This window comes from Lonchura striata, chromosome 17 (genome assembly GCF_046129695.1).
Source record: "Lonchura striata isolate bLonStr1 chromosome 17, bLonStr1.mat, whole genome shotgun sequence".
NCBI lineage: Eukaryota > Metazoa > Chordata > Aves > Passeriformes > Estrildidae > Lonchura > Lonchura striata.
Window position 1 is genome coordinate 12,549,234 of NC_134619.1, and position 140,651 is coordinate 12,689,884.

General features: G+C 49.0%; 4 protein-coding genes and 1 long non-coding RNA gene across 5 annotated transcripts; 4 read left to right on the forward strand and 1 right to left on the reverse strand.

Annotated features, from left to right (window-relative positions):
* Nucleotides 1–573: 573 nt before the first annotated feature.
* Nucleotides 574–8,481, reverse strand: PXMP4 (peroxisomal membrane protein 4). Its single transcript, XM_021540453.3, has 4 exons — nt 8,338–8,481; nt 7,820–7,882; nt 7,099–7,285; nt 574–5,463 (listed from the first exon to the last, which is right to left on the reverse strand). The coding sequence occupies exons 1-4, from the start codon at nt 8,466–8,468 to the stop codon at nt 5,200–5,202; spliced, it is 645 nt and encodes a 214-aa protein (XP_021396128.2). The 5' UTR covers nt 8,469–8,481; the 3' UTR covers nt 574–5,199.
* Nucleotides 8,482–8,898: 417 nt separating this feature from the next.
* On the forward strand, nt 8,899–28,716 carry ZNF341 (zinc finger protein 341). Its single transcript, XM_021540452.2, has 15 exons — nt 8,899–8,938; nt 12,904–13,014; nt 14,086–14,273; nt 15,348–15,500; nt 16,405–16,638; nt 17,889–18,084; nt 18,595–18,679; nt 19,649–19,839; nt 20,762–20,955; nt 21,930–22,138; nt 23,684–23,780; nt 24,628–24,760; nt 25,537–25,648; nt 26,397–26,467; nt 27,639–28,716. Exons 1-15 carry the CDS (start codon nt 8,908–8,910, stop codon nt 28,148–28,150), a joined length of 2,517 nt encoding a protein of 838 aa, XP_021396127.2. The 5' UTR covers nt 8,899–8,907; the 3' UTR covers nt 28,151–28,716.
* A 4,222-nt stretch (nt 28,717–32,938) lies between these two features.
* CHMP4B (charged multivesicular body protein 4B) lies at nt 32,939–57,418 on the forward strand. The gene is made up of 5 exons (XM_021540451.2): nt 32,939–33,249; nt 52,147–52,324; nt 53,044–53,158; nt 53,668–53,794; nt 56,596–57,418. Exons 1-5 carry the CDS (start codon nt 33,054–33,056, stop codon nt 56,661–56,663), a joined length of 684 nt encoding a protein of 227 aa, XP_021396126.1. The 5' UTR covers nt 32,939–33,053; the 3' UTR covers nt 56,664–57,418.
* Nucleotides 57,419–101,862: 44,444 nt separating this feature from the next.
* On the forward strand, nt 101,863–107,101 carry LOC110475929 (uncharacterized). Its single transcript, XR_002466343.2, has 2 exons — nt 101,863–101,967; nt 106,907–107,101. It is a non-coding gene; the product is annotated as an uncharacterized LOC110475929 (long non-coding RNA).
* An 8,973-nt stretch (nt 107,102–116,074) lies between these two features.
* Nucleotides 116,075–119,851, forward strand: LOC144247205 (perilipin-3-like). The gene is given in 8 exon segments (XM_077787093.1): nt 116,075–116,143; nt 116,865–116,973; nt 118,049–118,131; nt 118,327–118,576; nt 118,933–119,114; nt 119,248–119,376; nt 119,469–119,592; nt 119,595–119,851. Coding segments are annotated over 8 exon segments (1,203 nt in total).
* Nucleotides 119,852–140,651: the final 20,800 nt, after the last annotated feature.

Here is a 140,651-nt window from a genome sequence, read left to right on the forward strand (position 1 = left end):
CAGAAATCCTACAGGACATCCAGAGCTTCACCTGGAGCAGAACAAGGGCTCAGAGTATGATGCTCTGTCAGGAGGAAAAACCCACTTGAAGGTAGCACTGGCATCAGTTTGGAGGCATTAATTTGGCTTCTCATGGGCCCAGCTGGACACTCCAGCATTCCAATGGCTACAAAGCTGGAGGTCTGGTTTTACAGACACTCAGCAATTGCTTCATCCTTGCCACCCCAGCAGTCACCTCTACAGCATATTCCCTCTGAACTTTCAACTTGGAAAAGGCAGCAAAACCATCCATAGACATCCCTATTTTCTGTATTTGTCATATTTAAAAAAAACCCAAGGGGTGTCAGCCATCCAATTTGTTTCTGCAGCTGGCATCCTTAACCCTGCAGGAATTAAATCTGATGGTGGGGTCAAAGCAGCACTGGCTGTTGTTTCCAAGATGGTAACACTGGAGCCCAAACCATGCCAAAACTGCACCTTGTTTGTGCATGGCTTCTCTACATCCAGGACTACAGACTTGCAATAATCAAGCATTGCTTCATACATTTTAGCTTAGAAACGATGACAGTAAAAGACAAAAAATTAGGATTTTTATTTGTAGACAAAGCACAGTAATGTAATATTCAAAGAGTGATTATACAGAAATAATGACCACAAGAAGGTGATGCATAGTGGACAGAGCCACATCAACAACCCCATCCTCTCTTTTTATTGTTTTAAACCCAAAATATGAGATACTTCTACAAGCATTCTGATCACTGTCACGTAAGTTACCTGAGTTTATGTTCTTTAGTTTATTCTATGCTGTCAGAAAATCAGGGCCGGGATTACACGGCAATTATGAATACAAAATATATCTCAAAAGCAGAGGTAATAATACCTGCATTATAGAGCTTTTAGTTTGTTTTTCTCCCTCCTCATCAGCAGAAACACAAAAATTTTTCTAAGTAAAAAAAAAAAGTTACCTCCTCCACCAATCTGGTAGGAACACACAGGTTGAAAACTCAAGATTAACACCCCAAAAATATTAACAGTGGCAGACAGACATGACGCCTTATTTTCCCTCCTCCCTTATCTGTTTGGTTTCAAAAGCAGCATCAGAAAACACACTCTGCTTCAGGCTAGCATGAGCCAGAGAGACAAACACAGCCTGACAAACAGGGAGCAGCACACAGCTTGGGGTATTATCCAAAGGTCACCTTTGTGCTGATGCAGGGAAAACGAGTTGGAATCCCAGCAGCTTCTCTGGGGTGAGGGATCTGCACAGGGTTCTGGCTGCTCCAGCAGCACCAGGCAGCCATGGCAGCTCCCAGCTGCACAGGGAGGCCCTGCTTTGGGTCATTTTCAGCAGCCAGGGATCATCTCTGCTCTTCCACCCACACCCAGCTGGGTGTAAAGCAGAGTTTGATCCACTCCAGCAGGGCAGAAAGTCTCACAGCACCAATATCAAAGATTCTCTGCGCCCTCTCCACCCTGGCACAGGGTGCCCAGAGGAGCTGTGGCTGCCCCTGGATCCCTGGAAGTGTCCAAGGTCAGGCTGGACAGGGCTTGGAGCCTCCTGGGATAGAGGAAGGTGTGGGATGCTGTTTAAGGTTCCATCTAACCTGAAGCATCCCACAATTCTCTGACAAATGCCCTGCACAGGGGCAGTTCTCTGGCTGTTGCACAGACACAGGGGTGGTGGCCAGCACAGATGCACTGTCCCGTTACAGACACAGGGTCACACCTCCAGCAGCCCCAGCCTCCTCGAGCTCTCCTCTGCAGCACTGCGTGGCCAAACACAGGTTTTGCTCTCACAAATACCCTCTCCTTCACTGCCAGCACCAAACACAGCCCAGAAAACCTTCCTAACCCAAATGTCAGGCAGCTGTCTCATTTTCACCTTTGTTAAATAATGCAATTGTCCCGGAAAGGGTTCTCCAGCCATCTCCAGAGCCAGCTCCAGCACACAAGCTGTCCTCCAAAGGGATGGGAAGCACAGTGGGTATGCCAGGGCAGCAGGCAGCAGCAGTAAATAACCCTGAGCCTGCTTTGTTCCTTCATAAAATAAATGATTAATAGCCCAGGATAGTCACTCTGCTTGAAAAGCTCAGAATTGCTAAAAACTTTTGATCAGTTCAATTCATTAACCTTTAAAACTGCCTCTAAGAGAGGCTTAAAATCTGAGGGAGAAGCATCATGTTAAACACTTCAATTTTATCCAGTGTTCTCACTTTTGACAAACTGAGCTAAGATTAAGACACTCTGCTCCTCTTTGGAGACACCCAGCATCAGTCGGGTGTCATGGAAGAAATAACGGGAAAATAAAGTTGCTAGACAAACAACCCCATGCTCATCTTAAAATTCAAACCCATTTGGGGCTGGGGGGAGAAAATGTCCCTTTTTTTGTGATCCTTAAGCACTTGGCCATTCGCAGGTGGCTTCCCAACTGTCTCTTTATTTCTTTTGCTTTTAATGCTAATAAAAAGGGAACCCAAACAGTGGCACTCCATTCCCCACACAATGCCCTGGGGGAGGGCAGGGAGTGTCACTTACATATCCCAAAAGTCTGACTCAGACAAATTACTTCTAGTTCACTTCCCTACTACACGCCTGCATTGTTCCAACACCTTGGCAGCAGAAGGGGCTCATCCCCACTCTCTGGTCCCAGGAACAGCCATGGGGGCTGAGGTCATTAAGGAGCTGTCCCAATTACTTCCCTGGGGAAAGCAGTGACTTGCAGCTTAACGCCCTGGCCCAGCACAGCAGGAAAACCAACGGCCAGCAAAGCCCCAGGGGCTGTGCTCCCGGGAGGAGCTGGGCTTTTCCAGGCATGGCAGCTGCCTCCTGCAGCTCCTCTGCAGATGGCTGCAGGCTCAGGCATGGTTTCCTTAGGAAGGGAGAGATTCCCAAGAGAAAAAGGGTGTTCTGAACCAAGGAGAAGTCACAGTCACTGCTGCCAGGCTGATTGCAGATGCTGGTTTTTGGCTGGGATTTATTTTCTAGAGAGGACAGAGAGCAGTGTGAAAAGGTCAGGAAAGGCACTTGTCCTTCTCTGCTTCACCAGCAGCATCAGTGGTACAATGCCCAGCAGAGGAAGGTTATTCCACCTCTAAGGGAACCACAGGCCCTTCTCAGAGAAAGAAATACCAGCCACAAATTTAACAAATCAAAACCTCAGAGACACCCAGCTCACAAAACCAGTCCACAGCTTCTTTTGCTGCAATAATTACACATGGTCAAGGATTTGTGAGTTTAATAGTTTTAGGGAGCAATTCCCAAGCCACAGCTGTCAGCTTTCTGAAATCCCATCAAAGCTTGCTGGAATTCAGCAATTTTAGGAGAATACCAACACTCTTGGTTGGAACAATACTGAGGCTTCTGACAGAAAAATTGTGATGCTTCAAATACCCAGCAGTGGTGGAAGGAAAGATGTTTTTTATAAAGGAATCAGACCTCACCTGTAGCTTCAGCAATTTTTCTGTATGGAACCTTTATGCTTCTCTACACAGAGAAAAATATTTAACCAAAAGAAAGAAACCAAATTCCTAATTTTACAGTTTTCATGGGGTCTGATGGATGTTCCAATTCAATTATTCACTCCAGACTGTAACAGCAGTGAATTAGAAGCTGAAGGGATTATAGAGAGTTATTATGACAAAGTAGTATCTTGGTTTTTGGGCACCATGTAAATCATGGATTTGCATGGAAGAGAAGTGGAAAAATAAAGAGCAAAGCAGCACTCTGAATATATGCAACAGTAATAAAGGAGTTTAGGTGGAGAAGGACAAATTACTTAAGAAGAAATTGAGAATTGTTTTCTACTCAGAAGCTCCCTGAAGTTAAATGTACTGTTTCAGCTGTACCATTGAACAGGAGAAATTGCCAGAGCTTGGAGGGTAAAGAGTTCTAAAGATGACAAAGAGAGCATTAGCAGGATTATGAAATGCCATGGGCAGGTGGATACAGGGAAAGTGAACCAAACAGTCCCAAGTGAGCCAAAAGGGCTTAATGATTCTCTTGGAAATATCACCACATCAAACCAGTGTGGCAGGAATTCTTTCCATGCACATCATTGAGTGAACTGTGTAGTGTTGTATAGCACGTAAGTGCTTTGCACTATGAGGAGTTTGAATTTATTAATTGATTAATTAAACCAGTTTTTGTGCTTCATCAGCTCTCTAGTCAATTTTCTATTACAGCCCAGGGTGTGCTACCATACCCTGGGACTCAGCAGAGTGTTTTTGAGAGGAAGATAATTAATAAATTAATCCATTAAATTAAGCACAAACTACAGAACAGTACAAAATCAGATTCAAATCTGGTTACAGCCAACACATTCTACTGCTGTGGAGGGCAGATTCTGGACCTCAGAGAAAGCCTTGTCATGCTCCACCAAAATAAAAGTGCTTGGGAAATGTTGCTCCCTTGGACACACCAAGTCCCCAGCATGAGATCTGAGGCCTGGTCATAGAGCTCAAGTTGTGTAACTGTTTTTGGTATTTAGATCAAGCAGCTTTTAAAAGCTTTACAGACAAGTTTAAAATAATTACAGGGTATTCATTAGTGCACTTTGCAGAGGCTCAGATTCAGACCAAGTGCAGGAAAGAAACCAAGTAAAAACAGTCTTTCCAAGCCTGATTTACCAGGCTTGTACAAGACAATCCTAACAGCTCTATTCTCAGACATTTTATTGTTTCCCTGAGGGAAAACTGCACAGGAAATCTCTCAAGGAGCATACAACTGTCTCTGTAATAGTTTAAACAGGATTCCCAGCCATCCACAGCAATGAAGAAATGATGGCCCTGCTTTCAGAGCTCAGCAGGTCCCCCACTCCATTCACCCCTGATCACACCACAGTGAGCACAGCAGCACAGAAAAAAACCCACTTGTAAACATTCAGATGAGCCCTAGAATGTGTTTTCATACTCTTCAGTTAGTGTCAGGCTGTCATATTATAAATATATTTAGTTTTTAAAGAACAAACCCCAATGCCACACTTGTAGGGAAAATAAGGCCTCTTAAAAAAGACTGCAACAAGTTTCTCTGGGGTGTGTGCTTGCTCTAAAAGGAGCCAAACATTCTGGCCTGGAGACAAGAGCCAACTCTGCTTGACAGATGTTACTTTAAAAAAATGACAGGTCATGAGAAACAGAATAACCTGTTCCCTCAGCTGCTGGGAAGTCCCATCTCATTCCAAGGTGTTTTAGAGTGAAGCACCTACTTGCTTTCTGTCCTTTTGTTGTAAATGAGGAAGTCAGACACGTCGTGCCACACCTCACTGTCCTCGTACAGGTAGGTCATGGAGGACTGCAGGGAGGGCTGCAGAGTCTCCCTGTGGTATTCGAAGAGCCACAGGACTGTGCCCCACACCAGGGCAGCCAGCAGAGGGAAGGGATCCTGCCTGGGCTGCGGGATGTAGCCCTTGTCCACAGCCAGGCGGGCCAAGCCGAACAGGATGCGGGACAGCAGGTACATGATGATCTGCAGGAGAGAGCAGAGAGCAGCCTGAGCACAGCCAGCTCCAGGGGCTCACAAGGGACAGCCCAGCCACCAGGGGTGGCAAAAGTGCCCACTTCAAAGCAAACAGGCTGTCATTTCCCCTGGCAGCACCCTGCCAAACTGCCAAAGCCCACCCTAGGGCGGGGGTGGCTCTGTGTGGTGGAAAAATCTCTCCACCAACCTGAGCTTCCCAAGAAAGGCTCAGCAGTCTCTGTTGTTTGGTCTCATGGTTGTTTGTTGCAAGTTATCTAAAAGATTTTCTTCTGGGGCTGCTGTGGTTTGCTCACAGCTCAGGCAGAGGCACACACACACCCTGACATCCTCTCTGACTCCCGACTGCTTCTTCTCTCCAGCCCAGGGCTGCTGCTCTCTTTTATATGGTACATTACGTGTGACATGGTTACAGTTTTTCCCAATGCCTATTACCTATATTAAATGGTGCTTTTCTATCTTTTATATGGTACATTACGTGTGACATGGTTACAGTTTTTCCCAATGCCTATTACCTATATTAAATGGTGCTTTTCTACTCTAAACCAATCTGTGAGTGCCAACATCACCAAGAACATGGAAGTAAGGAAGAAGAAAGAGGGAGGACAGGACAGGCCCAAATCCCAAATCCATCTTAAAACCTCTGACCCCCATGTACAAAACCAAAACCCCCTGTACAGCACTCAAAAATTCTTCCCTCTACTTTGTAACTACTTCTACTATAATATCTAAACTTTTATGACTTCTTGTTCTTCCTGCAAGGTTGGTAAACCATTCCATGGTTCAAACCCAAAATCACAGCTGTTTCCAGCTGCCTGCCAGGGTCTCAAATGCTTCTGACCTGGGCCTGGAACCTCCAAAAATGTCTGAGGGACATTTTGAGTTCCAACGCCAAACCACGGCTATTTGTGTCCCCTCCAAGGCCTGCTGCTCTGATTTGGCAATCACCAGGCTGCATTTCATGCAACACTGCTGTGCAGTTGCACAACTTCTGTCTTTGCCCAGCTCATGGCACCTGAGATGGTGCTGATGGAGCAGACCCAGAGCAGTCCTGCCAAGCAGGTGGGAGCTCAGGAGTCTGGACACAGCCTAACACCAGGCCTGGCTTAAGGTGAGCATTTTGGATTAATCTGAAGCTGTTTTCCTCCTTGGTTTCTAGCTGTGTGTTAACAACCAGCTTTAAATCAAACAGCCCTGGGCAGCTTTCATCAGTTTAGCCACTTTAGTTCAGTGCAACTCTAACTGATCAAGTTCTACACTGACAACACTTCAAGGGAAGAGTTTAACCCTGTGATGGCCAGATCAGGAACACACAGGTAGTGACCACAGCTCAGGTGACAGGTAGGTCAACCCCACAGCTTTGGGTTACCTGCCTTCCTACAAACTCAGCACAGCTCTGGAGGCAAACCAGGGCTCCCAGCACTCCAGCTGCCCACACTGCTCATGGAGACAAACAACCACACCTGGGACTTGAGTGCAGAGCAGTCAAAACAGCAACTTGTGCAGAGAACGTGATAAAAGAGCAACGCTCTGTGGTCAGAACCACCAGAAACAGGCACCACCAACCACTTCCTGGCACACATGCTGCTCTTCCTGGCCACAGAAGCTTTCAGCAAGTGCCTTTACCTGGCTGTTGACAGGATTGTTGTCACCAAACACCAGCCAGCCCCCAATGCAGGCTGCGAGGAAAGAATGAAATGGGGTTTTTTTCCCCTGGGCTGCCAGGAGCCCCTTGTAGGTGAAGACAAAATAGGCCAGGTTCCGGGAGTGAGCGTACGTGGCCTGGGCAATGGATTTCAGCTTCTCCCTTAAACTGAGGGGAAGAAACAGACAATTACCAGAGTGAAAAGGCAAGATCCTGCACTCACTCAGCCTGGGCACTCCTCCATGATGGTTTGAGCATCCCAGGAATGTCTTGGGAAGAAGGAGAAATTCCCTCAGCTCTGGCTCACTCATCAGAGCACAGCCCTACCCAGACTGTGGACTGTGCTTACTTTTCTCAATACTCAAACAGCCCTTTTAAAACCTTTCTATTGCTAAATGCAAACCTCTGGAACTCAGGGAAAGGCACAAGGTGCACTGCTACAGCCTGGGTTCCCATATTTCAACACAGGATAGAACATTGCTGTCAGCATCTGCTAATTCCCCCTCTGTCCTCATTTACCATTCCATCAGTGATTATATCCCTCAATTATATATATATTTCTGTGTTTTACTATCAGGACAAGGTTCAATCACGGCTCACACATCCTTCTGCTCTTTAAACTCCCTAGAAACACAGAAAACAGGCAGCTGGGATGAAAATATTCTAAGCAGCAGCACAAAAATACAGATTTAGCATTTGTACCTTCCACTCTTGAACAGGAAAGTCATCACCAGGGCATGTGGGGCACGGATTTTGGCTCCATAACTGTAAAGGTGGACAGATATTTAACAGAGTTTGTATATCTATTCTACCAACAGCTGAAAAAGGTTATTTAGTCAAGTATCTATTACTTTTAAGCCAGCCCAGCAACAGCAGCACAGCAAACTGGCTAGAGCACAGATGGAGAGAGAAAAGCACATGCACCTCAGCGAGCCAGGCCCAAAGGGGACCCCAAACCTCGCTCAGAGCCCCCCACACCCGGCTCAGAGCCCCCCAAACCCGGCTCAGAGCCCCCCAAATCCGGCTCAGAGCCCCCCACACCCGGCTCAGAGCCCCCCACACCCGGCTCAGAGCCCCCAAATCCCGCTCAGCACCCCCAAACCCCGCTCAGAGCATCCAACTGTACGTGAGGGAGCGGAATCGTCTCCCCGCACCCCGCCACAGCTCCGCCGGCCATGGCACCCAACGGGAGGGCCCGCGGCCCCGCGGCCCGCACTCACACGGCGCCGTTGCGGAAGCCCTTGATGACGGCGAGCGCGGCGCGGTAGCGGCGCTGCCGCAGGAGCGCGTTGGCGGCGCGGAGCAGAGCGCGGAGCGCATCCCCGCCACCCGCCATGGCCCCACCGGCCATGGCGCCCCGCCGCACGCCGCTTCCGGGGGCGCCGCCCCGCCCGCCGCTCCCATAGGCCCTCACTGCTGTCAATCACAACTCTCGTCCAATAAGCGGCAGCACTGCACCCTCTGATTGGTGCGGAGGGTTTGTCCTGCGGCCAATGGGGGCCGAGCGAGGCGTCCCGCCCAGCCGCTCCGTAAGGGCGGCGGGCGCCGCTCCGAGCCCGGCCCGGCGCTGCCCGGTCGTGGGCCGGGGGTCGTGGCCGCCGCGGCCGTGCCGGAAGCCCGAACAGGGCAGGGGCGGCCACCGGGCGGTCCCTGCCCGCTCTGTCGCAGTGCCGCGACCCGAGTTGAACACGACCGCCCGGCCCCGGGGCCTCCCCCGCCCCTCCCGCGCCGTGGGCCCTTAGCGGGCGGCGGGCGCCCCCTGGCGGCGCCGCTGCCGCCGCCGCTCCAAGATGGCGCAGGCGATCTTCGAGGCGCTGGAAGGTAACGGGGCCACACCGGGGCCGCGCCGGGACCTCCCGGGCCGCGGCGACAGCCGGGGTGCGCGACCCTGGCTCCTCCGCGCTCCCCCTGTCCAGCGCCGCCGCCGCGCGGGTCGCGGGGCCGCGGCGGGGCCGCCCCCGGAGGCCCGGCCCGGCGCGGCGTGCGGCGCTCCCGGTAGCCCCGGGCTGTCTCCCGCGCTGCTCTTCCGCTGCCCGCACCGCAGGCGCGGCTGCAGCCCCCGCCGGCAGCCCCCGCCGCAGCCCGCGGCTCCCTGCCGCGCCGCTGTCACCTCCGCTCCCCGGCCTGTGCCACCTCCTGCCCGTGCGCCGCGGCATCCCCGCACCGCCCAGCGCAGTGCCCTGTGCACCGGGCAGCCCTCGTTAACCATGGGCTACGGTGCGCTGCATCCCTGCCTGTGCCAGTGCCCGACGGCCCGCGGCATCCCATGCCTTCCCTGCCCTGTGCCTGCTGTTCTGGGGCACTTCATCCCTACCCTGTCCCTGCCCCTGCTGCTCCTGGACACTCCATCCCCATCCTGCTCCTGGACACTCTATCCCCTCCTGCCCCTGTTGCTCCTGGACACTCCATCCCCATCCTGCTCCTCGAGACTCCATGCCCATCCTGCTCCTTGACACTCCATCCCTATCCTGCCCCTGCTGCTCCAGGCCCTCTGACCCCCTCCCTGCTCCTGTGCCCATCGGGGAATTCCCATCACCGCTGTCTCTGTGCCCAGGAAACAGCAGCACCAATGCCCAGGACACTCCCACCACTCCTGCATGCTGGGGTCCCCCCTCTTCTCCATGCCCAGGGCTCACACTGCCCGTCCCGCTGCTGTGCCATGCTCTGTGCCAGCCCCAGGGATAGTGCCTGGCTGGGTGCTGGCCCCTGCATGTGTATTCTGAGGGGTGGCTGTGCTCTTTGGCACAGCCCGGGCAGTGCCTGTTGTGTGGGTGAACAGGTTGTGCTCAAACACATCTCACTTTGGTGCTGGGGCACTGTTACAGCCAGGTGCCATCCGAGGATGACTGCTGATCTATAGCAGTCTGACACAGGGCTAGGGGTTAGCCTCTTTGGAGAGAAACTACTTCATGGGCATTGATTTCCTAAATTGGATTACAGATGTATTTTCCTTTACGTGACACCGCCTAGAAGGTGTGACATTGGGATCGTTGCCGGTGCTTTTGAGTATCACCTGTGACCACAGCAGCAGAGAGAGGAGCAGAGAATAAATCTTTTCTTCTGTTTTGTCAGGTGACTTGGTGCGTTTGCCAGCACCCCGTGTAGAATCAGGTCCCAATTTCCTCTTGCAATCAGCTCCTCATTGTGTTAGTTTCCCTGCAGCATTCAGGACAGCAAAGCTTTTTATCAAATTGAAAAAGGAGGAGGGGGGTGGGTTTAAGCCCGCAGCAATTGGCAGCTTTTAGTGCCTGAGCTTGTTTGTTTTGTCTCGTTGATTGGATTAGGAGTCGATGGTGACTTGGCATTCTTAGAGCAGCCTGGTCTCAGGGTGCTGCAGGGCACAGGTGCATCTTCACCTGTCACTAAAGCACCTGCTGCTCCTGTCAGGAAAAAAGGCTTTATCAGGAGGGCAAATTAGCACCTGGGTGATGTGGACAGTCTTGCTTCATCTCCAGCTGGGAGAAGTTTGAAAGGGAAGGAAAAAAGCACAGATCAGTAGTCCTGTGCTTTTATCTTGGCTTCCCCAAATCACTTTGGTTTTGTCAGGCTCTGGGCAGCTCAGCTGCTGCTGCTGCCAGGAGAGAGGGAGCTGGGTTTTTAAGTTCCTTGGCTGAAGAGCATCCTACAGGCTGGTGCTGGCTGTAGGCAGGGCAGGACTGATCCAGAGCTGTCTCCTGGAGTCTGTGGATGGCTGTGGCTGGCATCCTTGTAACCAAGTAACTGCCAGCTTGTCTTCATGGGTTGCTAGCCATGTCCTCAGGGGTTTCCCTCTGGGAAGTGTGGTGGTGTGCAGTTCCGCAGTGAAGTGCAGGAGCTCTGAATTCCAAATACACATTTCTGTTGTCCTGGGCTATTTTTCTCTATCAGGAGGCTGAGTGCAGCACTGACAATGTTGCTGCATCATTGTGTTCATGTCTTGGCCTCTCCTGAAGCCTCTTCCTCCTTGTGGGATCAAGGCAATTGTTTGGCTTTTTTCCTTGGAAGATCTGACTCTGTGCCAGAAGGAAACCCAAGCTGCCCAGTGCCAGGCATATCAAGAGTGGCACTGTTTGTGCAGTTGCAATTATCCTCATATTATACTTCACCTGAATTTTTGATCCTTCTTTTCCTCCCAGCTTATTTTTGCTGGAGAAGCACTGCTCCATGGCACTCTGTGCTTTGGCTGGGCCATCAGAAGCCTGCAGTGCTCCCCTTGCCGTTGAGCAGGGGCTCTCTGTGCAGGGGGAGGTGTATTTTAGAGCAGGGCTTTGGCTGGGGTGAGGAGATCCTCCCAGCACTGTTGCAGCGGTGTTCTGCCGGCGGGGCTGAGCTGCAGGGCTGGCTCCAGCTCTCCCTGCAAGCCAAGGCTTGCTGAACTGGACCTGCAGCTTTGCTGTGCCTCTGTGATCTGTGTGAAAGGCTTCCCGTAGGCATGGTGGGAATTTGATGGGAGTGTGTGATGTAGTGGGATCTGCTGCCTTCCAGCAGCTGCTTGTGCCCTTGGAGGATGCTGCTCTGCTCTCTCCCAGGGACACGAGCAGGGGTTGCAGCATCTCCTCAGTGAAAGGATGAAAAAGGTGTTCACAGAATCTTAATGTGACATATTTCACACTGGGAATGCATGATAAATGAGTATTTAGGGTATCTTTAAAAGGCTGGAGATTATATGGGTATTCCCCATCAAGAAGGTAACATTCCAGTTGTTCAGGAGAAATTTTGAGAGGAATCTGGGGTGGTGGATGCTCCCGCTGTGCTGGTCCCTTATGCTGTGATTTGCTGTGGTGCTTCACTGTCTTCTTGCTACTGTCTGCTGAGCAACCTCCCCTCATCTCAGTCCTCACCTCACTGCTTAGGAGTGATCAGACTGATTGATTTTCCTTTCATGTGGCACATAATTCTGAGTTCAGAGCTTTGCAGTTTTGTTTTGCAAAGATCTGGAAGTGAAAAACCACCTAAGAACCCCCCAGCTTTCTTCCCTCCCTTAATCCACAAGATATAACATACAACCTTGCTGTGCCATTTGCTTCCTTTGTGAGTTCTGTGTCATAAAAGAGTGATAAGAAAGAGTGGTGCGTGAAAATCACCCATTTTTGTTCTTTTTCTCCCAAAATCAGGTTGTCCTTTGTGTCTTTACATTCAGCTTCTAAATAGAGTGTGTCATGTTTAATCCACAGTCCTGTGCTGCTGGCCAGGTTGTCTCCCTGGATGAGCAGTCCCAGTCTTCTGTATTTGTCTGGAATATTTTAAAACATTTTAGCTGTATTGTAAAATATTTGTGCCAAAGCAAGTAAGCTGATTCTAAAACAAATCTGACTGGGTGTGTGTGCCCTGTGTCTGATCAGATCTGGGAATGCTGGCCTTGGAAGAGGGAGCATTTGCGACACTGCTGGAGGAGCTGCTGCACACAAGGATTTTGCTGCCTCGAGCTTGGTGTCTGGGTGTCTGTGCTGCATTCCTGGGCAGTTCCATCCAGGCTTCTGCCCCACACTCCCTGCAACATTCTCAGCTCTTTTCTAGCTAGTGTTGTAAGCATCCTTCCTCTCTGCAGCAAGTGCCTGAAACCTAGCCCTCTTTTGGCTTTCCTTGCCCTTCTTCCCTTCTCTTTTTGCACCAAAGGAGTTCTGAAGACAGGTGGGAGTGTTGCTATTGTGTGGTAGTTGGTGCTGTGGAGTAGAGGGTGAGAAGGTGAGAGTGGCTCAGGGAGGAGAGAGCAGCAGCTGGAGAGTGTTTCAGGAGTGAGCTCCCAGTGCCCAAACACCCCTGTCTGGCTGAGTTCAGTTCACCATCCATGCTTGTGTCTCCTTTAGGGATGGATAACCAGACAGTGCTGGCTGTACAGTCCTTACTGGATGGACAAGGAGGAGTCACGGATCCGTCTGCTCCCAATGTCAACTCCGCCGCCGCCATCCAGCCCATGGGTGAGTCCTGGTGGCACTGGGACAGAGGACAGGGCAGGGGGCTGCACATCTCCTCTGCAGCATGCACAGCTGGGTGTGTGGGGTACTGCTATGAGTGTTGTGAGCCCTCAGCAGGACCAGACAGAGCAGGAGGAAGGGACACGTGCCCAAGCAAGCAGTGATGTTTTTGGAGACAGTCTTGACAACAGACTTGACCATGAGCTTCCAATAAATACACAGAGGGAGAGAGAAGCTACTGTCCCCACATCTAGTGCCTATTACTGTTAATGTGTTTTGTTTAATATCCATTCCTTTTTATCTAGAGATGCTCAGGTGCTCCAGTTCTGGAGCATCTCTGTGTGAATGAATATGGGAACTGGTCATTTATGTGCATGTGGACCCTCATGGTGCTGGACTAGAATTTGCTGGGTGGATGGGGAGTTATCCCCCAAGGAGTTACAGTGTGTGTCCTCAGAAATGGTCAACTTCAGGCTGTGACTCAGACAGGGGAACAGCCTTGTGAGTCTGCCTGGATGGAGTTCAAATAGTGTCTGGTTTGCTAACGCTGCAGATTTCAGCTGGGACATGTAACTGGGTTGTCTTCTTTCTGCTTCTAACGTCAGGCATAGGTGCCAAAAACCAGAAGCGTTGTGGAGGGGTGTTAGGACACAAGCTGACAGTGACTCTGTGCCTTTATCCAAGGTACTTCTTGTGCTTTGTGCAACCTGAGTAAGAAAATCTGCCTCAGCAGATTTTTGCTTTGACTAAAAGCAGAGGGTGCTACAGGAGCAAGGTTGGTTGTTCCTGTATTTGGGATGAGAAGACAGACAGTGGGATTAGTGTGTCCCAGGGAGACAGTGGGGTTTGTGTATGGGAGCAGGGCTAAGATGGGCTCTGTCACATCCCTTGCTTTCAGAGAGAGCTTGGGCTTGGGGAGGAGGGACAGCTTGGCCCTTGCAGCTGCTGTCTCCTGACAAGGATGTCCTGGAGATGCTGAGATCCAAAGGTGCCTGTTACCCTACACTGTGGTTGCCGGGTAGAGCACTGTGGAATGCAGGAGAAGGCCTGAAGCTCTGCTCTTCTTCACTGCAGATGACGAAGACGTGTTCCTGTGTGGGAAGTGTAAGAAGCAGTTCAACTCCCTGCCTGCCTTCATGACCCACAAGAGAGAGCAGTGCCAGGGCAATGGCCCGTCCCTTTCCTCAGTATCTCTGGCCACCAACAGTGTGTACACCCCGTCCATCACCTCGGTGCAGCAGGCTCCCAGTGCTGGCCGGCAGGTACCATGCTGCAGACACAGGCTCTGCTGCTGGGATTTGGGGCTGGGGGGCATCAGGGTGATGGTTTTAGATCCAGTGGTGCCTCATGATTGAGCTCTTTTCTAGGAGGTTCAGCTGTTGTCTCTTTGTTGGCTTTTCACCTCATGGTTGTAGTGTGGCCCTCTGCAGTGAGGTATCCTCCAGCAGGAGTGTCCGACAGCCTTTTTTCAGGACAGGACAGAAGGGGTTTCATGTTCTGTCTGTGCTGCAGACAGACCTTGCCTCTACTGAACAGCCCCGGTGTCAGAGCCTGGCCACAAGCCTGGGTGCACTCTTGCAGTGCTCAGGGGGCTGTGGCTCTTGCTGCATCCCTGGTCTGGCTTGTGGGCAGAAGTGGAGCAGCTTCATCCCTGCATCCCTTCTCTCTCACTCTTGCAAATAAGTCCACATAGTGTGGTGTGATGACTGTTGGGGGAATATCCCCTCTGGAATAATTCTCCTTCCCTAGAGAATCCTCCAGTGGGAGTCCCTGGTGCATGACATATAATGTGCCTGCAGTTGTGGCTTCCAAAGTACTTTCAAACCAACTGCTTTTTGCAAGTTAATGTAGTCCCAGTGGATGGTACTTCTTCCCAGGGCTGCAAATACGGGTTATTTACTGCCAAAACATTCAACAGCCTCTCTCCCCTGCTATAACCTGAGTCCAGTCTGAAGGGATGAGCCTGACATTCGCTGACTGAGCCAGAGCAGCCTCTGAGTTTTCCACCTTCCCTTGCTGGGGCAAGCACCCAGGAGAGGCCTGAACTTGTCCATGACCAGTTTGTCCTGCAGATCTTGTTTAATAACCCCTGATTTGACTTGCAGCCAATGGCCACTTTCTGAGCCACTGTGATATTTTTTTTCCTCCTTTCTGAAGAACATTTGTGGAGCTAAGAACTCCCACGGACTCAGCAGGAAGCTGCAGATAATTACTGTGGCTCACTGCTGACCAGAGGCTGTGAAAGCAGAGACCCTGAGGCTGAGGAAAAATCAGTGTCATTGTTTTTGGAGTATTGTTTTGTCCTGTTGCTGGTTAACAGTGTATCTTTCTTTCAGCAAATCTCTACGTACATCACAGTTCCCCCATCACCTTTGATTCAGACCCTGGTGCAGGGGAACATCTTGGTCAGTGATGAGGTGCTGATGTCAGCCATGTCTGCTTTCACCTCCTTGGACCAGCCCATGCCAGTGGTGCAGCCCCCAGTGCAGGTAAGGGGCACGTGTGGATCCAGAAGTCATGGGTAAAGCTAACCCAATTCCAGTCCCTTGGCCATGGGAGTAACACCTTCCACTAGCCCAGGTTGCTCCAAGCCCTGTCCAGCCTGGCCTTGAACACTTCCAGGGATACTGCCCACACTGCTGAGGATGCTTCCCAGGACACGCTTGGCTTTCAGGGCTGCCAGTGCCCACAGCTGGGTCATGTTGGGCTTCTCATGCACCTTCACTCCCAAGTCCTTCCCCTTGGGGCTGCCCTCAATCCAACCACTGCCCTCTCTGTGCTTGGGATTGGCCTGACCCAGCTGCAGCACTTTGTATTTGGTCTTGTTGAACTGCTCAGGTTTCCACAGACACACCTCTCAGGGCTGTCCACACCACTCTGGGTGCCCACTCCTTCCCTGCACTGTTTTGACTGCACCACACAGCTTGGTGTTACCCACAAACCTTTTTGTTGCTGGATGCTCAGATCTTTGTAATGTGGTCTCTCCAGCTTGTTTTTGAGCTCCCATATCATGATTGGCTCCCAGGGCCCTTGTCAGCTTACTCCATGGATTCCTCTCCTCCTGGGAGCATTGTTTGGGTTCTCCCCAGGCTGGCTGGGCTGTACACACTCTCCATCCTCTGAAAACATTCCTTGTAACCAGAAGGATTAAAAGCTTTAAAAACAAAGCAATAAAAGCAGTGGGGCTTGAGGGCTTGGGTTTGGAGGAGGCAATGTGTACCGGCAGATCATGCCAGGCAACCAGCACAGTGTGCTCCGGCCTGCCAGTTGGAGGTGCTGTGTTGTGCCAAGGCATTCCTGCAGGCGAACTGGGATGGGGAACGCGTGTGAGGGAGCAACCCCTCCAGCTCCTGGCTGCTGCATTTCCAACGTGTCGTGTCTCTCTGGTTGCAGAGCAGCATGAGTATGCACGCTGGGGCTGGCTACCTGTCCCAGCCCCCTCCGCCGCCGCCGCCCCCGCCGCCGCCCCCGCCGCAGCCTCCGCCTCCCCCGCCGAGCCTGGCGGCTCCCGGGCAGCCCGGCAGCGGCAGCGGGGTGGTGGAGGTGTACAGCGCCCCTGCTCCCATGGCAGCTTCCAGCACCGTGGAGATCCAGACCCTGGGCATGCAGCCCTACCCGCCCATGGAGGTAAGGCCAGGGCTGCTCCTAAGGATGTGTCCTCAGAGAATCACAGGATAGGTTGGGTTGGAAGGGACTTTAAAGCTCATCCCCTGCCTTTGGGATGGACACCTCCCACTGGATCAGATTGCTCCAAGCCCCATCTAATCTGGCCTTGAGGAGTGTGGAATTACAGTGTGGGAAGATGGGCTAGGTTACTTGACAACAGTTATTTTTTTCTGGGAGAAGGCAGCAAAGAGGAGATCAGTAAGATCATGAGGATTTTGAGAACAGGAGAAACAGCTAAGAGAGACAGATGACTGACACAGGCTTAGGAGACCTGAACCTTTGTTTCTGGCCAAGGGATTCCTCCCAGAATATGCTGGGAGTGTGAGGAAGTAGAGGAGAGGGGCTCACCTTCTGTAGAAGCACAGAGCATCACACTGCACACTTCAGGCTTATGTGGAGAGAAAAATCCAGTCTAAATCTCAATGAGCTTGTCAAGGTGGCTTTTGCTAAAGAATGGCATAGGCAAGGTGTGGATTTACTGGTGGGTCAGCTGTTTGCAGTCTCTACTTTTGCACTGCCCTTCATAACAGGAGCTGCTGGGTGTGGCTGAGGTTTGGCATCCTTAGCTGCGTAACTGGAATCTGATCTGGAAGTGCCAGTGGGCAGGAATGGATGGGGGTGTTGGATAAATAGTGGTCTGTGTTAATTTATCAGGGTGGGCAGCAGAAATGACTTTAAACTATCACCCCAGACTGATCACTCTTTCTCTTAAGTGTTCTTTCCGAATCTTGATGCTGACATAAACAGCTGTGCTTTGGCACCTGGAGTTTCCTTGTGCCTTCCTTCCCTTCTGCAGTCCTGCCAGGACAGGCAGCAGGACCTGGAGATCCCTGCTTCAGGACTGGTGTGAGCCTGCCCACAGGGTCAGCAGTGATCCTTCTGGTAACCTGCCCCAGAGGGATAAGAAACTTTTCCAGGCATGAGACATAGATGGGGGACAAGACAGATCCCTCAGAGTGTTTCTTTGCTGCCCTGTTTCTGTTGTAATAACTTCTGCATGCTTTTTGATGTTTAGCAGGATAGTTTCACACTGTGCAGGGTGTCAGTTTTAGTTAGAGAGACATTGTTGGACTGGTGAACCAGAAATTTGATCTAGTTTTGCAGAAGAAAAGTCAACCCAACTGCAGCCTGATGTGGGTGGAGATGGAAGTTAGGGCATGGTATAATTCTCTGTAGCAAACCTGTTTCACTGATGAACTGCCCTCTCACAGGTACCGAGCCAGTGTGTGGAAAGCCCCGTGTACCCCTCTCCCCCTGTGTACAGCCCTGGTAAGCAGGGGTTCAAGGCCAAGAGCACCAGTGCTCCCAGCCCCCTGAGCAGTGCAGGAGGAGGCTCTGTGGTTGGCTTTGATTCCCCTGCTGCTGCCAAAACTCGCCGCTGCAAGAACGAGAGTGGGCTGCAGGAAGGTGAGTCCCTTCCAGCCCCTGCCCTGTGGGTCACTGGGCTTGTCCCAGCTGCTGTGCCATGGGCTCCCTGAGGGGTGGCATTGGCTGTGCAGCTTTGGAGGGGGAACACAATGGCTTTGCATGAAACTGGTGGTTGACCTGGGGGGCTCACAGCAGAGACAGAGCTGAGGCCTTTCCTCTCACTCATGCTATGTCTTTTCCCAATGCCCAGAGCACCTTTAAGGTTGGTGCTTTGTAGCTGGGAAGGTCCCTGGAAGGCAGTGGTTGTCTGGGGGGAATGCCCTGCTCCACCAGACTACACTGCTCAGGATTTGTAGAGTTATCTCAGGCTGTGTTAATAAATGATTGTGCCCATAACCACTCCCTTGTCTGGCCAGGCAGATCTTATCTTTCTGTAAGCTCTTTATTCTTGGTCCCGAGCTGTCATGTCTTGGGGTGAGGGGCCCTGTGACACTGTGGGGACAGGGCTGTGCCACATGATCTCATTCTTGTGTGTGCTCTTCCTTTCAGGCAAACCCAAGTCTCCCAAGCTGAAATGCACATACTGTGACAAGGCCTTTACCAAGAACTTTGACCTGCAGCAGCACATACGGAGGTAACAGTGCCCTACCCTGCACACAGCAGAGTGACTGGGCTGGAGCAGGGCACAGCTCTGCTGAGGGAGTCTGTGCAGTCCAGTTTATGTCCCAGAATCTGTGCTGCAGTGGGAGGGTTTCATTCTTCTCACCCTAGGATACCTTTTCCCCAGTGACTGGAGTGAGGGCTGTATCATGGATGGAATCTTCATGCTGATTATGTGCTGGGACTGGAGGCTCATTTTCCTTGCTGATGAGACCTTGACAGCCAAACCTCTTGTCACCTGATCACTGGAGTAGCAGCATTCCCACTGCTTGCCTCTGCCCTTCCCCTTCCTCTCCCTCCCTAGCAAGCTGCAGCCTTCCTGTTTGCTGCTGTTAGCAAAGTGTAAGCCCAGCTCAGTGTCTATACAGGGAGCTCTAATCAGAGAGCTTTTCCCTGGCAGGAGGAAGCTGAAATTTGCAGTTTTTCCCCCCCAGTGGAGTCTGCTGGACTCAGAACAGGTGGGAAGGAACAATGGTGGTTTTTGCACCTGGACTCTTCACTTTCTCTTGAAGCAGAAGGGCATAGTAGAAAGATCTTTTTGCTACGGACAAAGGAGAACACATTCAGGCAGATCCAGCTAGAAGAGATGTGTGCAGGAGAGAGAAGGGTGACAGGGAAGGAAAGGCTTGTACCCTTGAAAAAGTGATGAGGTCCCCAAGGTCTGTGCAGGGACCCTGACAGTGAATGCCCTGATGTTGCTGCAGAGCTGTTTTCTTCTCCTGCTTCTTCCTTTGATCCCCTGTCATTCCCAGACCACAAATGTTTTGTCTGTGCACCAGCCGTGTTTTCCCAGGCCTCTCACAATCCTCCTCCTCTGGTGTTTCTGGTCTCACAGCCCTTGTTTGGTGTGTCCAGGTGTGATCTGCCAAACTGAGTGCTGAGCACTGTCCTTGTCCCACCACAGGCCCTGCCTGGGGGCTGCTGACCTGGTGCCTTCATTCAGTCACACAGGTGAGAAGCCCTTCCAGTGCATCGTGTGTGGCCGAGCCTTTGCCCAGAAGTCCAACGTGAAGAAGCACATGCAGACCCATAAAGTGTGGCCCCCAGGGCTGGGCTGCACCATCTCCCGCAACTCCATCACTGTGCAGGTCATGGCCCTGAACCCCAGCCAGCCTGAGGACGAGGAGAACACAGGTGTGGTGCCTGGGCATGGTGTGTGTGGGGCAGAGCAGTGGTGTGAGGAGGCTGCAGGTCTCTGCATCTCCACACAGGGAGGGAGGGGAGCTGTATGTGCTATCTGTATTCCTTGGCAGTGTTTAGCATGTCACACTAAGAGTGGCATTTGCTCAGTTCCAGCTGGAAGCTGCGTAATTTCATACCCCTATGGTAGGTTCAGGTGCTGCTGGAGACAGTGGCTCCAAACTCTGTCCCAGCATGTGCATAAACAGAGCCAGGTGTCTTCCCCTTCTCACTCCCTGGCAGCACGGCTTTGGCAGTGCACAAGCCACACCTGACAGCTCTGGCCTAGGGGACAGACAGCTGCTGGTTTAGGATAGCCCAGTGCTCTGGCTTTGCACTGTGCAGGTCATGCCCAGGCTGGATCTGCCCACAGTGGCCACCTGTAAATACTTGAGGCAGAGGAGAGCTCCTTGTTGGTGTCTGGATGCCTTTTCTGCTGATAGCCTCAGACCTGTTAGGGGAGGGAATACAGTGGCAATGTCATGTCTAGGACATCTGGAGCTGCTCTTTGTATGCATCATGGACTGTGAAACACTGGCTGGATCTTACCTCCTGTCTCCTGCCAGTGGTGGGAGTAAATCTGGCTCTGGTTCACTGGTGGAGGCCTGTTCTCTGACTGCTCCACAGAGCACAGTTTTATCCCTGGAAAAAGAGAATGGGCTGGGGAGGGGAAGATGGAGTAGTCAGAGCCCTTAATAATCTGTCAACAAATTTTAAACAGCCTTGTTAGTGAGATTCATCTGATCTAAGGAGTCTGTCTTTGAAAGGGAGCAAGAGCCTGGCCTGGTGTGTCCTGGCAGCATGGTGCTTGCAGCGCAGCTTTCAGAGCTGTCTTGTGTGACAGCTGGGGTCAGGCTGTGACTTTCCCTCTCTCCAGGTTTGCCGCAGCCCTCCAGGAACACGGTGCCCCCGCCCCAGGAGCTGAGCCCCTTGGAGGAGAGCGAGGCCTCCAAGCTGGAGGCCAAGCAGGTTGTCCTGATCGACAGCTCTTACCAGTGCCAGTTCTGCCCCAGCAAGTTCAACACCTACTTCCAGCTCAAATCACACATGACACAGCACAAGAATGAGCAGGTAGGGACAGAGGGTGCCTGTGTGGGTGGCAGTATTGGCATTAGCTCCATATAACGCAGCTGTTATCAGGCTCTGACCTGAACCTTTTGGTCTGTAGAGCTGCCAGTTCTTCATGTGCAGCTCAGCTCTCAGGGTAGTAGCTGTATGGTCTGAGTGGCTTTGAAAACTCCTTTGAAAACCAAGTGAGAAATTGAACCAAGCAGGTTTGGGTGGCTAGAGAAGAAGCAAAGAAGTGAATTGTGTCCAGTTCTGGGCCATTCACTTCCAGAAAGGCATGGTGGTGCTGAAGCCTGTCCACAGAAGGGCAGCAGAGCTGTAAAAGGGGTCTAGAGAGCAACGCAGAGGAGGAGGGGCTGAGGCAGCTGGGGAAGGGGCTCAGCCTGGAGAAAAGGACCTTCTGATTCTCCACAACTCCCTGACAGGAGGGTGCAGCGAGGGGCGAGTCAGGCTTTGTTTCCCACAAGGGACAGGACAAGAAGAAACGGCCTCATGCTGTGCCGAGGAAGATTCAGGTTGGACATGAGGAGGAATTGCTTTACTGAGAATGCTGTCAGGCATTGGACTGGGCTGTCCAGGGAAACAGTGCAGTCATCCTCCCTGGAAGAGTTCAGTCACTGACTGCACTTGGCACTTGGTGCTATGGTTTAGTTAACAAGGTGGTGTTCTGTCAAAGATTGGACTTGCTGATCTTGGAGGTCTTTTCCAACATTTATGATTTTGTAAAATCCAAACTTTTCAGTGTATGTGGCAGCTCTTGGGTCCTGGGACAATCACTTCTGGGGTGTTGTAGTCCTACCCACTCGAGTGGTTTCAGGCCCTCACATCAAACCCCTTTGTCCCACCTTGCTTTCTGAGGGGTGTGCCCTGACAGTTTGTGCTTCTGTCTGGAAAGGAAGGCACTTCTGCCTGTTGACAGAGAGCTTTCCCCGCTTGTTTCCATGGTGAGCCTCTCCAGTTGCTCTCCCTTCCCCCAGGTGTACAAGTGTGTGGTGAAGACCTGCGCCCAGACCTTCCAGAAGCTGGAGTCCTTCCTTGAGCACATCAAGAGCCACCAGGAGGAGCTGAGTTACCGCTGCCACCTGTGCAGCAAGGACTTCCCCTCGCTGTACGAGCTGGGTGTGCACCAGTACTCGCACAGCCTGCTGCCCCAGCACAGCCCCAAGAAGGACATGGCCGTGTACAAGTACAGTACAATCGCTGCTCACAAGGCTTGTAGGAGTGAGTGGGTGCAGAGCATGCTTGGTGGGATCTTAGAGGGGACAGGGGGCCCTGTGTCCTGTGGCTGTGGTGCTTTTGGATACCCAGGTGTCACATGGGGGGGTTCCCTTCACCAGACTGCAAAGGCCAAGCACTTGGAATGCAGGGAGTCTCTTTGAATGACAGTGAAAAGCTGGGATTGGTTATGTGGGAAGGTCCCGTCACTGATTCCTCTCACCACCAGTTAAGAGTGAGATGGTGTCCTGGGGTGACTTCACTATGTTGAACTGTATCCCCATTCATCTGTTTAGCCCAGAAATAAGTTTTGCACCTTTAAGACTGGTTCTGAGAGCCAAAGGAGTGGGGAGAGAAGTAATGCACAGTTTGCTTTCAGAAGCTGCACTCAGTCCTCCTTCTCCTGGGCTGTGTTGTCTGTGGAACAGACAGTGAGAGAGAGCTCTCCTTTGCTTTTAGTTAGTTTTTGCTCGCTGGGGCAGTGAAGTTCCCAGGGAACCAGGACCCTAAACCAAGACAAATATGCACAGCTGAACCTGCCCTGGGCTGAGTCAGAGAGCCAGGGAGGCCCTTCCCAGCCTGTTTTTTATGATTCTTCACCTGCAGTAGAGGGATTGTGGGTTGTAGAAGCTGTGCCCAGAAAAAAGTTTCCTATCCCTTTGCTGCAAAAGGGTCTGTTCCTTGGAAAGCTTTTCGGCTAGTGTGGAGGGAAAGTGTGAGGAGTTCCACAAAGAGCTCCACGGAGCTTTTGGAATGCCCATAGAAGTGTTCAGGGAGAGTAGGAAGCCCAGGAGATACTGGAGTCACTTAGGAGCTTAATGGAATAAATATCTGCTAATTCTTGCCTAGACCATGGTTTTTAGTTATCCTTGCACTACAGAGCTTTGTTCTACAGCATAGTAGTGGGGATCCCTGAGATCAGAGCCCTGCTTGAGCTTGAGGAGGTTTTAGTCTGACCAAGGGAGAAGGGGTTTCACAGCAGGAACAGGGTGGAGTGCCTCTGTCCTCACTGCTGATGGTGCCTGTCCCCAGTGCCTGCTGTCAGTCAGCTTTGGCAGAGCCCTCTGGCAGAAACACTGCCAGGATGTGTGACCCCTGCCATGCTGTGTCCCCACTCTCAGCTCCTTCTCTGGAGGCTGGTGTCTTCAAGCAGTGAAGATGGAAGGAGGTATTTGAAGTAAAGTGAAGTCCTTACCTAAGACTTGTCTCCATAAGGAAGCAATGTGGAATATGTGCTCAAGTCTGGGTGGTCCCATGGTAGCCTCTGGCAAGTGCACTAGTATTTAGAGGCTTCTCCACCCAGTTTTCCAGCATCTCCCTCTCTGAAGGATGCTAAGTATGAGTGTGAACTGGCATGTGGGTTGCTGAGGTTTTCGAGCACCTGAGTGGTTATTTTCTGTATCAGTCCTGTCAAAGATCACCCTGGAAGGTGGCTGGGCTTGGTAGGTGTGCCTCGGGTGTGGGGTTTGCTGCAGTAGCCTTGCTCACAGGCTCTGTCCTTTCTCTCCACATCCAGGTGTGTGAAGTGTGTCAATAAATACTCCACCCCAGAAGCCCTGGAGCACCATCTGCAGACAGCAACACACAACTTCCCCTGCCCTCACTGCCAGAAGGTGAGTGCTGACCACAGCCTGAGCCAGGCCTGGACACCTGGCAAGGGCTCTGAGGGGGACAGGAGCCCTCGGCCCTATGAGCAGGAGCCTTGGCTAACAGATTTTGAGGAAGCAGAAAGTGAAGTTAACTCTGTGGGGAAGGCAGGAATTGCTGGGGATGCTTGTCCAGCCCATCCTGCTGCTGACTTTGGTGGGAGACTGGGCATCCTTCTGAGATGCTGGTCTTCGGCACTGTGGTGTTACACAATTGGCAGCAAGGTTTCAGCTTATGTGTTTCTTAAGAAAGTTTTGGCGCTTTTTCTGTTTTGAATTTTTGTTGGCTTGTTTTTAAAACTCTGTCTGTGCTTCTTTTATAAAATCCTGAAGGTTTTCACAGTGCATCCTTCCTGGGAAAGCAGTGACTGAGCTTCTTGCTCAGGTTGCCCAGAGAAGCTGTGGCTGCCCCATCCCTTGAAGTGTCCAAGGCCAGGTTGGACAGGGCTTGGAGCAGCCTGGGACAGTGGCAGGTGTCATGGCTCACAGCAGAGGTGTTGGGACTGGTTGATCTTTAAGGTCCCTTCCAACCCAAACCATTCCATGATTCTTATGTTTTCTATCCCGGCTACACCCCCTGTGCCAGCTCTGTGATGTCCTGTGCATAGTGCCAGCTCTGAGGTGTGTGTCTGTGGTACAGGTGTTCCCCTGTGAGCCATGTGTTTGTGTGCTGCAGGTGTTCCCCTCAGAGCTGTTTGTGTGTTGCAGGTGTGTGTGTGTGTGTGCTGCAGGCGTGCCCTCAGCTGTGTGTTTGTGTGTTGCAGATGTGTGTTTGCTGCAGGTGTGCCCTCAGCTGTGTGTTTGTGTGCTGCAGGTGTTCCCCTGCGAGCGGTACCTGCGCCGCCACATCCCCACGCACGGCGGGGGCAGCAAGTTCAAGTGCCAGATCTGCAAGAAGTTCTTCCGGCGGGAGCACTACCTCAAGCTGCACGCCCACATCCACTCGGGTACGGCCCCCTGCTCCCAGTGCTCCCCTCTCTGTGCCACAGCCCCGGCTACCCTGGGAGCAGGAATGACAGAGTTATTGCAGTAATGTGGTTTCACATCGATGGGTTTGGTTCAGCCTTGTGCCCAGCACTGTACTCGTTAGAAATGGGAGACACAGGTGGCTTCCCCACTTGCTGTTGTGGCAGAGCCAAGGAATTTTTCCCTGGAGAGCAGGAGTGTGCAGCGTGGGTTGTTCCCATCCATTTATTATTTTATTGAGAAGTGGCTGAGGGAGTGGGGGTTGTTTGGCTTGGAGAAAAGGACGTTCAGGGGAGACTTTATCCCTGTCTACAAGTCCCTGACTTGTGGGAGGCTGTAGCCAAGTAGGGGTCAGTCTCTTCTCCCAGGCAACCAGCAACAGGACAAGAGGGTAAACACAGCGTAACGCTGTGCCAGCTTGACCGGGGAAGTTTAGGCTGGACATCAGGAAGAATTTCAGAGAAGGGGTGACTGGGCACTGGAAATGGGCTGCTCAGGGAAGTGGTGGAGTCACCATCCCTGGAGGTGTTTGAGAAAAGTCTGGATGTGGCACTCAGTGCCATGATCTCATTGACAAGGTGGTGTTAGATTATTGGTTGGACTCAATGATTTCAAAGGTATTTTCCAACCAAATTCTGTGTGATTTATCCATAGGGCAGGGAAGTTTGCAGTGTGGCACAGCTGGCCTGGTGGCCTGTCCATGGCCAGAGCAGCCTGTGTGGCTGGAGTGTCCCTGAGCCCTGCTCTCTCTCCCCAGGTGAGAAGCCCTTCAAGTGCTCGGTGTGTGACGCAGCGTTCAATCGCAAGGACAAGCTCAAGCGCCACATGCTCATCCACGAGCCCTTCAAGAAATACAAATGTCCCTTCTCGTATGTAGTGTGTCTGCATGTGACAACATATCTGAACGGGGTTGGGATGTGGGCAATGTGTCCTGCAGCTGTCCTAGGGGACAGGCTGCCTGGGGAGGTTGGAATACTGTGTGCTGTTGAACTGGGAGCCCAAGAGTCCCAATTCTTCATTACTGACTTCCTGTAGGGCCACATTTCATTGCTTCATCAGCCCTGTAAAATAACTCCCACCTTCATGGGGGGCTTGGGGGAGCACTAGAGAGAGAAGGAGCATTATTTGATCACAAAAGTTCCCTGGATGGTGGCTCTCACTCACTGCCATGTCTCTAAAAACATGTGACAACACAGGACCTAATGTACAAGCCAGGGGAACCAAGTTTTGGAAGGTTCCAAATCCATGACATAGCCATGCATTTCTGAGGTAGCCCAGGCTGACTGGCTTATCCCTGCTCCAAGCAACCTCATGCCTCCTTCCAAAATCCTTCTGTCTCTAGCTGGGATCTTGAGCCTGCTGCACTTAAGAGCATTCATAGTTAGACATAGACCTTGTGTAGTTTAGAGAAAGCCACATGTCCCTGTGGCAGCCTGTTTAGTCCTTGCCCCTCCCCAGAAGGGCTGAAATAGTGGAATTCCTGCTGAGGCTGCACCAAGAGAAACATCTAGGTGCTGCTAAGGAGAAGGGTCATGCATGTCTTTATTGTCTGGGATCTGTTTATGCATTGTTCCTCAGCTGGTTCCCACATCTCACCAGCATTTGTTGTTGTTGCAGAAGCCACACAGGCTGCAATAAAGAGTTCAACAGGCCTGACAAGCTGAAAGCTCACATCCTGTCCCATTCAGGTGAGTGGTTGGGAATGCAGTCACTGGGATTCCCTGTGGTGCTGTAGGAGCATGTGACAGAAGGACTAAGCCTGAGAAATAAGAATCATTTACTAGCTTTAGATTTTTTCTTTCTGTTTTCCTGCCTGCCTGTTGAAGTGAGTGTCTATTCAGGATTATGTCTAAACTTTGGGTGGTTTCTAAAACAATATAATCTGTAGGCAAGACTTACAGATGAGACTCAGGAGCTGAGCTGGATTATTTGGTCTGTTTGCTATCAAGTGAATATCTAGAGTGCTCTGTCCACTCCTCCTCAGTCCCATCTCACATACAAAATAAGATCTCATGGGATTTGATTCCCTTCTTGTGTTCTAAAAATGATACTCCCAATTCTAATAAAGACAAATAATTTATTCCCATGCCCCAGGGTGAACAATCAGACTTTGATCTCTTGGGATAAAGCTAGACATTTTTCCTTTGCCCAAAGCCCTGCACAGTGGGATCAGATGGGATGGGCTGAGAGTGCAGTCATGGGTTCTTTCATACTCTACATTCCCATATTTTGGAGGGGGGGAAAAAAGTGAAAATTTCTTTATTTACTAAATACACTTGAAAAAAACAATACTTCAAGATTGTTCTGCATTTTCATCACAATTAACCTGACATGTTTTTCTGGTGATATTTTAATGCTCTTACTTGAGGCAAGAATATTTATTTGCAGTCTGCAGCTTCCTCCTGAGGGAGAGTGAAAGGACAGGCACTGATCTCTGTGACAGGGACAGGACCCAGGGAATGGCTGGAGCTGTGCTAGGGAGGCTCAGGCTGGAGATCAGGGCAAGGCTCTTCCCCAGAGGTGCTGGCACTGCCCAGGCTCCCCAGGGGATGGGCACATCCCCAAACCTGCCAGAGCTCCAGGAGCGTTGGGACAGCGCTGCCAGGGGTGCCCAGGTGGGGCTGTTGGGGGGTCTGTGCAGGGATGGGGCTGGGCTGGGGGGTCCTGTGGGTCCCTCCCAGCTCAGGACATTTTATGACTTTGCAGAGTCATAAGTGGTTATGGTTAAACACAGCCATTGAAGCTGTAGGCACCCAGCCTTTACTGTGTGTGGCACAATGTCCCCTCCCTTTGATCAGGGAGCACGTCCTGCTCTCCCTGGGGGCTGGCTGGGTCTCACTCCCCTCCCTCTGTGTGCAGGGATGAAGATCCACAAGTGCCAGTACTGTAACAAGTCCTTCAGCCGCCGCGCCCACATGGTGGAGCACCAGCGCTCTCACACCGGCAACTACAAATACCGCTGCCCCACGTGCAGCAAGGGCTTCACTCGCCACAAGTACATGCGGGAGCACAAGTGCCGCCTGGGCTCGCCCAAGGACAAGGAGCTGCAGCTCAGGAAGGCGCAGAAGAAGCGGGTGGCGCGGGGGCGCAAGGCCGGGCTGGCACTGCCCGGCGCGCTGGGGCTGCCGGAGCTCAAGGACGGCGCTGCTGGGGAGAGCTGCCCCGAGGAGGGCCCCAACAAAGAGCCCTTCCAGGAGTCGGACGCCGTCCTGTCCATCGTGGTTGGCGGGTCAGGAGCTGCAGACCCAGAGCTGGTCCCTGGGCAGCCCAACAGCATGGCCTCCAACCTGGCCCTGGCAGAGCTGCAGACGGCCTCGGACGGGCCCTGCGCCATGCTGGCTGTCCCTGTGTACATCCAGACCTCTGAGTGACAATGCCCGGAGCCACTGTGTGGCTGGGGGCTGCTGCTGCCACTGTCCGACTTGGTGCTCAAATTGGTCCCTGTGGAAAAGACCAAAGCTCTTCTGGGGAGGTAGATGGATATGGGAGGGAATGGCTTCCATCTCCACTGGTTCTTCCCATCCTTGGGCAGAGGACTGCTTGGAGGCCACTGATGCCTACAAGGCACTGAAGAGGGTGGCTCCTTTATTTCTTGTCCCTCTGTACCACGGGTCAGCTTAGGGCAAGAAAGACAAAGATCCCTGAATCAGGGAAGAAGAAGGACCATGCAAACTTGCAACAAACAGAGCTGCTGAAATCAGGTGGCTTTGCAAATCACAGCCTGTCCCATCTGTGGTTTTTCTGGCCTATAAACTGTATTGCCCAGTATTTGGGTGGCCCTTCTGAGAGCAAACATCCTTCCTAGTGGAAGCAAGTTCATCCTGAGATCCTTTGGGAACACTGTTCAGAAATACCCTGATAGACTTCTGTCTGGTATCTTCTCTCTGTCTCAGTAGAAAGATCACCGTGTCTGTACTTATAAACACCCTGGACCTCACGTGTGGAGTCAGTGTGTGGGAACCTGTGTGTGTGGGGGGGGCTCTTCTGTCGGGGTGCTGTTCTCTCCACAGTGTTTGTTCATGGTTTTTCCCCAGATCTAGGGATTTCTGAGTGCCTTTGACATCAATGAGTCAATCCCTGGGAACAGTTAAATGGGACCCCTCTGTTCAGTGAGGGCACAAGGGCTGGGTGAAGTGACCTGGCCAGGATCACACAGGAAACCTGTGATGCATCCAGCAGCCAGTGTTCCAGTGTCAGTTCTGGGCCAGGTGCTGCAGAGACGCTCTGGCAGCTGCTTCCCAGCCTCCTCATTCCCTCAGCTCAGTTCTTGTCAGTAGTTTCAGTGGGGAGTTGGTGTGGTTGAGCAGCAAGGAAGTCTGGTGTGACTGGGACATTTGTTGTCCTCTTGGCTTCTCTGATTTCCTAAGCAGGAGTCCCAAAGTCAGCATGGGAACACCAAACCCAGAAACTGAAAAATGCCCATTGCAGGGGCAGGTCTGGAGCCCAGGCAGGCCAGGGAGCAGCCAGGGATGCTGGTGCCTGCTCCAGTGCCCTGCCAGGCTCCTCCTGTACTGCCCTCAGCCTCTGCTTTTGCACTGTCACAGGGTGCACTGGCTTTAGGGGAAGGATCTGCACCCAGACCTGCACATCCCAGCTGCCTTCTGGCATGTGTGTCCCCATGCTCTGCTCTCCCACACTTTCTCCCTGCTCCAAGGGTAGGGCAAGCCTGAGCTTTCCCAGGTGAGTTTGTGTGATGAGCTGCTGAGGTGTCTGTGGGTGCAAAGTGCTGCATTCCCAGCCTGTTTATCCAGAGGTGTGCAGGGTTCAGTCAGTCCTGGGTATGGAAATCCTGGCTGTGTCTGGGACTCTGTGGCTCTTCTGTCCACTGCAGCAGTCAGCCCAGCTTTACTGGTCTGACTGGTCTGATCCAACCCATTTTTTCACCTCAAGGTGTTCTTGTCTCCTTCTTTAATTCTTAAAATTGTAAAACCAGCAGCTTGCAGAACGCTGTACACTGTGCTCCCTGACTGCTCTGTGTAATGATGGCTTTCACTGTCACTCCTGGGACACTGTCACACTGTTCAGTCTGCATGGGTCTGCCACCAGTTCACATTGCTCACTCACTTCCTAACTGACTTTCTGCTCATTTCACTTTTTTGATGGTGTTTGTGCACCTCCGGCTGTTGGTGGGTGGGAAGAAATGGAGCTCAGGGCTTCCAGGGGAGGCTGGGAGAAGGGGTTGTAGAGGATTTACATGAGGTTAAGGAGAAGTCTTGCCTCTGCCTCAAAGATGGAGGTGGAGAGGGTGGAGCCAGGCTCCAGAGGTGCACAGGGATGGGAAGAGAGGTGATGGTGACATGTTGAAATGTGGCAACTACCAGTACTTAAAGGGGCTTATGAGAAAGCTGGAGAGGGACTTTCCACAAGGGCCTGGGGGGGAATGATCTCAAGCTGATGGAAGATTTAAATGTGATATTAGGAAGAAAATCTTCCCTGTGAGGGTGCTGAGGCCCTGGCATAGGTGCCCAGAGCATCTGTGGCTGCCCCTGGATCCCTGGAAGTGTCCAAGGCCAGGCTGGATGGGGCTTGGAGCAGCCTGGGATGGTGGAAGGTGTCCCTGCCCATGGCAGGGGATAAAATGAGATTATTTTTGGAGTCCCTTCCAACCCAAACCACTCTTTGATTCCGTGATCTGACTCAGTATAAGGAAGGAGGCTGCAGAGAGGTCCTGAGACCTCATTACCAATTTGCCCAGAGCATCCTGCCCTGGGTGGATGTACTTGGCATGAGCTGACTGGGCTGGGGACATCCAGGTGGTCCTTCCTCCTTATGTCACACATAAGCCTGTGCTTCTGTGGAAGCTCCTTTGCTTTGAAGGGCAGTTTATTTACCCACAGTGCTTGTTTTACTCTGCTCTCCCAGAAGGGGAACAGGATCAGGAAATAGCTGGCTAAATACACTTTTCCTATTTCCCTCCCCTCTGTCCCACACTCTTGGTGTCATTATGTGGTCTGTGCAGTCAGATCTATTTTGGGGTGGTGATGTGTGAGTGCAGCTCCTATAGCTCAGAAGCCCTGTCTGGAAACCTGGCCTGCCCTTCCCAAATCCTGCTTTCCCCCAGCTCAGCGGGATGCTGGAACACAGCTGGCTCCACTGGGAATGGGAGCAGAGCCACCCAGCTGCCTTGTATGTGACTGTTGAGGGATACAAGGCTGGGGACTTCCTGACACAACTGTGGGACACGAGGGCTCAGAGATGCCACCCTGGATGCTTGATAGGTGTTTGCATATGGGCTGGTGTTGAACCAGAACAACTTTTATCCTGAGCAAAATGATTGTCCTCTTGGAGTAAACCTTGGAGTGATTGTCCTCCCTGCCCTGCTCTTGTCCAGCTGCCTCAGCTTCTGCAAACTCAGATGTCTACAAGCTCTTCCATTTGCTGCAGGGAAGATTTCTGCCTGAATTCCCTCTGTTTCTGTTCTGCCCACTGGTGCTCAGGGTGTTGTTTTTCTCCCTGTGTCCTGGGCACTGCAGTTTTCTTTACAAACCCAGCTCCAGAAGCATCTTGGCATTTTCTGGAAGTTCCCAGGAGAACCCCAGAACCAGAGCCATGCCTGGGGAGAACTGCATCAGAGCAAAGGTCTGTGGTGCTCGGTGACAGCAGGCACTCTGTGGGAGGAAGCAGAGGGCACGTAAAGCCCTCCCTCCCCTGTTCTCCTCAGCCTCCTGTGCTGTCAGCTGGAGCTCTCCTGCCCTGGCAGTTTCCATCAGCCTCAGAGATTTTTTCTATTTGCCTTTCCCATCCAGCTGCAGTGTTAGGGAGATGGAACACGGCAGGAGCCATCACAGGGCTCTGTTGCTGAACTCCCACCTGCTATGTAGGACGTTCTTTGTGTTTCCCAGAGCAGTGCTTTTCCCTCTTATTCAGGGCACAAAAAAGCTCTCTAACACAACAAGCATTTGTTTGGGTCATTTTTCCTCTTTTCCATGTGGTGTGTGATATCCCAGCCCTGCTCCAAAGCAGTGATTCATTTCCTTGGGCGATTTTCAGTGACAAATATTATTCCTGTTATTAATCAACTGTTGTCACAACCCTGCTGTGACTGGAGATGGGGGTTTATCACTTTTAGAGGTGGTTAAGGCCAAGCACAAGGAAAGAGAAGTCGAAAGTATCCAGTTTGCAACAGGCTGGGGTACTCAAGACTCGATTTCCTTATGGAGTTTTGTACGTAGGTACTGTGAAATTACGGGTTACATCATGGACTGATGTCCATGCTGCCCCCACAGCCCGGAGCATGTGTTTCAAGTGTCCAGGAAATGAGCTCACAACGAGTCACCACCCATTAAACATCCCTGCTTGCGGATTTAAAGACGTGCTTCTGTACAGCTGGCACGTCAGAAAAGGAAGTTTGAAAGAATAAATATCTCAACACCAGAGCAGGCTTGACGGGTACATAAAGGGCAGTCACCCCAGCCATGGGGGGATTGGCACTGACACGAGGCTTTGTTCCTGGGCAGGCTCCCTTCGTCACTTCTTGGTCACTTCGAGCGAGTCCAGGGAAGGGAATGGAGCTGGGGACGGGGCTGGGAAGGGGCTCAGCTGGAGAAAAGGAGGCTCAGGAGGGACCCTGTGGCTCTGCACAGCTCCTGCCAGGAGAGGACAGCCCCAGGTCAGGCTCTGCTCCAGGGAACAGGGACAGGAGGAGAGGGAACGGCCTCAGGCTGGGCCAGGGCAGGCTCAGGGTGGATATTAGACTTTATTGATGGAAAAAGTGGTCAGGGCTTGGCAGGGGCTGCCCAGGGAGGTTTGGAGTCCCGGTGCCTGGAGCTGTCCAAGGAAGGAGCGGACGTGGCGCTCCGGGCTGGGACACGGCTCGGCCCTCAGTGGCCGTGCCGGGCTCTTCCAGCTCGGTGTCCCGGTGCCGGTGCCCCGGTGCCGGCTCCCCGCGCTGCCGCCCGAGCCCGCCCGTGACGTCACACCGCCCCATGACGTCACACCGCCCCGTGACGTCACACCGCCCCGTGACGTCAGCCAGCCCGCCCCACCGCCGCTGCCGGGTTCCGCTCGGGAGACACCGCCTTCCCGGCGTGCCCCGCGCCTCGCTGCGGCCGCGCCTCCATCTCCCAGCAGCCCCCGCGCGCGGAGCTCGCCGGCGCGCGCGGGGCTACGGCGCAAAGCACGCCGGGAGTTGTAGGCGGCGCGGGGGCGGCGGGGCGAGGCGGGAGGGCGGAGTCGGACGGCGGCGGCCTCGGGCCTCGGGTCGGTGTGTGCGGGGAGCGGAGCGAGGGGAGCGGGCACCGCAGCTGCACGGCCTCGGCCCGGCCGCGCGCAGCCATGTCGGGGCTCCTGGGGAAGCTGTTCGGGACGGGCGCCGGCGGGAAGGGCGGCGGGAAGGGCCCGTCCCCGCAGGAGGCGATCCAGCGGCTCCGCGACACGGAGGAGATGCTCAGCAAGAAGCAGGAGTTCCTGGAGAAGAAGATCGAGCAGGAGCTGGCGGCCGCCCGCAAGCACGGCACCAAAAACAAGCGCGGTGAGCGGGGGGGGCCGGGCCGGGCCGGGCAACAGGTCGGGAGGGGCCCTGGGCAGCGCAGACGCGTCGGTGCCGCTGCGTTTGTGCCGGAGCCTTCAGCTTTATACCGGGGCGCCTTTATTTTGTCCCTGCTGCCATTATCCCATCCCTCCGCCGCCGTGCCGCCCTTCCCGGCGCGGTTCCCGCCCCAGCCGTGTTTACTCACTGAGGAAGGACACCTTCCCTTCCCTTCCCTTCCCTTCCCTTCCCTTCCCTTCCCTTCCCTTCCCTTCCCTCTTCCTTTCCCCTTGCCCCCTTCCCCTTCCCTTGCCCCCTTCCCCTTCTCTTGCCCCCTTCCCCGCCCCCTTGCCCCCTTCCCCGTGCCCCCTTCCCTTGCCCCTTCCCCACCCCGTGTGGCAGTCGCGTTATTCCCATGTCGCGATAGTGCTCGGCTCCTCCGTGGCGTTCCCTGGAAATGTCCCTGGAAGAGCAGGGCAGCACCGTGCCATCAGGCCTTGATTCGGCCTGCTGGTGTTTTTAATTCCAACCAACAAAAGTCTTCACCAAAACCTGCTTAATTAAGGTTTTGGTTAGATCTATGCTTATTTTCGTCGGTTCTTGCCAAAAGTTCTGAGCACGCTGGGGAGAGCAGGAGTCACAGCTTGAATGTGTGTGTTGGTTGTTGTTTCTTGTTGGGATGAAGAAAACTTCCGGGCAGAAAATTGGCCAGCATTAAAAGGGTTTCTGGAAACCCTGCAAGTTAATATCCCACAAATAACAATCAGCACATACATTCAAGCTGTAACTCCTGCTCCCTCCAACACGCTCAGGACTTTTGGTAAGAGCTGGTGAAAATAAACATAAATTTAATAGTTAATATTCGCTCTTCTGGGAATAATTTGTGTTATGCCTGCGATTTGTTTTGCGTTCTCGTGGCAGTATTAATTCTTTTGGAAGTACTGTTTGTTCTGGGGTTGATTCCCACTCAGCCCCCTCCAAGAAGCTCTTCCACACACACTCCTAAAGCTAATAAATGGATTTTATGTTTCTCAGGTGGAATTGGCTTTTACAAGTAGGAAAGGCTGTATTTTCCAGGCAGTGCTTGATGTGTCCCTGTGTGTCTAGGGATAAGGCAGTTGTCACATTACATATTCCAGTGCTCTGAAAACAAACTTCTTCCTTGTTTTAGCTTGGTCAGTAAAAGTTTCCAGGAAAACACATCCTGATCCCTGTGTGGATGTTGCCCTCTGTGCAGGAGCAGGAGTGGCTCTGCCTGTGGCACAGGGAGCTGCAAACACACGTCTGGCAAGAGTTAATTGGCAGTAATTACCCTTAGGAGTTTCATGTCACTCCTTCAGTCAGCACTTTTAGTTCCTTCCAGACTCCAGATTTCCATGTGTGTGTGAGTGAGGAATTCCCTGTGTGTGTGAGTGAGGAACTTCCCTGTGTGTGTGAGTGAGGAACTTCCCTGCGTGTGTGAGTGAGGAACTTTCCTGTGTGAGTGGTGAGGAACTTCCCTGTGTGTGAGTGAGGAACTTCCCTGCGTGTGTGAGTGAGGAACTTCCCTGTGTGTGAGTGAGGAACTTCCCTGTGTGTGTGAGTGAGGAACTTCCCTGCGTGTGTGAGTGAGGAACTTCCCTGCGTGTGTGAGTGAGGAACTTCCCTGCGTGTGTGAGGAACTTCCCTGTGTGTGAGTGAGGAACTTCCCTGTGTGTGAGTGAGGAATTCCCTGTGTGTGAGTGAGGAACTTCCCTGTGTGTGAGTGAGGAATTCCCTGTGTGTGAGTGAGGAACTTCCCTGTGTGTGAGTGAGGAACTTCCCTGTGTGTGTGAGTGAGGAACTTCCCTGTGTGTGTGAGTGAGGAACTTCCCTGTGTGTGTGAGTGAGGAACTTCCCTGCGTGTGTGAGTGAGGAATTCCCTGTGTGTGTGAGTGAGGAATTTCCTGTGTGTGTGAGTGAGGAACTTCCCTGTGTGTGAGTGAGGAACTTCCCTGTGTGTGAGTGAGGAACTTCCCTGTGTGTGAGTGAGGAATTTCCTGTGTGTGAGTGAGGAACTTCCCTGCGTGTGTGAGTGAGGAACTTCCCTGCGTGTGTGAGGAACTTCCCTGTGTGGGTGATGTGGATGGAGCCTGCACAGGAGGGCTCAGGGATTATGAGAGGACCTCAGCAGAGCCTGAATTCAGGCTTAACCACATCAGTTCTAAATCAAATACATTGCAACACTTCTAAGAAGTGAGCCTGTGCTGTGGTTTTTGGGCTAGTTTGGTAACGAGCTCAAAATGAGAACTAAAATGTGTTTCTGTCTGCAGTTTTTCATCTTCTGGGTCACACTGGGACTCTTGAACTCCTAAACTTTCTGTTCATCTTTCTCTCTGCTGTAATGCTATCTCTCTCTGCTGCCCTTCAGAACCTGGCCAGGGGAGGGATTAAATTTCGTCGGAGGTGGAGGAAGGAGGAAAAGCTGCCCATTCACCGGCGGGGTTCTGGCTCACACTAATTGAGGGCTTGCAGCAGCACCGGAGCCTGAGGAGTAATTAAGGAGCTGTGAATAGGAGAAGGGTAGGGATGAGTTTCTGCTGGAAAAGGAAACCACTCTTTTTCCATTTCTGGAACTGAGAGGCCAACTGTTCTTACTGGGCTGGGAGTTAAGGCAGCTGATTGTCTGTGGCTTGCTGGGAAGTGAATTCCCCTCAGGACACACTCAGTTTTTCTGAGTTCAAGTTTTCAGTCATCAGCTGAGCTCCTACAAATTGCATTTTTTGATATGCACGTACTGGATTTTTCTCTGATTTCAGGCTGGTTTATAATCCATAATCTATGCAGTTTTGATGCAAAGTCACTTAAATCCATATTTTAACTAAAACCAAAAGTATATTGGTTTTATATGTAAAAGACTGTAATTTTAATGGAAATACTCTGATATAGTTAAAATGCTTTCACGTAAAGCTGAACAAAAGATAATTAGCTAGAGATTATTTTCAGTGTTGGATCAAGGTTTTAAAAATTAAATTTGGGGAATCCTTAGGCTTAGTTCTCCAAGATTTAATCACTTCACTCTGGAGTCCCTGCTGTTCCTGGAGGATCTCCTGTGGATGGTGCACATTTGTGATCTCAGCTGAGCAGTCCTGCTGATGGTCCTGGAAGCTGCTGTGGGACAGCCAAAAGGAGGTGATTGAGTGGGGCAGGGAGCTTTACCTGGTAGCTTAAAGCCACCCTGGGAAAACCTGGAATGGCATTTTTGTTGTCCCAGAGGAAAGCTGGGTGTCTGGCACACTTGAGGAGACAAAAGGAAACATTCTCTGCTCCCCAGCACACTGAGTGATTGTTCAGGTGCCAAGTGAGCAGCTTTCCAAAGGCTCATTCACTCATTCCTGCTGCACTTCTGGAGTCTAAGGAAAGCTTAATAGAAGAAACTTAGAGGCTTCTAGTTGCTGTGCCTGCCCCAAGCACATGCAGGGTTTTGTTAATTATGAACTTATTTGACGTGTGTATTTTTGGTAATCCGTATTTAGGGTATTCAGGCTGTGTAACCAGACAACTCAGGAAATTCTGAGGTTATAATTAGGAACTTTGTAGTATAAATTCCTCATTCTGTGTTGTTTCTTGGCATGGGAGGCTTTCAACTTGTATGAAAAGTTCTGAGTGTGCTGGGGAGAGAAGCAGTGATGGCTTTAATGTGCTTGCCGTGTTTTGTCCATGGGATGAAAACTATCAAGATTAACCAGTATTAGAAGGGTTGTTTGAGAACAGGCAAGTTCTTCTTCCCTCTTCTGGGAGGAACTTGGGTTATGCTTGTGCTTTGTGTTCTCATGGAAACGTTCAATCTTTTGAAAACAGAGTGTGTTGAGGTTTGTCCACACCCCTCTGAGAAGCCCTCCCACACTTCAGCTCTACCTCGTGAGTAGTGATCTGCTCCTCTCAATGAACTTCTCCAGGCTGCAACAGTGCTCATTTGAACACTGCTCAGCCAGCATCTTACTCATTTTACATCTGCCCCAAAAATCAGTTTTGCTCTGACAAAAGCAGAGTGCAGCTGTGAGCCTGCTGCTCTGGGAGCCCCGCGCTGCTGCCGCCTCCTTTTATTCCGCTCCAGTTTGTCCGTGTCGTTGTTTCATCTGGGATGTTTTCTCAGCACTCAAACCTTGTGATACAAACTCCATCTACTTCAGTGATTCTGGAGCTCTCGGGTTCAGGGTTCAGTTTCAGGGGAGTTTAAACTGATCCTAATCTCTGCTGCTCTGGTGTTTCTGTTCCTGTGGTTGATCACGCAAAGCCGAGCTGCCAGAGGAATAGCACAGGCACACAGAGAACAAGGGGTTAATTCCTTGAGCTCTGACTCCCTTGGGCATAACAATTGCACAGTCTGTTTCTCCTGGAACCCAAAGCTCAGGTTATGTCTCCATGTGAAGATTACAGGAGGGAGAGAAACTGCTTTAGAGTGCCAGTGTTAAAAGCAGCTCACTCAGGTTCAGATCTGGGCTGAATGGGTGCAGTTTTGTGCCTGCCACTGATCTAACCTATCTGTTAGTTAACACTAGGGCCACAAACAGTGCAATGGGTGAAAAGCCAATTTTGTGCCAAAATATATTCAGGCTTTAGCAGGAGAGTGATATTTCATAGATTTTTCCCTCCTCTCTGGCTTCTGTTAGTGAGCAGTTTTTCTTTCCTGATGTCAAAGTTTTTCCTTTCACTGTACATAAATAGAATGTAGGGTTTTTCCCTAACAGTAAGTACATAAAATAGATGCAAACCCACTGCTAGATTCCTGCTGTATAATTCAGGCTTTTCCTGGAAAGAGAACACTCCTGTTCTCCACCCAGCACCAAAACCAAACAAACCAGGAGCATGGGTGTAGCTGAAGTCCTGACTTTGGGTCCACCTGGGGCTCTCAGTGCTGCCTCAGGTGATGGTTTGTGATGGAAATTAACTGCTTACATCCCTTTACCTTTCTTAAGCTGTCCCATCAGTCTGTTGAAGTGATTTCCCTGCGGCTGGAGGGTTCTGGTGTCAGAGCTGCCCCTCTCTGGGAACCTGCCTGAATGTCCAGCTGGGACTGGCTGAGCGAGGCTGCTCCAGGAGTGGCCCTGCCTGTTCCTCTGTGCTGCTCTGTTTGTGTGGGCAGGCAGTGACTTGGATTAACTTGCTGACCCAGACAAAACCCAACTCTTAGAAAAAAAAAAGAAGAGATGTTTTCTACACTTAACCACACAAATGCTGGAGCTAGTTGGGAGAGGGAGGCAGGAATTCGATGGGAAGGAGGAGGGAGGGCAGTTCTGCCTCACCTGGCAGCAGGCCCTGCTCAGAAGCATGTTACAGATAAAAGATTGATCCAGCCAAATTAAAAATAAAAATTGATTTTATTTAGCAATTGAAATCTATCTGAGCCAGCCAAAGAAAAGGACAGTGCTGGGTGAGACACAGGTCTGACTGCTATAGCAGAGGGTCCTTATGTTTCATACCCACCCTCTGTGTCTGATTATTACACGGTTTGTTTTGCTTGAGGCTGGGATTTTGGCGATCAGCCTTTTCTTTCCATTCGAAGTCCCACATATTCATAAAGTCTCTTTTCTCTGTGCTGACTTAACCAATTCGGGAAGCGATGTACATCCTTGATGGATGGGGAACATGGTATTGGGATGCATCCCTTTGGGTGGTTCCAGTGATTCCAGTTCCTGGATCACCTTGAGAAACCACCCATCTCCAGACGGCTTACGTGTATTAACTTGTAAATGAGCTCTTATCAGAGACAGCTTCAACATACTTGAGGCAAGCTCCCTACTACAGACTCTATGCTTTTTTAATAATATAAAACATTGCATACATATCATTCTCTAGGCACGAATTATCTGTATTACACACAACAGGCACTGCCTGTGATAACATCGGAGGGTGACGCAGGATCCCAGGCTCATTAATGAGGCCATGGCAGGAGGGCACTGTGGCTCTGTGTGCCACGCTGGGTGGTTCAAACCTGGCAGGGAGGGAGGAGAGCTGCAGCCTCAGCTCTGGGCCTGTGAGTGTGTGTGAGGCCTCAGCCGTGCTTTGTGAGCGTGGCGTAAAGCTCCTGCTTGCCAAGAGAAGTGATTCTCCTCCCAGGATGTGACCCTGGCTTTGTTTCCATCAGTCATCAGGTGCTGTGCAGGGAGTCCTGCAGCACTTCCAGCCCATCTTCAGGCCCTCAGCCTTGCCCTCTCTTTGTTTTAAGTCACATTCTAATGGAAAATTGATGTTTGAGTTCCAGGTGCTTCTCTGGAACCCAGGGCTTCAGTGCTGGAATATTGATGGCAGTGCAGGCTCGAGTCCTTGTCTTCCCCCGAGGTTAATGAGATGGGCATTCACCACCTGGCTTGGGAAAAGTGATAACAGCTCTTTTAAATTAGATCTCAAAAAACAAGAGGAACCTTCTCCTTTGGATTCTTCCCTACCTACATTTAGCAGAGCTTTTTGGAGACAAGACTCTCTGGTATAAACGGTTTGGGAGCAGTGGTGGGATTCACAAACAACTTTTTAAAAACTGCTTTAAAAAGTGGCTTAAAAAAACCTCCAAACCTTGTGATTGTGCCAGATACGATTTGGTAACTGTATTTGATGCAGTACATCCTTCCTCTGTTCCTGTACCCTGTCAGGAGGGAAACCTGGCATGTTTGCAGCTACTAACGCTGTGTTTATTACTTTTTCCCTCAAAATATATTAGATTTGGATTCTAGTATCTTATTAGACTCCAGGCCTGATTACTGAATCCTGCTCCCAGGCTAATTCAAAATCTATAATTTGCAGATGATGTAAATTGTCAATTTGCTTTAACCCTCTTTTACTTAGACTTGTGCTGAGTTGTGGAGAGTTTATCTGGACTGGGATGTGTTGGGCTTTGCATTTGTATCATTCAGGTCTGTCAATACCTTACTGCTCACAAAACCCCAAAATTACATTGCCATTTCTGCTTTTTGGGTATGAGATGTTTGTCCCAGAGATTTTGGGCTGTGGTGTGAGCAGCAGGTCGTGGCCTGATTTTGCAAACAGCAAGGTGTGGGTGTGAATGGGGTTTAAAGTAAAATCTTGTCATTTACTCACATCACTTAAAATGAGATGGTTTTTGCAAAATTAAAAGCTGGAGCAGCTCTCATCCTTGACTTCCCATCAAATTTGCAGCCAGGTGTCCAGCAAACTGAAACTCCTGGCTCAAAGTGCTTCAAACAGATGCAGCTGGAGAACCCAGAATAGGGCAGGCATCAATGGTGTGAGGCTTTTGCCTTTCCCTGAGACAGCCCCAGGCTGCAGCAGAGCTGGTCATAAGGAGGTTGGTTCTGCTCTGAATCATCCCCCTGACTCTTTGGAGCAGGGATCCAGTTCCTGAAGGAAGGGCTGGAGCTGGGAGTGTTCAGCTGGAGAGGAGAAGACTTTGAGGAGACCTCAGAGCCCCTTCCAGTGCCTAGAGGAGGTCCAGGAGAACTGGAGAGGGACTGGGGACAAGGGTCTGGATGGCAGGATAAGGGGGAATGGTTTCACACTGACAGAGTGGGATACTGGGCAGGATTTGTTCCCTGTGAAGGTGGGCAGACCCTGGCCCAGGTGCCCAGAGCAGCTGTGGCTGCCCCTGGATCCCTGGCAGTGCCCAAGGCCAGGCTGGATGGGGCTGGGAGCAGCCTGGGACTGTGGAAGGTGTCCCTGCCATGGCAGGGGGTGCCACTGGGTGATCTTTAAGGCCCATTTTAACCCAAACCACCGTGATTCCATGGAAGCTCCTTGTGGCCAGTACCAAGGGCAGTGGAGTGGCCACAGTGGCCCAGCTGGTGGGACACAGAAGAGCAGGCTGTGAAGCTCAGTGCCAGGCTGTGGCAAAGGCAGTAACAGTTCTGTCCATGATGTCCTTCCAGTTGGAAAAGCTGTGCTGTGGCTTCCCCTGGGTTCCCTGTAGAGATGAAGCCTTGCCAGTTACCAGTTTCTAGGAGCTAACACAGTTACAGGATAATTGTGTGGGCAGCTCTTGTCTTACAGCTCTTGACTGGTGGCAGTGAATGATGGAAGTTTGGTGATAGTACAATATTTTAGATGTTGATAATAATTTATTTTTACATGTGTTACTTTTTCTAGCCTATTCTAAGTTTCTTATTTCACTGTATAGTCTTATTTCAATACTGGAAAACAATGAAATTGGCCCCTCAAAACACTTACAAAAGGCATTGTATGTTTTTAATTTTTTGAACTGCTCCTTGATAAACTATAATTTTCTAACTATTAAACATGTTAGTAGCAATTTGCATCTACAGCTCAAACAGAAAGCCTTCCAAGTGACCAGAATCACATCTCTCCTGCATTTCCTGGGATGTGCAGCAAGCCAGGGCTCTGTTGCTCCTATGGTTGGGTTTAAGTCTCGCCAAACATCCCCACTGTGTGTGCTTCTCATGGCCTGGCAGGATTTCATCCAGATTTAGGGACTCTGTGCTTGCTTCAGGTGAGTGCACAGAGGTTGCTCAGATGTGGAACTGAAAAGAGAAATGGCAGAGTGACTGAACATCAGTGGAATTCAAACATTTGGAGTAGATTTTGGTTGGTTATGCAATAAAACGAAAGAAAGCAAACTCCATCATGGGCTCCCTGGGAGCTGCATCTCCAGTGCAGGTGGTACCTCCTGAAAGTGCCCTGGCAGCCTCTCCACGGTGGGCTCTGCACGTGCCCTGTCCTGGGAGGACAGTGAGAAGCAGAAAGGCTTTTTTGTGACTGCTTCCCTGGCAGCCCCATCAGCAGGAGCAGAGTTTATTGCTGAGCCTGGCTCTGGAGCTGATCTCAGCCTTAGAGCATGGGATTGCCATTAAAAACTGCAATTCAGCCTCAAAAAAGTACTGCAGTGAGTTTTGCCACGGGAGTGTTTGGAGGTTGAGTCAAGAAGTACAAACTTCTTAAAAATAATTATGGTTTGTCTTACTTGCTTTTTAACTTCTGGCTTTCTTAAGGTTTATGTTCTCAGCTGTTCCCCCATAGTTGTCAGTGTTGGAATCTCAGCATTCACAAAAAAAGTTATTTTTCACATCCCAGAATATCTCATCTGGGGAAGTTAGGCTGTTAAGAGAAATGCTAAATATTATGACAGCATCAGTGAAATTTTTAGACTTGGCAACGCTCTAATAATAATGGTCCAAGACTGGAAAATGCCTGATGGATTCCCAGGCAGCCACTCTCTGAGTTCCCCTGCAAGAAAAGTCCTTGAAGTGTGCCACTTCAGGGTAGGATCTTCTGACTTTTGTGAAATAATTACAAAAACACTGCTCAGCTTAGGGAACAGTGTTGTTTGTTTGTTGTTTTTTTCCTGTGAGAAAACAGCATTTTGAGGTACTTAAGAGCTATTCCTGCAAAGCTGAACCTGATGCATTTCTGGCAGGGATTCAAAGGAAGATTGAGTTTTCACTGGAATCCTTTAACAAGGTACCTTCAGCAACTACAAAATAAAATAGAAATCCCATAAAGAGTATTTACAGGCTGTGGGAATCTCAGGGACACCTTAGGGAACATACATTTCTCATCCTAAAATTTAAACTTTTGTTGAATACTGAAGAATTATTTCACATCAGAATTTTATGTGTGTATCAAAGAAGATGCAGATTTTTAACTAGCAAAGTTAGTGGCAGTTGGAAAGAGTAAGAGGATAATTTACCTAGGATGCCTTAGAAAAGATATCATTTAATTTGGAAAGAAGAACTGTGTTTTGGGGATATCAGCTTTGCAGATGCCTTGCAATCCCCTGCCATCATCCAAAGACGTGCAGGACCCCGAGGAGTGAGGCACTGAACACTGGGAAATGCAGTGCAGGCTTTGCTTCCAGAGCCTGGAGCACATCTCAGGGAATGGTTTGAAGCTTCAGGCCTGGATGGTTTTGGCTGAACCAGCATTTCTTAGACTCCTCCCAGCAACTGAGTAGAACAAAGCTGTCTCTGTAACTGGGATTTCTCCTTCCTGGTTTTCTCATTTGAACTTCAAGGCTCACTGTAGATGACATTTTTTTTTTTTCCTTTTTTTTTTTTTTGGACAAAACTGACATTTTTTTATGACCACTTTTGGATGACCAGTTTTTTTATTACTTTTTTTAATGACTTTTTTTTTTTTTTTTTTAAATAAAACTGTCCCAGAGTTGCCTGGAGATTATTTTACAGATGACTATTGACCAGAGGAGTGTTGCTTGACATTGAAGGGACAGAGGAATCACCTTCCAAGGCTGCAGGAATCCCCCTGAGCTGTGGATACGGGACAACATCAGCAGTCCAGGGGCTGAGCTGCTGCTCTGCCAGAGCCAGGGTGCTGCTTCCTCTCATGTTTGGGTGCTGCTGTATCACAGCCCTGATTGCTCTACAGATGCTTTGTTCTTTATCTCTTGTTTTGTTTTTTTTTTTTGTACATTTATAGATTTTCAGAGCAGGAGTGCTTATTGTTTAGTTTCATCTCTTGCACACTAGACTAAATGTTCTGGCACTGCTTTGCTCAAAAGGAAGTTGTAACCTTGTATTTTAAAAGGCAGAAACCTTGTATTCTCTGCCTGGGGTTGGGTGCTTTGTTGACGAAATTTTAATCAGTCCCAATCTCTGAGCTGGGAATAGTTGCCTTCCTTTGAGGGCAGGGTTTGGAAACTTTATTAGAGATTTAATAAACAGGCAGAGAAAGACAAGGGAAGGACCAAGCCTTAACTCTGCTCATGATTCCCTGCTAAAAGTGCACATTTCCCAAAAGAAAAGCACAGGAGATAGCTGCAGACAGGCCCTGGCACCAGGGACAAATGTGGATCATGGCTTTTACACCCAAACAAGTCCCTGAGACAGCAGAGCTCTCAGGAGGTGATCCTCACAGGAAAGCAGCTGCTGCACAGGATTTAAAATATATTTATTTCTAATCATCCTTTGGTACCTCTGTGTCCCAACCACTTGGGCACAGAGTGCTTAAAATCACACCTGGCTGTTTGGGCCTCTGAGATTTTGTGTCCTTGCTATGGCCTGGATGCCTCTGTATGGAACCAGCATGGGCAGTCCTGGCTTACAGCTCCTGGAGCCAACAAAGCTCTGCTGAAAGGTTCTTACTCAAGGCAAAACTCCCAGAGTGGCCAGTCTGCAGTCACCAGTCCTTTTATCTGCTCCTGGCATTGGGGGATAATTGTCAATGGCTTGCAGTTCCCTTTTGAGGGTTTTTTTGGAGATCTGTAGGCAGTTTGCTGGATCTCAGCACAGAGATGAGCACTTGCTGCCCAGGATAAAGCTCCTCACTGCAGGCAAGGCAGGCAATTCCACCTCCCAGAGCCCCTTGTTTATCCTGTTCCAAGGACAGCCAGGATGTTGTTCCTGATGAAATTTGCTGCTGAGGTAAGTGCCAGGAGGATGGAATGGTATTTTCAGAAGCAGCAAAAATAAAACTGCTTCTTTCTATGGAGCAAATTACAGATGGATGCACAGGGTAACGTACAAAATACTCTTCCACTATTAAGTTGATTATCTCAATCCTATTTAGTGCCTGGGCTTGCAGCTCGAGGGGCCAAGGCCCCCAAATTTGGGCAGCTCCTCTGCAGCTCTTTATTATTTTGGGGTGGCTGACATTTGGTGCACACTATTTTCTGAGGCTGCTGTGGAACTTTCTCATGCCATATGAATATTGCTGCTGTCCCTGTGTCCTGGCATCCCTGCTGCTGCCATTTCTGCCAGAGAGAATGCAAGAATTAGCTGTGAGCTGAAGTTATTTTCCCCCTCAGTTGGAGTAATCAGAACTATTAACTGCAGTGTCTTCCCCTGGAGGAGATCCTCTATATTTTAGACAAAAATTTAAATCCCTATTTTAGGTGTCAGTGTGAGTTTTGGGAGGGTTTTGCAGAGGCAGGAGACTGTGTGGGGACAAATCCTGTGGCATCATCAACACTTCCACCTTGGTCAGATGTATTTTTGTATTCAGTGAAATTCTTGAATTTCATTCCCAATGCTCTTTGCTCCTCTCAAGCTGAAATGTATTTTTGCCAGCAAAACTTGGAAGTTCCATTTATGTGAGAAAGCCTTACCCTTCTAGGTTTTTATCTGCTGATCTACTCTTTTCTGCTAATGATGTTTAAAAGCAATAATTCCACAGCATTGCTGTGTACATAAATATCCCAGGAACACTGCCTGTCCTGCCAGTGTGTAAGGAATATATATTTGCAGGAGGGCTGTTGATTTTTAACAAAACCACTGACATTCATAGTCAATTGTCCCTCTCTGAATGCAATACCATGTAGTAAAATTATATTTTTATTACTGTGCAAGCTGCTTATCACAGTGAACATTTGCCTCATTTGACTAAGATACTGCTTTAAATATTGCAAAGAAAATCATTAGACTTACAACAGTTCATTTAATCATAAGAATTTGCCTATACACAGGTTAAAATAATTCCAAATACATCAAATTCGTACAGATAGCATTTCTGGAGGACAAAGGGAAATTATCTGGGTGAGCAGTCATGTTTTTCTGACTGATGTGCTGACAGAGGAGGAGAGTCTGGCTGAATGACTCTGCTCTTTTCCTTCCTGGTGTTCTTCAGGCAGGAGGAGTGACTGAAAGCAGTGACATGAGTTCCTGCTTCACACTTGTGTTGGGCTGGCTCCTGTCATGGTGACATCCCAGTGAAACCCTGGATTTCTGGGAATCACCATGGTCAAACAGGGGCTGTAGAACTTCTGCTGGAATTTCTAGCAGTGGGGGTTACTGCAGAAATTCAAATAAATAGGCAATTAAAACAGCATTTTGTGCTTCAATCAAAGACTGGAAATAAAAAGCCCAAACAACCAACAATCAATGACAAACCATCCCCAAAAAACCCCAAACCAAAAAGCAGAGGAAGGAATAGGTTTTAAATTTTAAAAAGCTTGAAAATCTTTCTTTGAATGTAGTTTTAGGCAGGTTTTACATTCAAGAAATTGAAGCAGCCAGCCCAGATCTCAGTCTGCAGTTTTATTCCTCTCTTGAATGTGCTGTTTGTGAGAATTTCTCTGTAAAAAGGAACTGCAGAGATCGCAGTCTGATGCTCATTAACGCAGAGAAATTTTACATTCCTTTGCCAATGGAAAAGAGGTAATAAACTATTGATACCCATTTTAACTGGTCAGGGCTCTGTGGGGCAATCATTTAGATCTTTATGAATAAAAATTGGTTCCAACATCTCTGTCACAGCTGATAATAAAGACAATTAATATATCAAAATATCATATAGAAAAGGGCATTTTGAGCCTACTCACTGTCTCCTGATGCATGGCAGAAGTCACCCAGGTAGTATTAAATATATTACCTTTAATTTAATTATAATAGTACTTAAATTCAACTATATCTAACTACTTTTCCCCAGTCATATGTATTCTCTGAAAGCTTTATTACAATTCAGATAAAGTACAGCTAAGGTTTGTTATCTGCTGTTTGGTTTTTTTTTAAGATCTTTTAAGTGCTTGCAATTTATGCTGCATATTGGACTTCCAAGTTAAAACATCAGTGTGCCTGGCAAGGAGAAGGTGTGGGTTGTAAAGGTTGTTTAAAACTCTCTTTATTGGCAGGTTCTTGCTTTTGTCTTGTGAAAACTGCTCATGGAATGATCAGATATTTTTGCTGGCACCGAGGGTTGCTAAATCCCCTCTTACAGCAGCTGGTTTTTATGTCACAGAGATATTCCAGAATGAATTCAGCCATTAAGTTGTGGCAGGAGAAGAGCTGTTGGGAGTCTTTTTGGGGAACCCAAGGTATAAAATTACCATTACAGTCTGCTTTATACTGATGAACAAATCTTTTACTTCTGTGTTCTATAGAAGCAAGCATTCCTGGGTGTTAGCAGAGTAAGTTTTTGTGTGCTCCATGGTCCTCATGCTCCTGTTTTTTATGTCCCAGGGATGTTCCAGAGGGAGCTCAGGCAGTTCTGCAGCTGGACCTCTGCATGTCAGGCCCTGTGCAGGAGCTGCTGAGAGAGGCTGGCCCAGCAACCTGGAAATCCTGCATGGCTTTTGGGTCCAAGATAAGGAGTTTGTCCTTATCTTTCACTGCTGGAAAGCTGAGATCAGCTGTTTCTAGAGAACTCTGCTGGGAGTCAGAACTTAAAATGTCCCTCAGACATCTTTGGATGTTCCAGGCCCAGGTCAGAAGCATTTGAGACCCTGGCAGGCAGCTGCAAACAGCTGTGATTTTGGATTTGAACTGTGGAATGATTTACCAACCTTGCAGAAAGAACAAGAAGTCACAAAAGTTTAGATATTATAGTAGAAGTAGTCACAAAGTAGAGGGAAGAATTTTTGAGTGCTGTACAGGGGGGTTTTGGTTTTGTACATGGGGGTCAGAGGTTTTAAGATTGAAGGATTTGGGCCTGTCCTGTCCTCCCTCTTTCCTCTTCCTTACCTCCATGTTCTTGGTGATGTTGGCACTCACAGATTGGTTTAGAGTAGAAAAGCACCATTTAATATAGGTAATAGGCATTGGGGAAAAAGTGTAACCATGTAACATGTAATGTCCCATATAAAAGAAAAGCACCATTTAATATAGGTAATAGGCATTGGGGAAAAACTGCAAACATGTACCATGTAATGTCCCATATAAAAGATAGAAAAGCACCATTTAATATAGGTAATAGGCATTGGGAAAAACTGTAACCATGTCACATGTAATGTCCCATATAAAAGACAGCAGCAGCCCTGGGTGGGAGAGAAGAAGCAGTCGGGGTCAGAGAGGATGTCAGGGTGTGTGTGTGCCTCTGCCTGAGCTGTGAGCAAACCACAGCAGCCCCAGAAGAAAATCTTTTCGATAACTTGCAATAAACTGCCTTGAGACCCAACAACAGAGACTGCTGAGCCTTTCTTTGGAAGCTCGGGTTGGAGGAGAGACTTTTCCACCACATGGAGCCACCCTGACCTAGGGGTGAGCTCTGGCACTGGGTGATCTCTACAACACCTTCTAGGGCATGAGTGAGCTCTGCCTGGCCAGGGATAAATGCCTTTAACCCGGTGTATGATCCCAGGTCCTGCTGAAGCAGCTGCACAGCAATTAAAGCTGCCTGTAAATTGCATTTCTGCCTCTGTAATTGCTGCCTTGGAAGCAGTAAAGACATAATGTGGGGTGTGGGTGCTGAGGAGAGCCTCTGCCAGGGCTGGTTGATGTGATAACACCTTTGAGAAGGGCAGAGGGAGGCCCTGGCCCACTCTGATTTCAAACACACCCAATTCTTGCATGCGCACAATGCCGCAGGACGTTTGTCCCCCACTATCTCTGGTTCATATTTAATTTTTTTTTTTTTTTTTTTTTAAGGTTGGGATTAAATGTGTGAGAAGGTACTTTTTGTTTGTGCCTAGATGTTTATTAGTTCTTATTTATATTATAATCTTGTAAGTTGTGAGTTTTTGTAGTACTTAATTCTAATAAGTTAAAAATGGAGATGTATCTCTCTCTATAAGGTCTTTTAAGGACAAACTGTTTAATTAAGAAATTACACTTAAATTAGTTATACTTTTAACTTAATACCTAATTAATTGTGGCTTTCAATGCAGATTTTAAAATTTAATTATATAGTACTACTCAAATTTATGGAGAAGGCAAAGAAGAAGGACTAGTCTTTGCCCTAAAACTTCTATTTTTTTTTATATATTACTATATTCTAAAACTCTAAACTTAAAGTTTTCTACTATGTGATATTATTCACCTCTGTTCAAACTACACACTCATAATCTTAATTCTATTATTTAATTTTGGAAGTTTTTTCTGCAGTTTCAGTTCAAATGCAAATAACTCTTGGGGGGTCAGTGCATGTCTGCACAGAAAATCTAAAATTCTCAGCAACTAGGGTTCCAACACTTATTTATTTCTGATTTAGGAAAAAGATTTTTTTCTTTTCAGAAAAAGAGCCAGTGTGATTCCTTTCAGATTAAGGTTTAGAGCTTTGACTTTAATAAAAACTTAACAAAAACATGTTACTCTGACTGTTCATGAGGTTTCAGTAGGTTCCTGACCTTTGGCCTTAGGAAAGAGAGGAGAAAATAAATATCTTCCTTGGTCTGAAGGTGTGGGAACCAGAAAATATCACAAATCCATGTGAAGTTTAAAGGCAGTGGGGTTCTGGAGCACAGGAGGTGTGGGGGGGACAGGGTTACACAACAATCCTGATGAGAACTTGTGATCCCTCACGATGATTCCTGCAGTGTTTGCTGTCTGCAGCTTGTTTTAAACACCAGCATGAAATGACAAACTGTAATTGTTCTCAGAGAAAGCTGGAATGGGGAACTGTACGGAAATTGTGGCACTTTACTTGGCTTTGTATAATGTTATATAATGCTATAAAATCTATAAAATCTCTCGTTTTGCCAGTAATTCTCTGTGAGGGACAAAATTCTCAATAAAGAGCATCCCCTTGTTGTCGGGCATTTCCCCAGCATCTGTCACTATATAAACACAGCTATTAACAGTTTTTATCTTTCTGAGTAAGAAAACTTCCTATATCCTTAATTAAACCATTAGTGCAGAATGAACAGCCTAAATATCCCAGCAATGTGTTGCTCATCACTTTATGATCTGGCATAAAGCTGGAATGTTTGGGATATTTGTGTTGTGCCTCATTCTGCAGATCAAACATTGTCCTTTGAAAACCCCCTGTTCCCAGTCCTGTCAAACACGTGGCTGTTGCACTGGCCCCAAAACTGGGCAGATTTACTGGCCACTGGAGAGAAAGTCAGTGCAGAGGCTTGTTTGGAGCAGTTGAGGTGTTTTTACTGACTTCTCCTAAATAATCCTGAGCTATTTTGTGTGCTTAGCATCTTTAGCTGGGCCTTCCCATAAAAAAGTGCTTTTTTTGCTTCTCTAGCACATCAGTTAATTTGAAATGAACCAAATGCAGCTTATTTATAACCAGTTGCAGAGCTGAAGCTCTGTTGAGAACTTGATCTTGCAGGACTGTCAGCATCTCAGTTTGGCATCTGCCAAAACTCTCAGGGTGCCTGTGGGCTCCACCAGCTTTTAGGAGAGCAGTGCTTTGTGTGTGCTGCACATTTCATCACATCCCCGAGTTAGCAGCCCTCTGCAAGGGGAGATGGGGAAGCTGTGTCTTGTCAGGATTTCCTACTCCTTGTTCCCTGCTCTGGAAATGACATCTCTCAGAGATTTAAAAATGAAAAGCTTTTATTTGCCACCGTTCCTGATGTGTGTGACTGAGCTTTTGAGAGGGCCAAGCCTGATTTTTAGCAGAGCTGATCCTGTGTCACATTAAGTGGTTTCTGCTGTGAGACTGAGAGATGAGAGCCCTGAAGAAATGCAGAGTGTGTGACAGGGCGAGGCTGCTGGAGGCAGCTTGGGGCCCGGGTGAGGTTGGGGGTGTCCTGGAGAGGACAGGGCAGGGCAGGGAGGGAGGTGGCAGTGCCATCAAGGGAAGCTCTACTTGTGTCTTACTCCATGTGCCACCAGGTGTTTGTTGCTCCGAGCCCTGTCCAGCCTGGCCCTGCACACTGCCAGGGCTGTGGCATCCAGCACGTGTGGTACAGCTCTGTGTAAAGGTGCTTGGTGTGCCCTGGGTTGGAGATACATATTATTATATTGGCTTTTTGCAAATATTAACATGCATTCTAATGTGTAGTGTTAAAGTAACTTTGCTATAAAGATATAGTTTTTATTTCTGTTGATAACTAAGCTTAGTCATAGTAGTGAAAGAGCTGATATAGGTATGCTTATGTTAAAATACCTACTTAGATAACATCCAATGAACATATGGAGAGACACCTACTACAGATGTACCAATTATCAACACTCAATGTCTAAACGTAGACCAAAGCCTGAAACTAAAAGTTATATTAAAAAGACTAAAACCACAGCCAAAGAATACACATGCTCTAAGAAACAAATCTGAAAAAGAGCCATACTAAACGCTTCTTAGAATATGTAAACCAATTTGAAGAAAAAAGTTTACTATGCATAATTCTTTATAAATATGTAACAAATGTATGCAATTAAAAATAGTATATAGCGTTTCCAAAATAGCAAATGTGCTCTTATGTGAGTGCCAAGATACACCTGGCTGTAATAATCTTTGCTTTATAGTCTTTATCTCCTATTAAACTTCTTTAAACTTTTTTGAAGTCCTTTATTAACTTCCTAAATTTTTACAAGAGAGTGAATGTGTTTTTCACACCTGTCCATCTGAGGAATGGCCATGCCCCTGATTTCTGCCCAGGTGCCTTGGGCAGAGCTGGCTGTGGGCTGCTGTCACCTGCTGGGTGCTCCCCTGGCGGGGTGGAGCAGGTTGGAGCAGTCCTCCCACACTGATCCCCAGGGCTGGGAGCTGGCCTGGCTGGGCTCCTCCTGCACAGCCCTCCTTGTACCAGTGCTCACAGCTGCAAATTGCTCAAACCACCTTCAGTGAGGGCTTCTCTCAGCTCAGGCTGTTGTGTGAACACTTCCTAGGAGGAGTAACACGAAATATATGTAAATACCAACATTTTTACAATGCGTGTTTCACATGTAAGTGCAAAACTGAGGGAATTTCTCTTTTATTTGAACAAGCTGCTTCTTCTCCCAGGGGTTCAGCAGGAGGGGGGAATCTGCAGCAGCACAAAGACCTCATCTGGCAGGAGCTGCACCAGCAGTGCTGCCTTCCTGTGATGAGGGAGGGTGAACAAGGCTGGTTTTGGTGGACGAGCTTGGACATTGAAGCTTTCTGTTTGTGTGTGGTGTGTTAGGAGTGAGTCTGGGCTGGCAGCCTGCTGTGACAGGTGATGGCAGCAGCCACCTTTGTTGAAGGAGGCAAATCAAGGCTTGGGCAGCACAGCTTATCTGGGAAGAAAGGACAACAAACACTAGAACGTGCTAAATATTTCTCTGTGCTGAATGGCTGAGTGGCACTTGGTACAAAATGTGAGTGGCTGTTTTGGGCACAAACCTCATCAGTCCCACCCTGTCCTTTGCTGTGCAGCTGCTCTGCAGGCCCTGAAGCGCAAGAAGAGGTATGAGAAGCAGCTGGCACAGATAGATGGCACGTTATCCACAATTGAATTCCAGAGGGAAGCCCTGGAGAATGCCAACACCAACACTGAAGTGCTCAAGAACATGGGTTTTGCTGCTAAGGCTATGAAAGCTGCTCATGACAACATGTAAGTTACTCCCTCCCTCCTGCATCTTTCCACAGGATCTGGAGTTTGGCATTTGTCAGATCTGCTGAATGCCAGGTGCTTCAAACCAAAGGTGGAACTGGAGCAGCAAAACCTTCTTTTGAAAGGCTCTCAATCTAAAATTGAACAAAACACAGAAATATCAATGCTTCCTCAGTTTACCATTTTATTTTCTACATTTATCCAAAAGCTGGGTAGCACCAGAGTGGTCTAAACAAACTGGGAGCCTCCAGCAGTTACAGATCCATCTTGAAGCAGCAAGAATTTTAAGTCTCAAAAGCGGGGGGGGGCGGGGGGGGTCTTAAAACTTGTTTTTCTGCAGTGGATTTGGTGTATGTAGCAATAATTATAGGTAAAACTGCATTATGGGAATGTTGTTCTTGCTCCCCAAGCAAATATTGTGGATGTAATAATGCTGAATTAGGGAAGAGAGCAAATTATTATTAATATCAGTGGTGCAGAACAAAAGCTCTCCCTGGTGTCCGTATAAGTGCTGGGAGCTAAGTTTGCAGGGAAGAGTAAAAAATACATCTATAATTGTGTTGAGACCAGTGGGATATAACCCAGACTTGCATGCAAAGTGTATTTTGGGAAAGGGCCTTGGAAAGGTCACTGTAGTGGGGCATTTCTACAGAGGCCAGGAAATGCAGTGTTGACTGGGAAGGTGCCTGCTGATCCTGAATCCTTTCCTTTCTTTGCAGGGACATTGATAAAGTAGATGAATTAATGCAGGACATTGCAGAACAGCAAGAGCTGGCAGATGAGATCTCTACAGCCATCTCCAAGCCAGTAGGATTTGGGGAGGAATTTGATGAGGTATGGCTTTCAGTTTGCTTCTGTTTGTACCAGTGAGTCATGGAACCCTCTGGGCTGGGAAGAACAGGGAGTCCAACACTGGCCCAGCACTGCCAGCCCCATCACTACCCCTGGGCACCACATCTGCATGGCTTTAGAATCCCTCCAGGAACTGAGTCCCCCAGGAGACCTTTCTCTGGAGATCTGCATGCTGTGTGTGCCTGGCTGCAGGGCAGGGCTGGGAAATCTGTCCTGCAATTGTTGGTGGCTCTGACCTGGGCTTTGTACTCAGAATGGCCTGGATGGCCTGACCTGAGAATATTTGGACTTGGATTTCTTTTTCCCTCCTCTGCTTTCCTTCCAACAGATCAAGTATAGGAATCACATCAGAATCAAGACTCCTCATCTCACCTTGCTCTGATCCTGTGCATTTGAGCTATTTTCTTTAATAATATGATCAGCTGTATCTGATTGGTAATAAATATGACTTAAAGTCCCTTCTTTTTTCTTCTTTCTCCTTGAAATCCTAGGATGAACTCATGGCAGAACTAGAGGAACTAGAACAAGAAGAACTAGACAAAAACTTGCTGGAAATCAGTGGTCCGGAGACAGTACCACTACCAAATGTGCCCTCAATATCAATACCCTCCAAGCCAGGTATGGATCAACCTTTACTGAAACATCCTGGATCATTAAAAGTGTGCTCATTAATCTGCCAGCTCCTTGGATTTGAGAGATCTGGCTGCAGGCAGCACAGACATTTTGCTTGGAATTGTTTCCTGAATCCCAAATCACACCCAGTGCCATTTCTCTGAGGGGCACTTGCCTTTGAGAAGAAGCACAAAAATCACCAGTCCCTGTCACAGGAGCAGCTGTTTTCTGCTCCAGCTCATCCAGGTGCTCTGCAGCCTGGATGATGCTCAGGGTGCAGTGGAGGTGTGGGAGAAGGGAGCCTTTTCCCAGGTGCTGCTGGGCCAACAGGGAAGAAATCTTGACAAGACACCCTGAGGTGGTAAAAGGGAGGGCAGAGTAAATTAACTCATAAAATCATTGCAGTTGGAAAAGACCTCCAGGGTCATCCAGTCCCAGGCAGGTTCAGATTCCCCCATGGATCCATGCTTCCTTGTTGCTGCTTTGGGTTTTAATTTTCTGCTTTTCTGGCCTTTGGGAGGATCTTCCCTTGGGGTCCCCTCTTTGGGAAGGCTGGGGGATCCCCTGCAGTCCCCAAGGCAGGCAGCCCCAAAGTCAGGCTCATCCCAGTGCTAGAGCACACATACCCAGGGAATTTTAGGTGATGTGAGGATTGTACCTGGAGGATGGACCAAAGCTGCTCTTAAATCTGAACTGGTCCCTCTTGTATGAACATTCCCCATGGAATTCAGCTGAGCAGGGACACCTCTGGCAGCACTAATGGGATATGAAGCTTTACAAGCCCATTTTGCTGAATCTGCCTGGCTGTGATGAATAACTTACAGACTTTGCAGCTCTATTCCATGTCCTTACTTGGAACAGGAAAAAAACTCCAAAAGAGCAGTGGATGAAAACAATCCAACTTGGTTAGTGTATCTGTAATTATCCTGCTGCCTTTCCAGGCTTGGATGGGTGTGGGAAGCAGCAGCACTGCCTGAGCAGGTTCTGCTCTGTGCCACTGCTCCTTGTGTGTTACTCTGCTTTTATTCTGACACCACTGATTTGTGTGTTCCTGGTTGTGTTTTGCCAGGCAGAACTGCTGACCTCAGTTGGTGAGAGGGGAGGGAGTTCTATCAGAATATCTGAAACCTGAGACTTTATCAGATTCAGGAGAAATAGATTAAATGAGCCAGTGCATTGCCTTTTTATTGCTTGGCTGGTTTAATGAGGTTTGTTCTCTAAATAATCTTAAAACACAATGTCTTGGACCCAAATCTACTCTTTGCATTTTGTGACTGCACACAAGTAAGATATGTTGTCATTGTGGCTAAATTTAAGGAGCTACGCAGCCTAACACTTAGGTAAACTCCCTAAAAGAATATAAATTGTGTACAAGTTTGGTAGTAAAAGCTGCAAGCATAAAGCTCAGTGTTTTGCAGGATTTATGCTAAGCTGCTTTTGGATGGAAATGAGAATTCCATGAATTCCTTTAATGTATTTAAGTGGCACTTTTTGCTTCAATAAAGCTGCCTCCAAGGCTGGCACTTGGGAAAATTTGGGATTCTGGTGTGGTGTCGGGTGGGGATTTTGTGTGGGTTTATTTTTTGAACCTAAATTGATTTTCACTTGAAACTGACTTAACACTGGGATTAAAAGTTCACTTGTGATTACCATGGTCAGACTTCCAAAGGGAAAACTGTCTCTGATGCTTCAGGTTCATGGGTAATTGTCTTTTTGGGAATAATAATGTGTCTTTTGAGGTAGAGCTGACTCTATTGCCTCATTTTTATCCTTTGAAGGGTAGATTACCACGAGCTTTCCTGCTTTTTCCACTTCTCAGGAGCAGTCTGAACTTTGGCTTCAATCAGTCTGAATGAGGAATTTTGTTACTGGTGGTGTCAGGAGAAATTCAGGCAGAAGCTGTTTTGGTTTACTGGAGGCTGGAGGATCTTAAGATAGAAAACCAAATTTCAGCCTTGTACAAATGAGGAGTCTGGAGCTTGGAGCTGACTCAGTTTTCCTGATGTAAATGTTCCTTTTGGAATGACATGAACCACTTGGACCAGGAATTGTTTCACTCTTTAGTTTTTGGGTTTTTTTTTTTTACATTTTCCAGAATAATTGCAGCTATTTGTGGGTTCAAACCTTTTTTGCTGAGTTTGTGGGAACCAAATTTGTCAGGTTATAACAAAGAGCAGCATTTTCTGCCCTGGAACAACCAGGAAGGAGGAGAGGGCATTGTCCAGGCTGCTCCCTCCCATCCACATCCACATCCCCACGTCCATATCCATATCCATATCCATATCCATATCCATATCCATATCCACATCCACATCCACATCCACATCCATGTCCACCCAGCTGCCAGGGTCCACCCAGCTGCCAGGGAGCACAGGAGAAGTGGAGTGGGATGTTCCCAGGGCTGTGCAGCCCCTCCACATTCTGTACCTGACCCAAGCACCTCATTTCTTGCATTCACAGTACTCAGTGATGGAATAAGGAATTTATATTGGATAGGGAAGAGATTAAGGATGGAAACATCAGATGAATTTCTGTAAGAAGCTGCATTCCTCTGAGAGAGGCTTGGAAATTATGGGAAAATATCACACACTTGAATTTCTTGTGGGAGCTGTTGTTTTTTTCCACTCAGGAAGTTTAGCCCATGCTGGCTCTTTCAGCAAAGCACCTTTTACACCAATTCAAAAAGGTTTTGTGTGTTTTTTTGTCCACAGCTGGCCTTAGAGGTGCTTCATTCACTGGTTTGTCAGTGGCAGAGAAGGTTCTGTCAGGATTCCCACTCACTTGTTTTTTTTTTTGTGATTTTGCAGCCAAGAAGAAAGAGGAAGAAGAGGATGATGACATGAAAGAGCTGGAAGCTTGGGCAGGAACCATGTAACCACAGCAGCCCTGGCTGGAAAAAAGACTTTGGTTACCTATTCTGGGTGCAAATGTGTTTTGTTGAGGAGAAAGCATAAGCAAAATGTCTTTATCTTTAATTTTAACCCAGAGCAGTGGGAACTGCATTGCTGTTTTCTGCATAGCATGGAAAAAAGTCTGCCCAGAGGAGAGAAGGGGGAGCAGGGGAATTTCCTGCTGTCGATACGGTTGAATTTCTGTAGAAAAGGTACTTGCAAAATCAAACACTCAGCTTTGGGACTGTGCTCCTGCCACTGCTGGATCTTCATCTTCAGTTTGGGCCATATATTGAATTGAAATAAGCTGAAAAACACTCTGTAATTTTAAGTCAGTTTAAGTGTATCTAGGAGTCTTGTAAGGCATTTAAAAACCAGGAAAGTCATAAGCCCCCATTGGCTTCTTTATTGTGTTTTAGGTGCAAGAATGCTTTAGGTTTTTAGTTCTTTGCCAGTTCTATTTATATCCCTTGACTGCTGTGTGGCCAGCCCTGTGTCTGTCACTGCAACGACGTAGTCACTGTGCCCATTTTAATTGCTGAGAATGATCTGCAATTGATCCACATTCTCTTGGAAGTAGGGAAGGTTTCAAGTTCAGTTGTACATTTTTCTACACAGCACTACAATGTTTATTGCTTTTTTGTGATAATTGATAACCCATTCAGATACATGTACACAATTATTTTAATTAAGAAACTACTATGGATTGCACTGTATTAAATATCTCGATTAATTTTCACCTGTGGCTGCTGTGGTCAATTCTGTGTCCTGTTTAAATGATCTGGCTGTGGTTTAGGTGGAGTTTGGCCTCCTCCTACATGAAGGACATCCATCTAAAGCCTGCTGAGCTGTGGTTGGGCTCTGCTCCCAGGGAACAAGGGACAGGACAAGAGGAGAGAACCTCAAGCTGTGCCAAGGGAGGTTCAGGTTGGACATCAGGAGGAATTCCTTCATGGAAGGGTTTGTCAGGCTTTGTAAGGGGCTGCCCAGGAAAGTGGTGGAGTCCCCATCCCTGGAGATAGTCAGGGAGCAGCTGGATGTGGCACTGAGTGCTGTGGGCTGGTGACAAGGTGGGGATCAGTCCCAGCTTGGATCTCAGGTTTGAAGATTTTTTCCAACCTCAGTGATCCTGGGGTTCTGTTCTGTGTGAAAATCCCCACACCGAGGAGAAATCACCCAGATTGAGTTCAAAGCAAGAGGTTTAGGAACAGAGCTGGGGCCCTTGGCTTTGTTTTGCATCATGGAAACGACCTCTGCTGTGCACTGTGCTAAGGGATGTTAAAGCAGCTCTGTTTTACTCTGGGAATTGCAGGGAGCCTCTCAAATGCAGTGAAATGTCCCAAGAGGAGCTGGGAGGGAACCCCCAGCCCCATCAGTGCTGAGCAGTGTCCTGATGTGGGAGCTGGGGGTGGCAGAGGCAGCCCCTGGCAGCCCAGTGATGCCCCTGGCATTGGTAATGGGATTTGTCTCGTTGGCAGCTTTATCCTAATAATTGTTGCAGTTGGGTATTGGCCACTCCTTGGCTGGCACTGGTACTGACTAAATAGGTGGCAAAGAGTTTGGTTAAACATCGGTGTCTGAGTTTGTTGATTTGGTTAAAGTAACTTAAACATTTGTTTTAGGTTGATTTATAGGTGTATCTGTATTGTAAAAGTAAGTAAAATTAACAAGTGTCAATATATTATTTGATTAAACTCTATGCTTTTCTTTAGTTAGTTTTTCGTAAAAGCTTTATTATATATTTTAATTCTTAAGTAATTTTTTTTTAGTACTTGTTCAGGGACTGGTCAATTGTAAGGCACTAAGCTATCCCTCTACCATTTCATTTTTAAGCTTAGCTGTTCACTCAGGTGTACCCGAGCCCAGAGCCTGCTCTGCTCAGCAGGGGGATGCAGCAGGGAGTGTGTGTTGGGCTTGCTGCTTACCCTGAGTGATGACAACCTCAGCCCCTACAGCCTCTTCTTTCTTCATCCTTTCAATCAGTGATGGGGTGGTTCTGATTCCTGCAGTTTAACAGTATGGCTGAGGACTGAGCACCTTTCTGCTTTGGGTATCCCTGAATTCCTTCTCCCTGCCTTAGTGACCAGCTGGAATGTTTACAGGGAGCATTTTGCTGCCTTGCTCAGAGGTTCTGAGAACTTCCCTGTGCAGAGCAGAGGGAGCAGCTGTGCCTGCCAGCAGTTTCTGGAGCTGCCACTCTCCCTTTTTCCTGGCAAAGCCACTCCAGTTCCTGCTGGGAAGCTCAGCTCAATTCACTTACTTTCAACAACTCAGGCTGCAGCTGTGCCAGTGTTTTCTTGTGGAGCTCTTAAAGGAGGCAAGCAGAAATCTGGGATCCATGTGTTTTCAATTTAGGGAAAATCCTTGGTTTTTTTTCTCTGGGGAAGGTGGAAAGCATTGTCACTGTTGTATGTGTGTGTGAGAATGGTTAATTTAAAGCAGGGTGAAAAGCTGTGGCTGCCCCTGAACAACTGAAGCGTCCAAGGCCAGGTTGAACAGGGCTTGGAGCAACCTGGGATGGTGGAAGGTGTCCCTGCCATGGCAGGGGTGGCACTGGATGGGCTGTAGGGTCCCTTCCAACCCAAACTGTTCTGGGATTCTGTGAAAATACAGACAGGCCTGAAGGGTCTCATCATCCCTGCTTTTCCCTTGGAATGCTTCCAGTACAGAGAGAGTGGCTGTTGTGCAAGTGAAGCCAGGACATGGCATTGGTACTGGGATTCAAGGGAAACACCACACTGGGAGGGACAGGGAAGTGTTTTGTATTTGTGCTGCACATTTGGGCCAGGGGAATAGGAAGGAGATCCCTCCTTGGTGGCTGCTCAAGGCTCAGAGTCCACTGACACCAAGGATCTGTGTTTGTACCTCTGGAACAGGGTGAACACTCACGTGAGCACTCACTCTAGAGCATTTGGAAAAGCTGGGCCAGAGAGGCCGAGGTGAGGTGGATAAACCAGGATAAATAAACCTGAGGATAAAGAAAGCTGAGCAGACATCACCCCGGGGCTGCAGAGCCCTCGTGCTGTGCAGCAGCTGGGGGATTGTTCCTCCAGGAAAAATGGGAATCCATAGCTCTGCCCAGCTGGATCTTTGCCTTCCCAGGTGGTTGGGCTCGATGATCTCCGAGGTCTTTTCCAACCTAAGGGATTCTGTGATTCCCAGTGCCAGAGTCCCTGGGGTCAGGCACGGCCTCTCCTGGCTCTTGTCCTCTCATGCCAGGGGTGGTTTGGTGTCAGCTCCGCCTGACCAGCAATGACACAGAGATAAAATGCAAACCACCCTTGCTTATTGCAACAGGGAGCAGCTCTGCCTGGCGTGTAACTTAAAACACAAAATTAAAGTTAAATTAAAATGCAAAGAAGAGGGAGAAAAAGGAAAAAATGAGCGTTTTTAGTTGAACAGTTGGTGATGCCTCAGTAGGCACCTCCATGGGCTGTCACAGCACTTCCCAATCCAGTATCTGACATCGTTCTTCAGCCTCATTCCGTTCAGTTTCACCTCAGCCCTGAGCAAATATTGACAAATCCAATATAATCCCACAAGCACAGTCCTGGAGAACTTCCTTTTGTTTGCAGGGAGCCTGGTACCCTCCACATCCCCTGGCCAGGAGCCAGGGGACACGAGCACAGAGTTAAATTGGAAAACAGAAGGACAAGGGCAGGGGGCTGGGTGTGTGTGTGGTTTGCTGGGAGGGCTTTTGGGGACCAGGGATGCTCTCCTGTGGCCTCTCCTGCTCTTGTGGGACTGTTCTAAGGCACAGACATTCCACCTCAGTGTAGTGTTAAAGAGGCAGGGAATGGGGGGCTCCATCAGCCACTGGGGAGGCAAATTGCTGTTCAGCTGCTTCACTGGTGAGTTGTTAATGTGTGTGTGGGTTAGTAATGGGTTAGTAGTGGGTTAGTAATGGGTCCTGAGGAGGTGATGGTGCTGAGAGCTCTCTGGAGAGCCTTTGACCTCACATGGAAGCGGGTGGGTACAGGAGCATGCACTGGGGGGAATGTCCTCACTAAAATCTATCCTCTACAATTTGGCACTCGAAGCATTTGAGGGAAAGCAGAGCTTCTGCAGAAAATGCCATCAGATCCTGTGTGCTCTGCCTGCTGAAGTGTCCCCAGACAGGACATGGCATTTCCTTAGGAGTGAGAGCTCGTGCTGCCAGTGCCATAAATCAGGTGCCTTCCCCTGTGTCACATCCCCCCTCCTGTGACATCTCCCCCTTGGGCCCTGCTCCTGTTGGGGGCCAGCTGCCCTTGTTTCACTGCTGCAGCTCTCACAGCAGCACATCCCTGGCCCTGCCCCACCCTGTCTCACCCACGTTACTGTCTGCTTCCATCTGCTCCCCTTTTCCCAGCCCTACCTGCACCCTCGGGCTCTGCAGGGCTGCAGGTGTGCCAGTGCTGGGCTGTCCTGCAGGGCTGATGTGCCAGGTGCTGCTGTGGATGTGCTGTGCCCCAGCTGCAGCTGGGAGCCCCTGCCTGTTCTGGAGGGATGCTGAGGGACAGAACTGGTGGCCTGGAGCTCCCAGCCTGGGCTAAGCTGTTTGTGCTTCTCTCTTCCTGCTCTCCCTGCCTCTCACCTGCCCCCTCTGCTAAACCCCACCCCAAAATCCCACAGGGCACTCGGGTGATGCTGCAGCTCCTCCACCCCCAGCACAGCCCCAGGGCCACATCCCGGGGTGCTGGGACACCTCTGTCACTGTGGGTTGCTGCTGCCAGGTGAGGGTTTGACAGCTCAGGCCACCCAAACAGCAGAGAGGGCTGGGGACCCCCTTGGCTCGCTGGCTGTGGTTCTCCTGGGGGTTCCATCCCTCCACAGCTCCCCTGGGATGCACTCCCCACTGTGGGGTGCCCCCTTTTTATCCCAGCTTTGGGTTATTATGGCAACGTGGCTCCAGCCCACAATGGCAAGAGCAGTGGCCACTCTCTCTAATCCCTTTGCAGACAGAAGTGTGTTTAAATCTCATTCCTCTCGTTAAAAGCCTCCTTCCTCTCGGCTCACTGAAGGCCCTGAATGCAGTGTTTATGGAATTCGTCTGTAAGGATGAGTTTATTCCCACTGGAGAGGTGCAACACCACTAATTGATAGAACAGATTAATCCCTTTATTAGGGTGTTGCTGAGAGGACCCTCAGGTTAACATTTGTATGTGAGCCCAGCACCCCTTCCCTCCCCTGCTCATTATTTTTATCATTATTTTGGTTCTTACGACAAAATTGCACAGCTTATCTGGAAAGCTCTTGCCCTTCTACATCCTGCTGGCTGCTCAGCCCTGTGGCAAAGAAAAGAGCTCTCAGCTTAATTTTCAAGCATCAAGGTCCATTAAATCAAAGTGATGCTTTCCAAATCTTGTGGCTCTTGGTGGCCCAGCCCCATCCCTCCCTCCCTCCTTCCCCTGGCTCCAGGCCCCCAGCTCAGCTGGACACCCCCCAGTCTGCTCAGCTGGCAGGATTCTGAGGCCACGTTCTAGGGCATTGTCAGAGGTTTCCCTTTCCTTGTCTGCACCGTGGGAACCTGGTGACCTCCTCTGTGTCACCTCAGAGATGTGGCCAGAGCTGCTGTCCCTTGGGAGCAAAGGAGGGGTGGGTGGATCCAGCTGGGGCTGGGGCTGGCTCATGTCACCTGCCTGCTGTCCTTGGGGTTCTCCTGCTGTCCTTGGGGTTCTCCTGCCATCCTTGGGGTTCTCCTGACATCCTCGTGGTTCTCCTGCTGTCCTTGTGCTTCTCCTGCCATCCTTGGTGTTCTCCTGCCATCCTTGAGGTTCTCCTGCCATCCTTGGGATTCTCCTGCCATCCTTGGGATTCTCCTGCCATCTTTGGGGTTCTCCTGCCATCCCTGGGGTTCTCCTGCTGTCCTTGGGGTTCTCCTGCTGTCCTTGGGGTTCTCCTGCTGTCCTTGTTGTTCTCCTGCCATCCTTGGGGTTCTCCTGCCGTCCTTGGGGTTCTCCTGACATCCTCGTGGTTCTCCTGCTGTCCTTGTGCTTCTCCTGCCATCCTTGGGGTGCTCCTCCCATCCTTGGGATTCTCCTGCCATCCTTGGGATTCTCCTGCCCTTTGCTGAGCTGTTCCCCTGCTCTGGCCCTGTCCTCCTCCACAGCCGGCTCCCCGTGTGTGATGGGAGGAGGTTTCAGAGGGATTTGGTCAGCAGGAAATGGGGGCATGATGTGCAGGGCATGGGCAGATTTTCCCCATCCACAATGAGTTTTCCAAAACCTCTGCAGCTCCTGGGACTCCCCTGTGGGCATTAGGGAGGAGGTGGCTTTGGGATGAGGTAGAACTGAGGTTCTGGGGCTTTCTAGGGGGCTGGGTTGGCAGCACCCTGGCTTCAGGATCCCAAATGTCCCAGGCACCAGTGGGGTTTAGGCTGGGCCGTCCAGCAGAGACACAGCCTAAAAGCTTGTGCTGCTGCCCTGCCTTGGCCCCTCATCTCTGCTGTGCTTGCAGAACCCTCAGATTTCTTTGGGAAGGGACCTTAAATCCCATTCCACCATCCCAGGCTGCTCCAGTCCCCATCCAGCCTGGCCTTGGGCACTGCCAGGGATCCAGGGGCAGCCACAGCTGCTCTGGGCACCTGTGCCAGGGTCTGCCCACCCTCACAGGGGGGATTCCTGCCCAGTATCCCCCTCCCCAGCCTCTGCAGGGACACAAAACCCCTCACCAAGGCACACTGGAGCGTGGGACAGTCCCTGCCATTTCCCACTCCTGGAACTCTTGGAGGCAAAGCTGCCTTTCTGGACAGACAGACAGACACGGGACAGCCTCCCTGCTGCGGGGGTGCTGGCACAGCTGGCACAGCAGAGGCTCCTGCCCACCCTTCCTGGCTCTTCCCCTGAGACTCAGGGGCCACTAACCCCAGCTCCTGGGCACAAGCCACTTGTCCTGAATGCAGGGCCTGACCAGGGGTGCTCTGCCAGCCCCCAGCCTTCACCCAGGGGGCTCTGGAGGTGATGGGGCACAGGTGACCCTGCTGAGGCCACCCTGACAAGGCCACCCACACCTAAATAACAGCAGCTCACCGCCCAGCATCCCACTTCTCTGGAAACCCATCTCCCAGCAAACCACCTTCTGTGTCTCTCACCTGAGCACCATGAAACTTTAAATTGGAGGCAAATACTGCCCTGCTGTGACGGGGTCGCTGGCTGCTGGCTTTTAATAAAAACATTTCCCCCGTTTTAATTTCAGGCTGCCTTTTCCCCAAGGGAAGGCCCAGCCCTGAAGGACTCCAGTCCCTGTTTCTGTCACTCAGCTGCTTCCCTGGGCACCAAGCCCCAGGAAGGTTCTCCTCGGCCAGTCCCTCCAGCTGAGCCCGCTGGTGCCTCCAGCCAGAATTTGGGGATGCTGTGAGTACCCAGACGCACATCCAGAGCGGGCAGAGTTGCTGCCCAGGATATTTTGGGAGAACGCAGCGGAGGAAAAGCTCATCCGAGAGGGATTTGCCAGCAGAGGGCAATGCCGGGATGGGTTTCCCTCCCTGTCGAAGCAGCTCCAGCGTGGGAGGAGAAGGCGACAGATGCTGGGGACCCGAAGCGCCTCAGCCCCGGCAGGAGTGGACAGCCCAGCACGCCCCTGGAGGGCTGGGGGGACACCGGGAGCTGCCACCCTCCCGTCACAGCGGGCTTGGGGCACCCAAACCAGCGTGGGGCTGATGCTGGGTGGGGGCAGCTATCGCCCACCGGGGGCTGTGTACAAATCACCAACGGGACGGGGCTGCTGAGGAACGCATCTCCAGCTGTTTGTTTTTTAGCATCAGTCTCATTACATGGTTATGACAATGGGAAGATGCCAGCAGCTCACATCCAGGCAACAGACCAAGAACTTAATGTTACAACTTACTTTATAAACTTTTTGACCAGTCACACAAAGCAAAAGCATACTGACAGTAGTTCTATCCAATCACTACTTCAAATACAACACTTGCTTGTAAGCCTCAAGATACAATGCACAGAGCTCCATTATTAAGCTTAGAACTTCCTAATATCTCACCAGAGATACTTTTCTGCAGTTTAGGAAGTTATTCTTCCCAAGCACTAATACACAGACCACTGTTCTATTTGTTCTTTCTTTCTACTTCTTGTATAATTTTTCTGCTGACAAATCTTATAGCTACTGCTTATCTCTAATCACCATCCTGCTGTCTCTGAGACCTGCCTTTTGCAACGTGCCCAAAACCCTCTGATTTTAAGGAATCCCACAGCAGCTCACACCGATCCGGGGCTTGCTTAGTGCTGGGTTTGGCAAGGCCGGGTTCGTGGTTGGGCTCGATGATCTCCGAGGTCTTTTCCAACCTAAGGGATTCTGTGATTCCCAGTGCCAGAGTCCCTGGGGTCAGGCACGGCCTCTCCTGGCTCTTGTCCTCTCATGCCAGGGGTGGTTTGGTGTCAGCTCCGCCTGACCAGCAATGACACAGAGATAAAATGCAAACCACCCTTGCTTATTGCAACAGGGAGCAGCTCTGCCTGGGGTGTAACTTAAAATACAAAATTAAAGTTAAATTAAAATGCAAAGAAGAGGGAAAAAAAGGAAAAAATGAGCGTTTTTAGTTGAACAGTTGGTGATGTCTCAGTAGGCACCTCCATGGGCTGTCACAGCACTTCCCAATCCAGTATCTGACATCGTTCTTCAGCCTCATTCCGTTCAGTTTCACCTCAGCCCTGAGCAAATATTGACAAATCCGATATAATCCCACAAGCACAGTCCTGGAGAACTTCCTTTTGTTTGCAGGGAGCCTGGTACCCTCCACATCACCTGGCCAGGAGCCAGGGGACATGAGCACAGAGTTGAATTGGAAAACAGAAGGACAAGGGCAGGGGGCTGGGTGTGTGTGTGGTTTGCTGGGAGGGCTTTTGGGGACCAGGGATGCTCTTCCCACACGTCTGCCCAGAACAGGGCTGTCAGTGCTGGGTGGCTGTGGGGGCATCCCCCGAGCCCAGGGACTCGCTCCAGTGTCCTGGTCCAGCTGCAAAACCCTCCAGGACATATTTGCTGTCAGAGAATGTGACAAATCTTCCCTCACCCACCTCTTCCATCCCTCAGCTGATGTTATTCTCCCCTGCCAAAAAAAAAAAACATCCCTCAGCAAGGTCAGCAGATCCTCACTCCGCTCCTCAGCAGGGCTCATGTAATTGCTTGGAAAGTTTAGGGTGCTTTTGTTTTACCAATCCACCAGACAGCAATTCCAGCTCAGGGAGAGCGATGGGAGTGTTGGGATGAAGACTGAGGGAGCACACCCTGGACATGTGCTGACTGGGTTCCCACCCCTTCTGTGTGGCCAGCGAGGAGCTGGGGCTGTCCCTGCTGGGGCTCTGGGGTTTGGTGATATTGTGGGCACGAACTGCCTCAAATCTGTTGCCTTGAACTGGAGCCAAAGGTTTTGGCTTAGGCAGGGTGAAGGTCTCCTCTTTTTTTGTGCTTGTCCTCGTGGATGCTCAGTGCTTACAGAACCATGGAATCACAGGGTGCTTTGGGTTGGAAAAGACCTTAAAGGTCACCTCATCCCAACCAAGCTGCTGTCTGGCACCAGTCCATGCTGAGCTGGTGTCTGGTTCAGCCAAGCTCAGGGCAAAGCAGCATCCAGGCTCTGCTACTCATCCCTGGGGCTCAGATGTGCCAGGAATGGCTGAGTCCTCCTTTGGGATCACTCTGCACCTCAAATGGGCAGAGCTGGGCCAGCATCGAACCTTGCAGGTGAAACCCCAATGTCTGACTGGGAAACCTGTCCTGGTTGTGCTCCTAGGGAGTCTGGAGTCTGCTGGGTGCATGGCACAGCTGGGATCTCCGGGATCTCATGGCAAAGAGGGTCCCCAGGGTGTCACAGCATCACTGCAAGGAAAGGGACATTCTTTCCTGTGTCCCACCGTGAGAGAGTCAGTAAGCAGGACCCTCATTCACTCTGCTCGGCGCTGTGTGGTCTTGGCTAAGCAACAAAGTCCCCAGGGAATCAGCCCTGAGACTCAGAGGCTTTGACAGCTGCTGGCATGTCCAGCCAGGAGCTGCTGAGAAGCTTTGGGAGCGTGGGGAGCAGCCCAGGGTGGGTGCTGAGGACAGGCAGGAGGCCATGGAAGGGACACTACAGCCAGCTGTGTGACAGCCCAGGGACAGTCCCAGGGAAAGGCTGCTCTGTCCACACCAAGACAGGGCCTCTCACAGCCCCAGAAAACATCAACATCTACTTTACCCTTGAGTAGGCAACAAAGTCAAAAGCCAAGGGGTTCAGCTGACCTCCCTCTTTGCCCGGGGGGCTGCTGTGCTCCCAGCACCACGCCGTGCCTGCTGCAGAGCCTGGGCACTCCCCACGAGCTGCCCACAGGGGAGCACCATGGGCTGGCAGCAGTTTGCTCCCTTCCCTTTCCCAAACCAGAACCATCTCCTGCCCTTCCCATCCCCGGACAATTCAGTATCTGCCTCTTCCAAAGTTCATTGCCTGCAAATCACCAATCAAAAAAGTGCACTCCTCTCCCAGGGAAGGTGCAGTGGCACTCCAGGGAGGGGGGCACACCCCCTGACTGCCCAGGCAGGTTGGACAAAGTGATGCTGGTGTGGAACAGAAACTCCCTCTGAGGCATCTTCCTGATCCAGCCTGGCAGAGACACCCAAGAGGACATGGAAGTGGATATGGATAGTGAAGAGAGTATGGAAGTAGATGAGCTGGAAGAGATGATGGAAGCTGACATGGAGGAAGAGATGGAGGACATGGAGGTCGATGAGAAAGATGAGGAGGATCCCATGGTCCTGGGATGAGGATGGAGGCCCAGCAGCAGGACAGGCAGGTGCTGGCCATGTCCTGCCCACAGGCAGGGTGGCTCTCGTGCTGCCAGGCTGGGGCTGGGCTGGGTGGCCCTGCTCAGGGACACAGTGCCCAGGGGGCTCTGGATTGTGGTGGCACAAACAGCACCCCAGCCTGCCCCGTGCTTGCTTTGGGCCATGCCACCCCTGTCCCAGCACCTGAGGCTCGGCTCCCAGCCCAGCTGGGCTCAGTGCTGGTGGCAGAGTCCCACTGTGCCAGCATGTGCCAGTCTGGGGACACAGGGAACAGCCCTCAGGGCTGGGCTGGAGTGGCCCTGCGCTGCTTCCCTCTCTTCCAGAACTGACAGAGATGATGGACTCAGTCCCTTCTGTAGATATGGTCTATAAGCTGTAGTCAGGTTCTTCTGTAAATATGTGTCTTGCATTGCAATTGCTATATAGGTCCTTATACTGTAAATACATTTCATAGATTGTTGTTGTTATAAAGATTCTTATAATGCAGACACGTTCTGTAGTTCGTTGTTGTTGCTGCTGCTCTGTAAATAAATTGTGCTTGTTTGTCACAGCCCAGCTCTCTCTGCATTTGCTTTGGGCACAAGCAGCATTTGCAAGTTGTAGTTTTCAATTGCTCTGGGTTCCTGGGGCTGGAGGTCCCTGGGGGTGCTGGCACAGCCCCCCCGGGACTGGGGGTCCCTGTGCACTGACAGAGGTCCCTGTGTCCCTGCAGTTCTCTGCACACATTTGGTGTCTGTAGGGGCAAATCCCGGCCCATGGGAGACCATGAGGGAGCAGGGCCGAGCCTGGGTGGTCCTGCAGTGTCGGAGCCCCGGCCTGGTTCAGGGGCTCCGTGTGGTGGAAAAGTCTCTCCTCCAACCCGAGCTTCCCAAGAAAGGCTCAGCAGTCTCTGTTGTTTGGTCTCATGGTTGTTTATTGCAAGTTATCTAAAAGATTTTCTTCTGGAGCTGCTGTGGTTTGCTCAGAGCTCAGGCAGAGGCACACACACACCCTGACATCCTCTCTGACCCCGACTGCTTCTTCTCTCCCACCCAGGGCTGCTGCTGTCTTTTATATGGTACATTACATATTACATGGTTACAGTTTTTCCCAATGCCTATTACCTATATTAAATGGTGCTTTTCTATCTTTTATATGGTACATTACGTGTTACATGGTTACAGTTTTTCCCCAATGCCTATTACCTATATTAAATGGTGCTTTTCTATCTTTTATATGGTACATTACGTGTTACATGGTTACAGTTTTTCCCAATGCCTATTACCTATATTAAATGGTGCTTTTCTATCTTTTATATGGTACATTACGTGTTACATGGTTACAGTTTTTCCCCAATGCCTATTACCTATATTAAATGGTGCTTTTCTACTCTAAACCAATATGTGAGTGCCAACATCACCAAGAACATGGAGGTGAGGAAGACGAAAGAGGAGAAACAGGACAGGCCCAGATCCCTCCATCTTAAAACCTCTGACCCCCATGTACAAAGTAAAACCCCCCCTGTACAGGTGCTAAAACCCCCTTGTACAATACTAAAAAATTTTCCCCTCTACTTTGTAACTACTTCTACTATAATATCTAAACTTTTGTGACTTCTTGTTCTTCCTGCAAGGTTGGTAAATCATTCCATGGCTCAAATCCAAAATCACAGCTGTTTGCAGCTGCCTGCCAGGGGCTCAAATGCTTCTGACCTGGGCCTGGAACATCCAAAAATGTCTGAGGGACATTTTGAGTTCCGACACTGCAGAGCCTCTGGCTCTGGGTGACCCCTGCTCTTGGGCACCCCGAGGGGCTGGAGCCAGCCCAGAAAGGAGCCTCAGTACAGGGGCCTCTGGCTTTGGCTCAGCTCCAGGAAGCATTGGGGACACCCCAAGGTGGGCACCCCAGGGTGCTGCAGGCCTGGCCTCAGCTGCAGGGAGCCAGCATGGCAGGGTGGCTGTGTCCCCATGGCAGGGTTTGCTTTGGAGCCTGTGCTTGTGGGAGCACTGGGAGCTCTGAGCTGAACCAGGCACAGACCCACGGCACAGGGAGCTCTGAGCTGAGCCCAGCATGGACCCACGGCCCAGCCCTGCTGCCCCTGGCAGCCGCCCTGGGCTGGGGGCCGTGGCAAGGGGAGCCCTGGGATCTGCTCCTGCCAGATCCCTTCAGCCTCCACAAGGAACTGCTGCTGGCAGCAGGCCTGCCCAGCACATTCATTCCTTTTATTTTATCCCTCAGCATCCAAGCACACTTAGTTCCCCTCCAGGGATAACACAGAATTCCCTGCTGGTGCCCATGATGCTGCAGCCCCTCCTGGGCTCATCCCTCCCCAGCTCTGGCATCCTGAGCATGGGAAGCACCTGGAGCTGTTGGAGAGAGTGCAGAGGAGGACATCCTCCAGAGATGATGCAGGGGCTGGAGCCCCTCTGCTCTGAGGAAAGTCAGGGAGAGCTGGGGTTGCTCAGCCAGGAGGAAAGGAGGCCCTGGGGAGCCTCACTGCAGCCTCCCTGGCTGGGGGCAGGGCATGGGGGAGTCCCTGGGCACTCATGAATCTCAGCCCAGCCCTCCCCTTAAATAGAAAAAAGAAAAAAAATTAAGTGGGTGAAGAAAAGAGGGAAATGTGTTTATTTGTGCATCAAGAACTACGGGTGAAAAAATGAAGCAGTTGTCCTCAGGCCCTTTGTGTGATGCAAAGGATAGGCACAATAAATCCAGGTACTCATTAGCTGTGGAAGCCCTGTGTTTCCTTGGAGCCAGCACTGGGGACAGGCAGATGCTTGTGTTGGGGACACCAGCCCCAAGGGCTCCAGGCTTTCCAAAGTTTGGGAGCATTTTCCTCCAGCTTGTTTTCCTGCTGGCAGGTGAACATCTTCCAGGCCATTTCCACCCTCCCAGGCAAGGCATCAGAGAGGTTTAATGCAAGTTGTGATAAAATGTCTCTGTCTTTACACAGGGGAAGCTGAACTCCTTGTAAAAATCATTGGATCACTTTGGACTTCAGGCTTTAATTTTTACCAAGCTTTGATTTTCATCAGGATTTAATTTTATTCAGATCATCTGACTTTTAGGAGCTACATCGAGTTTTCGTTTTTATCAGACAGGAGCTGCTGGTGGAAGCTCTATGTGCTGATCATGGATGGGCTCTGGTGAGGGTGCTGGGCCTGAGCCTTGTGGGTGTCTCACTGCATTCCCTGGCTCAGACAAGCTAATGTTGTCCAAGTGTCCTGAACCAGAAGCCTGATGAGGAGAAAGGCTCATGGGAAAACAAATTTCAATAAAACCTTTGAGTGCTCATTATAAATGTTGGGAAGAGGTGCTGAATATTCCTCTCCCCCCAGGTAAAGATGAAAGAGTCTTTTAAGCATGGGTCTGAGAATGGCAGATTGGCTGGAGAAGAGGATGATGCTCAGCCATGGACACTGCCCACCAAGGCAGGAGAGGAACGTGGCCTCCCACCCCAGGAGGAAACCCTGGTGGCTGTGCTGACCCTCTGCCAGGATTCCCTGGGGCTGCTCTGCCTGAGCCCCCCTGACCTGGCTGTGCTTGTCCTGCCTCCATCCTCCTGTTGTGCTCCCAGAGGGGTGTTTGTGAGGAGCCCTTGGAAAAGCAGATTAATGAGTGAGACATTGAGAATTAAAACAATCCAAATCCACACATTAAGCAGGGCTGCTGTCAAGTGCTGTTCCCGAGGGAGATAATATCCTTTCCCCCTTAATTTCATAGTAAATCCATTATGATTAATGCTATTACAGTGGGAACCCTATTATTATAAATACATGGGTGATGGCAGAGCTGCAGCAGTAATAACGCTGGGTATTACTTAACTAATTAGCTGCTGTTTTTGATAGGACTCTTACCCAGCTGCATTAAGCTGAGCCTTGCATTGCAGCCTGCTCTGGGCTGTCTCTGCTGCAAGGACACAAAATGAGAAACCTTGCCTTCCTTCTGGCCACAAGCCACCTCCCCGTGGCACTGTCACCCAGCTGAGCTCCTGTTGGAATCTGTGGTATTGATGATTCTGAGATTGGAGAAAGTCTCTGTCTGTCAGCCCCCTGCCAAAGCAGAAGCCATAATTGGTCTGTGCTGGTTCCCAGGTTGTTTATTCTGTTTATCTCTCACATGTTCTGCTGCCCTGCCCAGCTCTGTCCTGCAGGGCAGCGTGTGGGGCTCTGCCCTCAGTGGGATGTGACAAACATTAAATACCAGAAACTCCCTGGGCTGCATTTACAAGAACGTGCCAATATCTGTCACCTACGTTGGACAGTGTGTCCCCAGCCTGAACCAACAGAAAAATGCCAACACCACAGTGAGACATGGAGGGCATGAAGAAGGAGAAAAAGGACAAGACACACCCAATTTCCTCCATCTTGTCCCCTTTGGACCCCTCATCTAGAATCCTAAAATTTTACTTTTGCACCCGTGCCACACTTAATTATTACTTATATCAAACACTCAGAGTGTGTAATTGATCCTGTAAGATTGAAAACTCTTTTCCATGGACAGAGATCACAGCCAGTGTCTCTGGGGGCTCTGTCCAGGGGGGTTCCTGACCCCTGCCAGGGTCCCAGACCTGCCAGGGCAGCCAGAGGGAAGCTCTGGATTCCCACACCCCATCAGTGAATGAGTCCATTTGCAGCTGTTGCTGCTGCAGGTGACACCATAGAAACACAGTTCAGTGCATTTACAGCCAGGAGGTAGCAAACAGACAGGGATTCTCTGTTTTTTACAATCCTCTGGCTAGTTTTTGACTCAAAAGTACTTGGGGCTGCAGAAGGTGTTGCTCACAAGCACTGGAACCTCTGAAAGAGCAGGGCAGCACCAGGGCTCAGGTGGCTGAAATACAGCTCTGGTTTTCAGAAGGATTCAGACTTTTCACCTCTTACACCTGCTCCATTGTCTATGAAAGCCTCCACCACACCAGAAGTGCTCAGAACTCCAGAAAAAGGTGATTTCCTCTGAAATTCTTGCTGGAAGCTGTCAGCAAACAGGGAACAGCATGAGCATGAGAGGGTGAGCTCCTGGTTTTGCTTTAAGCACCAGTATCAAAAGTGTGTGTGTGTGGGGGGAAATAAAAACAAAGCAGCCTTTTTGGGAAAAAGGCAATGTTAATTTTCAAAGGAATAAAGGAAAAAGTGGGATGAGATCCTTCTCACTGCTCTTCCCCAGATGCACTTGGCTGGACACAGAGGTCAAGAATCTCTCTCCCCAGTATTCCTTGCAAATTCTTTTCCTAAAGCCCCTCTGCCATCCATGCCCACCAAATCCTAGTGTTTTCCCCTCCTCCTGCACAGTTGCTCCTCGGGGATACCAAGATTTTTGCACATCATTCTATTTTTAACCACTCCGAATATACAGGGAGTTTCAGCTCCTGAGAGGGAGGGAGATTTAAACAAAGGGAGGTGTGTAAATACCTGAATAAAGACATGAATGATGAACAGAAATAAATGTTAATAACTGTTAATTGTTTCCATGGCAATTGCCAAGAAGTATTAATGAGGCTACAAGGGATTTCCAGCTGTTAACAGGTGAGGAGGCAGTGGTGTTAAATGAAAGTCACAGAGTGATTTGTACAAAATGCTACAACAGTTTTGCTCATTTTTTATTAAGTATCTCTACAGTGGGAACTGGGAACTCCTGCTTTACACATCTTAAAACTGCTCAGCTTTCCAGAGAATCACAGGATCATTAAGGTTGGAAAAGACCTCCAAGATCAAGTCCAACTTTTAACAAAACACCACCATTCCCACAAAACTGTATTGCCAAGTGCCACACATACTTGTTTTTTGAACACTTCCAGGGAAGGTGACAACAAAATCTGTGGCCAAAATGTGGGGTTTTACAGCAAACAATGGGATATCCCCCAATGCACAACTCCTGCTGGAGAAATATCAGGGAAACTCCATGCTGTCAGGCTTGGGAGTTTGAAAACTCTCAAAACCAAGAAAGAAATCAAAGCACAAATGTGTTCATTCCTTGGAATAAAATACCTGTGGTTTCCTGTGCTGGCTCCAGGGCTGGGAGTGCCCTGCAGGGGTGGGCCCCAGCCAGACACAGCCCCCCATCCCAGGGGGATGCTCCATTTTCTGTGGGCCCATCAGTGGCTGGTTTAATTTGGAATTAAGTTCCATATGTCTCACAAAACCCCCTTAAAACAACTTCCAGAAATGCTTTTATTCTGAGGATGTTCTGACTTGAAAGCATCTGATTCATCCCCCCTCTAAATGACCCTTTTACAGCACAGCCTGAGCAGCCAAAGGGAAGCAGAGTTGTTTTCTCCCTGCTATCACAATCAAGTTGTTTGGTATAAAATGTGGCTGAGGAGTGAATCCATAATGATCCTGGCCATGTAAGGAAACTGCTGTAACCAGGAGGAAAATGCAGGTAGTAACTCTGTGGGTTTTTCTCCAATGGAACTGTAATTAATGTGGATGCTGTGCACTAAGTGCAGGGAGAAATACAGACTTCACAGCAGTGAAAATGCATCTCATTAACACAGAAACTACTGTATCATCCAAATGCATTATGTTCAGCAAGGAAAAGCTGTGTAATTGAATTCCCACCCAAGCACAGTTCATCTGCATCAAACAGCACCGTGCTCATCCTGCAGATCCTTCGGGCTGCTGCTGGAAATGAGGATTAATTAGGATACCTGCTCGTTACTCAGGGAGCAGGCACACACACTGTGGTCACGCCTGGGGCTGCAGTGAGAGGCTCTGCTCAAACCCCAGCCAGGCAGACCAGGCAGATTTGGATCTTCTTGCACTCAGGATGCACCAAAGAGTCAACATCTTTTTGTCTTTGCAGAAAATGCTGGTAATAAACCCCAACAATTCACAGGAAGGCACCTCTGCTGCATAAATACTTCAGTAATAATTAATAAGTGATTTATGGATTTGGTTTTGAATTATTCTAGGCTGGATTGGCTCGAGTGGCAGGGATGTGTATAAATCATTCTGTGCACAGCTCCTCCCAGTCCCAACATGCAGCTAATGAACCCTCTGGAGCTGAACACACTCCTCCTTCAGGAAGAACCCACTGATCTGAAGCATTTTAATGAGTAAATTATTATTAATTTAAATAAATACATTAATAACTCCCAAATTCAGCAGAGGAGGGAGTTTGGGAAGGGGTAGGAGGCATCCAGACAGAAACAGCACAGAGGGTTTAGAGATCTGGAGTGGGAAATCTGTGCTTTCACTGAGTAGCCTTTCAGTCAGATCCAAGTGGGACTAATCCATCTCTGCTACAGAACCTCCCATCCATGAGCCCTGCACTGGGGTGTGTAAGGGCAGCAGGAGCTCGTTAAATGCATTTTAGCTCATCATCATCATCATCATCATCATCATCATCATCATCATCATCATCATGATGCATTCTCCCTTTTCCTCCCCTGTCACACGTTCACCAGAGCCCAAGCATGCAGCTCTCCAGCACCCACCTGCACAACTCCCAGGCTGAGAAACCCCTGCAGAGCCAAACCCCAGAGTTGTTTGGGCAGAGGCATCTTGGGGCAAAGCAGCACACAGGGGGGAGGTCACCCCATCTCATGTCGGGGTGCTGCTATGATTTTCCTCCACATTCACCCCAGTCCCTGACTTCCACAGTGCCCCACAGTGAGGAGGGCTCAGCCCCTCAGCATCCCCTCTGGGTGTCATTTTGGGCTGGAGGGGAGGGAGTGGGAGCAATCCATCACTCTCAACCTTTGGAAAACCAGCAACTGCTGGAATATCATTTTAATCTGCCACTTGGGTGAATTTTACTCACTGGGAGTGCCAGGGATGCTGAGCTCTGGCTCATTCTGGCTCCCTAAATATTTGGGACATGATCCCATCACTGCCAAGACCTCACTGTGCTCACCAGTGCCTCAGCTCCCATGCAGCCTAGCACACCCCTTTACTTCCATGCTTCAAATCCCATTATTCAGCTCTAACGAGGAAATAATTTTAATTAAGGAGATTAAAAATGCATTTGTGTTGGAATTTGAAGCAGGTGCTGATCTGAAGGCATTAAAAAGAGCCCTGTGGCCTGTTTCTGTCAGGAGCAGCAGGGGATGGGGATGGAGGAGGGGAAAGGCTCTCTGCATCCCCTGGGGACAGCAGAGGGTCCCTGGGGAGCAGGGACAGGGCAGGAAGGCAGGAGCAGTGTGGAAAATGGCAATTACTTGTTTTTTAAAATTTTAAAAGTTTAATAATAATAAAACCGTTAATACAATTAGAGTAATAAAGTTTAGAGTTAGGACAATTACAAGACAATAAAAAGCAAAGAATTATGGACATCCAGATGCTCTCGGACACTAAGTCATGAAAAGCATGACTTGTGAACAAAGAAATCACCTTAAAAACAATAGCCTGTTGCATATTCATATATCTCATACATGATGCATAAATTCCTTGTGAATTAAGAACTTTTCTGGTTTTTGTCAACTTCTTCTCCTTAATCCAGTTGGTTCCACACAGACAGAGAGAAGGTGGAAGAATGTTTGTCTTTTCTGATAAGGAGGCCGTAACTCTTTATGGGCCCCCTTCGCTGCCATCTCTGTGTGACGAGTTTCTTAATTATCTCATCTTCCTCCTTGAGCTTGTAACAAATCCTATGTCGCAGAGTTTCTATTTTAACATCATGTTGTAACCTAAAACTACATTTAACACACTACATAAGAGAATTAATACAGCACAACTTTCTAACATCACACATACAACATTCATTGTAACATTTGCGAAAAGCCAATCATGAAATATGCATTTTTCACAAGCAGCAAAAGGCAGAGCCACCCCCAGCCAGGGAGGGCTCCTGCTGATTCCATTCCTGCAGGAGCGTGCAGCCAGCTGGGAGTCAGCTCTTCCCCAGCAAGCAGGAGGACAAAAGGAGCAGGCCTCGAGTTGCACCAGGGCAGCTTTAGGTTGGATGTTAGGGAAAACTTCTTCATGGAAAGGGCTGTCAAACCTTGGAACAGTATTGTAAATGTAGGTGAACCTCATGGGAAGAGATGACGATGTCTGACTTAATTCAGAAGGCTAAATTAGTTTTTTAATGTAACTATACTAAAATACATTAATATACTATATAAAAAGAGAATACTAAAACTACATACTAGTTTCTCTAACTCTACTACAACTTGTGACTCTCTCGTGAGAGTTTAAACACAGGTGGATTGGATTAGCCATGAGGCTCAAACAATCCTCACCAGAATCCAATTAAGCACTCACTCTAGATAAACAATTTTCTAAACACATTCTACATAAGAAAAATAAAGAACAAAAATAGAAATTGTTTTCTCTTTCATTTCTCTCTGTGTACCTCTATAAAAAATCCTAAGAGGGAGAGAAATGTGCTTAGCACAGAACAGCTGCCCAGGGTGGTGGTGGATTCTCCATCCCTGGAGGATTTCAAAGCCCTGTGCATGTGGCACTTGGGAACATGGCTTAGTGCTGGGCCTGGCAGTGCTGGGAGAACAGCTGGTAGTCAATGATCAGAGAGGGCTTTTCCAGCCTTAATGATTCTGCAGATCTATGAAAAGCAGAAAAAAAGGTGTTGCAAAGTCCTTCAGAGAAGCTCTGAAGCCATGAGGCCACAAGGAGGGATGAGAATATTCCCAAGCTGGCCCAGATCCCCCTGGGCTGCAGAGGCCTCTCGTGTCCCCTGCACGGGCACCCCAAGGGCTGAGGTTCCTCTGGAGGTGCCAGGTCCTGCTTCCAGTCCCTCCTTCACTTCTTGCTGGTCTCCAAATTCCATCAGCACTGTCCCAGGTTTCCACAGGTGCCACCATCCCACTGGGAGCTTTTGGGAATCCAGAGCTTCCCTCTGGCTGCCCTGGCAGGTCTGGGACCCTGGCAGGGGTCAGGAACCCCCCTGGACAGAGCTCCCAGAGACACTGTCTGTGATCTCTGGCCATGCAAAAGAGTTTTCAATCTTACAGCATGAATTACAAGCTCTCAGTGTTTGATATAAGTAATAATTAAGTGTGGCACGGGTGCAAAAGTCAAATTTTAGGATTCTAGATGAGGGGTCCAAATGGGACAAGGTGGAGGAAATTGGGTGTGCCTTGTCCTTTTTCTCCTTCTTCATGCCCTCCATGTTTCACTGTGGTGTTGGCATTTTTCTGTTGGTTCAGGCTGGGGACACACTGTCCAACGTAGGTGACAGATATTGGGACGTTCTTGTAAATCCAGCCCAGGGAGTTTCTGGTATTTAATGTTTGTCACATCCCACTGAGGGCAGAGCCCCACACGCTGCCCTGCAGGACAGAGCTGGGCAGGGCAGCAGAACATGTGAGAGATAAACAGAATAAACAACCTGGAAACCAGCACAGACCAATTATGGCTTCTTCTTTGGCAGGGGGGCTGACAGACAGAGACTTTCTACAATCCTGGAACCATCAATACCTCAGATTCTGACAATGGGGGGACTCTGATGCACAAGTGTCTGCAAATCCTGTGACTCCAGGAGCCAGAGCTTCCCCAGGTGTGGAGACACGAATAAACCCTGGGTGCCTTGCACTAGATGGAGCTCCAGGACAGCTGGCTCTCCTCGGTGCCCAGCACGGCAAGGAGCCTGGACACCGGGAACGGCTGGTGGTGACCTGCACGGGGACATCAGTGACCACCCTGCCCATCCCAGCAAATGCCTTTAGCTGATGCTGTTTGCTGCCTCCAGGCTGGTTTGGCCGCTTGCAAAAACAAAACTGGCTCAAAAATGTGAAATACCAGCTCCTCCTTCCCTCTTCTGTCAGAATCTGAGGTATTGATGATTCTGAGATTGTAGAAAGTCTCTGTCTTTCTGCCCCGCTGCCAAAGCAGAAGCCATAATTGGTCTGTGCTGGTTTCCAGGTTGTTTATTCTGTTTATCTCTCACATGTTCTGCTGCCCTGCCCAGCTCTGTCCTGCAGGGCAGCGTGTGGGGCTCTGCCCTCAGTGGGATGTGACAAACATTAAATACCAGAAACTCCCTGGGCTGCATTTACAAGAACGTGCCAATATCTGTCACCTACGTTGGACAGTGTGTCCCCAGCCTGAACCAACAGAAAAATGCCAACACCACAGTGAGACATGGAGGGCATGAAGAAGGAGAAAAAGGACAAGACACACCCAATTTCCTCCATCTTGTCCCCTTTGGACCCCTCATCTAGAATCCTAAAATTTTACTTTTGCACCCATGCCACACTTAATTATCACTTCTATCAAACACTCAGAGCTGGTAATTCATCCTGTAAGATTGAAAACTCTTTTCCATGGCCAGAGATCACAGCCAGTGTCTCTGGGGGCTCTGTCCAGGGGGGTTCCTGACCCCTGCCAGGGTCCCAGGGCAGCCAGGGCAGCCAGAGGGAAGCTCTGGATTCCCACACTCTTCCATCCCTTTGGTCAGCCCAGAGGCAGAGCATCCCATCCTCCTGGGAATCAGGACACAGAAGGGTTGCTAGATCCTCTCCCCAGCTCACCTGCTGCTGCCTGAACCTGGAGGAATTTACTTGAGGGAGGAGATTTCTCTGCTTCTTTAAATAAAACTTGCTGGCAGGTTCTTGTAGTGCAAATTTCCCTTCAATCTGGCTTAGTAGACACCTATGGAGGTTTAATTGGAGCTAATAGGAAGTACTGGGTTTGGTAATTAGGGAAAAATGAATGGAAATGCAGCAGGTAAATGGTTGGGGTGGAACTTTTCAATCTTTCTGAAGTTCTTGGGCTCTCAGCGTGATCCTGCTCCCCAGGCAGGAGTGGTTTTACTAAAAAGTTCACTTATAAATGGTACTAAAGCTTCTGTTAAGACTCCAAAACACTGACTGTGGTTATTTTTGTAGCTCTTCTGAGTACAGTGCTACTGAGGGGCTCAAGAAATGGAAGTATTCTTTATTAAGTGAAGGTGTTGGCTGTACAGAGATATCTGCTGGGGCTATCTCTTAAGGAGAGTCTGGTATTCAGTATGGCCCCTCAGTAGGAGAGCAGGACTGGATAAAACAGTTTTTGCTCTCTAAGGGATCAGCTGTCCCACTGGGGAGCAGGGAATTGTGTCTCAGCCAAAGCTCTGCTTCCAGGGAAGGCTCCAAGCCCAGCTCTGGGTTACTTTTTTAGATGAAAATTTGCTGATTTTGTGGCTGTTTTTGTGTGCCACTGAAAACTTTCATGGAAACACAGGAACTATGGCCTAGCTGAGGATGGGGAGGAGGGAGCTGCTCCTTGGGGTGAGGGCTGGTCACCCCTGGAGCTGGCTGTGAGCAGGGCTGGGGATGGCCCCTCTGGGTGACCTCCCTTTGGGTGCTGGGAAGGAGCAGCCAGAGGGGTTTTTCATTTGGACCAAAAGCTGAGTGCCTGTGCCTGGGCTGGGAGTTTGGCTGAGGTCCTGCTGCTCAGACCCTGTCCTCCTGCAGGTGGAGATAGGGATGGGGAGGGCTGGAGCATCTGATGTGCAGAGACAGACCTGGAGAGCTGGGGAGGTTCAGCCTGGAGAAGAGAAGATTCTGGGAGCCCTCGGAGCCCCTTCCCATGCCTGAAGTGGCTTATGAAAAAGAGGATGAGGGGCTTTTCATACAGGCAGAAAGTGACAGGACAAGGGGAATGGTTTTAAACTGAAGGAGGACAAGCTTAGATTGGATATTGGGAAAGAATTTTTTACTCTGGGTGGGCCGGCCCTGGAAGAGGTGCCCAGAGCATCTGGGGCTGCCCCTGGATCCCTGGAAATGTCCAAGGCCAGGCTGGAAGGGGCTTGGAGCAGCCTGGGACAGTGCAAGGTGTCCCTGCCCATGGCAGGGGTGACCTTTAAGGTCCCTTCCAACCCAGTCTGGGTTTCCAAGAGCAGTTTTACTTGTGAACACACCTGCCTTTGTTGAGCTTCTGCTGGGAATTGGGTGTAAAACCCAGCCCTGTGTCCCAATCATCCCAGGCTCCTCTAATCCCTCCCACCTTTCTCCCCCCACACTTAGCTCTCCTCCAGGGTCTGTATTGCCAAGAGCCCCCAGCCACGAGCTCAGCCTGAACTGTTCTGCTCCTTCTCCTTCCCACGTCTCCTGCACAGGATCTCAGCTGGGAGGAGGCAGCACCTTGCAAATGCCACATGCCCAGGACTGTGCTGTTGTGCTTTCCCACAAGCACTAAAACCTCATAAGCAACCTGCCCAGACACGAGCGCCAGAGGGGAATGGAGATTTGCATCTATTGCAGAGAGGCAGCCGTGATTTTGATTCTTTTTGTGAGATTAATTGAACCGTGACAATGTTTCTGGCTCACCAGCTCCAGAGCTGTGGCCGTAGGAATTCTTCCTCTTCTCCCTCTTGGAAGCAGATGGCAATTTATTCCGTAGTCATGTTGGAATAATGTGTGTTTCTGTGCCTCTCTCTTTGGATGGTCAATAGGGAGCAGTCCATCTTCATGTGATTTTAAATATCTTGGAGGACCCAAATGCACAGAGCTGCACTTGGGGACTCTGTGTAGATTTGTGATCCTTTTTAGAGGAGCTGAGGCCATAAAATAGTGACTGGAATTTAGGGGGCCATAAATAACATATTTTCATCTGTGGCAGCTCTAACTTTGCTTGACTGCTGTTTGTGTTATTTCGAGGGAATATGGACACATTTGGGTTATTTAAATAGTCTGGAGCTTTGAGATGGGATGGAGGAAGGAGTTCTGATAATGGAATAAGCTGCACAAGGCTTGGAAAGCAGCTGAATGTCCTCTAGAAGGGGAAAAAAAAGGTTATTTTTAGGCCTTTCTAGTGGTTTATTTATGGAGGGAGCTCCTGCACTCTGGAATGGGGCTGGGTTGGCAGGAAGAATATCTCTTCATGTGCCATGTTTTAATGAATTTTGGTGGTGACTGTGGGTGAAAGTCAGGTTTTCCATAGTTCAGAGCTGGAAATCTGTTTTCCATAGTCCCAGAGATGAAAAAGAGATGGAAGGCATGAAGTGGGTCTAAGATAAGCCCAGCTCTGGCACTTCCTGCTCTTCTGCAAGGTCAGCTCTCTATTTTGGGTTTTTAGGGAGTCAAATCATACATATGAATTCCTTCTTGTACAAAGTTTTCGATTGTCAACAGAGTGATTTGTGAATAAATGTTTTCATTACTTGGCTGGCTCCATGGATGGATGAATAATATCCATCAAATAAATTATTCATCCCCTTCTCTCCTTGCCATCATCAGATAAATTCCTTGTGATTTATATTTGTTCATTATTCATCTGGCTACGAGGAGCAGATACATTAGAGATGGGTTAGGAGCTAAATCTGCTTTATGGAGCCCAAGAAGGGAGCTCGGGTTGATACTGGGGTCTGTACCCCCAAAAACCTCATCCCATGGAGTCCCAGTGGCCTCTGCGTGCTCAGGGTGGCTCCGTGGGTGATGAGAGTCCCCAGGTGCAGAGCCCTCATTCCTGAAAGAAATCTGCTGTGTTTAGTGGTGGAAATGACCAGCTTTTAAGGCAGTTTTTGCAGTATTTTACACAGCACACGGGCCTGAGGCTGCAGAGCTCCCTTCCTTCCCAGGCTCCCACTTTTCAGCTTCCTCAGGCTGCCTGTGCCCCAACAAAGCCACGGCAGCCTCCTGCAGCAGGGGTGGGGGAGATTTTCCACCGGCGCCAGAGGAGGAATGGAGGGGAAAGGAATTGGTTTGGCTCCTCTACATAAAAAGCAAAGAAAACCATCACACAGAACCTGACTGAAGGGACAGAGATCATTTGCTCCTGCTCATGAAGTGACCTGATTTATTCATCTGATTTTCAAGTGTTTTGCTTGAAACTGAACCAATTTCAAGCTTTTGTGCCTTTTTTTTTTTTTTTTTTTTCCCCAGTGTTATTCCAGTTCTGAAAAGTGCATCTATAGTTACTTCCTTTTTAAACTACTGGGGAAAGCATCTTTCAATTCCCCCCCAAAAAAAAAAAAAAAGACAGTATGTTCTTCAAACCATTTTCCTTCTCGAACAGTTCAGGCAGACACAAAATCACAAAATACAGGACGTTTCACCTTTAATTAAAGAATGAAGAGCTGGGAGAGTTACCTGGATGTGAAAAGCAAGGTGATAACAGATCTTGTTTGCATCCTTAATTTGAGAGTGCTGTGCCAGACCCAGCTGATCCCTGTGAGGGGTTTGCAGCCAGCCCTGGAACACCAGGAAAGCTTTGATTTTTCATCCCCAACATCAAATACAAACACAAGCACCAGGATGCAGCTGAAGAGCAGGAATGACAACGGAGGGAAAAGCCTGTGGCTGAGGGGATGAAGGGAAGCACATCCTCTGCAGGGAGGGAGGAGGAAGGGAATGGCTCAGGGGTTTCTCCCTGCCCGTGCTGCTCTTCTCAGCGTGTTGTGCTGCAGAAAAGACCCAGAGATGCTCTGGGATGATCCTATGGCTCCCATCCATCCCAGAATACCACACAGCAATGCACCACACAGGTTTTGTGTCTGTTATGTGCAGGATCCACTTAAATGATCCACTCAGCTGCTGCAATCCATGTGTTCCCTGAAGAAAGAGAGTCTCAAAGGAAGAGAATCCCAAAGAAAGAGAATATGGCACCAAGCAGGGAACCTTCCTGTCTGGAGGATGTACTGGAGTATAATTTGTGCAGTGATTGATGTATGTTATTTTTAATAATATTTTTCCCCTCTTGCCAGCTTTCCAAACCAGGGGATGCATCAATCTTTGAGCCCTTTCCAACTCAGAGTTGTATTTCAGCAGGAATGGTATGCCTTGCCCAGCTGGGTGGGAGTGGGAAGGGGAAGGAGCAGGGTTTGATCTGGTTCTTTTCTTTGGCTTTGGCCTTGGAATTCAGGGGTCCAGGGAATGCAGGAACTCTCACTCAGCCTGGTGGGCATCCTGATGGCTGATCCATTAAAACTTGGTGCTGGAGAGGCTGTGAGAGATTTGTACAAAATCAAGCCTACGTCAGTGTCCTTTTTAAAGCTCAGCAGGTTTTGGGAGAAATCATGGGGACAAGAGTGTCCTGAGCCTCAGTCAGGGAGTTTAACTCTTGCCTGGACTTTCTCATGTTGGCTTTTATTTTTTTCTTCTTCTCCGGCTTTTCCCCCCTCCATCCATGGCAAAGAAAGCTCTTTGACACCAAGAACTTGGAGTTCTGTGTGGGATGGAGGGGGTGAGGAGTGTCCCACTGGCTGCTGTGTGTCCAGGAGTGCCCAACTCACCAGCTGGAGCCATGGCAGACCTGGCTGTGAGTGGGATTCTCTTTGTGCTGCCTCTCTGGTGCTCCAGATCCACTTAGCAGCTGGGATTTGCTGGTTCAGGCACATCCCTGCTCTTCCCAGAGGCCACAGGGAGCAGAGGTGTGTTGGGAGGGAGGGAAAGCACAGCTGAAAGCCAGCAGTGGTTATGTTTGGGGTACCTGATGTGAGCACCCCTTCCCAGAATCCCAGGATCATTTAGGCTGGAAAAGAACTCCAAGGTCACCGAGTCCATCCTGTGCCTGATCCCCCCCTTGTCCCCAGCCCAGAGCTCTGAGTGCCGTGTCCAGGTTTTCCTTGGACATCTCCAAGGATGGGAACTCAACCCCTGGGCAGCCGCTTCCAGTGCCTGAGCACCCTTTTTTCATGAAGAAATCCTTCCAGAAATCCAACCTGAGCCTCCCCTGGCCCAGCCTGTGGCCATTCCCTCTCCTCCTGTCCCTGTTCCCTGGAGCAGAGCCTGACCCCCCGGCTGTCCCCTCCTGTCAGGAGCTGTGCAGAGCCACAAGGTCCCTCCTGAGCCTCCTTTTCTCCATCTGAGCCCCTTCCCAGCTCCCTCAGCTGCTCCTGGGGCTCCAGCCTCTTCCCAGCTCTGTTCCCACCTCTGGACGCTCCAGCCCCTCAATGCCTTTCTCACAAGGGCCCAGAATGGGGCACAGCACTCGAGGTGCCCCAGCAGTGCCAGCACAGGGGACAATCACTGTCCTAGTGCTCCTGGTCCCTCTGCTTTGGACACAAGGCAGGATTGTTCTCCTTGCCCACCTGGGCTCGTGTCCAGCTGGGGTCACCAGCAGCCCAGGTCCCTTCCCAGCCATTCTGCCCCAGCCTGCAGCACTGCAGGGGTGGTGGCCAAAGAGCAGGGACCCTTCCTGCTGTCCTTCTGTGCCCTGTCAGCAGCGATCCTGTGTGACGGAGCCGGGCAGACACCGTACCCACTGTGCCCATGGACCTGTGGTGGCTTCATGAGCTCTGCTGTGTGCCCTGGAGCCGTGCAGTGATGTTGGTTTGAAAACCCAGGTGTCTGCTGAGGAAGGCAGGAGCCTCCCTTCAAATGGAAAATGCAAACCTCCTCCCTCTGAATTATTGTAATTTTGAAATTAAGAGGCAAAGATATCAGAGTAGGAATAACAGTTCTTTACTTGGAAAATTAAAAATACAAATGCAATAGTGCAAAAACTGGCAGAGTGAGAGCAGCCCTGTCCCCTGTGGGTCAGGGAGGTGGCTCAGCCCCATCCCAGGGGGGCTCAGCCCTCCTGCAGTGCCAGCTGTGCTTCTGCTGGAGCAGGATCCTGCACAAGGGGGGAGTTTTCCTCTGGAGCTCCAGGGCTGGGCGAGATGGGCCTGGGCTCCTCTGGGAATGCAGGGGGAAGGAAGCTGCTCCTCTGGGAATGCAGGGGAAGAAAGCTGCTCCCCTGGGAATGCAGGGGGCAAAGGCTGCTGTGGGGTTCCAAAGGCAGATTGGATCCAGGTAGGAATGCTTGGCTCCTCCCCTGGGCGCAGCATCTCCCCATGGATGCTGGAATTTTCTCAGCCATGCAGGGACACTCAGTGGCCATGGACAGCAGAGATCTCCTGCAGGGAGGATTGGCTGTGGGAGAGATGAAGAAAAAACTGCCCAGGGAACAGCAGAGACCTGCCCCAGCTCTGACAGATGCTGACAGAACACACAGCCCCATTTCCAGCCCAAGAGAAGCGTGCAGAGGCTGGCACACTGCAGGGCAGCACAGCTGGCACGGGCTCCAGAGGTTCTGCTGCCTCCTGGCTCTGCTGGGCTCCATCACGTCCTGCTGGGTCCTTGGGGTGGGGTCAGCACACGGGCCCAGGGCTGGGCTGGCAGCTGTGAACATGAATCCTGTTAAATCAATGGCACAAGGAGAAGATGAGGAAACATCTCCCAGACCAGCACAAGCAGGGAGGTTTCTCCTGCAGCTCCTGCAGCACTGTGGGCTAAACTCATCCTGGTCAAAACCTGCCTGTGCACAGGAATGTGTACCAATAATTGTCACTGGTGTAACAAATCAACTTCTTCTTCACAACTGAGTTTTGTTGTTGTTTTTAGGTTTTGATTTTTGGTGGGGTTTTTGTTTGTTTGGGTTTTTGTTTGTTTGTTCTTTGGGTTTCTTTTTTTGTTTCTTTGCTTTTTTGAAGTGGTGAATATTGAGTTCTCAGCATTTCCAGTGCTTGTTCAAAAAGATGGGGAGTTCTATCCTCCCATGAAGTTATGAGAGCAAAGCACTCCTCTGCCTTGTCCAATATTTTCTAGAGCTGTCCTGGATTTTAGCAGAAGGAGTTCCTGGCCTGAGAACTGCATCTTGCAGGCATTGCCTGCACTGAGCACACATTGGGTTGTTGGGCCCTTGGGATACAGAGGTGACACTGAAAAGTTTTGGGCTGGGAAAATCACCATCTGCTCAAGGCTGCCTCCAGGCTTAGCCTGCTGCAGGAGTTCACTGGGATGCATTTGATGAAAATCCCACCAGTCTCCTCACGTTAAGCAGCAGGCAGTGGCACTGCTCTGTGCTCAGCTGCTGCTTCTCCTGCAGGGCTTTAAATAAGTCCCATGGATGCAGGCTGGGAGCTTGTCAGCATCTGAGGTATTGATGATTCTGAGATTTAAAAAGTCTCTGTCTCTCAGCCCCACTGCCAAAGCAGAAGCCATCATTGGTCTGTGCTGGTTTCCAGGTTGTTTATTCTGTTTATCTCTCACATGTTCTGCTGCCCTGCCCAGCTCTGTCCTGCAGGGCAGCGTGTGGGGCTCTGCCCTCAGTGGGATGTGACAAACATTAAATACCAGAAACTCCCTGGGCTGCATTTACAATAACGTGCCAATATCTGTCACCTACGTTGGACAGTGTGTCCCCAGCCTGAGCCAACAGAAAAATGCCAACACCACAGTGAGACATGGAGGGCATGAAGAAGGAGAAAAAGGACAAGACACACCCAATTTCCTCCATCTTGTCCCCTTTGAACCCCTAATCTAGAATCCTAAAATTTTATTTTGCACCCATGCCACAGTTAATTATTACTTCTATCAAACACTCAGAGCTTTTAATTCGTCCTGTAGGATTGAAAACTCTTTTGCATGGACAGAGATCACAGCCAGTGTCTCTGGGGGCTCTGTCCAGGGGGGTTCCTGACCCCTGCCAGGGTCCCAGACCTGCCAGGGCAGCCAGAGGGAAGCTCTGGATTCCGACAGGAGGTGGGAAGATGAAGCCTGGCAGGGCAGCAGTTCCATGTGTCCCTGCTGATGGAGAGGTGCAGATCTCTCTCCCACAGAGCTGTGAGAGGGTCAGGAATGTCCCTCACTCACACCCAAATTGGGGCTGGTGGCTCTGGAAAAGCAGGATTTTGCAGCCTGTTGCTTCCAGAGTCCTTTTACCTCCAAGTGCTTTGCAGGAATGTCACCTCCCCTGTGTCAGAATAAAGAGGATTTTTGCTATATTCCCTGCCCTGAAAGGACAGTGGTGTCTGGATGGCCTTGGAAAGGTGACCTGGGGGCACTTGCTCCTCCTGCTGCTGTAGGAATTGCCTTTGCCTGGCTCTGGGTACATGTGGAGGTCCTTAAATAACAGATTGTTGTCCCACAGTCCTGCCCCTCTCAGCAGCTCCCACCCATCCCTTGGCACCCTCCTGGCAGGATTTGGGGGCATGGGGGGTGGCAGCTTTCCCCGTGGGGCTGAGGGTGGCTGGGCAGCCCAGGGAGATTTTCTTGTGGAGCCTTGCAAGGCACAGGGCAGAGCTGCTGGGTCACTGCCCAGGGGCTGCTTGCTCTGTCTCTGGAGTGCACTACAAGATTTTTGGAATTTTTTTTGCACCCAAGACAGTGGCAGAGGCTGGACTAGCTCGTGGGGATGCTGAGAGGCAGCTTTTCCTCAGGCAGACCCCAGGGCTGCTCCTGGAAAAATATAATTTTCTTTTTTGCTACAAAGGGCTCCTCCCATGGAGGCAGGGTCACTTTTACCATGGATGTTTCATCATTTTTCTGTTGCTAACAGGAGCTTCAGGAGGTTTCTGCTGAGATTCCCCCTTCATGTGCAGCCCAGGTGTTCCCAGCTCAGCTGCTGGAGCTTCCAGTAACAGCTTTTGTAACACTTGTTTCACCCAGAATATTCTGTAACTCACTTAAAATTAAACTTGTAGGAGTTGGGTAAAAGAAATTGTATTTAATATCAACTTAATTAGCCAAATACTATTGCACAGATGGCATTCTGGATTTTCATGTTTTATTCAAGAAACCTTTTGGGTTTGGAATAATATATCTGAAACTGAGGCAGAATTCAGCAGCCTCACCTTGGCCTTTAAACCAAGTCTGCTGCAGAGCTGGGGGGCCTGGGCTGGGCTCTGTGGTTTTGGTGGGGTTCTGGTCTTGGGGGACAAGAGGAAATGTGGAGATTCCCAGCTGCACTCACAGGTAGGAATAAAGCTGGATGATGGAAGACAGCCTAATAGAGAGCAAATGATAAACAGCCTTTTAAAGGGGAAAGGAAGATGAGAAACTGCATTTCTTGGAGAGCAAGTAGGAACTCAGGGAGTTTCTGTGGGCAGAGCAACTGGTTGGGCCAGCAGAAATTAAGAGCAGGCTTCAGGGAGAGCTCAGAGCCCCTTCCAGAGCCCAAAGGGGCTGCATGAGAGCTGGAGAGGGACTGGGGACAAGGGATGGAGGGACAGGACACAGGGAATGGCTCCCTCTGCCAAAGGGCAGGGATGGATGGGATATTGGGATGGAATTCCTGGCTGTGAGGGTGGGCAGACCCTGGCACAGGTGCCCAGAGCATCTGTGGCTGCCCCTGGATCCCTGGCAGCCCAAGGCCAGGCTGGACAGGGCTGGGAGCAGCCTGGGACAGTGGGAGGTGTCCCTGCCATGGCAGGGGGTGGCACTGGGTGAATTTAAGGTCCCTTCCAACCCAGCCCTTTCTGTGATAATTTTTCCTCTTCAGCCCCAGTTATTGTCAGTGTTGTTTTTTTTAAGTGGAGACCAAGTGGGCCAATTTCCTCAGCTTGCCCCTTTCCTTCTCTGGTGTAATGTCCCTAAAAAGTGACGCCTTGGAGGCTGCCAGTGGTTCTGAGCTGTAAGAGAAGATCTTTCTCCCTTTTTTTCTGGGGACACACCAAGAGCCTCAGCCCTGGCCCTGCCTCTCAGCTGCCCTCTGCTCTCTGAGCAGCCTTCATGCACTGCTGAGTATCCCTGAGGAGCTCTTGAGGAGCCCAGGCTGAGGATCACACGATGTGCAATTCCCAAATTCCCTGTGTAGTCCGTGGCTGGAGCAGAGGAGCTGCGTGGCTGGGCCAGCCTGTGTCCCACCTCGGTGTCCCAGCTTCCCTGGGCACTGTGCCTCAGAGCAATCTGTCAGAATCTGAGGTATTGATGGTTCCCAGATTGTAGAAAGTCTCTGTCTGTCAGCCCCACTGCCAAAGCAGAAGCCATAATTGGTCTGTGCTGGTTCCAAGGTTGTTTATTCTGTTTATCTCTCACATGTTTTGCTGCCCTGCCCAGCTCTGTCCTGCAGGGCAGCGTGTGGGGCTCTGCCCTCAGTGGGATGTGACAAACATTAAATACCAGAAACTCCCTGGGCTGCATTTACAAGAACGTGCCAATATCTGTCACCTACGTTGGACAGTGTGTCCCCAGCCTGAACCAACAGAAAAATGCCAACACCACAGTGAGACATGGAGGGTATGAAGAAGGAGAAAAAGGACAAGACACACCCAATTTCCTCCATCTTGTCCCCTTTGGACCCCTAATCTAGAATCCTAAAATTTTACTTTTGCACCCGTGCCACACTTAATTATTACTCATATCAAACACTCAGAGCTGGTAATTCATTCTGTAAGATTAAAAACTCTTTTCCATGGACAGAGATCACAGACAATGTCTCTGGGGGCTCTGTCCAGGGGGGTTCCTGACCCCTGCCAGGGTCCCAGACCTGCCAGGGCAGCCAGAGGGAAGCTCTGGATTCCCACAGCATTCCAGCCCCCCTTTCTTGGTGACCCTCTCTGCTCCCAGCCTTACCAGTCTGCCCAGTTTCAGGGGCAGTAGCAGACTTTTCCAAAATCCTTCTGCTTTATTGAGCACCCCCAGGTTCCACAGGGAAGGGCTGTGCCCAGGATTTCTGCTTCCACTTCAGTGTTTTGTTCTTGTGTGACCTTCTGCACACTGGTGAGCCCTGATCTGAACACCCTGGATGAAGGAGGTGTCCATCCCCACTGGGAGGCTCTTCCAGTGCCACTTTGGGGTGGAAGCAGGCCAGAAATGTCTCTGCAGTGTCAGAGTGTGCTTCTTTTTGGGAAAGGTGTGAGCTGCAACCTCCACGTGGGAGAAGTCCTGGGCTGGTTTGGGTCCAGGACAGGTCACATTTGGGCCATCCCATGTGAGCAGGTGAAGCTGCCAGTGTCCCCACAGCAGGGAAGGCTCCCAGCAGCACAGGGGAGATGCTGGGTGCCAGGCTCTGAGGAGTGTTGGCCAGGAGGTGTGGGGAGACAATTCTGCTGCACAAAATGTGCTCCAGGAAGAGCCCTCCAGCTGAAGGGCTCAGTAAGAGACAGCCCAGGAAGCTGAGGGGAGAATTAACCTGCACTGCTCCCCCAGGGAAGCTCACAGGGACTGAGGGAGATTGAGGGGGGAGGAGAAATTTGCAGCACCCAACTTTGTGCATCTCCAGTGCAGGCAGCTGTGTCTGAGCGAGTTATTCAGGCTTTCTTTGGAGCTGAGAGAGAGAAACAAATTTTTCTGGAGTGCCACTCACCACCCTGGATTTCAAAGTGAGAATGTGTGTCCTGGAAAAGCCTTTTTTTTAACATGGAACCTCCAAAGGCTAGCTTGGACAGAGACACATGAGTAGTTAAAATCTAAATTCAGGCAAATTTAAATGTATTTCTTCCCTGACCATATATATCCACCCAGCTAAGGCAGACCCAAGCTCGCTGTTCTTTCAAATTCTCTTTCCTCTGCCCCCAAACATGATGTGAAACACTGTTTTAGAATGTTTTACCCTGTAAAACAACATATTGCACTGTTCCCTGCTTGCTTTCAATTTTATGCAACTTTTTCTGCTGGAATAGGCTCAGTGATCCCAGGAAATAATTGGTGAGCTTGTTAGACTAATGGGATTTTTATTTTCAAGGCTATAGATCAAACAAGTATGCCTGAAAATTCATTATACATGCAGTGAGCACAAAATAATTATTCCTTCCCATGGAAGTGCTGGAGGAGAGACTGTGATAAGGTGGAACTTTAAAAAACCTGCTTGATTTATCATTTCTGAGGCAAAGTTCCTGTGAGATGCACTAGTTCAGTATTCAGTGACAGTCACCTGGCTGGCCAGGGGCAGGGGACAGCCTGGCAAGGACTCTGACTTGCCTCATGGACTTTATTTTTGGTCTGGAGCTGAACAATCCCTGAGTTCTCCTTATCCTTTTTAGCAAAGAGACCCAGATGTTGTTTGGAACAAAATAATGTTGTGTTACTCCAGGTGGTGAAAATGGGATGATTTCCCACCTCCCTCTTCTCCAGGACTTTGGTTTTCCATCTCCTTCCCCTCTGAGAAAGCAAAGGAAACTCAAAGGAGGGAAGGTTCACTCAGTCCTGCAGGTGGACACGTGAAAAAGGAGACATCAGCAGTGGAGAATCCGTCCCAGAATGAAATGATGGCTATGAGATGTGGGCTGGGCTGGATCATGTTCAGCCTCACCATCCTGAGCATTTTGAGTCTAAATTGCGGAGTCTGGGATTGTCCTGGTTGGGGCTGCTGGGATCTTGTCCTTGAGCTGAGCTTGAGCAATTCCATGGGCTGTGTCCTGTGAGGAACCAGGTGGAGATCTTGGCAAGGGGACTGGAGCACCTTCCCTATGGGGACAGGCTGGGAAAGTTGAACCTGGAGAAGAGAAGGGTGTGAGGAGACCTCAGAGCAGCTTCCCAGAGTGTGAAGGGGCTCCAGGGAAGCAGGAGAAGACTCTTCCTCAGGAACTGCAGTGACAGGACAAGGGAGAAATGGGATCAAACTGGAAAAGGGCAATTTTATGTTAGAAATACACAATAAATTGTTCCCTGTAAGGATGCTGAGGCCCTGGCACAGGTGCCCAGAGCAGCTGTGGCTGCCCCTGGATCCCTGGGAATGTCCCAGGCCAGGCTGGACAGGGCTTGGAGCATCCTGGGACAGTGGAAGGTGTCCCTGCCATGGCAGAGGGTTGGAATGAAATGAACTTTAAGGTCCCTCCCTGTCAAACCCATTCTGTGGGTGAATTTTACCATCAGTGTATTTGCAAATTGCAATTTATTTTTGCATCTTTGTTTGAAAGCTATTTTGTCTTAAGGATATTTTGTGTGTCTTGTGTTGGAGATGTCCACATATTGCTGCTCTTTGATCAAGTGTTTTCCATTTGTAGAGCTGGCCAAAGAATTAATTGTTTATTGAAAATTTTCATAGAAAATCCTTTTATAAAAAATTACAAGTGGATACTGTCTTTGTGAGGAAAACTGGTGAATGTTTGGGATATGACAGAAGAAAGAAAAAAGGAAAAAAAGCAAAGGCAAGTCATAAAAAGGATCAAAAGCACAAGCTGTGACATCTCAGAAAGGAAAATGCTTGATATACCTTGAAAAAGCTTGAAAACAAATCTTCAACATAACTTAAAAATAGTTCTTCTCATTCTGCAGGCACAAAGACTAATTGGAAGTGACACCGTTTAAGAATGCCACTTGCAGTCTGTCTCCTTCCCTGGTATTTATTTGTCTGTTGGGCTCCCATCCCGTGCTGGGGTGGGCTCGGTCTGTGAGCAGGCACAGGGAATTCTGTCCTCACTGGACACTGGCCTTGGTGCCCCAGCCCCTCCCGGGCAAGCAGCTCCTGACCCCATGGACACAGCCACGAGCGCAGAGCAGCGACCTGGACTTGGCATCTCCAGGTGTTCTGGTTTGAAAGCAAAACCACTGAGACACTCCAAGTCAGAAATACAGTTTATTGTGAAAGGGAAAAGAGACAAAATACATGCCATAATACAAAAGGAAAACCACAGACAGAGGCAAAATAAAACCTGACACCCTTTTGGTCAGGGTGTTGGTAGCAGTCCAAACTGGAGTGGCTGCAGTCCTGGAGTGGCAGATGTGGTTCTGTGGGAGCAGTGATCCTGTAGAAGGGTGGAGTCTTCCTCTGAAGGTCCAGTGGAAAACCCAGCTGTTCCTCTTGAGAACGTGTAGAAAGGCTGCCTGATGTCCCCAAAACCCAGATTATATCCAGTTAGGAATGTTTGGCTCCTCCCTCTGGGCAGAGCATCTCCCAGTGGGATGTTTTATTCAGTCACACAGTGACATTTAACAGCTCATTATCAGCAGATGTCTCCCCTGAGAGAGGATTGTGAAAGAGATAAGGAAAACTGCTCACTTAACAGAAGACAACTGCTACACAGATGGCAATAGAAAACATCCTGCTTCTCAGTCTGGGACACCAAGCCAGGATCTGCTCATTGAGCTGCTTTCCACACATGCTGATAATGTAATAAATGATTCCATCACCCAGCAGCTCCTGATAGGAAAAGCTGCTCTGCAGAGCTGAGCTGTGCTGTGCCAGCTGGGCATCTGGGGCAGCCCAGGCTCAGCCTGGCTGCTCAGCTTGGGGCACGGGAGGTGTGGGAGGTGGCACTGGAGCTCCTGATGGAGCAGGGGAGGTGTGGGAGGTGGCACTGGAGCTCCTGGTGGAGCAGGGGAGTTGTGAGATGTGGCACTGGAGCTCCTGATGGAGCAGGGGAGGTGTGAGATGTGGCACTGGAGGTCCTGGTGGAGCAGGGGAGTTGTGAGATGTGGCACTGGAGGTCCTGGTGGAGCAGGGGAGGTGTGAGATGTGGCACTTGCAGGGAAATGAGCCTTGGCTGCGCTGTCCAGTGGGAATTTTCCTGGCTGGATCATGGGGAAGGCAATGTCACCATGAGCATCCCACCAAGGGTGGATCTTGGGGGTTAATCTGTCATTCAGGGTACCACAGAAAGCTGGTTTGGCCTGGGGTGGAGTTAATTCCCTTCCCAGAGGCTGTTTTGGGGCTGGGTTTGGATTTTGTTGGACACAGGGCTGATAATACAGATATTTTTGTCATTGCTGAGCAGGGCTTGCACAGAGCCAAAGCCTTTCCTGGCCCTCCTGTGGACATGCTGGGGGTGTGTGGGGCCACAGGCAGTGCTCTCCTGGGAGCCCGAGTCTCTCAGCACAGAGAGGCTGAAATTCTCAGCAGCCAGAACTCCAGCAGGAGGAGGGGGACACAACCAGGACAAGTGACCACAACTGACCCCAGGGGTATTCCAGACCTTGGGGCATCATGCTCAGTATATAAAGTGGGGAAATGAAAGTGCAAGTGAAAGACATTTGGAATGATGGTTTTTGTTTTCCCAAGTCACTGTGAGATGGGACCCTGCTCTTCTGGAGGTGCTGAACACTTGCCCAACCATGGGAAGCAGTGAATTAATTCCTTATTTTGCTTTCCTTGTGTGCATGGCTTTTGCTTCCCCAATTAAACTGTCTTTATCTCACCCCGTGGGTTTTCCAGCTTTCACCCTTCCAGTTCTCTCCCTGATCCTGCTGCTGGGGGAGTGACTGAGCAGCCAAGAGGGGCTGGGGTGAACCACCCCACGCAGTCCATGGGTTTGCTGGGCAGGGAAAGGCAGTGGTTGGAATGAAGAGTTCCCATCATGGTGCACTGGGTGAGGGGAGGAGGAGCAGCCACAGCAGTTTTGGCAGGAGGATTCCTGCTGGGCTGAAGGCACTGGCTGCACCCACCCACTCAGGAAAGTCTCAGTGTGTGTCAAACATCTCCAGAGGGAGGTCCTTAGGCACAACTTCTGCTGAAATTTTGCAAACATCTCCCTGGGCATAGCATCCAGGGCAGCTCTTCCAAAGGCCACAGCAGCACCTTTGAGGAACCCACAGTTGATAGCAAATTGCACAGGAGTACTCTGCAGTGCATAAGCAGTGAGCAATCAAGTGTGCTAATGACCTGCAGCATTAATTGCTGGTCATTTCCCCAGTTGTTCCTAACCTCTGGTCCCAGCTCCAAACCAGCTCACACTGTGCAACAACTGCATTTAGAGGCCCAGAACATCCCTGCCCTTTGGCTGACTGTGTGAAAGTCAGATGACAATTAAAGCTTCACTAATTAACCCCTGAGTGGTGAGGAATTCTCTGCTGAAGGATTGTGTGAGTGTGAAAAGCTGCTGATAATGCTCTAAGATGGTGTTGGGGCATCACAAAGGAGCTTGGACACCTTCCCCTACCCCTGGCTGCTCCAAGCTCCATTCAGCCTGGCCTTGGACACTTCCAGGGATGGGGCAGCCACAGGAAACCTGTGCCAGGGCCTCAGCCTCCTCACAGGGAAAAACTGACATAATTAATGCAATTAACATAGCTCCTTCTGAAGGTCCAATGATGAAAAGCATCTCTGTAGCTTTAGCTGATTAATTTCAACACTGAAAGGCACAAAAAACCGCAGAAGAAGTGGAGCTCAAGCTGGCCAGGAAGAACATTTCCTCTCCTGATGCCAATTATTGGGCAAAGATTACACTGCAGTGTGTTAGTAGAATTAAATATCTATTTGAACTTTGCTTCCTGTGTACTTTTTAATTTTAATATTATTTATTCTTTGACTTTCAATAATTCATTGAGATGCATCCATATCAGTAATTAAAACATGTACAGTAAGAAACAGAGCTCACATAAATTATTCCAGAACATTCATTATTTATTTGGCCACTTAGAGCTGTGCAAAATTTACTGAGAAAATATGTACATTAATTAACGTGTACATTACAATTTCATTAGTGTACTTTTTCGGTGAGCAAAGATACTCAGATTTGGGTGTGGGAGCAGCTAGAGAGGTCTTGCTTGTGCCTTTGGAATGGCTTAGATTTAAAAAGAGGTCTGTGGTTAGAATCCAGGAGGAGCTGCTTGAGGGAAGCCTTTCTGCTGGCCTTACACATGTGGTGGCAAAGTGGTTTTTTCCAGAGCTGCCAAGATTCCTGAGCCAAACTCAGGGACGTGTGTTTGGCTGTGTTGTACACTGCCATTTGAGTAGAGCAAGGAACAAGAGCAAATCTGGTATTTCAGACCCTTCTTTAATTTCCTGTGGTAGTGTCTATCAGGGGGTGCTGGTGCCATGGTGGTCCCACTGCATTTCTTGGCTGGTGCATCCTGGAGGATGAGGCTCAGGACAAGGCCCTGGAAAAGACTCTCAGAGGGGTTCTGGAGGCACCACTGTTGAATTTCACCAGCCCCGCAGACTCCAGCTGAGGCTGCTGTGAAGTGACTCCAGTTCCAGCTGCATCTCTGGAAAAGGTCCTGTGCATCATCACTGAGACACAAACAATGAGAAATTTCCTTGTGCCAAGTGGATTGAAAATACCTAACCCAACCAAACAACTCACAGATTCTATTGTAGCCTAAAAGGGAAGAGAAACATTTTTAATCAGTGCCACAAAATTCACATTGATAACAAGTCCAGCAGAGCACCAGGAAATTTCCACATGAGTAAACTCAACTCAGTGCAAAAAGGCTTGCATCCACTCCTGGAATTTAATGGTTCAGCTGGCATGTGAAAGCTGTTATTTGGAAGTTTAATTATTAAGGTCAAATTAAATTTCAACTATTGGAGCAATGAGCTCCTTCCCTCTGCAGATTCCAGCTGAGGGATTCCTTGCTGGGGAACACTGGAGAGGATTTTGTTGTAGCCACTTAAAATGCATATCCCATGGGAGCCTCCCTGTTAGGAGCATGTTCAGAAGGCATCATGCCTTGGATAATGAAATATTCAGGAGGCACAACTCCTTTGTGGGTACCAGGAGTGCTTTTTTCTGGTTATGAGCTACTCCTGGTGAAATTTGGCTATGAACTCCCACATGGTGACCCGTGGAGTTCCTGGTCAATGAAAGGAATGAAAGGAAGTGAAAGCATTCCCAAGGAAAACTGGGAGAAACTGAGTCCATCTCACCAGTGCCTCAGAGCAAAACTTCAGATGGCATTATTCTGTGTATTGCCAACTTCATGGCCAGAGCTGAGGCTGGGTTTGAAAAATGTGGATTTACTTCTTTTATAGAGGAACATTTATTTTTTCACAGCAGAGGGAACTCTTTTGAGTTTCCTGCTTGAGACAGAGTTTGAAAAATACAGTGCCTTGTCTTTCAAAAATGTTCTGAGGAGCCACTGCAAGGTTTCAGATGAGGGCCACGATTATGCTCTGGAGGTGTCAGAGGGAAGGATGCTGCTCAGTTCCTTGTTCTCTTTACTGGAGCTGGCATGAAAATGGATTACTCTAAACCATCTCTCTGTGTGGCTGTCCCATTTGTCAGGTTCCTGCAGACACATTCCCTGCTTGATGTTTTCATAAACTGCACTGCTTTTCCTTGGGTTCTGGTGATTAATTGTAATGGCAAGTGAAAATATTCCAAAATAAATCTGTTTTCATGGCCCTCTGCAAAGTCCACTCTGAGAACCCTCTGCAGATGTAGCAGTTTGGGAGGAGGTGGGGCAGCACAAGATGCACATCACAGCAGCAGCCCTGTGCTGTCCACATTTTTCAAACCCAACCTCAACTCTGGCTTCTGGTTTGAAGTTGGGAATGCACAGGAAATGCCTCTAAATTTAGAGGAAATGCCTCTAAAGTTTTGCTCTGAGGACATAGGTGAGATGGACTGAATTTCTCTTCCTGTTTCCTTGAGAATGCTTCCACTTCCTGCAGTTATTTTCGTAGGGTCTGTATTTTCAGCTAAGGAGCACATTATTATTATTCGTTCCAGGAAACTAAAGGAAAATAAGCAAAAATCACAGAATTTTTTAGGTTGGAAAAGATCTGATCAGATTGGATGCAAGCATGAACCCAGCCTTTCCAGGCCCACCAGTGATCCCATGGACAGGGAGGTGCCAGCAGCAGCCCCAGAGCTGGGCTGTGGCAGAACAGGGATGGAGCCAACTCCAGAACTGCTTGGGGGTATTTGTAATTTCTGTACCCTCTACTCCTGGTACCAAGGCTGCTGTTTTCCCTGGAAATGTGTCTTTCCAGCCTGGAAACTCCTCTCCAGTGGAGAAGCCCCAGCAGCAGGGCCCTTCTTGCACTCTGTGGATGCTGCAGGGCAGAGCCCCTTGGTTTGGGTTCCTGCAGCTCTCACATCCAAATGAAGCTCTGCCAACACCTCCTGCTTCTCCTGCATCCTTGCACACTGTCTGATGATCTAAGAGTTTTTCCCAACCCAAAAGAGCTGCAGTGAGCACAGCAAGAGGTGAAAATGAACTCCAGTGGTTCCTTTTTCCTGCAGGGAGATGAGGATGGGCAGGTCCTGCTGCTGAGGGGCCCTTCAGGCCAGCACTGGGACACTGCTGCTGAGCTGGGCTCAGCTTTATTTGCTCTCCCAAAGTAAAAGGTAGGCTAAAACTAGGACAAAACAACAGGGAGTGACAAAGAGGGAGTGCCTAGATTTGATTTGATAGAAACCCCAGGAACCAGCGTGTAGCCCAGTAAATATTGGAATGGCATTACCTGAGCTTCAGAAAAAATTGACAAATTGTTAGGCTGAATTCCTATCTCTAGTGGAACTGGAGAGCAAACACCATGAGATATCATTATTTCCTTTAATCATTTTCTTTGGCATCAGAATCAGAAGGAAAAGGCACCAGAGTGACTCTTTTATATTTTGCCTCCCTCTGCCTTTTCTTTCTGATTCCCTCCATTGTTCCCAGCTCTGTCAAGATTATGACAAACTTAATTACCAGCAAACAGCAGGAATCCCAGATGACATATCCATGATTTTTTCTTTCTTCTGACTTCATGAGAGCTCTCTAGGCTTTAATGTAGAGTGAATAAGGACGAGGAGCAGATGGTGCTGGTGTCCAATATCAGCAGCATCTGAGCCCTTATCTCCTTGAGATCTTCAGTGTCAAGATGAGATGTGGATAACGAAATCTCCCAGAGCAGTGAGACTGGGGCTGGAGATTCAGACAATGGGATTTGCATGGACAGACACAGATCTGCCATTTGGTGGGCTGTCATCTGCCAGCCTGTTCTTGGAAACCTGCACCAATTTCAGGACTGCTCACAGCAGTGCTGCAGAGCCCAGGCTCCTGCTCCAAGCTCCTGGCACCAGAATAAGGGATATTTGTGCCTTCTGCATCTGTAAATTTGATGCTCAGTTGGCTATAAAACAAGAGCTGGGTGAAGCATTGCCATGAACAGGGTGTTTGCCCTAAAACCATGTTTCTGAGGGCATGAAACAGCCTGGGTGAGGTTCAGTGGATGGATTTGAGTGAGAAAAAAGATTTAAAAGAAAAATGCCCTAAAATACTTTGAGCATTTTTAAGTGATGTTTTGCCCGTTGATCTTTTCAAAGGGAATTTTGTTGTCTTGCTTTCTCAAAGATGTTTTTGGCTCCAGGGGTCTGGAGTGGAGAGAATTTTCAGAGTCCTCACCAGTTCTCCAAGTCCAGGGAAGCTTGTGGCCAGTCAGGTTTTGGGCACCTGTGCTCCAATTGCTGCAGAAGCAGCGAGCCATTATAATAATAATAATTATTATTATAATTGTTATTAAATTTTTATTTTTATTTTATATTTATTTTTTTCAACCTTTAATTTTCATTTTAGTTTTTATTATGACACCCAGGCAATCCACTGCTTTGCAGGAAATGTCAAGATTTGCCACACTGGCACCTCTTTCCCTGTGCTCCCTCTCTTTAGAGAGGGAAAAATGGTCATGTGTCACTCGACCAAAGCAAGGGCTTTGCAAACACACCAACCACTGGAGTTATGGAAGAAAGAAGCATCAAATCTCTATTTTATCCTAATTTTATCTTCACCAAACCTTCTCTGAACAACTGCACTCCCCCTGCTTTAATTTCCTCAAGCTGGGTATCTCTGTGGCTCCTGACTTGCAGAGCAGCTCCTGCTTGGAAACTTCTGGGCCAGCTTCTTCTGCCTGCAAGGCAATAAATTTTCTGCCAGGATTTGTTTTCCTGGGCACTGCTGGGGCTCAGAGCATGGCTGGGGCCCCGTGCCAGCTGCACCTCAGTAAATCATTGCTCTGAGCACGATGCACAAGGAGAACGTGGACAGTTTTGGCTTTGGGCTGTTCATCTGCCTCTCAGCTGAACCCTAACCATGAAAATGATTTAAATGGAAATCCTGGACTCCTAGGTGATGGAAATGCTCATATGGATGTGAAGATTTAGCAGGAATCTGGGTGTGTCTCACTGCCAATCAGTTTGGGCACTGGAACCTCTGGTAAAACCCAAATTTTATGGATGTTTAGCACAGCTGGGACATGTGTCACCTCCAGGTTTCCTAAAGGAAACCAGAGTTTGTTATTTGCAACTCAACAAAGGCAGCAGATGTGCAGAAAACCCCCAAATCTAAAATTCTCTCCTAAGCAAAAAATATTTTATAAAATCATCTTATGATTTTAAAAGATCAACTTTTTCCCTCTTTTATTCTTTCTCCTCCATCTAAAGAGAATGGGGAGGTTTCAGGAGAAGGTGGTGGGAGCCTCTCCTCCCTCGGGCTTGTTGAGTGCAGCATTTGTTCTTGCTTTTAGATGAGTCCTCAGGAAGGGCCAGGCCAGGCTTGCCAAGGGGTGGGAGTAGAGACTGTTTGCAAGTGGCATCTTCCAGCAGAATTCCCAAGTGTGACACATTCCTGTCACATCCTCCTTTGCTTCTGCCCCAACAGCTGAGTTATAACTTTTTTTAAAGCAGGCTCTTGAATGAGAAAGCTGGAATGGATGGAGGCTGTGGCTGATCAGCAGCAGGGGAAACACGGAGGGAAGGACTCAGGATATTCCTGATCCTCAGGGAACAATTTCTCTGTGGCTGCCTTGGTTTCCTCACACAGAAAACAGCCCTTTTAAAAGGTTGTGTTGCTGCCCAGTTTTTCCTCTGGGAGCCCTGGGACTTTCCCCTTAACATGGAGGAGAGGATGGTTTAAAACGAGCAGCTCTTGAGCCAAGGGGGCTCTGGGGAGATGCTGCTGAGGGATGGGGAAGTTCAGCATTTTGGAAAAAAAAAAAAAAACTGTTCTGTTGCAGTAAGGTAGAAAAATTATAAAGAAAGACTTCACAAAATCAAGCCTGCTCTCCTAAAATCAGTGGCTGGCGTTGCCAAGCTAGCCCTTTGCGGGTTCCCATGTGAAAGCAATCCTGGTGTGAGCAGTTCATTAACATAACAATCTATTCCTGGGTGGAAACAACCAGCACCTCTATACACCATTAGAAAAATGAAAACTATCTCTCACAAACAACTTTTCCTGCATGTACACACATGGGGTTTGAGTGACCAATAAGGGATAACAACTTGTTATTAACTAATAAAGTAATTGTCAAGAAAGCTCCTGACCAACTGGAGTCACACATAAGGTCTGTAAAACTGGATAAAAATGAGTTATGAGAATAAAGAATGGGTTTTTTCCACCATGAAGAAAATAGAATCCTGTGTGATTTATTCCCATATCACTGCATGCCTTTCCTGGCTGGAATCACTGCAAGGAGAGCAGCTCTTTTTGCTTTGCCACTCCAGAGTGAGCACATGCCATCCCTGTCCCTCCATGTCGGAATCTTGGCTATTGATGGTCCCGAGATTGTAGAAAGTCTCTGTCTGTCAGCCCCGCTGCCAAAGAAGAAGCCATAATTGGTCTGTGCTGGTTTCCAGGTTGTTTATTCTGTTTATCTCCAACATGTTCTGCTGCCCTGCCCAGCTCTGTCCTGCAGGGTAGCGTGTGGGGCTCTGCCCTCAGTGGGATGTTACAAACATTAAATACCAGAAACTCCCTGGGCTGGATTTACAAGAACGTGCCAATATCTGTCACCTACGTTGGACAGTGTGTCCCCAGCCTGAACCAACAGAAAAATGCCAACACCACAGTGAGACATGGAGGGCATGAAGAAGGAGAAAAAGGACAAGACACACCCAATTTCCTCCATCTTGTCCCCTTTGAACCCCTCATCTAGAATACTAAAATTTTATTTTGCACCCCGCCACACTTAATTATTATTCATATCAAACACTCAGAGCTGGTAATTCATCCTATAAGATTGAAAACTCTTTTCCATGGACAGAGATCACAGGCAGTGTCTTTGGGGGCTCTGTCCAGGGGGGTTCCTGACCCCTGCCAGGGTCCCAGACCTGCCAGGGCAGCCAGAGGGAAGCTCTGGATTCTGACACCTCCAGGGCATTCCCAGCTGTCACCTCCTCTGGCAGCTCTTCCCACACCTGTCACCTGCTGATGTCCCCAGCTGAACCCTTGGCGGGGCTGGTGCTGTCCCAGCTCCCTGCCAGGCACCGCCACTCCTGACTGGATTTACAGCAACAGATCACGGTTCCTGACATTTCTCTGCTTGCTGCCTGCCCTGCCCTGCCTGCGTGGAGGGTTTGTGCATCACCCTGTGGGAAATAGTAAAGGTAAGAAGATTTTCAGAATGCTGTAAAACCTGGCCTTAGAAACAGAAAGAGCAGAAAATGTAGAGCTACCTGCAGCTGCAAAGTCTGAAAGTAGAAAAAGTTACAATGGTACAGCAAACAAGGACATGAAACAATTGTTTGAGTTTTAGGCTTGATAGATCTCAAGATCTTCTTTAAGATAGATCTTAAGACTACAGGAAAATATGCTAAGGAAGATAGGAGAAGGTTTTAAGCTTAATAATGGAGTATTGTGCATTGTTAATAAAAGGCACACAAACAAGCATTGTGTGAAGTAGGTGTAGGTGTGCTTTTAGTGACTGGCTAGAACTGTCTGTGAGCATTACCAATGTGCTATTGGCTGGAAATTTTTTAAAATGCTCTGTAACAAAGAAATCTTTGGCTGCTACTGGTGTATATGAACTTTTGCTATCTTCCTGTTGTCTCAACCATGTCATGAGGCTGATGCTGCATAAAAGCTCAAGGAACAAATCCCAGCAGTCATGAAAAACCTCCCAACACAAACGGTGTCCCTAGAGGCAGAGGATACCTTTGTGTGAGTGAGCACAGCACAGCCCAGACTCTCAGTTCTACATCAGGGCTGCACATCCAGATTTCATGCATTAAACAGTGAAGGAGTGTCTTGGTTTGAAAAGACAGGAGTCTGTGAAGGAGGGCAAAAGCCTCCTGTGAAATGGAAAAGGTAAACCCCCTCCCTCCAAATTACCACAATTTTAAAAAAGGCTCTCAGGCAAAGATATGGGAATGGGAATAAGAGTTCTTTACTAGGAGAAAAACTAAATAATAATAATAATAATAATAATAATAACAATAATAATAATAATAAGTACAAAGAAAACTAGTGATGGAGTCGGAAACCTGACACCCTTGGGAGTCAGGGTGTTGGGAATAGTCCAGTTAAATGGTGGCTGCTCCTCCTGGAGTGGCAGATGAAATGCTGCTAAGTGGTGATCTGTAGAAGGGTGGAGTTTTCTCTGAAGGTCTGGTGATGGAGTAAATGGGTTTAGTCTTCCTCTGGGGATCCAGCAGAGAAGAAACTGCTCCTCTGGGAATTTAGTGAAGTGGCTGCTCTGGTATCCCAAAAAATGCTGATTTTCTGCAGGTAGGGGTGATTGGCTCCTCCCTCTGGGTGGAGCATCTCACCATGGGCTGATGGAACTTTCCCAGTCCTGCAGTGAGTCATTCAATGGCCATTAACAGAAGAGATCTCCCCGGAGGGAGACATTGTTCTTGGGAGAGATAAGAAAACTGCCCAGCCTCCAACAGATGGCAATAGAATCCATGCTTATCTTACAAGCCAGGACAAGGAGGAATGGTTTAGGAGTGCCCCTCCACGACCCTGGGCTCCTCTCCCCACCCCAGCCCAGCTGGGCTGCATGGGGACACGCAGGAAAGATCCCAAACAAAGAGAGAGGCAAGGAAGGGAAGGAACAAGCAGAGCATGAGGAATGGAGACAGCAGCAGCTGGGTACGAGCCAGCCCAGCCTTCCCCAGCAGCTGGATACTGAGTTTTTCCAAACTGCTCATTAATTTTTCACATCACTCTTCAGCGACTCTATTATTGGAGTTGGAGTTTCAGCCTGCTGTGTGACAAATCCCTCTTGCTGAATTCTTCTGGGAAGGGATTGAAGAAAACCTCCCTGCCCAGACCTAAATACACCATATATCAAAGTCTGCTGGAAGTCACTCCAATTCTCCTCCTTTTGGACCATGCTCTCACGGATGGATTGTTGGGGTGTCTGTGCAGGGCCAGGGGTTGGGCTGGATGTTTTCTGTGGGTTCCTTCCAGCTCAGGGCATTCCACGATTCTATGATTCCTGAAACAGTAAAGCCATTTATTTATGTTCCCAATCTAGCTTGACTGGATCCACACCTTGATGATACGAGTTCCCTGGATGTCACTCATATTTTTCAGACACATATTCTTCCCATTACAAGGAACCTGTAGGATTTCTGAGGAGCTGGAGTGTGTGGTTTGTTCCATCTCCTATTAGATGTCAAACCAGCAGAAAATCTATAATGTTTCTTCTGCTTTTCTTCCCTATCAACAATACTTAAAGAAAGGAGATCAAGTGGAAATAAAAGAAATTTAGTTATAAAACTCATAGGGAAGCACCAACAGGAAAGATCAAAAAAGCAGAGAACAAAGAAAGAAGAATAAAATAGTCTGACAAACATTAGAATTGATATTAAAAGGAGAGAAAAGAAGCACAAAAGGCTCAAAAAGCCCCACAGAAACTGTGTAAAAAAAGCAATGCCTGGCTTTAGAAATGAGAAATGCAAGGAATGTAACAAATTATTTCAGATCTGATCCTATCAGAGAGAAATCTGATTTCAAAAAAAAGCAGCAGCTATAGAGACAGTTTGATAAAAGGCTGTACAATAAAAGATTTGAAAATTGCATCTCCCAGCTACTTTAGAGAATGGCAAAAGAAAGGGATACATATTAAAATACACTAATGCTGCAACATTGAATACAAAATATTCTGTTAGTGAGAAAATAAAAAGGTATTTTGACAGGTGTATCGAGATTTACCAGCAATCTCAGTGACCCCACCAGAATAAAAAGACACTGAAAGAATAATTTTAGAATAGCTTCAACAACTGACTGGGAAAATCATGGAAGCAAACAGCTCACAATTATTTTTGTGGCTGGAAAAAGATCAAACCTTATTTCAGGGCTATTTTTATGGGAGGCAAAGTAGGGCAGTCCTATCCCACTGCTTGGAATAATAATGCAAACAAAGGCTCCTTGAGAGCACCACTGGGATAAAACCCCAGCACCTCCCTGGATTTCTGGAAAAGTCTGCAATCCCAGTGAGCAGGGAGAGGAGCTCCTGGCCACAGCTCACCACTGCCAGGAGCTCAGAAAGGAGATTTACAGCAAGGAAAATGCACCTTCACCTCCCAGAGCATCCTGCAGGATGCTGGGGCAGCATGGCCATGAAGCCACAGCAGCACTGGCTTGGAAATGAGGCTGCTGGAAAATCCCTTTTTGGAGCTGAAGGCATCACTCCAAAGTCAGCTGTAACATCTTTAAATTCTGCCTTCATAAATGCAAACCACTAAAAAAAGCAATGAAAAAGCTGCTGGGACATGGGAAAGCAATATGTGAGTGTTACAGGGAAGTCACCTTTGATTGCATCGGGATTATCCCATAATATTCCTACATTTATAAGTTATCTTGGCTGCCTGGCATCATGTAGCCATGCAAGATTGGATGTTTATTTGCAGAACCAAGCATTAAAACTGTTTTAGCCCTCAGGCCACCAGGTCTGAAATTCAAATGCAAAATAGCTGGGCTGCTGCACAGGCTGCTGCTTCCATAGCTGTGATATTCCCAAACCTTCCTGGAATTTGTGCTATTCCCAAAACCTTCCTGGAATTCAGCAAGGTGATATTCCCAAAACCTTCCTGGAATTTGTGCTATTCCCAAAACCTTCCTGGAATTCAGCAAGGAGTCTGGCACGGGAGTTGCAGCCTGAGGGCAGAGGGGATGGCTGTGATCCATCCTGACCCTGATGTCATTAAACTGCAAATTGAACCACGGGGAAATGAATCTCCTAACTGCACCTAAACGGTGGCAGCACATTCCAGGTGTTCTGTGGAAGTTCAGAGCCTCAGAGTTTGGGTTGGGCAGCTGGAATTCCACTGGACAACTGCTGGAGCCCTGGCTGCTGAGAATTTGAGACTTTCTGTGCTGACAGACTCTGACCCCCAGGAGAACACTGCAGTGACCTGAGGCTGTGGAGAAGCTTCCAAAATGGAATGGCAGAACTGGGATTGTGGGGGTGGAGTTTGAATAGAAGAGTGTGATAACACATGGTGGAAAACTTAGAGTTTAAGGGTTTGGAATACAGTAATAGATACATAAAGCAAGATTGAGGTTTTAGGCAGAGGCTGGTCCTTCTTCTTCACCTTCTTCACCTTATTCTTCCCCTTCTCCATGGGTTTGGGTGGTTTTGTCTAATTGGATAAAAAGTCCACACTGTGGGACATAGGTGATTAGTTATTGGATTAAAAGTAAAAATAATTTAGATGTAATTTATTAATTGGACAGTTTTTCCTTAAAAGATCTTGTAGAGATAGGTGCAGGGCCATTTTGTAGCTTGTTAGTGAAATGCTGTAGAACTCACTACTTGTAAGACTGTAATAAAAATAAGAATTAATAAACCTGAGTCCAAACAGAAAATACAATCAATCCCAACCCTGACCCAGGTAGAAAAAGAAGATAAAATGTGACAGACAACCTTCATTTGGAGCCACACAATTAATGACAGCCATTCTGTGTCTCCCTGCCAAGGGGGAAGCACAGATTGTCCCCTATGAAACACAATTTCATATTCCTCCACATTTCATTATCATTCCAGGGCTCCACATTTCATTATCATTCTCCCATGAAAGCCTCAAGCCATGGGGAAAAGAGGCTTCTTTTTGGGATCAGTACAATTCAAAGGGTGGTAATGGTCAGGTGATTTTTCAAAAAAGCGAAAATAATTGGGAGGATTCAAAACACCCCAAAGCCCCAGCCATTCTCATCCATCTCCTGCAGCTACTGGGAGTCTCTCCTGCCTGGAAGAACCATGCCACACTATCCACAGCCCATGAGGGATCAGTGTGAGGGAGCCCAGAGAGTGGCCACGGATGAAGGGAACAGGGATTTTATGGGGGTTTAGCACCACTTGTGCCAGGGGAATAAGCAAGAGAAGACCCCAACCCAGAGCAGGGCGGTGGAAACACCACGGGTGGGAGATGGAGATCATCACACCTGAGTTAGCCACTCACCTCTGGGGCAAAACCCAGGAGTTCAGGGATAGCTTTTACAATTAAAAACATAAATATCCATGCACACACACACAAAATTAGTTAATCATGTGCTTTCTGTTTCCTTCTCATTTGAGTTATATTTTTTATTTTGTAGATGATGAGCTGAGGCTGCTGCTCTGCCCAGAGAGGGGTCCCTGGCAGGCCTTCAGTGGGATCATCTCCCTGGTGGTGTCAGGTACTCCAGGAATTTCAGTGGAAAATGAGGAGTCAATGCAGGATTGGAATAATTTCTCAAAATTTCGTCAGTCAGCAAATAAAGGAAAATCGTAATTTCTGTGGATGAATGCAACTTGGCTGGATCAGATGTTATTTCACGTTGCACAGTAACTGTCTCCTTTGGGTGTTTACACTGTGCTTTCTACATCCATTACTAAATTTCAATCAGGTCCTACAGAGCATGGGAAAGGTTTCAAAGGAAATTAAATTCTTACAAAATGTTAGAAAAATGGGCATCTGGCTAAGAGACAGACAGGGGAATCATCCTAAATGCTGGAGACATCACTGTGTGAGCTGGGAGAGCAGCAGCCACTGGAGGACTGGGTGGAGAGAGTGCAAATCCCAAGGGAAGCTCAGCCAGGACCTGGAATTAGTCATGAAACTAAACCTGCTCCATCAGCCCCAGCATGTGGGGACAGTGTGGGGCCAAGGGACACACAGAACTTCTCCTTAACTGCTCCACAAACCCTCTGGAGCAACAGGCCAGAGAGCTTCTGGACTTACCCCCTCTTCTGCAAGAGCCTGGAGAGATCTTTGCTGTTATTCAGACCAGGAGTCAGTGCATGCAATCACCTCAGGAAGGGTGGTCCAGCAGTGCATGTTATTTATTCATGGTCTGGAACTGCACTGGGCCCTGGAGAGTCACCATCCTCTGCTCTTTTCAATGCACCTCATTTATTTATGTTTGTAAACAATTGTTTTCTGGGCCCTTTCCCCCATAACTCCCAGTGAAAATTCTCAGCAGGGAGTCTCGAAAGACTGGAAATGCACATTTCTGAGAAATATGAATTTTTACTGATTGTTTCTGGCCATCCAAAATAACTCTGACCTGGGTTGCAATTATTCTGTGAGAAAGAAACTCAGCATTGCCTCATGCCTGGAAGTGTCCAAGGCCAGGTTGGATGGGGCTTGGAGAACCCTGTTCCAGTGGAAGGGGTGCCTTTAGGGAATAAGATAAGCTTTAAGGTTACCTTCCAGCCCAAACCATTCAGAGATTTTATGATTCAAGAGAGGTGTGAAATGAGTTTCCTACTTCTCCTATACAATATTCCATCTTTAAATCCAAGAAGTAAAGCACAAAGGCACCTGTGTCCTTCCTGCCCTCATCTCTGCTGTCCCCAAGGATGTCACTGGCAGGAAAGCTTTTCCTGGTGGGTTGATGCTGTCACTCAGGTGTGGCTGTGTCCACAAGGACAATTGTCTTAGACTGGAAATGGGGCTGTGTGTTCTGTCAGCATCTGTCAGAGCTGGGGCAGGTCTCTGCTGCTCCCTGGGCAGTTTTTTCTTCATCTCTCCCACAGCCAATCCTCCCTGCAGGAGATCTCTGCTCTCCATGGCCACTGAGTGTCCCTGCATGGCTGAGAAAATTCCAGCATCCATGGGGAGATGCTGCACCCAGGGGAGGAGCCAAGCATTCCTACCTGGATCCAATCTGCCTTTGGAACCCCCCAGCAGCCTTTGCCCCCTGCATTCCCAGAGGAGCAGCTTTCTTCCCCCTGCATTCCCAGAGGAGCAGCTTTCTTCCCCCTGCATTCCCAGAGGAGCCCAGGCCCATCTCCCCCAGCCCTGGAGCTCCAGAGGAAAACTCCCCCCTTGTGCAGGATCCTGCTCCAGCAGAAGCACAGCTGGCACTGCAGGAGGGCTGAGCCCCCCTGGGATGGGGCTGAGCCACCTCCCTGACCCACAGGGGACAGGACTGCTCTCACTCTTCCAGTGCTGTTTTCTATTACTGCATTTTTATTTTATTTTTATTTTATTCCCTAATAAAGAACTGTTATTCCTACTCCCATATCTTTGCCTGAGAGCCCCTTAATTTCAAAATTATAATAATTCAGAGGGAGGGGGTTTGCATTTTCCATTTCAGGGGAGGTTCCTGACTTTGTTAGCAGACACCTGTCCCTTCAAACCAATCTCCTGGGCACTGGGGGATTTGCAGGGAGCTTTCAGGTCCCCACAGTTCTCTGCCCAAAGCCCTGCCCAGCTCTTGCAGATCCCTTCCCTGGGATGTGGCAGCAGATCTGTCCTGGCACAGCTCCATGCCTCCCTGGGAACTGGGATGTTCCCCAGCCCTCTCAGGGACACCAGTCCCCTTTGCAGACTGGTGGAGCCTGCAGAGCTGTGCAGATTCCCTCATTATCCCTCTCCATGTTTAACCCCAGCCCCTCCTGAGGGACCCCAGGAGTGCTCATTCCAGGCTGAGCAGGAATCGCAGCTCAGCAAGGCCTGGCTTGCTAAGGCGAACAAAATAGTGCTGGAATTAATCCAGGAAAAAAATGGCCCTGGTGTCCTTCCTATTTTTATTTTCTTTCCCAGCCAAGCTGCCTGCTCCTTGGGATTTGGATTCCTTCAGCTGCACAGAAGGGCACGTGATTTATTGAAATTGGAAAGCTCGCAGACAAAAAAGGCTGTGAAATTATTTTGTATCTGACACAATCATTAGTGGTATTATTTATTTTGGAGCTGGGAAGGACACTTATAAAACATCTAACAAGCTGCTAAGGAGATTGCCTAAAGCAGTGATTTTCAAAATGTGCTGCTGGAGCCCATTCTTTGTGCTCTGCACATATATCAAACTCCAGTTTCTTTTTATGGAAAGGACTTCAAATAATATTTCTGAGGGGTGTTTATAACAGTTTTCTGGTCACCCTATTCAAATATATGCCACCTGTTGATGGCATGATATGGAGATGACTGAGAGAGGCCAGGACACTTTAAGCAAGTGTGTTGCGGGGCAGAGGGGCACCCAGAGCTCCTCTTCTGCTTTGTGACTCCCTCTGTGCACGTGCACCATTCAAACCCTCCAAATCCAGGCACGGAGCCTGGTATCAGTCTCTAAGGATGCTCTTGGAGTGGTGTGGGTGGTCTCCTATGGGTGCCCCATTTTGCCTGCTGCAGCCAGAACTTGTCCAGAGATCCAGCCTGCCTGGAAGTTCTAGTCCAGATAAAGAGGTGGTGGTGGAAGGCACCTTCTGGGGAACAGGACCTATTTCATCACAGAATCATCACACAATGGGTTGGAAGGACCTTAAAGCCCATCCAGTCCCAGCCCCTGCCATGACAGGAACACCTTCCACTGTCCCAGGCTGCTCCAAGCCCCATCCAGCCTGGCCTTGGGCACTGCCAGGGATCCAGGGGCAGCCACAGCTGCTCTGGGAACCCTGAGCCAGGGCCTCCCCACCCTCACAGGGGAGAATTTCTTCCCAATATTCAACCCAAACTTACTCCCTCTCAGTCTGAGCCATTCCCCTTTGTCCTGTCACTCCAGGTCCTTGTCCGTAGTTTCTGTCCTTGCCTGTTGGCTCCTTCAGGCACTGGAAGGCTGGAATTAGAAAAGAGCCTTCTCTTTTCCAGGCTGAACAACCCCAGCTCTCTCAGCTTCCCTCCCAGCAGGGCTGCTCCATCCCTCTGGTCACATTGGTGCCTGCTCTGGAGCCACTCCAGAAGGTTCCATGCCCTTGGATGTGTTTCCTCCAGGTGTCTGGAGGAGGGGCTGGCAGCTCTCACCTTCAGTGGAGCTCCTGCACAAGAACTCTGCCACATCAGAGACTGCCTGTGCCTCCTCCTCCCAAAGGGGAGCAAGATCTGCCAGATATGCTCTGGGAATCTCTTATTTCCCTGGCTGAGTAGGATGTGCTGTCCTAGTGTTGAGTGTGGAGTTTATTGTCAGTAACCCCAGCTCTCTCCTGGCACTTTGCACCAGATGATCCCAAAGCCTGTTATGGAAAAAGGTCAAAAACACAGACACCACTTAAAAGCTGAGACACAAAACCCAACAGTCTCAGAAAAAGTCACCCCACAGGCAGCTGGCAGGGCTGGGGACTTGTGGGAACCCAGGACATCCCTCTGGCTGCCCTGGCTGGCTCCAGACCCTGGCAGGGGCTCAGAGACCTTGGCATGAAGTCAAAAACACCTGTGGCTTCGATTTTAGCCCATGGAAAAAACTGCCAACTTTGTATGAGGAATTACAAGCCACAAGGGTTTAAATAGTATGGTGGTTGAATTAACACAGGGTGAAAAAGCAGAATTTTGGGGTTTTTAGAATGGGCTTCAGGGGACAAGATGGAGGGATTTGGGTGTAACCTGACCTTCTTCTCCTTCTTCTTGCCCTCCATGTTTTGCTGTGATGGTGACACTTTTCTATTGGTTTAAGGTAGAGACACACTGTCCAACATAAATGACAGATATTGGCACGTTACTGTAAACATGGCACAGGTAGTTTTTGGTATAAAATGTGAACACCACCCTGAGGGCAGACAGAATGCCATGGCTGACCTGCTGGACAGAGCTCAGCAGGTCAGAGAAAGAATGTTCTAGGTAAGGGAAAATAAACACCCTTGAGAAGCTGATCCTGCACATCCAGACTCCTTCTTTGGCTGCGCAGGCTGGGAACAAGGACTTTTACACTCTTGGGGTCACCTCGAGAGGGACAGTCCTACACTCCTCCAGCCCAGCCCAGTGCTCCAGCCCCATTCCCACCCTCAGCACTGGGATGGCCACTTCTAATTGCTGTCCGTGGGCTGAGGGTGGCTGAAGGAGCTCTTGTCATGGATACAGCATCCACGGGCTGCGCTCCTGCTCTTCCACAGGAGCTCTGGAGGCTTCAGACACCAGTGCAGCCCTCAGCACAGGAAGGGTGATGCATTCACAGCTCAGGCTGAGCTGGCACCTCTGGCACTGACCCAGCTGCTTCAGCCACCGATGTCCCCAGCACCAAGGGCTGCCAGGACCTGTTGGAGTCTCTCCCATCCGTTCTGTCCAGGACTCACACACAGCTCATGCCCTTCCCAGCCCCTCAGCACCCCTCTCTCCCTGCCCCTGCCTTGGGTGGTCTTTCCTCCACAACAGGTGGTCCCAGCAGTGGAGAGACGCCCCAGCCACGCCCACACAAAGCATCCCCTGAGGAGGCTGTAGCTGCAGAGAGACCCAGGCAAGAACCAACCTGTAACGCTGAGAACTTGGCTGAAATTGGGTGAATTATGGGGAAAAGGTGCAGCCAATGCCTATTTCGGCCTCTTCCCATTCTCTTTTTCTTTCATGGGATTGTGGAATATCCTCAGCTGGAGGATATGGAGTCCAGCTCCTGCACAGAGACCCCAACAACCCCACCCTGAGCATCCCTGAGAGCTCTGGCAGCCCCAGGGCTGCGGTTTGTGCTGTGCTGTGCTGATGAGCTAGATGAAGCTCATCCTCTGGAAAATGGTAGCTTCCATTTCAAAATCCAGGTTCTAGATCCAATTTCCCTTGTAAACATCCTCAGAAAATGGAATCAGAATCATGGGATCATGGAATAACTAAGGTTGGAAAAGACACTTAAGATCATTGAGTCCAGCCATCCCCCCAACACTGCCAGCTCTGTAATCCATGTCCCCAAGCCCCTTGCAAATAAGACTGGATACTCTGGAGAAATAGAACTATGAAAGATGCATGGTAGTGGCACCCACGAGGGGTAATTTTAGAGGATTGGCTTTAAGGCATTTACAGCATGGTGTGGCTAAAGCTGATAGGCCAAGAAACACTTACAATGCTTTGTATTTAAGAAATAGTTGGCTCCTGATTGTGATGGTGTGAATAATAACATCTGTATTGTGTCACCCTTCTCATGAGACTGAAAATGGAATAAAAGTTTTTAAATCACCTCTCAGTTGCCCCAACTCTGGGTCAGAAAAGGGCATAATCCAACACAGAGCCACAGGTTTTTGAGCATTTCCAGGCATGGTGATGCCACCAGTACCCTGAGCAGCTGTTCTGATGCCCAACCTTCCTTTGGGTGAGGAAATTTTTCCCAACATCCAACCTAAACCTCCCTGGTGAAAACTCAAGGCTGTTACTGATGCAGGCAGAGGAACTGCCTGGACATCCCAGGCCACTGAGAACCTTTTTGTCCCTGTAGGAGGTGACAAGCACTACGAGCATGGTCATCTGTCAGAATCTGAGGTATTGATGATTCCGAGATTGTAGAAAGTCTCTGTCTGTCAGCCCCGCTGCCAAAGCAGAAGCCATAATTGGTCTGTGCTGGTTTCCAGGTTGTTTATTCTGTTTATCTCCAACATGTTCTGCTGCCCTGCCCAGCTCTATCCTGCAGGGCAGCGTGTGGGGCTCTGCCCTCAGTGGGATGTGACAAACATTAAATACCAGAAACTCCCTGGGCTGCATTTACAATAATGTGCCAATATCTGTCACCTCCGTTGGACAGTGTGTCCCCAGCCTGAACCAACAGAAAAATGCCAACACCACAGTGAGACATGGAGGGCATGAAGAAGGAGAAAAAGGACAAGGCACACCCAATTTCCTCCATCTTGTCCCCTTTGGACCCCTCATCTAGAATCCTAAAATTTTGTTTCTGCACCTGTGCCATACTTAATTATCACTTCTATCAAACACTCAGAGCTGGTAATTGATCCTGTAAGATTGAAAACTCTTTTGCATGGACAGAGATCACAGCCAGTGTCTCTGGGGGCTCTGTCCAGGGGGGTTCCTGACCCCTGTCAGGGTCCCAGACCTGCCAGGGCAGCCAGAGGGAAGCCCTGCATTCCCACAGTCATCCAAAGCCTTGCAGGAGCAGTGAGGTTAGCAGTGGCAGCTCTGCGCAGGAGGGTGACACATTCCAGGGCTGCTGCTGTCACAGCCCAAAGCAGAAGGACAAACCTGGAGGCAAAGCACAACCACTGCTCCTCCCTCCAGGCCTTCTGGGCTGAGGGATGCTCCTGCAGGGCCTCAGCCCTGCTCCAGGGCTGGTCTGGAGGGCAGGGGCTGCTTGGAGGGGTTTTCTCCTCTGTTGCAGCAGAGGCCCCAGGGAGCACACAGAGACATTTCACTGATTCCTCTCCTGGCCTCTGTTGTGGGGATAGTGAGCCCTGATATTCTCAGTTCAGTCAGAGAGAAAAGGAGAGTTTCTAACCAGGCTAGAGCCTGGGAAAGAGTTGGAAAGGAATGTAAATAATTCTGTATCTCTCTTGTTGTTCCCATTGTTTATAGATCTGTTCTGCCACCGTGCATCATTCACAGAGCATCAATGGTGTGAGATGTTTTTACTTTAAGACCAATGAAATTGGTCTACACGATGCTCTCTATAAAAGAGTGATGCATTAGAAATAAATCAGGTGAGTTCAGTTCTTCTCTCCCTCTGACTTGGAGTCTTCTTTATCCCGATCCTGCCTCAACAATGAGCAGGCAGTGTGTCAGAACCCCCAGACTTCCTGGGTGAAATCTGCAGCAGCAAGCTTGCAGCAGCTCCATGACCATTGGCACAGGTTTGTTTGGCAACCTCACAATCAGCCAAGCTCATCACACAGAGAACTGCACGAGACTGTGATCTTTGTGCAGCCAGGGTTTTTTTCCCTTTTTCCAGCACTGAGTTTACCATCAGATGTGCCTGAGAAAGGACAGGTAATGCCATATATTCACTGTAAAAAAGATGATCTTTGGTACTTAGGGTCTGCCAACAGAAAAAACGCTTTAGTAAATAAATAAATTCAATTACTTGCAATGTTCAGAATCCAGGGAGATTGAGAATCCAAAAGGAGAACTGTAGACAACTGGTCAGAGTACATTAAACATGCTTGGCAAAGGCTTGTGGCTCCTCAGACAAGTGGAGAAATTAAGCTCCCTTTAAACAACTCGAAATCTTATTGCTCATCCCTAATCTAGGAACAGGATTAATCATGAGATACCATTCATGCAAGAACAGGAAACTGCTTTCACATGTTCCTGTTGGAGATGCTGAGAATTTTAAACTTTGTGCTGAAAAGCACAAACCCACAAGAAAATACTGTATTTAACCTAAAGCCATAAAGAAGACTTCCAAAATTAATTAGTAACACTGAGATTACAAGTGTGTAGTTTAAATAAGTGTTTAACATCACAAAGTGGAAAACTTAGTACACACATTCCCATAGTCATTGCTGATGAAATGGAGGCCTCCAAGCAAAACTGCTTCACACAGGGCAAGGTGTGAACAATTCCAGAGTAATTAACAGTAATTAATGATAATTAACAAGCCCCAGCAGCCCTATTCACCTCTGATTGGCCACGACAGGGCCTGGATTCTTCCTGCTGCTTCCCAGAGCTGTCAGTCCCTGAGGATCCCACCTTGCCCCATCCCAGGCACGATAAAAAGGCAGGAGGGGGGTGGGAGTGTGGTTGGTGCTTGGTCCTTCCTTGCTGGTGCTCTGCTCACCTCCAACAGGTGATACAGGTAACACTGTGCTGTTCTTCAGCTTCCAGGAGGAATGTTCAGGTGTTGGGGTGTGGTAGCAGCAGGGCAGACCCTTGAGCTCTGCCTTCTCTCAGTGTTGTTGTTGTTTCTTTTAGTCAAGAGTTTTCTTGAAGCCTTGGTGGGGGGTGATGCCTTTTCTGAGGCTACCTAAGAACAAAATTGAGAGAGTAAAAAAGCATTTCTCTTTATTGAAGGGCCTTCAGGTATATCCAGGGCAGATAAAGCCCAGGTCCACCCATAAAATGGACCACAGGTCATGGGTTTTCACACTTTTATGTTTGGTCCATTTGCATATTGCATATGTAATCTGACAATTACAGCTTCAGGTAATGAAGTCATTGACCCCAGGTTTGTACTTTTGTTTCCATCTCTCTGGCCTGAAGCAGTGAGGTGTCCTTGATTGCCAGGCCTGGAGAGGAATTGTTGTGTCTGCCCAAAATGGGAAAGCAGCAGCTCACACTGTACATGGAGTTTAGAGTTCTGTACTAAAGAACTGCAGGGTTACAAATACATGGAAAATAGAAAGCTGAAATCCTAAGGCATCAGAGGAAAGAAATACCGTATGCTTCTCCTAAATATATTAATAATATTTGGTCTCTAGGGTGAGGAAAGAATGCTCTCTTTGTTCCTTTGATTATCACAAACCACCTGGAACATAAACTTGAAATGGGGTAGATTTGCAAGTGGCACAGACCCCTCCCATGAGGCTGTTTTGGGGTTTCCCCTGAACAGGCAGTAAAGGAACTTCTCTTTTGTGACCCTAGAGGGAAGTGTCCCCTTGGAGGGGAAATCTTTCCCTAAAGCCTTGGTGTTCTCTGCATTCCAGCTGCCATGGCCTCTGCCGTGCCCAACAAGGAGGAGGCTGCCCCGAGCTCCCCAGAGGTGGAGGAGGAGCAGGAGGTTGGTGCTCCCTGTGGGATGTAAGGAGTGGCAGCTCTGAGGGGCAGGGTGAGGAGGTGGTCCTGCTGTGATTAAGGGGAGCTGAGCCTCCAAAAATGGGAGTTTCCTCTGCTCAGGCTGTGCCCTGCAGCTTCTGGGAGACAACACAGACAAAGATGTGGACCTGAAGTCTCTGTAACCTCTTAGGCTCAGCAAAACTACCCAATTCTTGGCTAGGAAAAATGTTTCTCTAACTCAAGATGCTGGCTCCTGGCAAGCAGGGCTCTCATGGAAAGACTTCAGTATTTCAGCCTCCCTGAGACCTGTTGCTCTTGCTCTGCTCCTGTGACCAGCAGCATCCTTGCAGGCAAGGGTGAAGTCTGTCAGCTTAAAACCAGCTCAGTCCTGGCTGGTGGAGCTGTTCTTGGGATATTGTCTTGTCAAATAACCATTGCAGTTGATCTGGAGATAGGTACGTGGCAGAAGGACTGAGATCACCCCCAAACTTGGTTTGTTGTGCTAGAGGAAAACTTTCCTGGGGTGGACAATCGTTCATGCCAAAGCTCTGCAGCTCATGTCACAGCTGAGTAATGGAGTTAATTAAATGTGTGAGCAAGGCAAGAGTTTCTCCCTCAGGTAGGACAGGTGATTTGGTGGCAGTTCGCCCAACAGGGAATTTTGGGGCAGAGCTGCTCATGCCACATTTGGAACTTGGCGGCTGCACTTTTCTTTGCTCTTCCAGGCTGCAGTGAAGGAGGTGGCCAGTCTGAGCCTGGTGAGCTCTGCCTGTGACGTGGTTTCTGCAGCTCATGCCTCCACCAAGGGGAGCCGGCCCTGCCCGGGGCCTGTGTGTGCTGCTGCAGGGAGGGGAGCGCAGCGTGACCGAGCGGGCGCTGTGTGCAGCCCCAGGTGAATCCGGGGCAGGTGACACAGCTCACCCTGGGTCAGGGTGGCTCCGTGTGGTGGAAAAGTCTCTCCTCCAGCCCGAGCTTCCAAAGAAAGGCTCAGCAGTCTCTGTTGTTGGGTCTCAAGGCAGTTTATTGCAAGTTATCTAAAAGATTTTCTCCTCAGGCTGCTGTGGTTTGCTCCCAGCTCAGGCAGAGGCACACACACACCCTGACATCCTCTCTGACCCCGACTGCTTCTTCTCTCCCACCCAGGGCTGCTGCTGTCTGTTATATGGTACATTATGTGTGACATGGTTACAGTTTTTCCCAATGCCTATTACCTATATTAAATGGTGCTTTTCTATCTTTTATATGGTACATTACATGTTACATGTTTACAGTTTTTCCCAATGCCTATTACCTATATTAAATGGTGCTTTTCTACTCTAAACCAATCTGGGAGTGCCAACATCACCAAGATCATGGAGGTGAGGAAGAAGAAAGAGGGAGGACAGGGCAGGCCCAGATTCCTCCATCTTAAACCCTCTGACCCCCATGTACAAAACCAAAACCCCCCTGTAGAGCACTCAAGATTCTTCCCTCTACTTTGTAACTACTTCTACTATAATATCTAAACTTTTGTGACTTCTTGTTCTTCCTGCAAGGTTGGTAAATCATTCCATGGCTCAAACCCAAAATCACAGCTGTTTCCAGCTGCCTGCCAGGGTCTCAAATGCTTCTGACCAGGGCCTGGAACGTCCAAAAATGTCTGAGGGACATTTTGAGTTCTGGCAACTCTCCAGCTCCTTCCACACCTGGCAGGAGTTTTGGGGTAGGAAATGCACCTCTCCATTGCCATAGTGCAAGGACAACTCCTGCCTTATAAATCAGGCTAAAGCTGGGCCCTAATCCCAGCAGTGGCATGGAGAGTCAGGGACTGACTCTGATGCTGACCTTGCTAAAACTGATCTTTGCAAGGAGGAACTTGAGGTGAAGTTGCAGAAAACCACGTTTTGACTCTTTTTGGTTTTCTCTTCAGTCATTGCAGCAAGCAAATATGCTGCCAAGGGTTTGGATAAACTGGGGGAGAAGCTGCCACTCCTTCCAAAGCCAGTGCAAGAGGTAAGAATTAAAGGCTGTACTGTCCCTGGCAGGCAGAGGGGCTTGGTTCTTGTGGGATTTCTAAGCTAGAGAGGGATGTAGACTCGCACACCAAACACTTCACTGGCACTGTGCTATTTGTCCTCTTGGTGCAGTTCAGAATTTTGGTGTGAGACACAACCCACTCTATTATCTGCCACTCCCCCTGTTCCCCAGATTCGCTCTGACACAAAGGAGCTGCTGTCATCCAGGGTGGCTGAGGTGAAGGAGGCTGTGAGCAGCAGAGCACTGGAGGTGCTGGATGTCACTGGGGAGATGCTGCAGGGCTGCGAGGGGGCTGCCACACCTGCAGTGACCAGCGCTGCTTGGCTGGGGCCTGCAGTGGGACAGATGGGTGCCTGTGGAGCAGAGGCTGTGCTGGGAACAGCAGAAGGTGACTCTCTCTCCGTTGGGAATGAGGAGCTAGGTAAGGAAAGGGTGGCTGTGGGAATTGTTGGACTGGGGATGGTCAGTCCCGTTCCTCACCCCATTACTCTGGAATGGGGCTAATGGGAAGAAGAGAATCACAGAATGGTTTGGGTTGGAAGGCACCTTAAAGCTCATTTTGGGCTTCTCACCATGGGCAGGGACACCTTCCACCATCCCGGGCTGCTCCAAGCCCCATCCAGCCTGGCTTTGGCACTTGCAGGGATCCAGGGGCAGCCACAGCTTCTTTGGGCACCCTGTGCCAGGGCCTCACTGGAGGATACCTGGCTGCCAGTCTGGGCTCTCCTGAGCCTGTTTCTGTGGCACCTGTGGCTCTGGCACTGCCTCTGTCCCCAGCCCAGCTGGCAGAGTGTGAGGAGGACACGGATGTGCTGCCCCTGCAGCAGCACAGGAGGTACTTTGTGCACCTGGGCTCTCTCTGGGAGGAACCGTGCCTCTTTGCCCACCTGCACTCCACAGCCAGGATCAAGCAGGGCATGCAGGGCTCCCTGGCACAGCTCCACTGCATCCTCCAGCTGGTAGGTAGAGCCCAGTCCCTGCAGGAGGGGACCAAAGCCCTGCTCTTGTCTTAGCTTCATTGCTGTGCTGAGGAGCTTTGCAATTCCCCAGCTGGTCTGTCTGTCCTGGCTCTCTGATCTTCCCCTGCCACAGGTTGAGCTGTTTAAGCAAGGATTTAATCAAAAGCTTCAGGAGGGGCAGGAGAGACTACAGCAGATGTGGCTGGACTGGAGTTGGAAGTATCTCAAGAAGAGTGGAGATGAAAGCCCTGCAGAGCCAGAGGTGCCTTCCTGGGGAGGGAGGCAGAGGGCTCTGGGCATCCCCTTGGTTTCTGAGTGCCTCATTCCTGAGCGTGTCCTTGCTGCCTCCCCCAGGAGATGGAGAGTCTAATGCTGCTGATGGTCCACAGGCTGGCCCAGCAGCCCCAGCTGACCTGCTGGGGGGTGCTGGCTGCCCTGCAGACCCTTCCCTGCAGCCTGCAGGACAGGCTCAACAGGCTCTGCGTGCCACCGAGGAGCTGCATGCTGCTTTCTCAGGGGCAGACTCCTTCCAGGATTTGTCCAGCTGTGTCCTGACCCGGAGCCAGAGGGAGGTGGCCGTGATCCAGGAGGGCATGGAGGAGCTGCTGGATTACCTGAAGAACAACACTCCTCTGTCCTGGCTGGTGGGGTCCTCCTTCCCCAGGGAGGAGGAGGAGGAGGATCAATCCAGGGCAGCAGGAGCTGAGCACCTGGAAACCTCCAGCACCCCCATGTAAAGGATAAAACAATAATTGCTGTTGGCATTAAACCCTCAGTAAGTGGAAAGTGTAAAGAATTGTCTTCCTAAAAGCTGCTTGTACTGGGTGATAACTACGTAAAATAAAACTGCTGCATCTAAAAACCCTGTCTCTGGTGTCTCCTGGACAAAGACTGGGAGGATTGCTCAGTGGGTGTGAGCTGTGCTCTTCTCGCCTCTTCTTGATGGAATTCCACTGTGCACTCAGGGATGCAGGAAGAGCAGCGAGCTGTACAGGAACCGATGAGCACTGATGTTGTTCTGGGAAGTTGTAATTCCTTCTCTCTCCCAAGCCTGGAGGCAAATATGTGCCCTGCTGGCACTGCCCTGTGCTTGGGGGAGCTGTCAGAGCCTGGCATCCCTTGGCATTGCTCCTTCAAGGCCGAATTCTCCCCCAGCATTTCCCTGCTGCTGCCTGGAGCAGGTTGGTTTGGGGGAGCTGTGGCCTCACTGGTGTGGGGGCACCAGGCTGGGGGTGACAGACTGACAGACACCTGCTGCCAGCACAGGGTTTCTGGGGAGCTCAGACTCTTCCAGTGCCACCTCCAGCTCCTTCTGGAAGAGCCTTGGGAGCCCAATGCCTTCAGACTGGCCAGGCTGGGCTGATGGACCAGGTGTCTGTGGGACTTTGAGAGGAAGAGCTCTGCTCCTGCCTTCTCATCCCTCTGTCTGCAGGGAGGAAAAGCTCTGCTCCTGCCTTCTCACCCTCCTGTCTGCAGAGAGGAAAAGCTCTGCTCCTGCCTTCTCATCCTTCTGCCTTCAAGACCAGAACTGGAATCTGTTCTCATGTGAGTGCTGCTTTTTCCAGAGTTGTTTTTAATTTAAAGATGATTAAAGTTGTTTCATGGGAGTCAGAGACAAGGTGTGGGGATGAGGCTTTTTTGTGGATGGTGAATGCAGGCTCAAAGAGGTGGAACTTGCTCTTCTCTCACATAAAAGTGACCACTTTTTCAGCAGCACTCCTCATCCCCCACCCTCTGTGTAAGGCTTTGTGCTGAGGCAGCAGTGTGTGGGCTCTGGGTTTGGGCAGCAATTATTCCTTCATGCCACACAACCCCCTCATGGAGGAATTTGGATCCTGATTCCCTGAGCTCAGCACGTCCCAGGCAAGGGTTTTCCTCCTGTAGCAACCAGTTTGTGCTGAAGGCAAAATAATCAGGCAGTTGAAGTTGCCAGGCCAAGGTGTTGCTGAGATGTGAGAGAAATTGCAGGGATCATCCCTGCACTGTGTGCTCTCAGCTGCAGAGGGAATTCTCTCTGGAGAAAAGCTCAGCAGTTCTGTCTCCTGTAACTCCTGCTGGACTTGGGGACTGGGAATTGGGGACATTGCAGCCAGTCCTGCTGCTTGGTAGGAAATAAGCTGTCTTCTTCATAGCAAAGTTGTACCTTACCACATAGGAATGCCTGAAATTTAAACTTGCCTGATTCTAAAAGTGACTTTTAAGGAAACACTGGGCATTCCTGCATTGGATATTGATTTGTCAGTGCAGCACATCTGAGCTATGCTAACATAGTGCTTAGCCCAGCAAATCCTGCTGCTCCTGCCCATGGATCAGTGGGAGATGTTCTCTTGCATGGCCTTTAAATCTATTTACTGAGAACATTCCTGCCTGCCTGAGCCCACAGCTTGTGGGACCCTCTGGCAACTCTGTGTGTGGCCAGAATCTCCCTGTGCTGGAGCTGGTGATCAACAGCCCAGCACCTGTAAAGATAAAAAAGCTTCCAAAAAGGCTACAGAGACTGAAAGGCCCTTCCAGCTCCTAAAGTTCTGCTTGAAAAGAGGAAGCTTCTCAAGCAGAGTTTGAGGAGTGGGAGCTTCTCCTCTTTTACTGTTTAACATCCAAAGATTCAGGGAGCCACGGAAACTTCTTACACCAAACTAGAAGGGAGAACTGAGCAGCTGCACATGGGAAGAGTCTGACTTTGAGATCTGATCTGCTCTCATCCATGCTGCAGAAACAGCAGGGGATAAAGGTGGGAAGAAACTGGGAATGATGAATGGACTGGTTCCTGCAGTGTTTAAGGCTGAAGCTCCTCTGGGCTCTGGGAAAGTATCCAGGTTGTTCTTCACTGTCTCCAAGCTCCTATGATTATCCATGCTTATTCTGAGGAGTTTTGGATAGAAATGAGAAACATGTTGGTGATGTGACAACCCTAAGCAAACACCTTGGCAGGGAAGCTGTGCCTTGAGGCACCTCCTGTTCTCTCACAGCCCTGGGGGATGCTGCAGCGTTCCTTAATTCTGGTAATTATTACCCTGGTGACTGTCTCAGCCTGCCCTGTGCCAGCTCACTTCTGGGCTGATTTACACTGTAAATGCACTCACAGGGGCACTTGCTTCTTGTGCCACTTTTGGTGGATGCCACCACATCCCTCTGTCAGTTTTTAAAACATTTTAATCATTTCATGTCCTGCTGCTGTTCTTCCTTCCATCCCTGCTGTTCTCTGCTCAAATGCCTGAGCTGTAGGTCAGGGGCTGGCTGTGCTGGTGTTGGGTGGGGGCCTCCTTGGGTTGACATTTCTTGTGAGTGAAATTAGGAGGCATCAACCAACCTATTTCCCTGTTTTCCTGCCTGGCACAGGGAATGGCTTAAGGAGAGTTTCCCAAGCAGCTTTGTTAAGGCAGTAGATTGGCAAAGTGAAGCTCTCAGGAAGTGCTGAAGGCAAAAGCTCTGGAATTGCTTGCAAGGAGCTTCATTTCCCCTTTTCTCTCCATGTTTCCTGTCCCTCCTGGATATTGTCATCCCTTCTCCAGAGCTGTGTTATTACTTGCTGCAGAAAACACTGAGTATAAAGCAGTTTGAGGCCTCCCTGAAGGGCTGCTCAGGGAGCTGAGGCTTGCCCAGCCAGGAGCTGTCTGGTTCCAAATTCTGCCTCACCTTGAGTTCTTGTGATTGGAAAAACTTGTTGCAGTAAGGTAGAAAAATGTTATGGACGAATTAAATTGGGGAGGCTAATTATAGATAAATAAATTAACAAGAATTTATTAAGGAAGTGGTATTAAGTGAAAGAACAGCGCTGGGCAGCCAGGGAGCCTCTGCTCTGCCATGGCGCACCTTCCCCCTTTGACCTTTTTGTTTATTTATAGTCCCCTTTTTTTGTCCATTGATGTATTTTCTCTCGATGCACTCTGTGCCAGTGTAATTGGTTGCTGGGGGTCTTTTTTTCTGCCCTTGGTGGTCATAGGAACGAAGGCTCCTCATCTTACTTGCAGATTGTCCTTGGCCTAAAAGTTAACTTGTATATAACTAGTTACACAGTTTTCTATGATAGTTGCATTCCCTACTCAGTTCAAATTCTTATCTCCTTTAACACTTGTTTTGATGAGCAAAGACCATTTTATTTATTACAATAAAGAAATTATAAAATCAAGCCTACTCTCCTAAAATCAGTGGCTGGCCTTGCCAAGCTAGACCTTTGCGGGTTCCCATATAAAAGCAATCCTGGTGTGAGCAGTTCATTAACATAACAATCTATTCCTGGGTGAAAACAACATACACCTATATAAACTGTTTTTATACTGTTAGATAGAAAAATTAAAACTTATCTCTCACAAACAACTTTTCCTGCATGTACGCATCAGGTCTGAGTGACCAATCACTACAGAATAACAACTTGTTGCTAACTAATAATTGTCAAGAAAGCTCCTGACCAGTGAGAGTCACACATGAGGTCTGTAAAACTGGATAAAAATGAGTTATGAGAATAAACTTTTCCACCATAAAGAAAATGGAGGCCGTGTGATTTATTCCCATAAAATTCAAGATGTTCAGAGCTCACAGGAGCTAATTTGGAATGGGATGGGTTGGAGCTGCTGTGGAGTGAAATCAGGTTGTGGGCTGTGCTCTGATGGCTGCTGTGGGCAGGCAGGAGCTCTGTTCTGCTGGGTTTCACTTGGTTCTGTGCTTTCCTCCTGTCCCCTCTCCCCTCCTGCTGCCTCCTCTCTTGTATTGGAGGATGTCCAGTGTTCAGGGCACTGGAGAGAGCCCTGGAGGCTTTTCCTGCTCTCTGGATTGTGGCAGCCTGCAGTGGCCAGGTGAGATCAGAGTGGGTTTGGGAGCTGCAGAGAACACAGGTTTGTGTAAGAGGCCACAGTGCTGGCAGTGCCCTCCCTTGGCAGTGCTCTGTGCTCCCTGATGAAGCATCCCAGAGCTTTTCCAGCCAGAATCTTTGCTGCTGGCAGCATTCAGCTCTTCCCCCATTCAGATTGTTATAAATGAAAATTTATTCAGCCAAATTAAAAATAAAAATAGTTTTATTAGTGGTCAAATTCTATCTAGACAGCCACAGAAAGAGAAAAAAGACAGTGCTGAGCCCGGGGTCAGCCCTGGGTGTGCAACAAGGAGTCAGCCTCAGCAGAGGTTTTCCCCTATGCCCACACACCTCCATCCTGGCACAAGTGGTTTTTATAGGGAAAATTCCGCCTGAGGCCAAGATTTTAGCAATCAGTCCTTTCTTCTATTCTGAGTCCATAGGTTAATAAGATTTTCTGTTTTGGTGATGAAGAACAATTCAGTGTCTGGAGTTGCTGAATCCCTTGATGAAGTTTACGGGAACGCTGCATTCACATGGATCTGTCCGAGGATTTCCATGATCCATCTCGAGTCATTCACTGGATGATCAGCGCCTGGGGTCCCCGTACCTGCCTGGGGTCCCTGTATCTACCTGGGGTCCCGTATCTGCCTGGGGTCCCCGTATCTGCCTGGGGTCCCGTATCTGCCTGGGGTCCCCGTATCTGCCTGGGGTCCCGTATCTGCCTGGGGTCCCTGTATCTGCCTGGGGTCCCGTATCTGCCTGGGGTCCCATACCTGCCTGGGGTCCCTGTATCTACCTGGGGTCCCGTATCTGCCTGGGGTCCCGTATCTCTCCAGCCATGGCCCATCTCCTGGCTGAGCTGCACCCTCTTACTTGTAAATCAGTTTCCAGTATACACCTGGTCTCACCTGCGAGGGTAGGGGGGCTTCTAATACAACCGAGCATAATCTAACAAATATCCAATATTACACATTTCATACAAGGAATGGCGTGAATTATGTTTACTACACATAACAAGATACTTGTGGCAGGTCCTGGCTGGACTTTGAGCACTCCTTTGCTTTCCTTCCCTCTGTCCCCTGCAGTGTGGGGGTCAATAAATCTGCTTCAGATTGCCTTACAAACTGAGTGTGAGCTTGTGACAGCCCCAAAGGATCTGGGCAGGGCTTGTTAAAGACCCTGGTGCCTCCAGCACTGCCAGGCTGCTGTCCTGATGGATGCTGGGCTGCAGGAGCAGGGCCCAGCTGCTCTGTGGGCACAGAGCACAGCCAGCAGCCCTTGCCCTGCTCTGCTGCCCCTGTGGCAAGGAAAATCCATTTGCAGGAGCAGTTCACTTGCAGCATTGACTCTCTGGAGTGCCTCTGATTTTCCTGTATTTACTCAGATCCAGCACTGGCTTTTGTTGAGGTAGGATGGTATGAGATGACTCTAGATTAGAAGGTGAGAGAATAGAACTCTGATTCATTTCAAAATATATCACTCTTTATAGAGAGTTTTGTCCAGACTAATTCCATTGGTCGTGAAGTGAAAACATCTCACTCCACTGGTGTGCAGTGAATGACACACAGTGGCAAACATACTTATAAACAATGTGAACAACAAGAGAGATAAAAAGCTTTATTTACATTTTCCTTAACAGTTTCTCAGACTTCTGCCTGGTTAGAAACTTTCTGTTTCTCTCTGAGAATACCCACAGGCTTTGGCTTCCCCAGAAGTGGAGGGGAGGTGATCCAGGGGCTGATTGACCTGCTGGATGCTGACGTGGCTGGGGTTGTGCCATTCTCTGGATGGATTTCACCTTTTAATTTGTGAAAAGTGCATATTATATGATTGGCTCATTGCAAAGGAATACTGTATGTGTTATGTATTAATTATTGTGCTAACCTTTTTTAAGTAGCGTGGTAGATATAGTTTTAGGTTATAAAATATTTTAATTTAATTTAACTTTAAAAAGAATTAATTTAAAATTTTTAAAAAATTTAATTTAACTTTAAGTTTTTATTTTAATAACATAATAATAAAATAGAAACTCTGTGATGTAAGTTTTTTTTTTAACTAGGTCAAGAAAGGCATGGAACAATCAATAAATTCTTTGCACAGAGATAACAGCAATAAGACACCTAATACCAGAAAAGACAAATATTCCTCCACCTCCTTTTCCGCTTTAAGGAGCCATCAGGATTAAGGGGAAGAAGTTGACAATAATCAGAGAACACCCTTTGTTTGAAAAGAATTTATGCATCATGTATGAATATATGAATATGCAACAGGCTACTGATTTTAAGGGTTAATCCTTTGTTAGCATGTGTACTTTTGGGGCTAAATTGCCCTAGGAAGGCACCCGGACTGTCCATATTTCTTTAGTTTTTATTGTCCTAACTCTGATTGTCCAAATTCTTATTACTCTATTTTTATAACAATTTTATTACTATGAAACTTTAAAATTTTAAAACGAGTGATCGGCGTTTTTCACAATTCATGTTTTTGTTAAGCTTGCTTCACAGTGGCAGGAGTTTGGTGCAGGAGGCACAGAGTCCTGCCTGGCTCTCCCCCGGTGGGATGGGGGCTGTTAAAGGAGATTATCTGGGACAGAAACAGCTTGCAAGGGTGGGGAGAAGTGAGGTGGAGTGGGAAAGCAGAGAGCTGGAGGAGGAGCCACCAGGAGGGCTGGGGACAGCCAGAGAGCAGGTGAGGGGCTGGGTGGGAAACCAGTGGGAAATCCCCCAAACTGGATTGGGAATAAAGGTGAGAATTCAGTGAGCCTGGGGGAGCAGGGACTGCTGGACTGGGATGGGCTCACCTGGGGCAAGGTGCAGAGAACTGGAGAGCAGGAGAGGGACCAGATGGAAGGAACTGGAAATTCCTTTTGCACCGTTATTTTAAGGGCACTGTGTGTGTATTTTACCAGGTTGACTCACTGGGTGTCTCAGTGCAAGGCAAAATACCATCTCTGCCCTTTGGCAAGGGAATGTTGGGGAAACCCTCGTTCCTCTGCAAGAGGAACCTCAAAATATTTACACTGCCTGGACCATCCTGCAGGGTGGTGTCCTCACACACCTTGACTTTGCAGGATTTTCCGTGAGGAAACACACCCTGAGCTCTCCCAGATGAGGAAACACCAACTGCAGTGGCCTTTTTCCTGGCAGGGAAATCCAACATTTGGGTTTATGCCTGCTGTCCTCCCTAAAACCCCACTCTGCCTGGAGCTGGCTGAGTTTGGAGGAACACCTGGCACCTCTCACCTGGGGAGCTCTGTGCTGCCTCCCCTCCTGCTCCATCTCTGCTGTGGGAGGGTGACTGCAGCTGGGAGCTGAAGGTCACCTGAAATGCCATCCTCATTCAGCTGCCTCGATGGGGTAATTACAGCTGGAAATACAAGGTTTGCTAAGCAAATTACAGCCCAAATGCAGTGTTTACCTTGTGAGAGATGGATTGAGAACACCTGTGCCACTTTGTGGAATAGAAAAAGGCAATTTTGGGCATTTGAAGTGTTTTTGCTGATGTCTCCTGTTGGCTGTGTCTTGTGTCCTGTCCCACTGATCCCCAGCAGATCAGGGCACACTGTTTGTGTGGTGCTGTGGCTGTTCTGGGGCCTCTCATCCTCCTGGGGAGGCTGAACCATGGCCCCAAGGAGGGAGGGTGAGCCCCAGGTGCAGAGCACGAAGGGTTTTGTGCTTCACTGATGGTTTGGGCACTGGAGAAGAGGTTGGAGCAGGGGAGGGTCAGATCTGAGGTGGTCCTGAGCACATGCACTGTGACAGGACAGGGGAATGGCTCTGAGCTGACGGAGTGGAGCTGTAGGTGGGATTTTGGGCAGGAATTGTTCCCTGTGAGGGTGGGCAGCCCTGGCACAGGTGCCCAGAGCAGCTGTGGCTGCCCCTGGATCCCTGGCAGTGCCCAAGGCCAGCCTGGAGGAGGCTTGGTGCTGACTGTGGAGCACACAGGGCTGCCTGGAAGCCCAGACATCCCACTGGAGACAACCATCACCACAGTTTTGTTCTGTATTAAATTCCTGCTTTTGAACCTAGTTTTATTCCCTGCCAGCTTGATGGTGCTGGAGAAGGATTGGACTTGATGGTCTTGGAGGTCTTTTCTAGCCCTTCCCAGTGCTGAAGCAGCCTTTCCATGAAGAATTTCCCTGGTTCCACCCTGAGCCTCCCCTGGCCCAGCCTGAGGCAGTTCCCTCTCCTCCTGTCCCTGCTTCCTGGAGCACAGCCCGACCTGGGGCTGTCCCCTCCTGGCAGGAGCTGTGCAGAGCCACAGGGTCCCTCCTGATCCCCCTTTTCTCCAGCTGAGCCCCTTCCCAGCTCCCTCAGCCGCTCCTGGGGCTCCAGCCCCTTCCCTGGACACTCTCCCCAGGTGGATGATCCTACTGTGCTTTCCTAAAAGCCCTGAGAGCTGAATTATTCCCAGCTCCCTTTGTGCCCACGCTGGATTTTGATGGACACCCCTGCAGCTCCAGGGCCACCCTCAGGTGAAGGCTCTGCCTGGCTTTTGACTTTCAATTTAACTTTTTAACATTTCTTTTTCTTCCCTGCTCATACTGAAACAGTCCCAGAGGAAACCTGCTTCTGGCTAGTCCACAATGCAGAGTTTGAACACTGCAGGACAAGCCCTGGAGTGCTGCTTTCCTGTGGGACTGGAGGGCTTGGAGGGCTTGGAAGGATGTGGAACAACCTTTGCCTTCCCAGAGGGGTCAGGCACAGACTAACCACAGAGCAGAGAGAAGCTATTCCCAAGTTTCTGATATTTGTTATAAAGAATGTTAGGTTCTCTAAGGGGGATTTGAAGGTTCTTTTTCATTGGATTTTTCAAATATTTTCCAGATGTTATGTGTGAGTTAGTTTTGTCTGTTGGATTTTGGGATAAGGTAGGGAAAAAGCTCTACTGTCTGCAAATTGAAGGGGATTTTTGGGTTGGGAAGTTCTATCCACTGTTTCATTCTATCTTTGAGGTAATTGAGGATTTGGGAGGGGCTTCTAAGAATATTAGAAGTTCTTTGCCCCAGTTATCACCCCAGCTGTCATGTTCCTACCCCCTGTCCCTGTCCCCTCATCTCCTTGGGACAGGTCTAGAGATAGAAACCACCTAAAAACGGTGCAGGAGTGCCACCTGCCCCCTGCCACCTCCAGTCCTCCCTGTCCCCTTCTCAAGCTGGCACTGGCCATGCCAGCCTGGGCTCTAACCAAGCACCCCTTTATCCTGAGCCTCCTTTCTCTTCCGTGGGACAAAAGAGCTGGAGCTCATCAATAAATGGGGGTTTGGGAGAGGGCAGGACCAAGAGGTGACACTTTTGGGTGTCTGGGTCCCCCAGCTCCCTGCTGCTGTCACTCAGGGCTGTGTCCCTGGGGCAGCAGGAGCAGGGAAAGGTTTCCTCTCTCTGATCCTGAGCCCTGCTCATGGCGTTTACCCAGCTTTACACAGAGCTGGAGTTTCCCTTCAAGCATTTTCTGGAGGTTACAGAAAACTTCAGTGGCTTGTGGACAAGTCCCAGCCCTGCAGAGAGGTTTGGGGTGACGTCTTCAGGTGGTTGTGCTAAGTCCTGAAAAAATGAGATCTGTCCTAAAATATTGATGATAATAATCACAGCATTGTTAAGTTTGGAAAAGACCTTTGAGATCATCAAGTCCAACCATCAGGCACATTCACCACTAACCCATTTCCTCAAGTGCTACATTCACATATTTTTAGAATGTTCTGGGGATAGGGATTCCACTGTTTCCCATGCTTACAATCCCTTCAGTGAAGGCATTTTTCCCAATATCCAGTCTGAACCTCCCCTGATACAATTTCAGGCTGTGACCTCTTGTCCTGTCCCTTGTTCCCTGTGAGAAGAGCCTGACTCCCCCATGCTTGCACCCTCCTGCCAGGTAATAATAATAATATTAAAAAAATAAAATAGTATTTTCCTAGGTCCAACCTGCCTCTTAACACTTCCAAACATGCTTTCTTTAATTGTTTTGAAACAAAGGCAGTGATTTATTCTCTCTGTCCAGGCTGTAATTGTCACATTTCCATCCTGGCTTTCCAAGGACCTTTGCTTCCCTGTGGGTGCCAGCCCCAGCTCTGCCTGGCGCCGTGTGACAAATGGGTGAGCTGGGAGGGCTTCTGAGATGGGAAGGGATTTCTCAAATGGAGAAATCTCTGCCCTGAGTCCATTGGGCACTGTTAGGGAGGCACTGGGGAAGCAGGTGATGCCTTGGGGGTGCCGGTTTGTGCTTCCAGGAGGAACTGGGCATCCTCGTTGGTCACAGCTGGAGTTAGCACAGGAAAGAGTCCATGGAACTGGGCTTGGCAGCTCTGCACACTCAGGGTCCAGCTGTGCATTCCGTGTGATCCTGTAAATCACAGCATCTGTAAGGTTGGGAAAGACCTTCAAGACCATCAAGTCCCCTTTGACCAAACACCATCTCCTAAACCAGATTGTGAAATCTGATCTTCTTTTTTTTTTAATTTTTGAACCATCCACGGGTGGTGACTCCACCACTGTCCCCAGGAACCTGTTCCAAGGCTTTCCATGAAGAAATTTTTCCAGATCTCCAGGCTGAACCTCTCCTGGCATAGCCTGAGGCTGTTCTCCCATGTCCTGTTGCAGCTGCTTGGGTGCAGAGGGTGACCCCCTCCGTGCCACAACCTCCTTTCAGGTAGCTGTGGAGAGCAGAATGGAGATCCTTTCCCCATTTCTGCCTCTTGTCCCATTTTTGAGGTCCTGAGCCATTTCTGAGCTCCTTTCCCCATTTCACTTTGCTGAGCACCTTCACACCATCACCTCCTGGGTGTGAGGCAGTGCCTGACTTGCTGGGGTTGCTTCCCTGGTTTAAGATGGGAAGAAAATAATTCTCTCCCGTCCCTGGTGGGAAGGCAAAGGCTCAGTGATGCCCATGAAGTCCCTGGGTGTTGGAACTCAAAATGTCCCTGAGACATTTTTAGAGGTTCCAGGCCTAGGTCAGAAGCATTTTAGACCCTGGCAGGCAGCTGGAAACAGCTGTGATTTTGAGTTTGAGCCATGGAATGATTTACCAACTTTACAGGTGGAACAAGCAGTCACAAAAGTTTATATATTATAGTAGAGGTAGTTACAAAGTAGAGGGAAGAATTTTTTAATATTGTACAAGGGGGTTTTAATAGCTGTACAGGGGGGTTTTACTGTATACATAGGGATCAAAAGTTTTAAGATAGAGGTATGTAGGCCAGTCCTGTTCCTCCTCTCTCTTCTTCCTTACCTCCATGTTCTTGGTGATGTTGGCATTCACAGATTATTTAGAGTAGAAAAGCACCATTTAATATAGGTAATAGGCATTGGGGAAAATCTGTAACCATGTAACACGTAATGTACCATATAGAAGATAGAAAAGCACCATTTAATATAGGTAACAGGCATTGGGGAAAATCTGTAAACATGTAACACGTAATGTACCATATAAAAGATAGAAAATCACCATTTAATATAGGTAATGGGCATTGGGAAAAACTGTAACAATGTAACATGTAATGTACCATATAAAAGATAGAAAAGCACCATTTAATATAGGTAATGGGCATTGGGAAAAACTGTAACCATGTAACACGTAATGTACCATATAAAAGACAGCAGCAGCCCTGGGCGGGGAGAGAAGAAGCAGTCGGGGGTCAGAGAGGATGTCAGGGTGTGTGTGTGCCTCTGCCTGAGCTGTGAGCAAACCACAGCAGCCCCAGAAGAAAATCTTTTAGATAACTCACAATAAACTGCCTTAAAACTGAGCAACAAGAAGCTGCTGAGTTTTCTTTAGAAGCACGGGTTGGAGGAGAGACTTTACAACCACACGGAGCTCCTGAACCAGGCCAGGGTTCCAACACCTGGGGAGGCACTGGAGATGTGAGAGGGGCAGCAGCCCTGTGGGTTCCAGGTTACACAGCTGGACCCAGATGTGCTGCCACTCCTGGGGCTGCTGAGCAGCTTCTCTCCAGGAGCAGGGAGGACACCCTGGAGCTCAGTCAGGTGGTGGCAACTCCTGGAGGAGTGTGACACAGACATCTGTCAAAGCTGGGAAGGGATTCCAAGAGGATTTTACAGCACTGGCACAATTTGTGAGCCTGTCCTTCCCAACAAACACAGTTCTTGCTAAACCCTAAAGAGGTGCAGGGACACTTTTGGGATGAAGTGAGGATGTTGCTGCTTCCCCCCAGGTCCTTCTGGAGCCTGGGCAGCTCTTTCAACCCTCCTGTAACTCAGGGTGATTTGTGTGCTTCTATGAGCTCATTTTAGTGTTTCTCTGAAAATGCACAGCAGTAATTTGGTAAATAGAGAATTACCAGACCTGAAGTACTCCAGCCCTGGCCAGCTGTAATTTGCTCTGGGTAATCACTATTCTGCTGCTTCTCTCTGCTAGCTCTGAAAGTGCTAGGAATTTAGAGTAGGAATCAATTAAACAGCAAATAGGTTTCTTTGTCAAAATCAATTAAGTCCTCCTCCAAACCAGTGCATTGGTCTCCCTGGAATTTCATATTCTGCTTGGCTGCTGTTTCCTCAGCAGCTTCTGCTGGATAATGTTGATGTTTTATAGCTTGATTTAAATCATATGGATCAATGCATATGCATCCCTTATTTGGATTTTTCAATTACAGCCGTATATTTAGCCTAAATGAATTATCTGGGTTGTAGTTGTAGCTACACAGAGAATTTTTCATAATGCCCAATTCAGTTTCTACTTTTTCTGTAAGCATAAATGATTTCTTTGGGGAGAAGCATCATTAGGGTTGTTTTGCCCTTCTTGCTGGAGTCCGGGTCTTCCAAATGGGCCAGACGAGGAATTTTCAACCATCTCCAGCCTGTAGATTCTACTTCAGCTTTGGGTGGAGAAGAAAACACCTGGGAATTGTGGATTGTGCAGCTGTGTGGGTGAAAGTCATTTTTTAAGCCCCCTGTGGACTGCTCTGACATGGCTCATGGCCCTCTGCCCCCTGTCCCCTCCCCACAGCTCTCAGGTCACAGCCTGAGATCCCTGACCTGGATCTGAGCTCTTCCTCTTGCATTTGCATTTTAAACCATCCTTTTCCCTGCCTGCTGTGCCTCTGCCCCCCATCCATCTGCATCCCTGAACCCCCCAATGCCTTTGGGAATGTGGCCCTCAGCATGCCTGAGCTTCCATGGCACCACTGAAACACGACTTGGCTCCTAAATCTCCAAAGTGCCTTTGTTTTCCATGTTCTTCACAGATAGTTCATCCCCTGTCCCTGCCTGGGACAGTGAAAGAGTTCTGAGCCAGGCTGTAGCTCATCTTTAAATCAGAAGATAAAATTTAATTATAGATATAAGATATTGATGACCGGGGGCTGTGTCAGGGGAGGACAAGGCTGGACTGTGGCTACAGCCCCTCCAACCACTCACTGCCAATTTAATTCTTAACACCCAAAGGCTCCTGCAGGCAAAGGTTGTGTTTAATCCCTGCTGCCATCCAGGGGAGCTCTGTGTGCAGCCCAGGCCTTGCCAGATGTGGGGAAAAAAAAGAAGACTTCTACTTGTATTTTATAGAATTTGAAAGTAGTAAACATTAAAAAGTCCAGAACAATGTAACAGCTATCTTGGGTTTGAATTGAACTCCAGGGTTCCAATTTTGAGAAATTAAATCTAAAAAAGGAGATAATTGCTGAAAGGGTCTGAATGATTGATTTCTTTTTCCATGTGACAATCAAACTTTTTCAAGGAACTGTTGAGCTTTGGAGAGCTGAAAAAAACATTCACTGTCCATCTCCCAAAAATCCAGCTCTTAAATACTTCATGTGGCTCAATGCACACTTTTCCACTTAATGCAAAACTTCTCATGCTGAAAATAGAGGCCTGGGGTTATAAACTGCTCAAGAAGTTTGTGTCATCTGAATTTTCTTGCTGCTTGAGGAGATTTAGGGGATCAGCCATGTGTCCAAGGTAGTGCTATGGCCACAGGCAGTCCAAGGAGAGGCCCTGGGTGCCTCCATGGTAAATCCCACTTTTCCAGCTGTGAAGCTTTGTAGAAATCATTCCCTGTTCCCTGAGCAAAGCCGCTTCCCAGGCTCCTGTTCCTTCCTCCAGGCTAAGAAGCCTTTCTCAAGCTTTTGCCCTTGGAATTCACAAGGACTAAACCTTCTCCCAGCTGAGGAACTGTTGGATTGTCCCTGACCCAGAGCTGGGGCAGCTGAGAGGTGATTTAAAAACTTTTATTCCATTTTCAGTCTCATGAGAAGGGTGACACAATACAGATGTTATTATTCACACCATCACAATCAGAAGCCAACTATTTCCTAATTACAAAACTCTGTGTTTCTTTGCCTATCAGCTTTAGCCACACCATGCTGTAAATGCCTTAAAGCCAATCCTCTAAAATTACCCCTCATGGGCAGGTCCCACTACAATGCATCTTTCATGGTTCTATTTCTCCAAAGTATCCATCTTATTTGCAAGGCCATCCTTTGAAACTTTTCCCTAGCTCCATTTTTCTTTCAGCCATATCTCTCTTTTTCCATGGCATTTCTAACTCAGCAGTTCTTATCTCAAGGTTTGCCTACAGATGCACACTGTGTGAGCCTTCTGTCAGGCTTTGAGAATTCTCTACAAATGCAGTTCTCCTCTCTCTTGGACAGAAAATACTTCTTTGATGGTCTTGTTCATCGACTGCTGTGCACTGTGAAGTACACAAAGCACTGTCACCAACATTGTCACTATAACAATCAGTGCATATAAACTTATCCATTTCCCACAGGGAGCCTCAGAGGCAGGAGCAGAATTCTTCTCCTGGCTGGGCCCAGGCTCAAAATCCTCCTCCATCCCCTCCATGCCCAGAGCAGGGCTGTGCAAAATGAGGTAAAATTTTAAAAGTTGAATAAAAAGACAGTAGGGAACAGAAATAAAGGAAAGCGTTAAAACCACCATGTGCTTGGCATTCAGCCAAGAGCACACTGTTATCTTTGGAGATACTCCTTAAATACTTTTATTGGCTTGTTATATATTTATAGACTTCATGCATATTTATATTTTCCACAAACTAGTTTACATATTCTAGGTAGTATTTTGCATGGCCCTTCCTTGGGTGTACCTTTTTAGAGTATGCATCTTTCTTGGCTGTTGTTTGGATCCATTTTCTTTATTACTTCTAATTTGGGCTTTGGTGTATACTTTTTTTAGACAGCAGCTGCTGATAGTTGGTATATTAATAGTAAGGTCTTCATTACATGTTCACTGGATGTTTTCTGACTAAACAATTCACTCATAACTATATCACCTACTACTGCAGCTAAGTTTTTGTTAATAGCAGAAATAAAAGCAAAGTTATTTCAATATTATACATATAGCATTTATCTCAGTATTTATGAAAAGCCAACAATATAAATGTATTTATAACAGGGCTGGGAATTGTGTCCACAGGGCTCTCCCAGCACCCTTTCCCAGGAGGTTTTAAACCCCTCCTGTCCCCGGGAATTTGTGGTGGCTCCCCAGCCTAACAGTCTTTGCTGGAGTGAAATTTCATCCCTTGGACAAGGGGAATGTTCCCAGGAATAGAGATGCCAGGTGTCACTGCAGGCTGTGGTTGGGATCCCTCCAGGAGAGGTGCTGGGGTGACCTGGGCCTTGCTGTGTCCCAGGTGAGCATTCCCAGACTCACACCTGGCCAAATTCCACATTATCCCATTCTGTGACTTTGCCTTCTTTGCTTCCCCTCTCTTTGCTCACTGTTTCTCCTCTGCTGCTGGGGGAACCAGGGAAATCACCTTTTGGGGACCAATTTGCCATAAAGAGGGGGAGTGGGGAATGCATAGATTTCCATTAGCAAATAATTCATCACTTTATTGCTGCTGGGAGCCCAAGGCATCCCTTTAATCCCTGCAATTCCCACGGCCAGTGACTGAGCCTGCATTAGCAGCTGACTTTCCCTTCCTCACTTGCTGCTGGGCTCCATTTGCAGGGCTCTGAGCAGCCTCTGCCATCTGTTAATTTAATAATTGCCTAATGTTGTAATACACGCGTGCTCTAATGGAGCAATTTCCAACTTCTCAGCCTGGAATCTGTTCCAGCTGTCAATATTTCTTTACAATGTCTATTTTTTTCAGGGTTTTTTGAAAACAATGGCATGACAACAATAACTTCAGTTAAGCCTGGTCCTTCAGCAGCCTGGCACAGTAAATATTCTAAAATCCCCATATGTCTGAAACAATCTGGGAAGTTTTAAAATATTAAAGTAACACATCCCCATTCATGCAAAACAGCAGGCCTGATGGTGCAATTATCTAGTCTATTAATTATTATCTGGTGTGCTTAGAAAGTGAAAACTCTTCTCCAAATGGCATCAACTCAGATGAATATAAATTAAGGTCAGGTTTATTCCATGTCCACTGTAACTCTAAAAAAAAAAAAAAAAACCAACTAGAAAAGGCTAGACCAGGAGGCCAAATAAATGTGGGGGATGCCAGATGAAGAAATGGATTTATTCCAGCACAGTTCTCTCTATGCTGCTCTCTACGCTGAAAAGCTGATGCTGCTTTTCCTGGCCTGCAAACTTATGGGAAGCTCATCTCAGAAGGAAAAATAAATAAAGCCATGATTCCATGTTCCTTATAGCACGGGAAATATTTATTGTAGGGGCCATAAATGCTTCAGTTTCACTTGGTTGCCTCAACTTTATGTAGATTTGCCATGAAATCTCTCCTAGGGCCAGGCTGACCTGGGCAGGAAAGGCCAACACCAGCCCTGACACCCCCGTGAAAATTCCTGCTGCTGTCATTCCTCTTTCCCTGGACAGCTCCTGCCTTTGGATGGCTCTGGAGCTTTGCAGAGTGAGCTCATAAAGTTTCTCATTGTCTTGGTCTGAAAAGCCAGGTGTCTGCTAAGGAAGGCAGGAGCCTCCCCTGAACTGGAAAATGCAAACCCCCTCCCTCCCAATTATTATAATTTTGAAATTAAGAGACTCCCAAGCAAAGATATGGGAGTAGGAATAACAATTCTTTATTAGGGAAGAAAATAAAAATAAAATAAAAATGCAGCAACACAAAACAGCACTGGCAGAGTGAGAGCAGCCCTGTCCCCTGTGGGTCAGGGAGGTGGCTCAGCCCCATCCCAGGGGGGCTCAGCCCTCCTGCAGTGCCAGCTGTGCTTCTGCTGGAGCAGGATCCTGCACAAGGGGGGAGTTTTCCTCTGGAGCTCCAGGGCTGGGGGAGATGGGCCTGGGCTCCTCTGGGAATGCAGGGGGAAGAAAGCTGCTCCTCTGGGAATGCAGGGGGAAGAAAGCTGCTCCTCTGGGAATGCAGGGGGAAGAAAGCTGCTCCTCTGGGAATGCAGGGGGCAAAGGCTGCTGTGGGGTTCCAAAGGCAGATTGGATCCAGGTAGGAATGCTTGGCTCCTCCCCTGGGCGCAGCATCTCCCCATGGATGCTGGAATTTTCTCAGCCATGCAGGGACACTCAGTGGCCATGGAGAGCAGAGATCTCCTGCAGGGAGGATTGGCTGTGGGAGAGATGAAGAAAAAACTGCCCAGGGAGCAGCAGAGACCTGCCCCAGCTCTGACAGATGGGAAATAGAACACACAGCCCCCCACTAACATCTTTCAACCCTGGACACTCCTAAAGGCAGCCGCAGCCTCTGTGTTTTCAGCTGTCTCCTGTCGCACTATGACACAAAATAACTCATGCACTCACACCAAGATTTTAAAAGTAAAAGGAAGCAACTTTTATTTGTAACCAATATATAGAATTCCGAAAGTGACAGTGGATTGGAGGGTGAAATTACCACCTCTCCAACCACACTGGTCAAACCAACAGTCCATCAATTCTCTCCTCCCACAAAGAAGAATGCACAGAAATCATTATTTACATGGCAATGCATGAGAAACTCCAGTAGAAATATGTAAACATTAGAAGGCACAGAAAACTTTCAAAAGAAGTTTAAAACTGGTAAAAGAACAGGATGACAATCTCCATCCCGCTGCTCCTTCCCTCCCCCCAGGCTGGCAGGTGCTGCATCATCCTGGAGCTGCTCCCGGCTCTCTCTCATCCCTGGGGCTGCTGTGACCATCCTCCCTTGGCTTTCCTGCTGAAATCCAAGTGCCCTCAGCTTGGAATTGTGCTGGGACTGCACAGCAGAGTGGGAGGAGCTTTGGGCTGTGAAAGGCTGTGAGTGTAAATCCACATTCTTCCCTCTTTGGTGCCTTTAAAGCCCACAGAGAGAAGCTGGCAGTGGGACACATCTCCCATTTCAGGCCTGCAGATAGGACTGATCCTCCCCTCTTGGGGCTGATTTTGGTCCAAATGGGCTTCTTTTAAATTTAGAGAATCCCAGAATGGTATGGGCGGGAGGGGACCTTAAATCTCATTCCAGCCCCTGCCATGGGCAGGGACACCTTCCCCCACCCCAGGCTGTCACCTTATTTTGCACCTTCCTGACCCTGCTGCTCCTTGTGGGGTCTCTCCTCCCAGTCTCCTGCAGAAGGAACACATGGTTTCATCTTTGAAGAGTCGTGGAGGATTTTGCTGGTGGTGAAAAGGGGAATTAAATGCAGATTTTCTTAGCAAAAGGCAAGTGGGTGTTGGGCAACACTTTCTTTTTAGGCATGTGAGTTCAGGATTTGCAGAGTGCTGTGAAATCCCCTGGGATGGAAGCTAATGGGAATGTGACAGCTGTTATTATAAACTCCCTCAGCAAACTTGAACTTGCCCACGTGTCTATTCATAAGCTTATTAGAAATCAATTCCAAATAATTCCATTATGCCCTTTGTATTGGTGGATTTTCTACAGTAATTGACTTTACAGAAAAGACATCTCTCAGCTTAGCGAGGGGTTTGTGCCCAGCCCAGTGGCAGGAAAACTGCAGGATGCTGTGAGTGAAAGCATCCCTGCCAGAGTGGGGGGAGTGGGAAGCAGCCCTACCAATGCTCCATGACTGGCCCCTGCCGAGCTAATCCAGCCAACAAAGGTGTTATAAATGAAAATTTGTCCAGCCAAATTAAAATGAAAAAATAAAATATGTATTTGCAATCAAATTCTATCTAGCCAGCCACAAGGAAAAAACAGCTGAGCCCAGGGTCAGCCCTGGGTGTGCAACAAGGAGTCAGCCTCAGCAGAGGTTTTCCCCTGTGCCCACACACCTCTATCCTGGCACAAGGTTTTTATAGGGAAAATTCCACCTGAGGCCAAGATTTCGGCAGTCAGTCTTTTTTCCATTCAGAGTCCATAGGTTAATAAGATTTTCTGTTTTGGTGATGAAGAACAATTCAGTGTCAGGAGTTGGTGAATCCCTTGATGAAGTTTACAGGAACGCTGCATTCACATCTATCTGCCTGAGGATTTCCATGAGATCCATCCCGGGTCGTTCACGGGATGATTGATCAGTGCCTGGGTCCCCGTATCTCTCCAGCCATGGCCCATCCCCATCTCCCGGCCCAGCCACATCCTTTTATGTGTAAATCAGATTTCAACACACACCAGGTTTTGCCTGCAAGGGTGGGGGGCACTCCTAATACAAATGTGTATACTCCAGCAAATATTCAATATTGCCGGAACCCCTGGCTTGGTTCAGGGGTTCCGTGTGGTGGTAAAGTTTTTCTTCTAACTTGTGCTTCTAAAGAAAAATTCCGCAGCCTCTTGTTGTTCAGTCTCAAGGCAGTTTATTGCGAGTTATCTAAAAGATTGTCTTCATGGGCTGCGGCTGTTTGGTCAGCAGCCCCGGCAGAGGCACACACACTTTCCTGACACCTTTTCTGTTTGGTGTCTTCTTTTTTTCTCCCTGCCCAGGGCTGCTGTTTTCTTTTATATGATATATTACGTGTTATATGTTTATAGTTTTTCTTTAATACTTACTACCTATATTAAAAGGTGCTTTTCTACTCTAATTCTTAAGTGCTAGCATCATTAAGAACATGGAGGCAAGAAAGAAGAAGGAGGAAGAATAGGATTGGCTCACTTTTTTTTTTATTTTTAAACTTCTGACCTCCATGTATAAAGTAAAAATTCTCCTGTATAGGTGTTAAAACCCCCTTGTACAATACTAAAAAAATTTCCCCTCTACTTTGTAACTATTTCTACTATCATATCTAACCCTTTGTGACTGCTTGTTCCACCTCCAAAGTTGGTAACTCATTCCATGGCTCAAACTCAAAATCACAGCTGTTTCCAGCTGTCTGCCAGGGTCTCAAATGCTTCTGACCAAGGCCTGGAACCTCTAAAAATGTCTGAGAGACATTTTGAGTTCCAACACAATATCACATATACTAGAAATGGTGTGAATTATATCTACTACACATAACAGCAGGAAAACCGCAGGATGCTGTGAGTGAGAGCATCCCTGCCAGAGCAGGGGGAGTGGGAAGCAGCCCTACCAATGCTCCATGAGTGGCCCTACCAGGCTGATCCAGGTTTTAAACAAAGGGTTTCATGCTGGGGAATTTCCTGGGCATTCTGCTGCAGCTGGGGACAAGAAGCACCAAGCAAGGTGTGTAGCTCAGGGTTAGGTCAGTGAAGGTTTAATTCTTGAGCTGAAATTTGAGATTGTCACCAGCCCCAGTGGGTATTAGGGGCAGAAATAGCCGAGACACCAGCATCTATTTCATCAAAAGCCCAGTACAAAAATCCTGCCTGTCAGCAGGTGTGGGATTGCTCAGAGCCCTCATCAAGGGGTATGCACCCCTCTCTGGAGAGAGGCTGGGAGAGCTGGGGCTGCTGAGGCTGGAGAAGAGAAGGTTGTGTGGAGACCTCCCAGCACCTTTCCAGTGAGAGAAGGGCCTACAGGGAAGCAGGAGAGGATTCTTT

Bases quoted from the DNA above. Each gene is read 5' to 3' on its own strand.
- PXMP4 (XM_021540453.3), bottom strand. From the start codon at position 8,468: ATGGCCGGTGGGGCCATGGCGGGTGGCGGGGATGCGCTCCGCGCTCTG. The intron at 7,286-7,819 runs GTACAAATGCTA...TCTTCCCCTCAG, and splicing joins TTCCTGTTCAAGAGTGGAAG to TTTAAGGGAGAAGCTGAAAT. The intron at 5,464-7,098 runs GTAAAGGCACTT...TCTCTCCTGCAG, and splicing joins ACAATCCTGTCAACAGCCAG to ATCATCATGTACCTGCTGTC.
- ZNF341 (XM_021540452.2), top strand. From the start codon at position 8,908: ATGGCGCAGGCGATCTTCGAGGCGCTGGAAG. The intron at 22,139-23,683 runs GTACAGTACAAT...CTCCACATCCAG, and splicing joins AAGGACATGGCCGTGTACAA to GTGTGTGAAGTGTGTCAATA. The intron at 26,468-27,638 runs GTGAGTGGTTGG...CTCTGTGTGCAG, and splicing joins TCACATCCTGTCCCATTCAG to GGATGAAGATCCACAAGTGC.
- CHMP4B (XM_021540451.2), top strand. From the start codon at position 33,054: ATGTCGGGGCTCCTGGGGAAGCTGTTCGGGACGGGCGCCGGCGGGAAG. The intron at 33,250-52,146 runs GTGAGCGGGGGG...TTTGCTGTGCAG, and splicing joins CGGCACCAAAAACAAGCGCG to CTGCTCTGCAGGCCCTGAAG. The intron at 53,795-56,595 runs GTATGGATCAAC...GTGATTTTGCAG, and splicing joins ATCAATACCCTCCAAGCCAG to CCAAGAAGAAAGAGGAAGAA.